The following is a 142,326-nucleotide window of genomic DNA, read 5'->3' as shown; positions in this document are numbered from 1 at the left end:
TAGAAAAATTTAAGAAATAGTTCATTTTACTGAGGAATTCAGGTAGGGAACTAAGGCTGCTTTCTGTTACTGCGAAATTGAAGAGTGCCCTAGTACTGTCATCAGATCTGACATATGAGTGGCTTTTCAGACTTGTAAGTTCATTTTTCAACCGGAGGAGTATATCAAATCCCAGAGAGCTGTCTGGCCATTTTGGAGACATTTATTGCTGTGGCCACACACTCTTTGGCACAAAGACCATCACTTTCCACATGTGCTCAATATCCAGCAGACGGTAAGCAAAAAAAATGAGGTGGAGATCCTGCTCTTCCTAGTCATTAGGAGGGAATAAAGAAAGAAGGATGGCTGACAGAGAACACAAAAATAAAACTGAAACAGAACTTGTTAAAAATATCACAGCAAAATATTTTTCCATTTGAAAATGTCTATTTGAAAGAAAAGAATATGTATCAGTTTTAGTACACAAGTTTTCTGGAGTCATGAGGAATTTCTTATCAAAACTGACTACACACCTTAGAATGGATAATAATACCATGCCGCGCCACTAAGCTGAAGTTTGTGTTCTGTATTCAAATTCTGAAGACCTTTTAGGGCTTCAACTTCACTCATTTCTAGGGGAAGTTTCTTGAGCATTCTTTTATCTCTAGAAGCTTTACCAGTTGGTGAAAGCAGTTCAGTGTTAAGCGAAGCAGTGAGCTGAATCTTGGGTTCCCATGTTTCAGATAAGGTCATAACTGGTGGGATATAACCTCTTTCTCTTCACATAAATGTTTAGTTATTAAAAAAAGCAACAGCTTTAACAAAAGAAATTAAGGAGTCTGTTTTTATGTTCCAGGTTTTAATCAAGCAGAAAGAAAAAAACTACCATAATTCCTGTGCCACAGTATCCATGGGAGTGAATGCTGCTCTAAAATGACCGTGTCTTGTCTTCTCCTCTACTGCCTTCTTGTACTGATCATGCAGAATCAAAGCACTGGACAGACACCTGCTTTATTTTGTCTGCATTTTCTAATTGCTCTATGTTATAAAGCTTCATCTTACACCTCATAGTACAGGGTGCTTACAAGCTCTTTTTAAGCATACACTCCTCTTCTAGCTATTCTGGACAAAATATATGTATTATGCAAAAGCTGTCAAGTTATTCCAGAATTTCACTTGGCTTTTACATTTTACTGATGAGTTTATGATCCTGCTAAATTCTCAGGTAACAAACGATTGGTTCAGTGAAACTAATCTTTAATTTATTCATTGCTGCTTGTCTTACCTTTGAATTTCATAACTTTTGCTTTTATTCTTGCCTCTTAACTGTTTATTTTTTAAGTGATCTCTTTCACCAAGAAGGGTTTTGTTTTCTTCATGCTTTTTGGTCACTGAATCAATTGAAAATATAATCTCCTATTCTGCGTGGATAGTACCATTTATTTACTCACTCTTACAAATGGTGAAGGCACCAAACCAAGCAGAACCCCTTAAAACTTGGTAAGGTCAGAGAACTCAGATCTGTGTATAGCAGTAGATAGAGATCATGGGCTGAAGCGGATACTACCTCTGGTCATTACCTTGTGATCCAGAGGCAGTTTGGAGGGATAAATGAGAATTACAGCAGCTTCTGAATCACAACTTTGATCCAATCATACTGAAATAAATGAAAACTGATTTGAAATAATTTGTATATGCTATGCAGTGGTATCCGTGGTATCTTTAGTTATCTGTTTTACATCTGCCTTTTTCTGCAAGTGGTATTCCCCAAACCAGCCAACAGGAACAAAAGGGTATGGAGGTCTGTATCAGCAGTTTGTTGTGCTTGGCTGTATGTAGAGGTGGGGAGGCAAAGACTTGCAAGCCTCTGCTGAACAGGTCTGCTGTATGTTTTCGCCAACATTTTGTCGATGAAGGGTTTTCTCTGCCTGAGACTTAGAAGTTTAGCTCAGGAGCCTTGCTGAGTTAAAGTGTTTTTGCTTTACAGAAATACATACATTTAAAGCCTGGAACAAATAAAATTAATCTGTGCTTTCTCCACTGGAGGTGGGGCCCAGAGGACCACTCTGCTCAACTTCAGGGCTAGAAGATGGGGAGAGACCTATTGTGGAACACCAGGTGCTATGGGGAGCCTAATTCCCACCCAAACTTTCAGACACCTGGCCTTTCTGCTTTAACAGAAGCAATTGCATTATCGCCTGAAGAAGTCTACTGAGAAATGCGGCCCCTTGTTATTTCAGTGTTTGAGGGGGGATGGCAGGCAGCTTGCATACGAAGAATGAGACTTTGGTAGAATATCGCCAGTTATTAAGAACCCCCTACTTGAAGTGTTTGCTCACAGTCATTCTCAGTACAATACTCTTCTCAGTCCATCTCTAAAATAAAGAGAAAAAATCCTTACAGTAAGAGGAGATCAAAGCTTGGTTAAGGCATGTGGATGCTTTGCTGATGGCTAGCACCAACTGCCCTCAAAGTCTTCATTGTTTATGGTTTCACTAACAGCACAATGTCATTTTTCTCAACTTCAGTGGTTGTGCTGATTCTGAAACACCAGGAAAATGTATCTGTTTCAATTTGGAATTTAACAAGGTGCACAGATGGTGTTAAAAAGCAGGTAGAAGTGGTTAATCACCTGTGAATTTTAGGCATTTTTCTGCCATCCACAGAGGACTTTAGAAGTGCATTTAATGCACAAAATTCTTCACAGTGATTTGCATTTTTGAAGTTGTTTTTAGATCAGTCACTCCAATGAGGTTTGCAACTCTTCACTCCAAAGCTATGAAGACCTACCCATGTCCACATTCCTATCACAACAAATGATTTGGGTCCTGCATCACGTGGCATTCAGTATTCATGTTCATGCACATCCATACCTCACTGCACCCTGAATTGTTTCATTTTACTGACACCATCTGTTTCTTGTGCCTAAACCAATTTGTATTCCATTTCAGGAGTTGTCCCCTATGCTCTGCTTTCTGACCTTGTAAATCGATCTCCTGTACAGTGTGTAACAAATACATTCCTGAAATTTGGATGAATTATGTCAACGATTTCATCTTTATCAATTCAGCAGTGCATTGAAATGACCCTAATACATTTGTCATACATGATCTTCTTTTAACAGAACTACGCAGCTTTCCCCTTACTAAATCACATCCCTCACTGAATTATAATCTACTCCCTTACAGATGTTTCCACTATCTTGCTCACTTCTAAGGCTGATCTTACAAGTCTGTATTTCCTTGGGTCTGCCCAGTGTCTTGTAGACAGTCACTGAAGTCAGCAATGGTGAAGTGCGTATTAGGTAGATATCATCAATATGTTACTTAAAAGAAAGAAAGAAAAAAATTAAAAACTAGTTAAATATACTAGAAGTTTTAGGAGTTTTAGAAGTATTAAGAAGTATTTAGAGTATTCAACAATGGTTTTAGAAATTCACTGAAAGGAAGAGAGTAAAGGGAGATTTCTTTATAACTGGCAGTTAGTGGCATTGATGGATCACAGCATAGACATTCTCAGTATGGCCAAATAATTTCACTGTATAGAATTTTATATAGCTACAGCTAAAATTCAATGAACTGATTCAGGAGGTTCAGTATAAACTATAACAATAAGTTAAGCCCTTAAATTGATTTGATATTTTAAAAAGATAGGGAGTAGCAAGATGCTTGCTCATCTCATCGTCTTCTTTCACAGATGTAACTTCAACTGGAACTGTAAACCCGAAGCAGAATGCTGGGGGATAAGGGTATGTAATGTGTGATTTAAAACCTGTCCTAGAAGTCAGTGAGGATTTGAGTACATGAACTCTAAAACATAACTGGAGCATTATAGGGGTCCATCCAGAAAGCGAGGAGGATTTTTTTTTAGAAGAATAAAGATAAATTTCATATCTTAAGAGGCTATTTTTGAAGAGTACCAGGGAAGATGAGAAAAGAAAATGACTGTGAAAGAAGCAGCAGAGCAACAAAGCCATAGAAAACCACTCATCCTACTATCCTCTCAAGATATGAGCTGGGGATGATTTCTATCAACGACTTCCAAATATAACATTATTCGTCTCTCATTATGTTGTCAATCTAATTTGGATGCAAGTTATTCAGAGCACATGGCTGTTTTGCCTTTGTGTTTGCCTGTAAAGCACAGCACACTCCAAGCCAGGAAAAAAAGAGAATTCTTGGATTAGAGGAAATAATGCTCTAATTGAAACTCCTGTGTGTAAATGTTTGTTTTACAATAAACTTTGTGAAACCTGTCCCTGCCACACCGCATGGAGCAGTTCTTCAAAGAAAGTAATTGCAGCTTATTTTATACTAACCCTAGACAGCTTCTTCACAAAGAAGGAATGAGAAAAACTCCTAACAAATTACATGAGTTTTTGGAAGAAGAAACCTTCTGAGCTCACAAGATTTGGTTTTGACTCATCACCTCAAGTCTACAGAACTCTTATATTGAACAAGCTCCATGTTTGAGATGAAATCCTGAATGAAATTCACACTGAACTGAAACTGAATGTTTTTCAGTGACATAAAAAAGGCCAGTTTCAATTCTTGGTTTGGATATAGGAGTTATAAAAGTTTTTGCATTCTGTGGCATGGTTACATCAGAATTGAGTTCTGTAGAGATAACCCACAGGTAATGAAGAAAATTCTATTTTACTGGGTCAGTGAGATCCAATGTACTCACTGTGACTTAAATAGTAACTCCTTATATGCTGACAAGCCTTCTTCCTTCCTTTAAATAATAAAAGCATGAAAGTTTAACTGAAGACAATTAGAGCTTGAGAATATGCATCTGCTTGCCCTTCATTAGCCAGTAGGTAATCCAGCTTTCACCCTCCCCTTACTTTCCCCTCCCTCCTATAACAATATATCTACTTTAAATCACCCTGTTCTCATTGTGCTGGTTCTTTTTTCCCTCTCTTGGTATTTCCCTTTCTACCTGTGCCTGACCTTTGCTCTATAAGGATCCCCTTTTCTCTGTAACTTTGTGCCTTTGAGCAGTGTTTCCTGCTCCCCACCCCAGGACGACTGAGGAACAAACTCTCTGTTAGGGATGTCCAGATCAGAGGTGCTTTCTTCTGCATCTGATAATCATGGATCTGCCCACACGTGTTGGGCCATCACCTGTCCCAGTTCTCTGGGCAACACCTGAGAGCCAGATCCAGCCCAGAGGTGACAATTAGGCCTCTCACACTGCAGGGATGTGCTTTGGCTCACACAGAGCCTTTGCTCCCTCCCTAGCATGCGAGGCAGGACTTTGCAAGTTGCCATCTAATGGTAGGAAGTGCAATAATTTAACAAACAGGATGAAATACCAACTATATAATGCTGGGATATAAAAGGTGTATTCTCGAGCTAAGCCAAGTGATGTGCATTGACTGTCCAGCAGAGAGTACAACCAGAGCAGTTTAACAGACCAAGACAACTCTTTTTCAGTCTCAGTCACCAAAGAAACCCAGCCAGCAAGTAAGCCTGGGTGCAGGAAGCAACAGGAAAATGCTTTAAGCGTTACTCATGTAAATGCATTTTGTGCTTATTCTGTCAGGGTACACAAATTAACAGCACATGAGGAAATACAAACAAAGTCTTAAAACCCCACACGAAAGCAAGCCATGCTGACAAGATCCAACAATAGATGAGAGAATTTCGCTTCCATAAATACAGTTATTAAAGGTGACATCATATTAAGGTGCTACTTTCAAATTTACCTCCCCAAAAGCCTGAGGTGCTTGGAGCAAGGCTTTTCATTTGGGTTGTGCTTGTCACAGCATGAAACTGCAAATTTGGAGAACATAAAATGATTTGATTGACCCCACAACTCTTCTAGTATAGGGACTTACTGAAGTGTGCTTGCCAGAAAAAATGTTGGCTGTTCACCATCATGGCTAGGAAATTCCCCACAAAACTAACAACACTTCTGCTTACCTGTGATCTTAGGCAATATGCAAAATTGAATGGTAAGAGGGAATGCTCACTATCATTTAATTCCTGAATATGTATGAATATCCAGATACTGCAAAAATCACTAGAAGTAAAAATAAATAAAAAAAAATAAATCAGTTTCAGTGATAGAAAAAGTATTTATAATAAAGAAAAATCACTCTTGATATAAACACCACTGGCAAACCAAATATCTGGAATATACCTGCTGCCTTGCCATCTGCTTATCAGAGTCATGACACTGGACTTTTCTCTCTTTGTTTCTGAACAGAGTTTCATATCTTCAGACTGTTTAGAGAAAATGAAAAGAAAGGAGATTTTTTCCTGGTCACTTGAACCTTGGATTTGAAGATCTAAATTACCTGCCTTATGAGAGTGAATTACGATGTTTAGTCTGAAACAGAACAGCTTTCAGTCTACAACAGGCATGCTTCGCGTGGGATGCATGCTTCCATGGGAGAGGATTTCAAATTCAGCCCATATCCATATTAGCCATATTGGTACCCGTGTACCTTACCTTGCTTTGTGTGTCTTTAGAAGTCTTTGTTCAGTAAGAAAGCTTCACTTTAGTCTCTCAGCAGATTGTTTTGTTGTTTATGATCCTCCTCAGGCTGCTGTTGAAAATGCTTTTTCCTCTTCCCAGTGGGAGAGTACAACATGCTGTTACTGTTTACAGCAAATAGACTATCATGACTATGCAAGCTAAGGAGGAGCAATACATATACTGGTTTATCTGCTGCGATATTTTCACAGTAATTTGAATATGTGCATATTAAAAGTAGTGTTGCTATCAAAATGCATAATTCTGTAAAGGAAAAGAGCTCAAAATGAATTTGTGAAAAACATTGTAAAAGAAATAACTTGAAAGTAGAGTCTGCCATTAATAACTTGTTAAGAATTGGCTTAATTTTAGAGACCTTTTAGAGGAGTGTAACACCATTTAGCCTACTTAGGAGTAATATATTTGTTCCAGAAAACAAATCAATAAATACATATCAAGCTACAAGTTATTGCAAGAAGATAGACTGAAAACTGCATTCTGGAGAAATTATTTTCAACTTCACTTATATTGATGTAACTCAGCCTGTCAGCAAGCTGACAAAGAAGTGGTCTAACCCCAAGGACCAACCAGACTTGCAGACTGCAAAATTCAACATTGAGACTTGGAGCAGGAGGCTGCTCTTGAAAGAAATGAAATTACTTGTGAACATGTAATGACTACTTCTTGACTTTCTGCAAGACTTTTTGTCTTGCACTTAGAACTTTGCCCACATCTGCCATTTGTGTATATATACATGCATTAATCAATACACATCACTCTCTCTTTGAAATATGAAAAACTTGTCAGTTAACATCGGAAGGAATCTGGTATGAATTATAAAATAATATAATAATTGACTTTAACGTGACCGTTGGAGGTAATTTGGTCCAAACCTTGCTCACAGCAAGGAAACAACAAAGTTGTCAGATTTCTGAAGCATGGTGCAGTTATGTTCTGATTATCTCCAAGCGTGGAGGTTGTCCCACAATCTCTCTGAACAAAACGGCATGGTATTTGACTTCATTCTTTAAGCAGAATTTCCTTTCTAATATCTAACCTGAGTGTCCATTACAGCAGCTTCTGTCTCCTGCCCTTCAGCTATGCAATGCTTGAGCACAAGAAAAATTGTTCTGTGTTCCATCTAACGCTACACAGACCTACCCACATTACAAGGCAAGGAGAATGAAGATATTTTCTGCTTATTACAGTTTCTTTTTGCAGGCTGCCCTAAATTAAATTATACAGTCAATTCTCCATTATCAGAAGGTAATGGCTGAATTAAATGTTTTCTATTGATGCATCACACTGGTGTTCAGATATAGGGTTTCCTATGCCTCAAGGCTGCCTTTATGAGGATTAACTAGTCTTCATTTCAATGGTATAAGTACTCTAGATGTTTCATATTTATGAGAAATATGAGACATTATTGATATTCACTTATTCTTCTACTCAGAAATTAAATTATTGAAAAGCAACCCTAAGAAATAGTTATGTCTTAGCATTACTTATGCATCGTGTAAGTAGGTAGCTTAGCATAGGCCAAAATGTCTATGGCTGGATGTTGGGGATCATGAATAAATGACTAGAAAAATGGAGATGGGGAAAACAATCAACTTCAGTAAAAGCTAAGGGACACTAACAGCTCTTTGTCTTTAGAATATGAGTAGCAGTGGACTATTTACTGATGTCATAGAATCATAGTATGGCTTAGGTTGGAATGGACCTTAAAGATCATCCAATTCCAGCCCCCTGCCATGGGCAGGGTTGCCAACCACCAGGTCAGGTTGTCCAGGGCCCCATCCAACCTGGCTACGAAGGTATTAACTACTGAAGTAGCTAGTTCATAGTTAGTGTTTATATGTGCTAACATATATACAGGCTGTGTGGGACATGTCTGTATCTTCTTAGTCTAGACTGGTTTACTTAATTTTTGATTAACTCTGTTAGTGAGAGAGCCTAAATTATAATTTCCTTTTTAAAAATTAAAAATTATATTCATTGTAATGCTTTTTGAACCCATAACTAAATACTAAATTAGGTGGAACTCCCGTCAGTCACAGTCACTGAGATACCAGCTTGGGACAGAGCAAAATACAACTTAGGTCTTCAGCGTCCTGACATGAGTTTGAACTGTTCTAACAACATTGTCTAACACGTTCTAACATTATCACCTATAGTTCTGTAATGCTGAAGATGACGAGCTTCAGGCAGCCTTCACAGCTTTAATGCAGAGGAATTTGTCCTGTACTCACTAGGGGGAGCCCATGTGATCCCAGGAATGCTAAAGAAACACTGGTTTTGACAGAAAGAAATGAAGTGGGTTAAAGGCAAATAGCAGCAGCACCAGTCTTTTCTCAACCTGGCTGAAAATGATCTTAGTCCCTTTTCTTCTTATGTTGTTCTGGGGTTTTTATACAGACTGCAGTGAGAGAGGCAGAGTTTTGGAGTACTATCTTTTGAGAATCTGGCATTTTACAAAGAGAAGAATATTTGTGCTTCAAATACTAACATGGCCAGCAATGCTCAGGTCTGAATAGTATTTAATGAGGTCAAATAGCATAAGCACTGCCTAGGTGCTCACTTAAATATCCCCCGATTAGCAGGACAACATTAATATACCTAGACAATCTTCTAGGCCCAAGCCCTATTTTTGGAACAGTGCATTGAGGAGATGACCTCCCCAGGCTCCCACATTGCACTGCCTTGAGGGGAGGAACGGACCCACCATGCAAGCAGCTGGGACAGACTTCAGCTCTGCCTGACTGCTGGTATGGTGCACATTATATGCTTGTACAAGAGATGCTACATTGGCTTGTTCTTCTTTTCTTCATCCAACTGTGCACTGCCACTCTATCTTCCTCTGATGCATGATGAAACGCAACCAGAAGATATACATAGTCTACCACAGATCACAGCAGAGGTAGCTGAAGCATCACGGGTTTACTCCTGTCACACAGGAGAGCAAAACAAACAGGGGCTTCCTTGAGGGCTTGGCTTGCCACCATTTCACCAACCTACCCATAGTGCCATTAGCACTGCATTTCACTCAGTTGCCTGGGCTCTTACAATGCTTCCCATTCCTGTTTGAGGAGGCTTGTTTAATTTTGCTAACGACTCTGAATGAAGATAAGGCCCATGTGTGTAATAATAGACTAAAATTAAACTTCAAACAAATTATCTGTTAGGATTTAGGAGAATCTTATCTGGGGAGGAATTAATCCTCGCTGCTTGTTTGGGGGCTTTAGCAGGCCACCGGGGATTTGAAAGAAAACACTTCCTCAGTCTGGCACACACACAACAACTGGGAGCAAAATACTTAATTTTTCTGGCTACGATGAAAAAACTAAAACCCCAAAAAGACAGCTTAATGTCTGAAGTGTAGCTTGAACTGATTGCAAACCAAATGCAGCTGCTGTACATCATCAGCTGTCACTGTCAAAGCCCCGGTCTCCTTGTGACTAATGTCCCTGCCTCCTTCATCACTGCTTATCAGGATAATTCTGTGAGCTGTCTCCTAAGCCCTCATGCTCCACACTGAGTGGTTTGGAAAGTAGCCATCACACCATCCTGGTGACACAAGGCTGCTGTGAGGAGGATGCTACTCGATCTCACTTATTAATCAAATTTACCAGAAGGAGCAGTGAGCGCCTATGGGACTTGCTGCTGGAAAATGCTGGGGCAGCTCAGGGTGAGGTTGGGAATGGGACCAGACCTGGGACTGGCAGAGACTGCGCATGGTTGGCCCCATTTGAATGTGACCACTTCATGGCGGTTTGAGGGCTTTAATCTCAGGGATTATTTCAGACTAACAGTTTTGTTCTGCTTTACCAACCTGGAAGTAATTCTCATGACAAAGACATGTATAAAATATTTAAAGACCTCTGTCTTTAAATACCTTCTTAACTCTTACTATAGGAATACCTCAAATTTCCATCCAACATAAATTCTTGATGGATTTCTTTCATTTTTTCCCTTTCATCCATTTTTTCTTTCAGCTTAGCTGCCCACTCCAGTTTGGAGTGTGAAAGAACAGCAGCAAGAGGGAAAAAGAGAAAAAGAGAGAAACAGAGGAGTTTCACTAGTCAAGAGGAGATAAACAGGGGCTCTTTAGAAACATACTACTCTGATAGTCAGGAAAATCACATGGGATAATCAACAGAGTTTACTAAATTTCATGTGTGGGTTTTTTTTTTTTTTGTTTTGTTTTTAAATCAGTATTTTTCTGGCAGTTCTGGGGCCATACAGTTTGCAGGCTGCAGGGCAAAAAGCACTCCCAGGACTGCATAACGAGAACAGGAACTACCCGAAAACGTTGTCTCACATTTCTGTTATTCTCAACCACACAATGGGATAAGATGCAAATTTTAGGTGGATATATTCAGATGCCTGAACTCTGCAGGGGCTTCCACTGAAACTGATGAGTTTCTGCTAAAGTATACTATTTAAATATTTCCTACATTTAAATACATCACCTTGCTATCAGATAGTTAAAGTTCAGAGTACTAATGAGTAACTAACTAATGAGTAATAGAATGGGTTCAGTCTGAATCCTGAGACTATAGAAAACTGAACGTACACAGGGGAGACAAGGAGACAAGTCTCTCTTGGCCTACTTCAGTGATACTCTTTGTCAGGAATTTAAACAGAAGTGTACGCTCACTCCACCCCACTTGGCTCCCCTTTTCCCATTCCAAAGCTACTCATGATCCCACGTCATTATCACAAACATCAGGTGTCAATAGAGGAATCAAGGGCAAGTGGACTGTTATCTTTGAAGTAACCTTTTCATCTCAAAGAGAGTGAGAAGAAAAGGGAAGACTTTACTGCAAAATCTTCTGGCAAAGACACCAAACATATAGCCACTGAAGCCTGATAGCCCATCTCAACAAAGAGAGGTGCAGGGTTGTCCAGTTCAACAAACTGGAAGATCCACCAGCGTAGATACACTGTGTTTGCGAAGCACATGCCTCTACCATCTACTGCTGTGCAAAGGGCACACCTCCCTTCTCTTCCATCCAGCAGTACAGCAATTACACCAAACAAACATGGTACTCTTGGCATTTCTCTTATCTGTCTGCAAAATGTAAGCCAAACCAAACTTGCAGCAACTGAAATTGTTCTCTCTTACTATGTATTAAAAGGCATTGAAGGACTTGCTGGCAACTACTACCTGCATGGTCTTTCTCAGTAGGCAGCCAGGCAGGACAAGGCAGAACTCCCTAGAGGTGCATGATCTTTTTTCAGTTCAGCCTTTAAATGGGCAGAGAGGTCACTACTAAGCAGTCTCTGGTCCATGCAAAAGGAGTATGTTATCTTGGCAATACTTCAAAAGCTTTCTGACCTGAGGATTGAAAGACCAAAGGCAAGAAGTTATGTAGTTTGGTATGCTGAACACACAGTGTAAGACTCTTCTTACCTTTCCTGAATTTCCATCTGTGCCTCCTGCACAGCTCTTGACAATACATGTTATATGTTTTATGCTAATAGATATTACTAGCAAAAGGCAAATATATTTTCAAAGGATTGAATTTGTTGCCATGGGAGACAATGCAAATAACATGGGGTTAAATACAAAGAGACAAAAGAAAGCTTTTCTGTTAAAGTAAACAAAATCTCATTGCTTTGTGTTCAGCTCTGGAAGGTTCACGAATATCCTTGTTTTCCATAACCTTGCAAATTATTGAAAAGATCATTCATTTACTCTTATTTTTTACTATTCCCTTAGATATACTATTTCCTTGAAACTTCTGAGACTGAGATGTTTCTTTGTGCTTGACATACTATCAACATCAGCATGAAAAAGGCTTCAGAGAGAGTAGAAACTAATAACAACAAAACAAAAACCAGAGAGGAACCTTTCATAATCGTTTTGATTTTGATTTTCACACACTTGTGCAATATGATGTATCTAATAGTAGATTTTTCAGAAAATATTTTTAAACAGAGAATTCAGATTTGATGACATTGAAAAAAAATCTCAGTGAAAGAGGCAGTCTTGCCTTTCTTACTCAGAAGTTATCTCACACCATAGCTGTGTGCTCATTGTGAGAATACTTTCAGTTTTATAGAGGAACTAGTTGGAGGGCAGGTATTGATTTGAGAACACAAAACTAAAAAAAAGTGGAATTTTACAGGTGCGATGCTTACTGGAAGAAGCCATCCCATAATTGGATGGCCACCAGAATGCACACAGACTTGGCAAGCACCGCTCAAGGTCACACTACAAAAAGGTAGGCTGTAGGAAGCCCCAGGACTCCCCTTGGAATAGAAAGATTTGAGCTTTCCTATTACCCAAGCTCTTAGAACTAACAGGGCCCAGCAAATATTCTCCTTCATCCACTGAGAGATCCTGGCAGAAACTCACAGCCTACTTCAGATTATGGTGTTGTAAAAGACCATTTAACCATTGTTGCCATAACTAGATAATTTTACAGAATTTACCTCAGCATCACAGTACACATAGATATCTACAGAGAGCTGGTCTTGGGTTGAAAGAGAAGATCCTGGACTACCTACCAGCATAGGCAATTGAAGGTGAAAAAAATGCATGGATCAACCCAAGTTGTTTTCAGTGAAGACAAACTTAATGCCTTGGGTGCAGTTGGAAGCAGTAGGAGTGACTCACTCTCTTCCCTAAATTATACCAGTGCGTGGGGCAGGCAGTAGACATTAGCTCCCAGTTATTCCAGAAGTTAGTATGCTGTGCCAACTCATTACTTCCTAAATAGCTTCAGTGTCAGTGCTAAGTGGCAACTTAACTGACTGTTGACATTCACCACAAGGTCACCAAGCTAAGTCTATACTTAGGAACAGTTTGTCACTGCAAATGACGTGGAAGTGATTTCATCTATATATGTCTTGAGGAGGATAAGAGGAACAGGGAGCTAAATAGTCTTAGAATGGCTGGATTTTCAATGCAAGTTGTTATTAGCAGTATATTTCTTTCTTGCTCTCCTTCCATAGGAAGGAATTGAACATATGAAAAAACAAACATCAGGCAGCACTCCTGGGCTATGCAATGATGGAGTGCTAGCGCACACTGCCCAGAGGCTAGATGCTGGTTTGGGCACCCTTGCCCTGATGGAGCAAGGGTGAGATCAGACAGACCCAGAGGGCCCCTACGCCTTAGCCATGCTGTGGTTCTGTGACTACTTCTGTTTTGGCTCAAGTCCTGTTCCAATAGTCTTCAAGTTACCTGAAAGCTTTATCTCTGCTGATCCTTTCTATCACAGGCCTGGCTAGCACAGACAGAATAAAAAAAGAAGGTAGAAAACACTATTAATATTCAGGTCACTGAACAGAACTTGGAGGAGTCTCAAAAAGTAGATACCAAAGACAACACCACCAATATGAAATTGAGTAACAGCTGAAAAAATGAACATTCCTGCAGTGTTTCTTAAGCAATCTAGCATGCTTCTGCTGATGGCTGCAGTAGATGTGCAGCACTTCTCACTGCAGAAGTCTTCCAGTTTTGCATTGCCCGCTTTATGACTCACATGAGCACCTCCCCTATGAGGAGGGGCTGAGAGAGAGCTAGAGTTCCTCAGCCTGGAGAAGGCTCTGAGAAGACCTTACAGTGGCCTTTAGCTCCTGAAGGGGGCCTACAGGAAAGCCGAGGATGGACTTTTGATAAGGGCATGTAGCAACAGGATGAGGGGAAATAGCTTTAAACTGGGAGAGAATAGATTTAGACTACGTACTAGGAAAAAATTCTGTACTGTGAGGAGAGTGAGACATGGGGACAGGTTGCCCAGTGAGGCTGTGGATGCTCCCTCCGTGGGGGCATTCAAGGCCAGGCTGGATGGGACTTCGAGCAACCTGGTCTAGTGGGAGGCATCCCTGCCTATAGCAGAGGGGTTGGAACTAGATGGTCTTAAAGGTCCATTCCAACTCAAACCATTCAATGATTCTGTGTCGCAAGTGTGTCACCCAGGGTCTGTGGTCAGACAGCAGATACCTGCACACTGACTCACCTGCACACTGATCCACTGAGCAGCCTGCAGCTTTCAGCACTTCCATGAACTCTTGAATTCAAAGTGATTTTCTTCTCCTTGACGTGTTAGCACATCACCAAGCAGACTACTCTTACCTGCTCCTCTCTTCCTGCCCTAGTATGAAACCTCTGTTTAGCCTAAAACTCCACATGGTCTAGAACCTGCAACCAAACCACATCACAGAGACTAGCAGTGCCACGTTCAACTGCTAAGATCCAGAGCGGAGCAGGACAGTTAAGTCAATGACTTTTTAAAAGAGAGATTTTGATTTTGCTTCATTACTTTCACTGATTAATAGCTTAGCTTTCCCTCCATCCCTTCTATACGGAAACTGCTCCCTTCATTGAGGAAAAACAGGGCCAGGAGCTGCCTCATACCAAGAACTTTCATTCTCTGTCCACCACACCCAAGAACCAGGATCTGCACCAGTTGGCCCCCACAGACAGTCCCTCAGACAAGAAAAGGCAAGTTATCCTCATCCGGCCTGCAGATGTTGATATGAGTTGCCCTACAGTAAGGATTAACATCTCAGTTATCACTTAAATGAAAATGGCATAAGGATCTTAAAGCCTAATGATTCAGGCATAACCTCCAAGAGATTAGAAAGAGAGGCAAATAAGAAACAAAGGAAATTCAGTAGAGACAAATTCTCTGTTACCTCTCATTCTCCCCCAAAATCTGATTCATATGTGAGAAAAGGAACAAACCACTGTTAGTAGAAAGTCAGCATGCAATTGGGAAATGTATTTGCATACCAGTATGCTCAATTTTAAGCCAACAGTGACTAAAAGGCATTGAAGAGCCAATTAGCTTACTCTGTTCTCTTGAATCAGGCCAGATACATCCTTAATGCACATCATGATAAACTAAGCAGACACTGGCAGCAGGAGCCCTGCTCTCTTGCCCACTGAGTACTGCCCTAGCAAAGGGCTCCATCAAACCTTGCCTGTCCCACTGTTTTCACAAACCTGAGGGTTTTCCACATCATTGTATCTCTCTGCACCTCTTTGTTAGAAAATCATCTGGAGGATTGAGTCCAGCAGCATTCCTGAATGTAAAAGAACAACCCTGAGAGAGAAACAGGCTCCTGTCCCACACTTCCCATGGGCTCCCAGGGCCACAGAACAGACTTGCTCATCTGCATTAGGGACCTACATACTGGAAATCAGCCTAGATATAAGCAGAGCCCTCTCCACACAGTTGTCACCCAGCATTTCCTCTATTCAAGGTTGCTTTCCAGATTAAAAAAAAATAGTGGTTTTGGTTAGTTTTTTATTCTCCCCTGCTCCCTCCAACCCACACCCATCTTCAGCCAGCAATTTGCTCCAAGCTCACCAGGTCTGCACAGAGATAGGGAAGAAAAGTAGCTCACAGAACCCCAATATTTTAAGATTTTGCAGGACAAACTTCAAGCAGGAGGCTCCTTTCTTAAAAATCATAAAAATCAGGTGGTTGCTCTTCATACGATGGAGGCAGGTGCAATACATTGGTGGGGAGTAACTGCAGGACTCAGTAGTTACTCACTTCATTAAGTCTTAATTGTAATGATTTCAAGGTGCAACCCCAGCAACATAATCAGATCCCCAGGTGACAGAGGTGCAGATAATTGCAATGAGCTTTCCTCCAAAATGAAAGTCCTGTCGTTTTCTCCCCAGATGCTAATGGTAGAAAAACAGAGTCAGAAAATGCTGTCAGCAAGAGCTGAGAGGAGCTGGGATCCAAAGAGACCCCTGGGCTATAGAGTTTGGAAAATATCATTAAGCAGATTTGCTGATTTAATTTTATTTCCCCTTTCTAATTCTAGCTTGCTCTGAGAAGCATCCTAAGTAAATCTTCACCATCCTGTTCTCATTGGCACTTTGCTTTCTATTAAACTCTGGCAAAACCACATGCCACACTGGCAAAACTAGAAGAGAAAGAAACAGAAGAGAGTAATCAGCACATAGCGAGCAGTATTGCTGCTTCCTTCCACCTGCCAGCTCCATGCTGACCCCAGCAGCCATGGGTGATGAGTATTTCATGACCCACCGCCCTTTCATTCACCAGAAGAAAATGGGGAAGTAATTGGCAGGGCAGGCCTGCAGCTGGGGGACAAGTCATTGCCCCGGGTCTGCTGAGTCAGAAGAACTGAAGCAGCCACTGAAGTCAGAAAATGAGCATTCTTGTACAATCCAGAGCTGATGTCCAGGCAGGAAATAGAAATGGACTTTGGAATAAAAATCAACAATTGCAAATGAATAAGAATGGGAGCAACGCTACCAGAAGCCTTTCATCCTGATGATGTCATGGTTCCCAAATGCCCTTCAGAAATGCAAATTACCTACAATGTAATAAAAAGGGCATTTTCTAGAGTGTGCAGAGCTTGCATAGTTTAATTAAGCATAAACTAGGGTGACTCTGAAAGGGAAAATGATGTGGATTGCATTCTCTGAGTGACCTTGGAAATGCATTTAGATACTTTGTCTATAAAGCAATTAAACAGACACTTCAAATTCTGTCATTTCTATTCCTTTCCTTTATTTAGAAGCATACATTCTTTTTGTTCTCCCTGATCTCACATTGATATATCTCAGTGCTTAGCAAATGTGATTTGTTTTCCTCTAGCATTTGTCTGCAGCCTCACCATCTCTGGTTTTCTCGTCCCTGTTCCAGTATTTACTTACATTAAACTCCTGCTACCTGTTTTCCTTGCTTTCCACCAAACAGCAAGCAAGCCATTTGATTGAAGCAGCAAAACTGGAATAAGGAGATGCCCACAGAAATCTCTCATTCCAAGACCCATCCCTTCTCTCTCAACACATCCTACAGACTCTAAGAAGCCCTTTCCTCGCTGACCTGTCACATTGCATCACAGCCCTCTGTGAATGTTTGCAGTGTGACTCCGAGCAGCTCCTAAAGCTTCCTTTCAATGTTTTCTTCACAGATCTGAGATGTCAGGATGTTTGCCTTTGATTTTACTGTGTGCGCTTCTGCACAGAACCATGGCCAACTTGCCGTGTAGGCAGTTGCCCACAGGCAGAAGTTCCCAGACGAAGTTTTGCCAAACACCACCGCAGATCAGCTCAAGGCTCTGTGGCAAGAGTGGCAATCGCATATAGGGGAAGGTAGTACAGGTGACTTTCAAAGATGAACAGAAACTGACTTGCAGCTGATGTTTAGACCATGGCTAGACATTTCAGTGAAGCATGCACAAAGACCACTGACTCACAAAGAGATGGAATACCCAAAAGGGAGAAACCAATCCTGGAGCAATTGCATCCCATCGTGGTACGCAAGCCCCGCTTGGTTGTGCAGGCTGTAAATTAGCCACAGAGAATGGTGCTGCTGCTGGAGGAGGAAGGGGAAAGAAAAAGAGTGATTCCTTGCATTATTAGTGACTTGATCAGTGATTGTGCTCAAGGATTGCTTGAAATAACATGCATTCACTGTTGGTACATCTATATTTATTTTTCAGTGTCAAAGTAAATGCTGATGACTGCATAAAATTTAATCAATTTTCAGAGACCCCACAGTAAAGACGTGAAAGTCTGTGGATTAATTTCAGTGTTTGGTGCCCATCCACTCCGCATTTAAGAAACCTGGTTAAGGATCTTACGTTTTGAAAACGAGGATCTCTTGTGTCTGCGGTGAGGAAAAAAGATGAAAGGAAAAAAATGCCTCCAATGCGAACGGCGGGACTCTGCAGCAGCTGCAGTGCACACACGGCAACACTAGAGGGGGTGTAAGGAAAGAGCCAGCGGGGAAACCACGGGCCGGGGATGCACGTCCGACTTAGCCTGGCACAGAAACTTCGGCTAAGAGCAGAGCTAAGAGCAGAGCTGAGAGCAGAGGACAACTTCATTCCTCCCGGGCTCTCAGGCCCTCACACCGCTCACGAAAGGCCCGGGCTGCTGGCATCCGGCCGGGGCCCGTCCTGAGTGCCCGACCTCAACTCAGGGACGCTTAACAAAGACGGCACAGCCCCGTCAGTCTCAGTAACTACATTTTATTCATGGATTAAAGAGTACATACATGTCAGTAGCACGGAGTACATCACCTCTTTACTAAAAAGAGCCGAATGCGTACACAGCCTTCATGTGCTCCCACTGCAGCTAGCACACTGCATTAAACCCATGCTGACAGCAACTACTGCTCTTTACAGAATTGTGTGTATTTTAGAACACGTCAAAAGTTACCAGCGGGATGTTCTGCCATCCTGTCTCACATGAGATTTTCTCACAGCTGCAGTCCATTCTGGATACGCATAGATTATTCACTACTTGCAACAATTGCTTTACGGAATACAGGGGACAGAACCGTTGTTGCATTTGGAAAGGCAGAATTTAGGTGCTTGGTTGCTTCACCCTGGGAGCAGGAAGAGCAGAGCGAGTCTATGAGATGCTGTTAAGCCCTGAGGAATTTACCCTGACCCCTTTTTCCCACCAACTGGTGCTGTTCCATCCTCTCTCTGGATCTTCTCCTCACTCTGTGCACTAACCCAGCAGCACAGGTAGCACAGCTCCTGCTCTGTCCTGAAGCGTGATGCTGAGCCCAGCTCCCCAAGCCCCAGCAGAGCCCCTCACACCCATGGCAGCCTGCCCGCAGCATTCATTTCCCCCACTTTCTTCTCCTAGTCCCATGCGAACGAGCCAGGCTCCCGCTGATCACTTCATCCTCTTTATTAAGCCCGTCTCTGTGGAGACCATTTTAATTTAATTCAACTTGATAGCCGAGTCTCAAATCCCCTGGACTTCCTCACAACAGTACAATCTCCTGGTATTGGATACAAAAGCACTTTCTCACCATCCTCTTGCTTCCCCTCAAATAGAAAATATCAAGATCCAATTTCTCTAAGCCAGCTTTTAGCTCTTGGATGAGTGCCATCAATGAGTGCATAGCACTAGCAGTGAGCCCTAAAAGAAAGTGCTGAGAAGTGCCCCTCCTCACCAGAATACGTGACTGTATTTAAACACGTTAGACAGGAAAGAAAAAATGCCTTCCTACAACACAACTTGAAGTGCTTGCCAGTCGTACTGGCTGTATGAAGAGAGGCTTTTAAGAGCTAATGAGGAAAATGGTAAGAAGTTTTGTTCATGTGAACTATTTCTTACTTTTGTGGCTTTGTTAGTTTGATCCTAAGAGAGGTGTTGCTAGAACTTGGAGTGCAGAGCACCAATCAGTGCCTCAGAGGCTGTATGGGTGATATTGCCCATGCAATTAAAAATAAAAACAAAATGACCAACTGTACAGGAAGAAAATAACATGTAATTTAAAAACAGAATAAAATGAATTATATCTCTGACAGGCCAATAATAACACTTTATTTCAGTGTAGCACAGCAAAACTTGGAGAAGGCTGTGATATCCCAGTCACTGTTTGGTTGTGACTTCACGTGGGAGCCCTTCAGCACAATCCTCATCTGCAGCACTGTTCAACCTGGACATGGGAAAACCTGTGAGAACATCTCTGGTTTTGGTAGTAAACCATGTTCACACATCCAAGGCAAAAACGTGAAGCTCACACAGCAGAGATGGTGAGATGCTCTCAAATATGGAAGAACAAAGGAAAGCTTTGTTTGCTCTGCTTCTTTTGCACCAAGGCAGAAATGCAGCAGCAAAATCCATGAGAAAATAACTTGATAAGCTACACGACATGAAAACATAAAGAAGCATAATCTATACATGGAAAAAAGAAAAAGCCTCTGTGTACAGCTGTGTGGTTAGTACATTAGAGAGCCTTTCCGGGAAAACAGATGCCAGCTGCTATCCCGACAGAGGCTCAGTGCACACCAGGACTGCTTTATTTAAGATGAATGAATGCCTTAGTCTGTAGCCACCCAAAAAACCAAAGCAATGTGGTTCGTTCACATCCTACTGTTTAACCTGCAAGACCTCCAGAAGCATGGCAACCTGGCAAAAGCCTGGAGTCACCAAGAAGAAACTCTTCATCTTGGAGGCAGAAAACACTCTAGCTTGGAACAGCTCCAGTTGCCCTGGTTTCAAAAGATTTGGTGATAGTGAAGTCATATCTGGTCCTCGGCCAGAAGGACTCCCCAGATACAGCTTGTGATGAATGAAACCTGAACTTATTGCTTGTGAGCTTTGCTGGAGGAAGAGCTCTAGAGAATAAATCATCTCACTGCACAGGGATGAGCTGCAGCATGGAGAACATGAATGTATGTTACAGACTCAGTTTAAGCTGTGTCTCATGGAAGAATAAGTCAACTGATCTCCTTGCTAATACACCCCTGAGTCTATTGGAACCATCAAGAAGAGTGTGAGCTAGGTCATTCTGGAATGCCTATTAGTACACAAAGTGGACTCAATCTGCGTCTTTTCATTCATGGCACACACCAGACCTCTGTTACTTTCTGTCTATATTAACTTACTAAGATCACACAGTCTGGAAGTGACATACCTTTATTTCCTGGCCATCCAAGTACTCTGGGCTGAGCTATTTGCTACGCACAATTTATTGCTGAAACAGTGATTAAGAAAAGAAAGATAGTAACAGATTTGACTTTCTGCCTCATCTGCAGTGAGTTAAAACCTCCTGGTCTTGTTATAAACACAAATAGACACAGATTTTGCGAATAGGGCTCAAGTAACCAGAATAAAACACGTTCTGGAATGTTGCCATTTGCTTTTACAATTCATCAGCAACCATAAAGAACTGCCTCTAATCTTAAAACCTTTAACTGAGATGTTAGTTTAAGACTCAAAAGCATTTCTGTGCTTTGGCACAGAAATGGTACAGCTTCCTTGCCCCTTTCTCTATGAGATACTCAATTTACAGTATTTTCCTGGATAGAATTCAGATCATTTTCTAAGATATCAAAATTAATGCTAATGCACTGCACTCTCCTCTGAATGGCTGCAGGTTGCAAAGTGTCTTTGAAAAAATATAAAACAGACATGTCATGCAGCAATCAAGTAAATGCACTCCCTGATTAATATGCAAGTTTTAAAAGTTCACAAAATGTCATCATACTCCATAGGTGCACCCTGTTCTTGGAAAGGTCTCTGTTTTGCTTGTATATAAATGTCATTCTACAGGAATTTCATTCCAGCAGCTTTTCATAAACTCAAGTCAATGATTATATGTTCAAATATTTGTGTGTTTCCTTTAAAACTAGAGGCAAAGAAAAAATCTCTTCGATCCGTTGACACAGCTGTGAAAGAACGTGGTGCTTGCACATAGATTTCTTTAAAAAGCCTAAAGAGCTTTTTTTCACCATCCCACTGGTATATCTGGGAGAAGGTATAGTCGCTTCCCAGGGCTAGGTAGTAATTATTCTTAAAGGAGAAAGGCTGCAGCGTCATGGCTCCTCGGGATGGAAGAGCCTGAATCTCCACAAACTGTTTGCTATTCCATTTCATAACTCTGGAGTCCCCAATGAATCTTGTGAGTGTTATGTACAAGTTGTTTTGCATCCTGAAACTCTTCACAGCGAGGACATCTTCCATGTTGGGGATTTCACCATGCGGGACAAACTTCTTTGAAGCTTTGTTCCACTGGAGTATAATGGGAACCTGTGAGCGGCTAGAGAGGATCAAATGCGATTTCCCATCTATATCAAGAAACTCAGCATCGGTGTCCCTGAACCACTCATGAAGGGACTGGTACGAGTAAAATCCTTTGTTATTCCACTTGTACACTGTTGACAAACCTGCTTTGGAGCTATCTGCTATGACAAAAAACATTTCACTGTCTATCTCAAAAAGCTCTATATCATTTGGCTTGGAAATGCGAGATACTTCAATATCCTGGAATTTGACAAACTTTGTCCAGCTCTCATCATACTTGTAAATGTGTGAGCCACCAAAGAGCTGTGCCACCACCACAAAGACTTGGTCACCAACAAGAATGGCTTTGCATCCCACTATGGACTGACCTAATGTCCAAAGAAAAGAGAAGCACATGTTAGTACAGTACAAAGCACCCTTTAAGCCACAGAGACATCACCATATCAACCTTCGCTCTTCTAAACCTTCATCTCATAATCTGTCTTTTGCTATGCACTCTCTGAGCTTCTTTTCTTGCTTCCTCCCCACCAGCAACCGGACAGATGACTTCAAATCACACCTCTCAAGGTGTGCAAGTTCCTCTTTATCTAAAATACGTTTTTTTTCTCTGTCCAAATATGTACTCCCTATTATCCAAAACAATTACTTGATCCAGTTTTTATTACTCAAAATAACAAGTTATCTCTTGACTCAGCAAGATCTTGAAATTCTTTTATTCATGAGATATCTGTATTTCTGGTTTAACCAGAAAAATGAAATATATTCTGTTTTTCTTGAAGAGTCACAGCCAGCTTTTTGCTACTGAAAGTAGAAATATTGTGGATATAGCCCCTGACAGCAAGATGAAAAAGAACAAACAACAGGGTTAGATTTATAAGTATTTAAGTATTCCTGAAATTTTAGATTATGTTAAACTCAGAATATTTAGGACTACTGCAGCTATGATCAATTTTATAATCTCAAGTCACTAGACAAAATCTACACTAAAAGGTAATAGCCAAACTATATGAAATGATCTGTTGCAGCAAAGGAAGTCTTCTCTGAAACACAGTTTATGTAGAACCACATCTGCACAGACTCCTCTGTACTTGCTCTGCTGCAGTCATTTCAACAGACTCGTATTGACACCATAGATGACCCCTACCCACTGCTGTTTTACAGCTGGCCTGTGATGAACTATCATCCTTCCAGAGCCAATAATGCTGGAGGGGTAGGATTCATCTTGAATTCCATAAGATATCTGCAGTGTAGACAGGAATACTTGAGCTGACCATCCAGTCTCTTTCTGGTCTAATTTAGTCGAAGAATACCCTAGCAAAGATTTTACCTAGCCTGTAGATATCTCCTTTAGGAGTGAATAGCAGCATCTATTTCTCTACATGCTGAGTATAAACACAATCTCAACAACTGGTTTAGAGCCATGAGCCCATGCTATAAAGGGCTAAACGCAGATTAGCGTATAGCTAGTAGCAAAACTGCCCACAGAGTGGATAGCTTGCTCCTGAGCCCTGCAAATGCTCCTTAGGCTCCACAAAAGGCTCTATGAATGCTTGAGCTTTCCAGCTCACTTACATTTCAGAGTACAGAGCTTAATCTGGGGCCTCCTAGGAATGCAGGAGAGTCATTTCAGAAACGAGTTTTGACGCATGTTCTGGGTATGGAGGTAGGGAAAAAGTCCTGAGGAGAAATGTCTTCTAACTACATCATTCACAGGAAGATGAACTTTGGAAATGACTCTCAGCTTCGTTTCCAGAGCTCTTCTAGAGCTCTGTTAGCTACCTTTGGCCTATCTACTTCTTAATTAAATTCACTGGTATTTATTTGCCCTTGATCTACCAAAACACAATGAAAACCTAAGAATGCAATTTTTTTTCATTTCCAAAATTTCCTGACACAGAAGTAGAATGTTGTTAACTTTCCCAAGTGACACACAGCTGGCCTGAACAAGATTGTGTTTGCTGTCTTTGCAGACACCTCAGAACACCAGATGAGAACACAGTATACTCTGCTTCCAAAACTTGAAAGTGAAAAAATAATCAATTAACAAAGCAAAGAACAGAAGAGAAGGATGGTCCATGGATAAATTTAGCCCTTAAGTTTTCAGAACCAACAGGCTGAAATAGGAGGGAAAGAGAATGCTGTATGACCAAGATCTAAAGACTCTGTTCCTGCTGCAGACAGTTCTCCTGAGCAGCATGCTTTAGGTGGCCCTACTTGAGCAGGGAACTGCACCAGATGAACCAGGTGTCCCTTCCCATATCAGTCATTCTGCGATTCTGTGACTGAGCTCCATACAGCACTGCCAGCGTCATTCGAACAGAATGGTTGTTAGCATTAGAAAGTAACCAGACATCAACACTGGTTTTTTGTTTGGTAAGTAATCTGGCCAAATTCATGCAAATTCAGCGTTTTTGTAAAACATGGAGGCTTTTCAATACAGTTGTTAAATTAACAGCCATGGTTTTGATATATCTATGTTCTCTTCAGCTATGAAATAAGCCTAGCCTGTCTAATGCACCCTTCAGACCCATTTCCTTCTACATGCAGTAGAATATTTTTATCTTCTTTTTCTTTTTGCATGTACTTGGTAACAGCAAGGGCTCCCTTAACCTATCCTTTAAGTTACAGTGTGATTCAGGCAGCGAGTATCTGAGCTGGGCCATCATGTTCCATTCACAGGAAGTAGTTGTGCGTCAGAACAATTTACAAGCTCAGACTGAAAAAGCCTAGTCTGTGTGCTACAGCAAGGTTAAACATGCATGTAAGAACAAGGTGGACTACTCATTCACGTCCAAATATTGCACACTTTAATTGGCTAATTTCAACATTGACGTAGGATGAAAACTAACTGCTCCCATCTATGAATCTCACCTTCTTTGTGAATTGCCAATAGTTCATCAACACGTAGAATCCCAGAGTTAATTACCTGTGATGTTGTCATAACTCCTGAAATTCATTTCAATATGATCCCACTCGAGCACCATGCAGTTCTCCATGCTGGGCTGTGCAATGGCTACAAATACATCATTTTTAGAGTTGAATGTATCCACTGACACTGACTGGTAGGGCAAAATCTGGTGAACAACAAAATCTAAAAAAGTACATTACAACAGTTAGGATACATTCTTGCTGAAAATGCAAAGTAAGTAGTTGCTGATTACAAACAGCAAATGAGTGATATATTCTGAATTCTATATAAGCCTAAGATGGAAGTGTCAGTGCTCATGTTAGCCATGCAGAACAGGGGAAAGCGTCTTCTTGCTTTAAGCATCCCTAAACTGTCCTCTGGAAATAGAGTTGTAAAGGACATAAAGGACATCAAACAGGTAAATAATGTCAGAATTTCAATTTTCCAGCTAGGCTGGCTGGTAGCCTTGAAATCAGGATACATTCAAACAGTCACATGCTGTCAAAGAGAAGACCCTTTCCCCACAGCTGGAAGTTGCTTTCCCATCAAGTCAAATGGCCTTGGTAGAATCACTTTCAAGCTGAGAGCCAGCAACTTCCAGCTGAAGTCCAATAACTTCTTAAGACATGCAAATTTAATCACTAGCAATTTGTGTTACGCTAAACCAGGCAGAAAGTGAAATAATATCTGAAGTTTGCCTGGGGATAACCCCATTTTGGCTAGACGATAGATAAAATGGTGTAATCAAAATCTCAGTTAACGTAGCGTTTTATGGGGCATTGTAAAGTAGTTTAAGCATAAAATACAACCAACCTTCAAATTACTATCCAGTGGAAAACTTAATCTAAATACTAAGACTGAGGAGTTGGAGCAACCTGTAAAGACCAGTGCAAAGTTCAAGATTTTTGCTCAAAAGCCAAGTGCCTGCAGATTTAGTCCTAAAATTCACATTGAGCTAAGTCAGTAGTCAGCACAGAGCCAGTCTGGGGCAAAAAAAGGAAACCCTGAATTTTATATTTGGCCTAATAGCTTGGCGAAGTCATCATTATCAGAAAAAGAAATAAATATAGCAGAGTTGACAAAGAAAAGCCAGCACTTATAAGGTGCTTTGGTCTAGGAGGTACCAGAAGACCTGCATGGAATTTATGTGTAGATATAAGCATTCAGAAAAGGAAATGAATATTCCACTAACACAGAGTTTCTCTGGAGAACCAGACACTGCCCTGCTTCAAGTTTCATTTGCTACATGCTTCCACCATTCACTCCTACTTTTGAAGGCCCTGAGCATTCAGGGATTTTGGTGAAATTCTAATCAAGTCCTCACTCCGGTCCCTCAGTCTGGCATGTTAAGAAATACTCGTTTTTCAATTAAGAACTCTTTCTCTCTGCATGCATGAAAGCTTTTGCTCTTGAGGAGTTACACTTCTGGAGAACAAAGACAGATGACAACCATCACGCAAACACAACAGGTTCCAGAGCTGCAACAGAAACAACAGTCACTATTCTTTGGGGGACTGCTACAGACAGATCATGGGATTGACACAGCAGTGCAAATAGGAAAACAAGAAAGGTACCTTCATTTCCACTGGAAAAACAAAAAGACTGGGGAAGATCAACAACAAATTTTGCAGAAAGTAGAAGTAAGTGATAAATCATAAGAGGTAGCAAAGGATGGAACAGAAACAGATGTAGTCACAGAAAATTGAAATATTTTTAAAATCTTGAGGGGAAAGAAGCATAGCTCTAATACTGAAAAAGATATTTCAACAGTTTTGAAGCACTTTGAGAAAATCTGCAAATTAAAACAGACCAGTTTGTGAGTTAAAATCCGTTGCTTGTTCAGAAATGATTCAGTGTTAACACTGCTATTTTTACTTGTACCTGTCATCGGGCTCTTTATGTCACTGGATGACTAAAAATGGGTAACTAAACCAAACACAATCAAGAAAAAAATAGTAAACCAAGCCATAAATACCAGACTAATGTGGAACATAGTTACACACTAAAGAGATGTTGATACATCAGGCTTGCCAAAAATTTAGGCCTTAAAGGCAAAAATTTAGGCCTTAAAGTTACCTTAAAGGTAACTGTTTTCAAGTCTCCTGAAAGTAAGTACATCCCTCAGGGGCTTATAACCAAACCACAGTGCCGCTGGATATAGTTGTAGGAGAAATAAAAACAAACAAACAAACAAAAAACCCAAAGTGAAATGGATTAACCTGTTTCATGATGCAAGCTGTGGGAAATGGGAAAGACAAGATGGTACAACTGAAAGAGTTAGAAGTACAGGTCACAGGCACTGCCAGTAATTTTCACAGTAAGTGACCAAGTATTTCATTCTCTGGATTTTCTTTAATTTGGCAGCATGTCTTTATATCTCCCTTTCTGTCACCACTGCATCAGTTCAGCAGATGCAATGAGCCAATGGAGCTGACGAGAAAACTCTTCATCAAGCAAACTCCTTCATTACCACGTCCTACACCCAGTCATGCTGAACACACCAGTCCTCAGGGAATGAATGTGGGCACATTTTGTCTCCCTCCAGATCTGGAGGAAGCAAGGGCAGAGAAGGAAAAGGCAGTTGTGGTCAAACACCATAGGCCACCAGCAAGTCCACTGCAGGGCTGCAGCTCGGAGCAAGGTAGCCACTGGTTCAATGCATGGAACATGATGCTGTCTGAGATGACACAGTCCTGAAGACTTACATGTATACTCTATTTGATAGTCTGTTATATGAATGCTATCCCTCTCAGATGCTCTGTAAGGATGCTGAGGCCCCACTGCTCCTACGCCTTTGCTACAGACCTAAGCTCCAGGTTGCTGTCTGCTCCCAGGCCAAACAGGTTAGGCACAGTGTCCTTGTTTGGTTGGAAAACATCTTTTAGTATCTGAAGAGTATGTTATATCCATATGCCCACGGCTAGAACACAGGTGGCCTTTGAATAAAAACATTTGCTGTGCAATCCTTGCACCACATAACACCTTAGCTTCCCAGCAAAATCTACAGCACGTGATGTTACACTTTTGCTCAGTGAAATTTCATTTATAGCAGACAAAGAGACTAACTTTATGGATTAATTTAGCCTGTAGCCATTTCAGTTCCTATCTAGATGTCAGCTATCTAGACGCAAAGAAATTACACAATATAGGGAGGTTAATTTAGGTCTGAGGACCAGGAAGGTAAGGCTTGTTTTCCCATACTGTCAGTGCTGTGCAATTTCTTAAATTAGATTGAAATGAAATGAAGCTTACTTTTACACCTCATTTCTGCACCTCCATGGATTTACAGACACAGTAACCTGGGCAAAGTTCTAAGCTACATTGGTCACCTGCATTTGACATCCTTTTATGTGGCACGTTATCATGCTTTATCCCTGCTGCTCTTCTGACATATTTTTTAATTTTTAATTCATTCTCTTTCCCTTTAAATATTGCCCTTGGATTACCATTCATATCATGTCCCAAAACTTTGTTTTATGTTACTAGTAATATAAAATTTCTCTACTGTCTCTTAATGATGAAGACTGATTTGATGACAGATGAAAGAACTTGAATGCCCCTGATATTACTGTATAGAAAAGAAAAAATAAAGTGCTGACATCATATACATGAAACATGAAAACAATACCTGCAGCTGATATTCTCAGTTGTATGATGTGACTACATTTAAATACAGGCAACTGCTGCTATCTGGTCATGAAATATAAGCATACCCACATGCAAGTGTCTCTTCACTTCGGTCTGCATGCTTTACATTACCTAAAATAAAAATCAAGATCCTAAACAAGACAGTACTCAGAATATTATTGGACATTTATCTCCAATTTAATGGAGTACCATAAAGAACAGCTGGCAGTACTGCTGCCACATTTGGTGATATTAAATTGTGGTCCTCTGAATAAAGATAGCAGATACAGCCAAATCATTTGAACTTCTCTTCATTGCTTTCTGTGAAGCAAAAAAGATTTTAGGAAGTTCATCTGACATAACTATATGGCCTTATTCCATACAACAGAATGCATGCTGTGATGAAAATTACGTCACTAGCAAGTCCTAATCGAGACTTTAAGAATATGGCTATTCCCAACTCTTCTCCCATTATCACTTAATCTCAGTAAAAACTGTACTTTGGCTTCAAAATGTAATTTTCTCATTTTATGCTTGTTCTAGTATTCCACAGTGCTTTGTATGTTACCCTTTTTTCTCCTCCCACCATGTCATGCTCACAGAGGTGAAATAGTGTAATATACACCTCTGATATTTAACTATTTGTAGTGTGCTTAGAAATGTACATTCTGAATACCTGTAGTGGTGCATTCATAATCAAAACTTGTCACATCATTTAACTTCTTATCCTGATATTCTGCTGGACCAATACACAGGACATCAGAAACAGTGGAATTTGTCATCTTTAACCACAAAAACAACCACTTGGCTTTGCAGTCACACTCAAATTTATTTCCCCTTAAATCTCTAAAAAACACACAAAAATAAACATATTTGAAAAGGTTGATAGCAATATGAATTTACAGAACTGTTAGCACCTTGACATAATGAACTTAAATGTAACTCTGGTATGTTTTTGAAATGAGAGGAGAAAAGACTTCTTAACGTGCTTTTAATATCTACACTCCTTCACCAAAGTGTTGACTCTAGAAAAAGTTTCAGTCTAGGAAATAAGCCTAGGTATAATGCTAGTAATAAAAGCACTGTGATTCATGTAAAGTCACTCCTGTTTATAAGTTTTCATAGGATTAGGACTATAGCACAATAAATCCTCAGAGCGCTTGTCTGCTGCAAGTCTGCATCCCATCATCTACTGCTGACACAGACAAATCCCACTCCTTCACTGAACTACCCAGGCACCCTGAGCAGGGTGGTCTTGCTGGTATAACTTCTGTGCAGAAGTAAATATAGATGTGAGGCTAGTATTTTTAAAGTCACTCCTGATGTGGAGTCTAGTCAGCTTAACTAACATGCCCCTACTAACGTGCCTGGTCTTCAATCCTATGGCAATTCTTGTGGCCTACAATCTTTAGTTGAGAGAGCCAGGCCAAAAACAGGGGAAGCTGACTAGCAGCATAGCTATCCATGAAAACACTGGCAATAAGACAGCAATATGCTACAACAGCATGAAAAAGTATATTTGTAAATTAATGCCTTCGACTAAAATAATCTCATGGAATACTTGCAACATTAACAGGAAAAACTATTCAGAGAAATTGCTGTCATAAAATTAATTGTCTGTTCCACTAAAAAAAAATATGCAAAACATTTGTTTCTCAAATCAGTGATTTGAGAAACAGCAATCATTTTGGAGAAGTCCATCAAGTAAATAATATTAAAATGAGAAAAGACAGAACAACAAAGTGCACATTTACATACACAGCACCACACAAATGCAGAACTTAAACCACAGAGCAACAGAGTGATAGTAGCAGGAGGTCAACAGAAAGATATTCATTACTTACAGTTCAATTAGAGAATCTAAATCACTGAAGACATCCCTTGGCAGAGTTTTCAGATGGTTATTTGCCAAAGAACTAGAAAAGAAAGTTAGAGCTTAGTATCATTGTTACATCATCTGTTATATCATCTTGTTGACACCTGCTAAGTCTGAACTCACCTACAAAATGTTCATTATGGGATACTGTCCAGTCACCAGCATTGTTAGTAACTACCCGCAACACGCATGCATTCATTATACTTATTTAAGAATGGTGATTCCTCAAAGAATATGAAGCTGACGCAGGAGTAAAACATATAAAGCTGTTATATTGGATGAAATGTAACAGAGATCAATGACTGAATATGCTAGAGAAAAAGAGGAATGTTAACTACAAGTACATAACACCACAGTGGCAGCACCCACAGGCAAGGGCTGTGCACGAGCATGCACAGGCAGCTGGATGTGCTGCAGTGCTGCCTGAGCAGGCATTTTTTAAAGGTCACTTCTTAATTTATAGAAGGCACATTACCAATAGTCAGAGGTGTTGGCTTGAAAACCATCTGTCTGCAAGGAAGAGCTGTACTCCAGTACAAATTACTAAGTGTTAAATAACTTACAGGTGGGTCAGGTCTCGAAGGCCACGAAATGCATTTCTTGATATAGTTTCTATTTTGTTTCCTTCGATGAATCTAAGCAGAAAAAAAAAAAAAAGAAAGTACTTTAGAAGACTTTAAGTAACATTATGAGCACCATCAGTGCTTTATCCTATGTCCGTCAAACTCTGCAGGCTCCTGCGTAGCCCCTTCAGACTTAGACAGGGAAGTCTCAGTGGAGTTGGTCACACTGCCTTGTCACCTTTCCTCTGGTGTACTGCAAGAAGTGAAGTGGGTAGCACAAGGGAGAGCAGGTGGCACAAATATGCGGTAGCAGAGAAACAAAGCGAGCAAAGCAAAAACCATTATTTGTTGTTTAATTCTTGTGAAACGTGTTGTATGAGGAAAGAGACTTGGGTAGGAGAGACTTCTGAGATGGACTTAAAAGCTCAAGTCCTGCCTTCCTCAACAACAACCTAAATACTGAAATGACAGGGCAGCACAGAGATGCCAGGGTTCTGCAGGGTGCAGATGGACACTGCTTGCGAGTTCGTGACTGAAGGGGTGGTGCCCACAGCCAGAGGGCTGCACATATGCAGTGCCACCTTCACACCCACAGAACCAGAAGGCTCTCTGCTGCAGTCACTGCTGTCACATGAACCCCAGCAATATACTGGCATTCCAAGCCCAAAGTCTGCCTATGTGGCAAGACCTCTGCTGAAAGCCTTTTGTCTTCTTGCTGCTATGGTCCAGTACTCTCCAGCCAGGACATCACCTCTGCAGGGTTCCTTAACACACACAAGTCACAGCCTTGCGTGCTGGGAGAACTGATAGCCACATATCAATTGCAGGAGTATGCTGCTCATCCTGACTGTATGTCAGCACTTAGAAAAAGTGCTGACATTTGAGCATCCTGCACCTAGAGCATTTGAGGACACATCCATAAATACACCATCGGTTCTGCAAAGTGGCTGTAGCCAGGTGGCCATCAAGATATTGCATGGTACAGCTGTATCTGGATGAAGAAAGCTGCATACTGACTTCAAAAACAGTTTATGAGACAAGAGTATCTCTTTCCCCTTTACAGGCCCTTGTTTGCCATTCAGGAAGGCAGAGGAAAAATGTTGTGAGTCAATGTCATTTCTTGAGCGAGTCAAGAAGGGGCTGCAGCCCGCAGTGGAATGCAGGAGATGACAACAGCTCTGTTTGAACAGAGCCAAAATCCTTCATGAGTTGACTGGCATTTTCACTGCACACGAAGGATGCAGATGATGAAGTACTGCATGTGAATGGAGGGTGTCAGTTATGGGTCAACCACACTCAGTTACAAGGCAGCTTGGAGACATGAATTCAATGCACAGAGCACAAAGCCACAGTGCTCCCTGACACAGTACCCAGTACACAGCCAGCTTGTCAGACAGTGCAAATAAACACTGAACACAGTGCAACAAGATGTGGAAATCTGGGCTGGGAGTCAGTAAACTTGCTGGATTCCTTTGCAACCAAACCCAGCCTCAAAGGGCTGCTCCCTGGGAACGCCAGCAAAGCTCCCACCTTTATCAGACATTTTTGTCCAGACTCTGCAAACATAGCTGGGTAGATTTAAAGGTGCATGAAATACCATCATCAGCTTTGTGAATGCAGTGTGACACAGCACAAGAGCCACTCCTGCTAAGGGATATACAGGTATCTGCTGCAGCTGCTCCCCTGCTGCTCTTCATTTGGAAACTGCTCGGTACGCAAAGAGCCTTGATCGTGTTCATCTGCAGTGTCTTCCTCTCTGTAAGGTCTGATCATTGGTAACTGAGAGACATGAGTTATTACAATTGTAATGATGTTACCACCTGCACAGCTGGAAGAAAAAAAAAAAGAAAAAAAAAAAAGGAAAAGAAAGGCCACTGACTCATGTACAGTTCCCAAAAGGCACAGGTGAGATTTGCTGCAAGAGGAAGTGCCCTGGGGACTCAGCTGGGAGGATGACCACAACCATTAACTGAGACCAGTTAGTTGGCTGTTATTAAAAGAAATTGAATCTCCAAGGCTTTCCCAGTCTTAATTCTATTCCCTGGTTTGCAACTAGCAGCCAGGGACAGAAATTGTCCCTTAAATGAGATGAGGAGGAACAGAGGTCTCTTCTTTCAAACAGAGGTCTGGCCACAAATACCAGTGAAACAGCTATTGTAGTGCATGTTGTTGTGGCAAGGCTCCATTTAGACTCATCAGCACTTCAAAGCCTAAGCAAGTCATCACTGAAACAACTTAAAAATATTTGCAGGGTTTTCTTTTCCTCCTTTTTACCTGCATTCTGCAAATTACTTTTTTTTTCTTTTCCTGTAGACACATGTAAAAGAGAATGATTAGATAACTCTCGCTCAAAAATCTAGATGTAGTTGAATCGTGGATTCCAACATAAGTCACATACAATTATCCTCTATTCCTTGTCTGCTAATTCTACCACTGGCTGCTTCTCCTGTATTAGACCATTAGTCCTCAATACACCCCGACTTCATCCTACTTACCTGAAGGACTTTAGCAAGAGTCAGTTTTATGAGCATTGGTCTTCCTTTAGACAAAGGCAAATGTCTTCCACAGCAACCTTTCAGCACAGAAAGGTGGGTGGAAAGATGAACTTTCTTTCAGATCATATTCAGAGTTTAGAACATACCAGCTCGTGTCCGGTAACACAGAGAAATGGCAGTCCTTTGGAGTATGAAGTGAGGACAACCTGGTACCAGGGCTACTACTTTTTTTAAAAGAAAAAAAGGTGACCTAAAAAAAGAAAACAAAAAAGATCGGGAAATGAAGATAACGTAAAAATCAATGGAGAAGTGAACTAAGTTCAGAAAAGGAAAGTTAAAATAAATTTAAATAATAATGTAAATAATTACAATAATTTCTCTTATATGAAATATATATTGATATATTCATATATTCGTAATTATTTATAATATAAAAAAAAAGAATGCCACAGACATTAAATGGAATGTCAGAACAAAGACAAAGCTGAAGAGAAAAGTTGGGGAAAGAAGATCAGTACGGTAATCAGGGCTGTTCCAGGCAGTACACCAACGCCCTGCAACTCCTCCTCAGGCTGTCAGCAGGCCACGGGAGGCTTCACCACCTCTCCTGAGATCCAAACTCCTTGAAAGTGATGGCACTGTTTTGTGAAGCCAGGACAAGCTCTTGCTCCGCAACGCTTTTTCAGTGTACTGTAATTACACAGAGCCATCTTGCACTCACAGCATATACTAAAAATCCACTGCAACCTCTGAAAAATGGTGAGCAACCATAAAGGACATTTGCACAGAAATGGAACATCAATCCATCATCCATCTCCCCTGCTTCTGGTAATCACAGTAAAGAGTAAGACTCCACAGCAGGAGTCTTGGTAACTTATCAAAACACCTTGATTTATAACGGTCAGGTGAATACAAAAATACCAAACTTACAGGTATTCTAGATGGAAGAGACCAGCGAAGGCATCATCTCGTATAATAGTAAAGGAGTTTGAGTTCAGCAAGCTGAAAACAGAGAGCAGGCAATGGGAAAGCATATTAAAAGTTGACACACTGGATTATGCCAGTTGTGTTTATTGACTGTGACCAAACCCATCTTAGTGACAAGTCCATACTGCCCCACCAATGCAGCACACATAAAATATTGTGGAATGGTCTATAAAAAATAAAAATCAAAGGCATAATGCGGTGCTAGTTAAAGTCCACCACTCCCCAGGAAATATGTTCACTGCACCATTCACCTTGGCTAAATGCAGCCTAGCCCTGGATTGCTTTGTCCCCTAAGTAGGACAAGCTGTCCTTTCAGAGTAAGTCTGCTGTGTGCGGATCGCAGGTGCCCACAACCCTCAAGCCACAGTGAAAATTTTCCAGAGGCCATCTCAGTGTTACTCCCAAGCTTTGAGAAGTAGTAAGCCCTTTTGTACAAGCACCAGCTTTCAGTTAAGCAGTCTTGGTGCATTGGGGCTCACCTGTTTTCAGCTCACAAGGGACTTGCCCCAAGCTCGATCTGCAGTGTGGGAGGAAAGCACCCATTATGTACCACCCGATTGTCAGCTGCAAACTGAGACGTGCCTGAACAGTCAGAGATAAAAAGCCATGCTGTTTCTGGGGAGCATAACTCTGTGTCTGCATACACCAAGGAGAAGGGCTCCTGGTGCTGCATTGCCTCCTCTGGGAACTTGAGGGTCAAAATGTGGTAGAGCTGCATTGAGCAGCCATCACCTGAGCCAGGACAGCGAGGTTAGGGAGAAGGAAGCTACAGAAAAGCTTGGCCAGCAAAGCTCCTTCTTTGCTGTATGAGAGCACAAAGGAGCACAAGACACCTCCAGTGTCTACGGTCAAGGCACAGATGGCAGTCTCGTTTGAAGAAACAGCAAAACTTTTCATCCAGTCTAAAAATCAAATGTTACTCAAAATAAATCATTTTTAGTAAAACTTCTGAATTTTCAGCTATGAGTGAACATGTCTGCACGAATTGCTTTACTACAGTAACTTATTAATCCTCCTTTTGTATGGTTTTAGGCATTTTACTAAAATTAGTTTTTAAGACTAATGAACACAAAATACAAACTTTCCCTGTGATCCTGGGTTATTATGTTAATGCTAGACAAATACTTCTTAAATTATTCTGTACAAATCTAAGAAAGATTCAGGCTGCAATCAAAAAGAAATCATTGCATTACTGCTTCACCATGGCTACTGTGACTGAAGATTCAGTCCTGACATACAACAGTGCTCCATGCAGTGTTTAATTTTTCATCATTTAATCATTCCTTTTCTTCTGTTTGAACTCCCAAATTACGCTGACCAACAAAATTTGTCAGGGGCTGGGATGATGATGGTAGTGGTTACAAACCCTTTGCACTGCAACAGAAATGAAAAGGGCAACTTCTGCCTTTCTCCAGCTGATCCTCCCCCCTGTTAGCTCAATGTTTCCTCCTGGAAATCCACCACATCTAATGAGAAGAAGTAACCTTCATCTGCTTTCATCTGCTCTTCCTCTCTTCCTCCCTCCTCCTGCTACCACTGTCCAAACCAAAACAGATTCCCCATCTCCCATTTCACACCCACCATATTTCTCAAACCACTTGCAGGTTCATCTCTTTCCATTCCAAATAGCACAGGTCCTGCTGTTTCCTACAAAGTCCTCCTGTCTTCTGTCCAGGGCTCTGTGCTGGTCATGAGCTCCTCCTAAAGCTTTGGTTTGGACTTCGGTTACGCTCAAACACTCTGGGGTAAATCCTCTATTGCTCTGAGGAGCAGGCACAGTAGGACCATGCTATGCTTTTAGTCCTGATCTGTGCTTTCAACAAAAAGGGGGCTGGAGGTCACCAGTCTTTCCTTTCCCAGGCAAGTTTTTCACGTGAGAAAGGTTACTAGAGAAAACGTTAGCACAACAGTAATTGCCATTTTTCCATTAGCATACATTAGAATAACTATATTTAGAAATGAAGTGGTTAATTGCTCTATTTGCTCTTGCTTACTGTATCCTCTCACCATAAAATTCAAGCTAACCAACTACCTCATCTCAGACTCCACTGCCTGGTGCTAATGAAAGTGAATACCTTCATGGTACCTGGCCAAAGGTGAGCCAGAACCTGTGAAGACTCAGATCCTCAGGCCTTACAATCATACAGTCATCTAGGTTGGAAAAGACACTCAAGATCACCAAGTCCAACCATCAACCTGACCTATCGAGTTCCATTGTTAAAACACATCCTTCAGTGCCTCACTCACAGATCTCTTAACCACTTCATTTGATGTCGACTCTACCACCTCCCCGTGCTGCCCATTCCAATGCCTGGCCACCCGTTCTGTGAAGAATTCTTCCTAATGTCCTATCTAAACCTCCCCGGCACAACCTGAGACCGTTTCCTTGCATCTCATCAGTTGTCACCAGAAAAAATAGACTGGCACAGTCCTTGCTGCACCCTCCTTTGAGATAGTTGCAGAGAGCAATGAGGTCTCCCCTCATCTCCTCTTTGCCAGACCCAACAGCCCCAGTTCCCTCAGTCATTCCCCATAACTTGTTTTCCAGTTCCTTCACCAGCCTCGTTGCTCTTCTGCACATATTTGAGCAACAAAACATCCTCTTTGTAGTGAGGGGCCCAAAAATGAGCACAGTACTTGAACAGTGGCCTCACCAATGCTGCATACAAGAAGGCAGTCCCAGCCCTGCAGGCCTCCATCCCTCACCTTGCCCACCTCTTTGCAGTGTCTTTCACAAGGTGACGTCTCTCTCCCTGGATGGTGAGCCAGACCCTCCAGAACAAGGCAAGGGAGCACAGGAGCACCAGGACACTCCATGACCAGATGCCCTTTGGGATTATCTCTTGTCAAGACCAGTTTTAACTGATTTCTCTGTGGCAAGCACTCAGCCTCTATTTCTGGCAAGCCATACATCTTCTCACCGTATTTTTCCACAGAGCACCCCTTTACTTTGGGAGTAACCCAGTCCCTCCAGGGTGAGGTGTACCAAGCTGGGGTTGTGCAGCTTGTACAGGCACCCATATCTCTGTGCTGCCCTACTCCTGCCTCCCAGGACAGTTGGATGAAAGCCCACGGGAAACACTACTCGAGCTGCAGGCACACGACTGCAGTGTGGGCACAACCATGGGACTGACCCAAGGTCACCAGGGAGCGCTGGGAGGCACTGGAGGGGCCGGCCGCCCTGGAGGCCAGGTGCCAAACCTCAGTCGTGCTGCAGGCAGCGCACACGCTGCTCTCCTCGGGTGGGCACGGGGATCCTCCTGTCCCCAGCAGCCACGTCCCGTGCCGCGCTGAACTGCCCCGCAATGTCCCGAAGGGACGCAGGAGTCACCGACACAAAACTGGGCTCACGGACACAACCTGAGCGGGGGGACGGCGCTCACGTGGCTCCAGGGGGAAACACTGCCCTCAGCTTCTTTAAGCTGAAACTCAAAGTGGAATTTAGGACATCAGATAACACTTTTTCTCCTTTAGCGCATAACTACACGTTTTATGAACTGGTTCACGATGCTGTAGCAATACAGAAAACTCACGCCTGGATTACCAAACGTCGGCTGTGCCATCAAGATGCACCGGCTGTGGCTTTACCTGCTGCCTCTCCTCCTAAAGGCGCCCCCGTAACTACATCGAGGAGCGGCGAGCAGGGCGCTAACGAGATGCTTCAGTGCGATACTTACAGCAGCTGCAGGGAGGGCAAGTGGGAGAACATCCTGTCCTTGACTTCGGAGAAGGTCCCGTTCACCAGGCTCCTGGCGGAGGGAGAGAAAAGCCACGTTTGAGCGAGCGCGGGCTGCCGGCAGCCCCAGCGCGGCGTCCCGGCCGCGAGCACCCCGGCGTCACAGCGAGCGGCACCGCCGGCTCCGCGCCCCGCAGACCCGCCCGCAGCCGCCGCACTCACAGCGAGCCGAGCCCGGCGGGCAGGCTGCGCGGCGCCCCGGCAGCCCCCACGCACAGCGCCGACTCTCTCCAGCAGCTGCAGGGCGGCGCGCAGCGCGGCGGCGGCCTCCGCGGGGCGGCGGGCGGCGGCGGCAGCAGCAGCGCGGCGGCCCAGAGCGCCAGGAGCCGCAGCGGGCCCGCCATGCCCGCGCCGCCGTTGCCCGCCGGCCGCCCGCCGCCGCCTCCCGCGCCCTGACATCAGCGCGGCACCGCCCCGCGCTGCGGGCCCGCCCCCCTCGTGGGAACGGCGGGCAGGGGCTGCGGGCAGGCCCGGGGCGGGGTGCCGGCCGTGCTGCTTCGCGAGCGGGCTGTGGGGATGGGGAGTGGAGGCTGTGCTTTGAGGCAGCGGAGCTGTTAGGAATGCCCCGAGGGCTGACACAGAAATTACTTCTCGGAAGTTGTTGAACGAGGAAAGCGTTTGGGGTCGGAAGGATGGTTTGTGCGATGTGCACTTCAGAGGATCGCAGTACGTCTGCGGGGTCTGCATGGGGTGCACAGGAGCATGCACAAGTGCTGTATGTATAAGGGCATGGTCTTCTCAGTAGTTGTGGTGTGGAAAACACTGATTCCTAGCTGAGAACGGCTCCTTGTGTTACTCTGGAATGTTATCACCATCATTTCTACTAATGCAATGACTCTCTTTTCCAAAATCTCAGGTATATGTTGAATTGCAGAGATAAATGGAATCACATAAACATGGAGGAGCACATAAATATTAAAAGCATATCCAGATATGAAAGTTGTCAGCTCCATTTCCTCAAGATCAGGAAGGTGTTTCTCACACATTATCATTTCCACTTGTCAGTTCCTTTATCAAGTGTAATACCAATGTGAATCCTTTCGTTATGTTTTGCTCGTGCTGGACAGTGGACAGAAAGATGCTGATAGATTCATACAATCATAGAAGAATCATTCAGGTTGGAAAAGAATTCAGTGATCATCTAGTCCAGCTGTCAACCCATCACTACCACATCACTAACCATGTCCCTCAATGCCACAACTCCAAGGTTCTTGAACACCTCCAGGGACAGTGACTCCACCACCTCCCTGGGCAGCCTGCTCCAGTGCCCACCTACTCCTCCTATGAAGAAATTTTTCTAATACCCAACCTGAACCTCCCCTGGCACAACTTAAAGCCATTATCTCTCCTCCTATCACTAATTACCTGGGAAAAGAGGCCGACCCCCAGTGAGGCTCACCTTGTACAAAGCAAGAAGTATAAAAGGAAAGAAAGATTCCAACCTTCTGTCAGAGAAAATATAATTTCTAGGTTAATTGGCAAAGAGCAATGAGTTCTGTTGGATCATACATCGACCACCTGTACAAAGTAAGAAATCTGAAAAAACTTTGAGTAAGAGCAAAGTATGTCAGTAAAAGTGCTCCTGCTATGAGGACTCTTAATTGCTTGTGACCCTGCTGTGGCGGAAGTATGGGAAAATTAACGCTCTGAGCAATATTCATCTTGCTGAGTGTTTTCCTTTCTTTCTTCACTTGTGGCTCATGTGACCTTTTTGGAGTCCAACTGCTAGAGGAGATGCACTGCAACATGCGGAGTACATTAATATTCTCTTGAATATTCTCCAGCTTTTGTACCAAATGTTTGCTCTGCTTGGTCAGGATTAAATGTCCTTCGCTTTTGCCTTCTGCAGGTTTCTGTTCCAGATCACGCACCTGGTATGTTCCTGCAGTTGGCTTTTAAAGAAGTGCAAAAGCAGTTTTCTTTGCTGAAATGCAGCACTACAAAGTATGCTTTCATAAACTCTTTTAAAAATTTCTCAGGAAGCAAACAGAACTGCAGCTCGCCGCATCCTGCTTTCGGAGAGTTGGAAGTCTCCTGCAGTGGCACCCTGCTCTCCTCCCTGGCCTCTTACCTCAGGAGTAAGCTGTGTGCTGCCTGTGGAGGTTGCTACTCACATTGCATGCTGCTGGAGGAAGAGCATGTGGTCACACGCATTGTCCTTGCTTGCATGTTCTCCAAGAGGCCACTAAACATGGGTCCATTGTGACTCCAAACCCCCAGCCCTGGGAAAGATGCCGTGGAGCAGGCAGAGCAAGCAGGGCTCTCAGTTACCTTCAGCTATGGGTCTACCTGGCAATAGTCCTGCAGAAAATGCCTTTATATGTGGGTGAGCAGCATGGTTCCTGCTTCCTGCCCATCCCTCAGCTGGGACTGATGGCATCTCTTTTCCCCCAGCTACTGGTGGAAACTCAGGATCTCTGTGTCCTTTGCCCTTTTCTAAAAACATTCAAAAGTTATCAGCAGTTTTCCAGAGGTTCTGGCAGGCAGACTCAGATGCAAGCAGACAATGAAGTAACAGAAATCTCATTTATTAATGGCACTGGACAAAAGAAAAAAAGGATGGTAGAGATTTGTTCCTTTACAGGATGACCAGATTTCAGTCACTGTTTGATCACTACCCCCAAAAAATGAACCAGGAATTTTCATTTCACCTTGAGCTCAGTAACAAAAATTCTAAATTAGACTTGTAAATGAGAGCAAAATTCATCCTTTTCAATTTCAAGGACAGAACACCTATAGTGCTTGTTATAGAAAAAGTGAAGCATTTGTAGGTGGACTATGCCCTTTGAAATCAATGAGACAGAATTACTGGTTGATTTTAATGTATGGCCAAGGCTCAGATAACCTGCAGTCTCTCCAAACCATGGGCATTTGAAAATAAATCCTAAGATAACCCATAGTTCAGATAACCCATGGGAAAAACAGAGGTAGAGATGGGGAGGCTGTGGGAGAAGGGCAGCAGCCTTCATGGGAATCACGGCAGGACACTGTGAAGATAAAGACTTTGCCTTTTATATACCTGCTCACTGAGAAATTGTACAATCAGCTAATAAATTTTAATGCCATTTGATCAACTGCAGTTCTCTGACCACTTCACCCCAATTTTGCTTATTGATTTCATGTGCACTGAACTGCTTCAGAAGAGCACCAATTCTCTGCATTCCCATTTTGCTGAAAATGACCCCAAATTATCTTGGCTTCTGCACGTTTGAGACAAAGCTAAAGATTAGGTCTATCACACAACAGACATTACCAAGCTAGTAGGTTGTGAAAACCAGTTTTATTCAAAGTAGTTTGGCCTAATCTGACATAGCTTTATATATGCTAGAAAGCGCTACTGGTGTTTTCTGAATTTCATATAAGTTAAAATCCATTTGCTACCTACAGACGGGTTGCTCATGGCTGACTGGCCCCCTGCTTGCCTTTCCACCTGGAGAACATCAGGTCTGATGGTTGATCAAAGCTGCTCTGAGCTCAGAGCTGGTTCTGCTCTGAGTAGAGGTTGGACTGGATACCTCCTGAGGTTTCTTCCAACCTGGATTGTTCTGTGACCATTTGAATCCATATAATGGAGCCCTGTTTACAGGCTCCGTGAACAAGGAGCCTGGTTGTAGGTGGTATTTCTGAGAATAAGAAATGCAGCCATTAACTTTTTTCCTGCCCTATGTTTAAACTCTCATTAAAAATGATGGATCATTTCAGCTTTTTTTTTTCCACATCACCCAGTTATATTCATATATATGCACATCTGTATATATAGAAACAGGGAGTGTCTGAGTGTTTTCCTCTGTGTTTTTATCCACTAAATGTATGTTTTATAATCCTCAGTGTTTTGTAAGGCTACAGGGTAATGTGCTGCATTCAGTAGTTACTCTTGCTCAGGAAATGCACAACAGTCACAAATGCTGCACAGATTGGTTGCTGGGTAAACTGTGGCTCATTTGTATTCAGCACCCTGCGTAAAAGTGATAAGAAGCCAAATACTCCTAGGAAACAGCACAAATGAAATACAGCACGCAGGAGGCGAAGTATTTATAGAAACAAAATATCAGCATTTTCCACACATTTACACAAAGCAATTTCAGTCTTTTCATAGGAAAAAAGAACATCTCTGGCACTCATTTATTCATTTCCCTGCAGTCATATATTTTGGCCAAAAAGCACTGACTACATAGAAAACCTTCAGGTCACAACAAATTAAAGATCAATGACAACCCAAAATAGATGCTGTCTTATTTTCACTCCTAACATGTCTTTGTAACGAGCATTGTTTTAGTAAGTAAATAATGTGACATTTCTGCTTGAATGGGATTTTAGTGTCGTGGCTGAACTCTGCCCACAGATCCCTAGCTTGCTATCAGAGAAAAAAAAGGTATCTGCTGCATTTAACTCCCTGGGACCTCTGGGCTCATTAGTGCAAGTCAGTGCAATGTTAAGGCCTGGCAGTCAGAAAACCAACCCACCACAGCTTCCTTCATGTGTGCATAACCACCCTGGGCACTGTTCAGGATGGCAAAGCGTTGCCTTGCTTGGGCACAAAGCCCACCTGCACCTCAAGGACAATCCCTGCAGACCCGCTCCAGCAAATGGTGCTCAGCTTAGCCAAAAAATTCCACCTTGCTGAAGGGAAGCAAGGAAACGGCCGTGGCAGCCTTTCAAAGGACGTAGTCTTTCCATCTCACTCAAGTCCAACTATCTGCAAAAGGAGATGTGGGCCCCCAGGCCTCTCCTCTGCTGGTTCTGTAGGGTCACTGAGCGCAGCACACACTGCTGTTTCTGTCACTGTCTGACTGAGCAGCCTGCCCTACTTCTTTACATGACAGATAGGAATACTGAACGATTTCCACAGTGTAGGTGATTGATTCTTAAGTCTAAGAGTGACATTTGAAAACTTATTTTGTTACATGTGCTTGGTCCTTCTTATGTGTGTGGCTCATGCAGACATCCTATGGGTAGAATTAAGTCTATGCAATACCACAGAGGAAAAATGTTTGTGAAATTATTTAGCTATTTCACAGTAAAGTAATACAACATTCAGTATTCAATTGCAGTAAAGTAACACCCATTCATCCAATTCCAAGTATTACTCCCACTTGGTTAATGATGTGAGAAAAGGTTGGGGGATACCATTGTCTGTACTTTCTGCTGTGATCCCTTGACTGAAATAACAATTTGCTATTTGTTTGTTTTGGGACAGGGTTAGATTTAGGAAAACATGAAAAGTGAATGACAAAATCTCTGCTGCAGTGGGAATTTATCTTTTACTGCTCTTTTACTGCTAAAGTTTTCATTAGAAAGGCTGGGAAACAGGAAGAATAAGTTGAAACCTTTTAACATAGAGCAAAGAAATAAAACATGAATGCATCTAAATTGGGAAATAGCTGAAAGACATAAAAATGTCTTTTTTTTTTGCTGACATTCTACAACCAAGTCAGGAATCCTTCAGACAAAAATTGTTTTAAGCAGTAGTAGAAAAGATCTTACTTCTAGTTCTACAAGGTGATCTTTTGCGTATCTCTATGTTAAGCTTAAATATTTTTTGTCTTTATCAAGGTTAAATAAGCAACTAAATGTGCAGTGGTCACTACATTCCAATGATTTACCAACAGCAAAAAGGAGGCTCACCTGGCAGCTGTGGCAGGTCCATGTGGCTGCTAGGTTTGACATGGGATTTTCTCAAATCTGCTTTCTGTCTGTATCTACACACACAGTGTGTGCAGGTAAAGGAAACACATTTCAGAGATGAATTCCTACAGCTTAGGTTTCTTGATCAATGAGAAAGCAACCTGCAAAGCCTCTAATCTCTTCCTCTCTGGCAGAGGAGTGACAACACGTACCAACCCAAAACAAGCCTGATAAAATGGAGCAAACGAGGGAAAAAAGGATAAGGTTAGAAAACATATAAAAAGTTGATCCTAAAGCAGCTGCGAACCAATCAGTCCAAGACTTTTTATGGCCAAAAAATGTGGAGGTCTTACAAATTACTCTGCTCAGGAGAAACTGATGCAATGCTGTTACAGCATTTCTGAGCCCTGTTCCTTTGGGCATTGGAGGGATTAAGCAAACAAAGGCAATTTCTTTGCTTCTTCCAAGTCCCTTCCAGACAGCATAATTTCAAAACTGCCTTTCTGGGCTTTTTCTCGGGGAAATGCTCATTTAGGGTAGGTCTGACTTGCCGTGTTTTTCTCTTCCCTTGTGTCTTTAGTCAAGCATCAGGAAAGTTCCTCTTCCTGTATGATTGGGCTTCGACAGTGAATTTGCACATCTTACACTGTGACCTGCAGTGTTAAGTGAAAGATGATGGCTTCTCCAGCCTCGGTAATACAGATTAGTACATATAAACCATACTAGAGACAACAGATGAAAATTTAAACTTGGAATGTCTGTTTCACTCTTCCAGACACCAATTTCCTGATTTTCTGAGGCCTATACAATTAATGCAAACACTCCATTATATTCTGGGTCATATGGTTAATCTGATCAGATTTCTTCAGAGCCATAACAGGAAAGCCAATGTTTCCAATTTGTATACACAAGCAGCATATTTTTTCCTCAGATTAGATATTTATTTCCCTTGTCTGCATTTCAATACTCATAAATCATATTGATGCAACAAAATAATTTATTTTCTTGTGAAATCTTTTACAGGGTCAGCAAGATCTTATCTAGAGCAATGCAAATGTTAGAAGCTGCAGTTGAGGCATTGCTTGTTCCTTTCAGTTCAAATAAAAAAAGAAAGGCAGGCTTGGAAAGGTGATAGCTCCCTGTACAGGGTCTATGTGCAGAACACTGAAACTTCAGCAAAATATCAGATTGCCTTGATGGACACCTGAGAGGGCATGAGATGCTTCCTTCTCACCAGCAGGAGGAAGGATCAGTAACAGCTACGAAGGTAGGCTGGGGGAAATAAAAGCTGATGCATCACTTAAGAGCTGTCCAGTAGTGAGGTGGCCACCTCTCAGACTGCTTAGTTGTTGCCTCATTCTGGTAGGTCCCGAGTTGAAAAGGTGCCCATGCCCAAAACTGCCCAAGATGTAGGGCTCTAGATTAGGCATACTGAAATGCAGGGGAGATTCAGAAACTGCATATTTCTTTGCTTCAGTCCCCATGAAAATTTGTTCCACTGTCTTTTCTTAACATACAGACGTGGTACATCCCCTGAGTGTCACAGCTGTGAAGCTGGGTGTGTTGATGTCCAGTGTGGCTCCTGCATTCCTGCCCTGGTCCCACAGCCACAGCATTTCTTGGCTCCAGTGCAGGGCAGTGCCACTTGCCGTGCTGATGTTGGGGCAGGGACAGCCTTTTTCTCCCACCTGTGCAAGTCTGATGTCATGGCTTGCATCAGAGAATCAGCCCTGCAGTGCCTGCTGGCTGGAGTAACAGGCTATTGCTCTGAAACTGACTGTCACTGAAAACAGAAAATATTTACTGGTCTGAATTCTGAATCAGTGATCTTAAAGAGTATCCTTGCTTAAGATAGAAGACTGAAGTCACCAGTTATTCTATATCATTTGACTTTGCTTTATATTTATATGACCTCCCTTCCTTTACATTTTGCCTTCTGCTTTTACATGCTGAATTTTAAAAAGTCCTATTAAAGATGAGTTGGAGTGAAAGTGATTTATTCGTTTTGGAGCAGTGTTAAGACCCACTATCGAGGAAGAATGGAAAAATACAGTCAAGATCAAAGAACTTTGAACAAAGAGAAAGGTAAGTTCTTTGGGAGCGCAGCCAAAGCCCTGGGCGCAGGAATCGCATTCCCAGGAATTTCTGCTCGACAGTTGGCTGTGAGCAAACGGAGCACAGGGAAAACCCAGAGATCAGCGTGCAAGAGCGACTAAAGGTCAGAGCAGCAAAGAAGGAGTATGAAAAATTAGATTAATCTGCTGGGAATCGCATATCATCAAGAACAGGCTTAGAGGAAGATCTGCCAGGAAGATGAGGCGGGCAGAAGGGCTTGCTTGAGGAACAAAGGGGACCAACTCGTACTGAATTTGGAAATTGTTAGCACCACCTATTGGCGACAGTGTTAGATGGAATAAGCTGGAGGATTCCTGAGTACGTGCAGATAAAACAGAAAAAAATATTGCTAATGGAATATTTGTTTTAATACCCAACACTTGAACTATTTATAAAAACAGGATTCTTAGCTGCCCTTCTTGTGCTGTAGTTTAGGTTGATTCTCAATGATGCAGTGAGTATTTGGGAAATACGTTCTATTGGAGCTTAACAAGATATGATTAGGTCAGCATTAGATTTGACCTCATTTCAGTTAAGTAAGAGAAAATCCACTGAAAAGCCTTTCCTATGTCTTTCGCATTTACCAGTATTTAAAAATACATGCAAAAAGCAAAAAGCACAGTGGAAAAGATGAAAAGACAAATATCCCTAGTAAAGAACACGTACCTTCTCTCTAAAGCTGATCTAATCAATCAAAATGCATTTTGCCCTGCATATTTGTCTATTATATTTGCTGACGTGTGTAAGTAAAGCTTACAAATATTGGCAGTCTTTTGCTTTTCGGGAAAGGAGATTTCAAGCAAGGTGCCATCCATCATAGCTTCAGCGGTCTTAAGAGCTGTGTAGAAATAAGCTAGGACTTGTTGAATTGAGCATTCTGGAGGCTTTTTGCTACCAGTTGTCAACTGACCAGCTATAAATGGGTTTCTACAATGGCACATCTGACTTGGAGCAATACAGCTGCTGTCATAGTAAATCTACAAGCTATGTGCAATAATTTGTCTGCTTCTTCTGCCCATCTTTGCCTTTTCTTTTTATTATTATTACCACTTTTGTTGCTAGCCTGTTAGCTAGAAAACTTCAATCAGAAGAAACAGGAATCGCCTTAGAGGGGCTAAATATTATTGAAAAAATTTGGTGTGGGGAGAATTGATGAAGACCTACGAAGAACTGAGGTCTTTGCCCAGGATGGTGGGTAAAGCACCCAAGCACCCATGAGAGCCTCAGCTTTCCCCACAGTTAATTTGCAGGATCAGACCCCACTCCTGCAGCTCTCTTAACATATAATTGGATTTGTTCAAAGGCGTTCCCAGTCAGCATTGTTTTATCTCATGCCCTTGTTATCTTTCTTCCATTTAACAAGCGGTTAAATAAAGGGCATAAGCAAGAGGGAACAATTCTGCTGGGAGATGGTTGTGCTTGGTGAGCCCAAGAGGCAGCGATCAATATCCTGCTACGTTCCAGTCCATTTACAAACACTGCTTTGTCCAAAATACAGAGCACATCATTTATGTCTCTCCCAGCAGTATGTGTTTATTACTTAAAAGAAAATGGGACTTTGTTTTTAAATGTTTGGCATTTCTAAATGTAGTCACTATTTGTATTAGCTACTAATGATACCAGGATTTCACAAGAATCTTATAGAGGTATTTGTGTACTGAAAATATACAAGGAAAATATAAAATTTTACGGAAAATTTTGTGTAGGTTTGGACTGAGTGTGCCTTGGGTGCATCAGGATTTATGACAGTTCATTTGATAAAGACAGTAGTTCAAATCAAACAAATAATTAGGGTGTATTCTTTTCAGATACATAACTCTAAAGTTACTCTTCTTGTTATTTTTTGCCCCCTTTTTTTATGTACTTTTGTATGTTATCTATTTTATTGTTGAGATATGCTGGGCATGTTGCTGCTCTGCACTCCCTCTGCTATACTTTGAAGGGAAATATCTGCTCTGAGTTAGAACCAGAAAGAAGAAAAACGGTTTCTAATTAACCAATAGGGCTGAAATATTCACTGTTAAAATCTTATTTTAGATTGATTGCTGGAAAGGTAGAAGGAACAGCTTAAAATGTGTTTTATAATATGAACAGACTTCCACTGCACGTGGATAAATTGTTTGTAAGCAACTTTCCTAAAATCGAGGACTTCAAAGGCAGGATTGCCAGTGCACAAGAGGCTATGTAAATAACGCTGCTGAAGTACTTCAAATACTTAAGAAAAATATCTGCTGACAGGCCTGAAAACTAAAATTTTATGGCCGTAACCTGAGAACGACAGAAATGCTGATGGTAAAGTGTTTCTTCGCTGCTCCTGCGCAGTGTCTCTGGAAGGAAATCAGAGGCCTTTATATTTCCTAAGCTCCTTTTATCCAAGGCCCTTTGAAATTATCAAAGAGGCCAGCTGGTCAAAAACACCGGCCTAGAAAGTTGGAGCTGTTGATTTTGTCCCTGTATCTGCCATAATGTGGCATTTGGTCTTGTGAATCCTATGGCAAACCTCATCCAGGCATAAAAGTATTTATCCTTGTCTAAATAAGTAAACCACTCAAAAAGCTCAAAAACAAAGGGTTGAAATAATCTGTACTTCGCACCCACAGTCACACAGCACAGGCTGGAGCTGCCTGTCCCATGCCCAGTCCTGCAGGCTGTGATCTTCCCTTTTGGTGCACGTGCTCTTGGCCTGCACCAGTTATATGATCAAACTTCTGAGACACTGTCATCCCCTGCATTTCCAGGACACAGTGCTTACACCACCGTGCTTTTATTGAGGCAGTGAGACACCTAAATACAGTGTTTACTTCTGCAGAGTAGGGCAGAATAGCAGCAGCAGCAGCCTGAGTGTGACAGGAGAACAGGGAAGGGTACGATCAGGGGCTTTGGAGTAGGACTTCTGCCAAGGACATCTGCTACTTTCACACGAAATAAGAGTGAAGAAGAGAGAGAAGAGCCTCAGCACTGCCCGACACATGCAGACAAGATCGGCACTGCCATGGTAGAAGAACAGAACTGGAGGAGGAAGCTGGAGACTCCTCATTGTTTAATAAATTTGTGCCTGATCAATAAATTAAAAACAAATATGAGAGCCCCAGAGTCCTGCTGCCCAAGGGCCTTGGGTGAGGCCTGAACTAGCATGACCCCCTTCACAGCACTCTGGGGTTACAGCTCTTCCACCCACACCGAGTCCAGGAGCCATTGCAGCCTTTTGCCAGTGACACGTAGAGGCATGGCACCATGTCATGGCGGCAGCGGGCCTGGACAGCACGGCCTGCATGCCCTGGGACTGTCCTATCCAGACAGATGGAGGGTGCAGGCATACAGAGCGGCAACAAGCTGGTGAACTAACAGAGAGCAGCTAGTAGGTTGGGAATGTTTATCATCAAAAAGACCCTGCTCTTCCCAGCGTGTTTATTTTGGGAGTGCACTTATTGTGTGCGTGTGGCTTATCTCTGCGGCTCAGGGAAAGTATGGATCAGCTCACTGCTCTCATGCTGGCTGACAGGCAGCTGCCGCCACAGCGCAGGGACAGCCACTGCTGCCCACATCCTCCTCCACCACAGCTAGCCGGGGGCTCGCCTTCACCCCACTTCCATTGAAGGGATTTCTTCTAATTGCCTACTGCATGCCTCAAAAAATACAGGGAGATGAAGGTCAGTGCACAGAAAGCTGGTGTTTGGGCAATGTTTTCCAGGTATAAATGAAGATTTGCTTACGCTCAACACAAAGGCTGCAGAGAAAAATTAATGATCTTATCAGGTGAAGCAGGTGTTGTGGTCACACCGTCAAGGTCACTGGCATTAACAAAACACTCCAAAAGCAGAACGGTGGCATGTTCCCAGCAAGGTGCTGGAGTGTTGCAGAGATAATGTGCTTGGCCTCGAGGGGAAAAAGCACGATGCGCTAACACGGCTAACAGCTGCTGATGGCACAGTGCTGGGGGCAAGGAGAGGAGCTCTGACCTGCGGCCTGCAGAGGAGGCTGCAAACAACTGGCTGATTCCCTGCTGCCTCGCCCCTGCCAAGGCCTCAAATGCTTGTGCCAAGGAAATGCAGCTATATGCTAAATGCTATCATGTCAAAAAGGCTGAGTCTTAGCACCATTTGCACAGATGTAAAAATCTGCAGACAGTGCAAGGTAGGGGAAAATGAGGCCTGTAAATGTTCATGTGAGAAGGATGTGAAAGGAGCCTCAGAAATGCAGTTTTAGGGACTAAATGCACACAGCTTTGTATAGCTGAGCTCAGCAGTGCCCTGGGAGCACTGAGTCACAGCAACTTGCACGCATTTGTATCATCTCTTCTTCTTCCTGCTAGCACTGCAGAGCTGCTGCACCTACAAAAGAGATCCCAGATCTCTCTGGGATCAGCAGACCAGGCAGCTTCAGGCTGGCAGCACAGCTCCCCTCTGCCTAACTCCCACTTTTGGGTGCCGCCATGCCTTCCTTGCCTGGCAGCTGCAGTGATATTTCAGCATCGGAGCATGAAAACATCAACACCGCTGAGATGAGGACAATAGCACCTCCATCCCATTTCTCCCCTTAGCAAACCCACGTGGCCCCTACGGTCTTGTAGAGGAGGCCATGGGCACTCCCCACAGCACACCCAGCTTTTGTTGCTGACAGCGGTGTTTAAGCAATGAGGAAGCATTGTCCTGCCAACTTCAGGGTGAAAACAAAACCTCCTCATCTGCTTGGAGCACACTGGTCTAGAAATCACTGCACAAGGGCACCACAGGGCACTCTGAAAAGTGCATGTAGATATAAAAACCATCAGCAGCCACCACTGCCTCCTCGTCACTGAGAAACGTGTCACTGCAGGAAACCTCAGAGCAAAGGAGGCTGAAGTGCAGAAGGACTCATAGAGGGCCAAGGAGCTGTGAGGGACCTGGCCAGACCATCTGCTGGCAGGGAGGGATGTGCCGTGCTGCTTCCTGCAGCCGGAGGTGCTGCCCTGGTACCGAAAGCATAGTTAACACTAGGCCGATTGTTAGAAAAAATAAGAACAAACAAAAGGCAGAGTGTGACAGCTTGTGCCATCTGCCCGGAACACGAACTCGAGTTTTAATAGCACCAGCTATATCATTTTTAACAAACATTTTTGTATTCAAATCTATTTTCTGCTTAAAAGCCCTCAAATAGAAAGAAGCCAGCAGTGTGTGCACTCACACCTACTGCCCTCTCATGCCTGTGAAGTTCTGCATCAATGGGGATGGCCATGCATTGCTGGGCAGTACATTTTTCTTATGTGTTAGTACAGAAATTTTGCTGAAAAAGCCTCACAAAAATATGGTGAGGTGAGAAGGATCTTTCAAAAGAAGATGCACAACTAATAGGCTGATATAAGGAGAGTGTAAAACGAGAACTGTATTTTGATGCTTCTCTTCAGTTCTATTGGACAGATTCTTCTTTCTTCATCAGTTGCATTCCTTGTTTGATAGATTACAGAACCAAACTAAGTGTACTTTCTACCTATAGTTCCTAAAACTCCAAAAAACAATAGATACAGCATGAACAACTTGCTTAACCGTATTTTGTCTGCAAACTCATTTTACGTGCCACACGTGCTGGGCAGTCTAGTGTCAAAATAAGTGGTATGTCTTCCTCTGCTTGGGCACCCCAGACTTTTTCCACCTTGCCACTGCATTTGAGCCCCAGTACGAAAACACATAGGTAAGGGATGAGAGTAGCTGCAAACATTTTAATAGAGCTGACACAGCACAAAGAACTTCATGCGTAGCAGAAGTCAAACACAACCAATCTAGAAACCTCCAAAATCCTTCTACTTGTATCTGAGACATGTGCTCCTTTGGAACCTTTCTGCCACAAGAGATGCGCCCAAGCAGCAGCTTTTGGAAAGAATGGATCAGTAGAAACACTACATGCTTGTCCTGAATTTAGTGTGATCCTACTTGGGATGTCTAGAGACAGAATATGCACACACCTACTTTCCTGTAATGTTTGTACAAGACTAACTGCCCACCTCAACCAGCAAAAGACCAAATAATGTGTAAGATGGCAGCCCTATTTTTGAAGCTCTTTAAGACAGAGTAATATGAGAGGCAACACCCTGGTGAAACAGCTCTATTCCCTCTGTTCATCATGTTAGGTTAAAGAAATAAAAGCAGTTATAATTCTGCTACAGCAGCTCAGGCAGGATCTAAAGGCAAATTAAGTTTCACCATCCACATTAAGAAAGCAATTCAGCTCCTGAACTGGATCAGCTTTTATTTCAATCTCAAGTCTCCTGTTTAGCAGCAGATAGAATTATCAAAACACTCTTTATTTGTTTGTGAACTTGACTTTAGGACCCCAAAAGGAGTAATGTAAGCTTGGTCCAGTTATAGTGAAACTGGTCCAAAACACTGGAGCTGGTCCATCAAGATAAATCTACTATTGGTAATTTGATACGACAGCTGCTTGATGAGTAACTGTGACAGAGCAAATGCCCTTTTAACTAGAATTTTTAAATGGCATTATTAAACCACTAAAATGTCGTTACGTTGGAGGGGAAAAAGTATAATACATGAAAAACTATTATTGCAGAGCACATACAGCACAATTTTTCAAGCACTGGTTTCAAAATTAAAGCCATTTGAACAAAGGTTCTCTCTGAGGAAAGTCACTTTGTAACCAATTCAAGCCTTTAAATAGCTATTGTTTAAAAAAATTGTCATTTACATCGATTATTTTTCCTTCAGATTCCAAATCCTGCCAAGCCAGGTTGATTAAAATGTTGCATTTTAAAAAATGAGGCAATCTAATTACGCTTTATAAAAAGTGAAAACAGCAACTCAATTTTTAAAGCATCATGAACAAAAGGCTATAGCCCATCTCTCACTCACATATGGATTCGTATAATGATTCTTCAATTAGAATTATTATCTATACAGCAGCTGAAGACTGAGAACTGCTGATACACTGCAGATGAGAACATTTGGTAGTCTCTGGGCTCCAGCCTTTCTTAAAATATGATGATCGCACAATATAGATCGCTCGGTTTATATGTGTATTAAGCTGCAATGCCAGCATTTACATTTGCAACATTACAGTTTTGCTTTCTTAGGCTCAAGAGAATTTGCTGCATCTGGTAGCTTTTATTTGCTTTGTATCTGAGGCAATCGTTACGAATGAAGCGTGAATAGGCAATATTATTGCTCAAATAGTCCTTAGTTTTGTTCATTATCTCAGATACTACAAAAGTAAACTAAGAGCGGGTCTGTAAGATGGGTCATTCCGTGTCAGTTTGCTTGCACTGTATTATTCCAGTGCTATTTTTATAAGACAAGTCCATCTGCTCCTTCATTTATTTCACCTATGTAGATCCAGACAGCATAAGATGTAACATCAGAGGGAAAGAAAAGCATCTCACAGAACAATTACAGGCACCTTAGGAGGCACAAGTCACTTCAGTGACTCAAACTGCAGCAGTGTGAGGGGTTCCTGCCCACCCACACATCCTGGTACAAAAGGTTATGATCTTCAGAGGCAGGTATCAGCATCTACGTTTTCTGAAGAAGTGCAACAGGAAACGTGCTTGCTTCACAGGCACAGTTTTTCATACCCTCAATGCTCACTTTAACACACCTCAGTTCCAGCAGTTGTTCCAACACTGTATGAATTGTGGCAGCAGCCAAGCAGACGGATGGTTCTGCTGCCCCTGCTACAGGGCAGTAACTTCTGGCAGAGCAACAAACCAGTAGTAAGAACAGTAACCTCTACATTTCTGGACATTAAATTCTTCTGGAAAATTTCACGTGCTTGCTTCTTGTTTCACCACTGTGAAATGCTGTGACCTAAAATGAGACAGGAAGGAAGCTTCACAAATAGCAGCTGAGATGCAGCCTTAGTAACTGGGCATCTGTTGATAGTGTTTTATTAAGGATTCCTGCTATATAACCCCAAGTGTTATCTAAACCCATGCTGTCTTCCTAAATGTCTCAATAGCACTGTGGATGCTGGAGATGACAGGCTGCCTCTGGCAGATCCCTGAGGTTCGTAGAACCCTTCGGTGTCACATGCATATATAGAGGCCAGGAAAAAGGATGCACAATTAATTTTTTGAGCCAAGGAACTTCTTACTTCATTGTGCAATCTCAGAAAGACCTTCACAGAAAGCAAATATCTCTAAGGCATTTGTTTTACTCTTCATATTTAGACAAAGTTACGCTAAAGTTATTGCCATCTTTCAGCAGTGCTGCTGTTAGTGGCTGAGACCTGCCACAGACATGAAATCTTCCCATATCTATTATATAAAGAAAATGAAGACTCAATAGCTGTGTGTTCCAGTATTATTTTATTACCTCATTATAGACATTGGTGAGTAGAGAGTAAGTGGCTTATATTCTTCCTTGAAAAATACAAAGTTTATCTACTGAATCTCCTGTTTTGAGTATGTCATAAATAACCATTTCTTCTCCATTTATTTAAATTTAAATATAACTATGGTGACATTATATTATGCTTCTGTCTCTACAAACTCAGTATGCATTACAGCTTAACATGCTAAAAGGAACAAAGCAAGGAAATAAAACTGTGAACTGGCACAAGAACATACACTAATATTTAGTTCAAGAGATCATACCTCACAGTGGGCACAATTTTCAAAGTATTTCATACTGTTTGGTTTCAGGTAGCATCACTAAGACCTGTGAAAAGCCTTAGTGACACAAATGTAAAAAAAAACCTGTAACTGAAAGTCTTATCTTAAAATGTTTTTCAATTAGAAAAATACAAGGTATAAAAGCACAGCATCAGAATGAAACACTTTAATTCTTTCCCTGGATACTTGTTCAGAGAGATGTGTTGAAATTTTTATGTTTGATTTCAAATGGGAAACATTTTGAAGACAGGAGAAACACTATCTGAGAAAGCAGTTCAATCTAGAGTAGAAGAAAATGAATTATTTGCAGCAGACAATTTATTACCAGAACATAAAAGGTAGAGGTCTTTTCCTCTCAGAAAAGGCAATTGTTGCTTTCTTGTTTTCAGTTTCAGGATACTGCTTATTGTAGCTACTACCACGTACCACCCTAAGCTCTCATAACAATAACTCTAATATTTGTAGTCTGTAATAACCAATTAAATCACTAACTTACGCTCATTCAAGCACAAGACAACAATATCCTGAAACAGGAAGAAAGGCATCACTAAGGCCCTGTGGTTTTCACTGGTTGCTCCAATATGCAGAGTGCAGGGTGAGCTGCTCAGCTCTGTCTCCCAAGGCTGAATGAGAGCTTTACTGACTGGAAAAATTGTGGTATAGCATCATCTCAGATCAAAACAAAACAAAAGTTACATCTAGTTATGGCCACAAGGACTTAGTGGTCAAGTTGCATTACCTTTCTCTTAAGACATGATGGTACAGCAAATAACAACTGTGACTCCTGAGAGCCCTCCCTTCCACAAGCTTTAATGGGCCTGAAGTGTAACTGTAGCAATAACAATGTAGGAGCAGCAGTTCAATTTAGGCTAAAGATACAACGAACTTCACTAAGTGAGACCACCTCGATGGTGATCAGCATACAGTAGTTCCACATATTAACATCACCTCTTGTATCAGTTCATTTGAGCACAGCAGAGGGACAATTCTTTCGAAAGCACTACCTATATCGATAAGGCAATTTGCAGAGGGATCTGAGGATACGTCTCAGATCCCACAAAACAAAGTAACTAGAATGTTTCCTGACATTAAGAACTCATTAACTGCGGTGTCCCAAGGATTACTACATTACAAACAAAGCAAAATGTCTCTGAATGCTAAGCTCACTTTGAACAGTAAATGACATAAAAATCTACATACGGTGTGTTAATTGCATTTAAGAATAATTAACAAAAAATTTTGTAACCTACTATGTTGTCATTCCAGAGATATGGAACCTTTGTTTCAGGAACAGACTCTGAATCTATTGTTTCATTAATGAATTCAAATCAGTAACTGCACACAGACACAGACAACAGTGCCAATGGCAGGAGAAGGTTCAGAAGTGGATGTCTATAACTTTTAAAAACACTGGGCTAAAAATGCCAAAACTGCTGCAGTCATCCCACAAAGCATTCCACCTTTTGAGTGGATCTCTGACCTGACTGCTCTATTCATGAGCAACTATCAAAGAAGAGATGAAACGTATAAAGAAGACAACTCTCACTCCACTCCACAACCTCACATTTTCATCACTGTACTCCCTCAAAATGCCTTTGGGTTGCTGAACTATGCAAATGTTTCCAAGATCTGAGTGCTGACAGGATATTAGGTATCCTAAGTTCTTTGCCACTGAGGGCTGCTTTGCCCTAGGCAGCTCACTCTTACCTAGGCGGTAAGAGTGCCTAAAAAGACCACTATTCCAACTCCACAATTTCTTCATCCAGTTTCAACATTATATTTACTAAGGGTTATCCCCAACATTTCTATATAAATCTTGGGAAATAAAAGAAAAATGGAAAGTAAGCTGAGTAAAAGCAAAACATTTTGAGAACAGTAAAACATTTCTTGTTGGTTGTATACCTAGATCTAAAAAGAAATTCAATCACTGCTACAGAAGATCTTGTTAATCAAAATGTGCTTAAATATTCTGTGACCTGATGAACACCAGCCCAACCAGTCACCCACAGACTGACAGGTCAGCTGAAGGCTTTTATGAATGTAGAGCTTTACTTTGGCATATTAAATATACATTTACATGGTGCAAAATGCTTATGACTGACTTTTCAGTAAGAGAGAATAGAAGAAAATCACCTATTTCCTTTAAACCTAAATTTCACCCCCAAAATTTTTGGTGGTGTTTTTTTTTCAGATCAGGACCAACTTTTCTGCACTTCAGATTCACAGTGCTAGTCCAGTACAAACCTGACATACTTCAAACAAAAGTGCATCTTCCTGTGTTACTATGTCTGTACCTTCTGGTCTTCAAGTTGTTCTGTGCCTGTGTTAGATGTACATATTTCATTCAAACTTTTTTCTTTCCCTCTTCTAGAAGCCTTCAAACACTTGTCCAGTCTTTTTAGGAAGATGTCTACGTCTTGCTTTTTAATTCCAATAGCTGATGCAGCATTGAGGTAAGCACAGGAGTAGTCATTTGTATGTGACATAAAGCCTTTGAAAGTGTAGTTATTCACTGTTTGCACAGACCCACGAGGAACAACCCTGAAATAAACAGAATTGTGATTCGGTTACAAGATGCCTTAAATATTTTTATGTGATACACTACAATACACATATTTACACAAATTTCCATGCAGTGTAATATCTGCTAAACAAATTCCTGTAGGTGGGCTTGGAATGGGGATTCTCCAAGTTAGTGCTTAAGTACTGCAATGACTGACAGTAGTTAGCAGATCCTCAATTAGATAAAGTCTGTGGGCACAGGTGAATATTCGTTCCCCTCCTCGGTCAAACTTTCACCTTTGCTACTGGCATTTATGAGCTCCTCAGCATGACATGAAAGACATCTGCAGCCAACTTTTCTATTCCATAACAAGACCTAACTATCAGACATGCTGTCTCTCCTCAGACAGCCTCGTGACCCCAAGCTCTCTACAGTCACCGTGCTGGGAACAGGCTTAGGGCACACATCTGCTCAGCATCGTGTTCTGCAGCCCAAAGCTTCTGGGTTCAAGTGCTTCACAGGGCTCAGCCTTCCAAGTAGCTGGAACTACATGTGCACCACTGTGTATCATCATTTCATGACATTATGTATTTTCCCAAACCAGGTCCCTAATCTTTACTGCCTTCTGCCTCCTCTTTCAGTCTACTTCCTCAAATCAGGATCCCAATTTCCTCACATGCATACCTTGGTGCCACAGCTCCCCTTTCCCTCATCCTATGACGGTAATCTTATCTTTATTCCCTTCTCAAATGGATGCTGTTCAGCACTGCTTTTACCTCTTCCACATAGGAAGAACCACTACCTACGACATCCTGTTTCTCAGCACTTTGGGTACACATTCATTCCCTGATAAACCACAACCTTAAACTACCTCTTTCTTTCGTAAAGGATCAACTCACCTTATGGCTACAGTTACAGCTTACACAAGCAATTAACATCAATCAACTGATAAGAATTTGTTATCCTTGCAGAGACAATCCCTACAGTTCATGTAAGAAACTGTATTCAGACAAATACCAGTATAATTGCCATACCCTTTCTGTGCCCAAGTGCTCAAATCTCACGTTATGGCAAAGCCTGTGTATGAACAATGCAGGGAGCTGCTATTGCCACCACTGCCATGTAATTCAAGGCTAATGTTTAAAATCTGTTGAAATGTCATGTTGAACAGTATATGTACTGCAAAAGAATTGCATGCATATAAAAGGAAAAATCTGAAACTTTGAATCAAAGAGTTGGAGAGCCTTAAGTTTTCAAATATGGAACCTCAGCCAGTGATGACTCAAACTGCAAAACATGCCAAGGTTGGGAAAGGTGAATTAAAAAGAGCATCTAACTACAGAACATACAGATTTACTGCCATTTCTCTGTGCAGGAAGTGGAACAATCCAAGCTAATGAAGCATACCTTCCGATGTGGAAACAATCGGCACTGATACAGAAAATCACATTAAGTCTACGGCAGAAGCTAGCATGGAAGCAGTAATATTCATATTAAGGAATTCTCCCAAAACAAATTTTAAATCATTCTCTTCTTCTAAAAGCTTTAAGCCAAAATCATTATGAATGATTTGGTTTATGTTTCCACGTATCAGCATCACTAAGAATAAATTCAGCTCAGACTGGCTCAAGTTGTAGAATTTTTCTTTTAAATATAGCTAGTTCCAGAAAGTAGGATTTTCTTCCATACGACAGAAAGCTAAGCAGAGTATTAAAAGCTTATTCCCCTGACATCCAGCGCAACCGTATTTGTGCTGCAATAAACAAAACAAAAATCTTCCCTAAGCAGCTTACAACCTAACTGTAAGATCAGACAACAGCTGGAAACTAAATGAAACCAAGGGGTTCTAGGAAATAATGACACTAAATTAAATGGGGATAGATTATGTATTTAGTACACCAAAGCTAAAAGAGAAGGCCTTGTTGCTAACTCAGGCAGGTAGACACATTATTAGTAGATAATACTGAGGAAGAAAGGTATAATGCTTTTGGACTTGTAATTGCCAGACTGTAGTCTGTAATCATGAGACAACTGGTAGAAAGTAAATATTGTATTATATATTTTATGAAATCCTAATACAACTCCCCAGAATTTTCAAATTCATAGCATTCTCACCTCGCTCCTGAAACTTGTCTTGTAAAAAGCATAGATCCAAGCTGGGTAACAGCAGCATCATTATTTTCATCTAGATTCTTCAGTGACATGGCTGAAGTAACAAAAGGTCAGATTAAAACTACTATGAAGCTTTGGAAAAAAAAAAAAAAAGAGAGAGAGAGAAAAAGCATCACAGTGGATAAGGTGTCTTCCAACAATAAAAACCTGTCCAAGGATTTGTGCTCAGATACAAAAGAAAAATAAGCATAAATATTACATTTCAGCATTTCCAGTTTTCCACAGACTGGCATGGATTACTTCTTTGGTTGGGCTGCATGTAAGGCAGAGATCCTGCACAAGGGTGTAACATTACTTCAGTGTTCAGCAGAATTTTTGGTTAGAACAAATATCCTGAGTAGGAATCCCATAATCTCTTTTACAACAATATAAGACGATATGTAAAGTAATTATATCCTAATTTATTTTAAAACCTATTTATTTATAAAGTAACATGCTGACATCTTCTGCCTGCCTTGACTACAATAATTGATTATGTTGCACAGAAGCAATTTTGTAAAAAGGGCCTGAGTCACAACCTACTACTCTGTTTTTATAGCAGGTTACCTTATTGGGTTCAATGGTTTCATCTTGGCTTTATAATAATTTAATGGAGTGCAGTGTGCAATGCCTAATGTATAGCAAATGTATGTATAAGTGCATTATGAATGCATACCATATTAGAATTTCTTTTTAAAGATTTAAAACTCCATAATTACCTAAGGATATGGGATTATGTGGTGTATCCAGCAGTCTCTCATTGTGGATATCTGCCAACTTCTTCAACTCACTTGAAAGATAGGAAAACATTTCCTGGAAGAAAAAAAAAAAAAAAGGACACAATATTTTTGTTATTGGCTATCAAACAAAGAAAATACTACCTACTTAAACTTTTAAGTCTCTATTACATCCTTTATAAGTGCACCAAATAAGTCGGACAGATACTTCTCTGAAATCCATCTATAAAGGAACAGTTCCATTTCCTTAACCTTGTTTTTCCCCTCAGGATGGTGGAGAGCTCTCAATCTGATCTAATATATGTGCTTGGGAGGTCAGCCATTCTCTCTGTGGAACTGAAACCCAGAGGAGTAAAATCTTGACGAGATTAGCACCCTACAGCAGGTCCTCCCCCATATTAGTATCCTGTTGAAGGAGTTGACCTTTACCCACTCCTGCAAGAGCTTTCCCTCACTCCAGTCCCATGAGCCAGCGAACGAACCACGCAAATGGCCAATTGCTTCCTGTATTATTTTCTATTAATACGTTTCAGACTGAAACAATCACTTTTTGTTACCACTTATACAATCACAGCTACCATTGGTTTATAGCCCTCTCTTTCTGTACAAGAAAGGTAGTATGTTTTTTCTTTAGAGAGAAAGCTATGAGTACATATGACTGCATTTTGTTTCATACAACATACATTCTACTGCCAGTCCTCTTCCTATCACCCACCTCTCCTGTACAAGCCTCCTAAAATAAGAGATATCTGAATTCCTGATGCCACTTATTTAGATTCCACTCTAATTGTGAAAGTGTTGTGAAATTGGAGTTCATGTATGTTCTGGCTAAGATGCGACTCACACATTAAAGCCTGTTTCTCTTCTTCATCTCCGCTCCATTTCTGTGACAATCTAGGATAGCTGCTCATAGTCCTCCTCAGTTCATTATCTTCCTCATCACGTATCAGCTCAACACACAACACAGTAAAAATAAACACCATTCTCCTTACTGTACTCTTTGGCTGCTTTTCTGCCCTTTTCAATGCTTAGTTTCTCATAAATACTAGCAAAAAGATGCAGATACTGGGTATTCTTTTTTTAAAATACTGAACACCAGCTTTTTCCTCTTTCTGATTGTATTGCTCATCTACTTCAATGTGACTGCCCGTTTCAGCATCCTCATCAATTTCTGGACCTGACAAGTGATTTTTCATTCCTTAAATAGAGTTGTCTCTCCTGTTTGCAAACCAGTATCCTGCTCTGACCCGCACACTCTGACAGGTACAAATTATAGCTTGTGATCAAAACTGTGCTCTTAAACAGAGCCTCCCACAGGTCTTATGAAGCCAAATGAGTTTCGTAGCAGCTAAGTTAGAAGAATGTTACAGCTGTTTAAGCCACTGCAGTGAACCCAGCCTCACTTTATGAGCAAACAAATGACCACCGCTCCTGACCTGTGCTTCCTAATACCACAGGATGAATTCTGCCAGAGAGAAAAAGTAGGATGCTGCTGTACAAACAAATTAGGTTATAGATTCATTATCAACAAGAGCATCCAGCTGCTGTAACACTTGGAACAACAACAAAAGTACGGGAGGCATCTGTGATTCTTTATCAGAACTCAAAATGCGTGAAGAATCATTTGTATTTTGCAGAGGCATTCTGAAATGAAATGATTTAGTGGTTTCAATCCATCAGTTTATTTACAGTTCACTTGTAGAAGCTGAAAAACATTTACTCAAATATTCAAACACATCTCCCTTCCTCCTAGTCCGTCACCGAATATAAACACATTACTCATGTGTTATTTGCTTTCCACAATGAGCATCATTAATATGTTTATCCATTAGATCAGTACTTTCTGTAATCCAATTCATAAATTAATCTGTGCTCCCTCTGCTGGCTATTTACTTCTACAGCTGAAGCAAGATATTACAGAACTATACATTAACTCTGCCTATTGTGGAGGTATTATCTATGAAACTAGTTCTGAGAAAAACTTCTCTTGGAACAGGAAGAAATTCCCAAGTAATTCATTTATGTACATCATGTGTAAGGAACTCTCTCTTGCATCTCTTATAGTACATATTTATTACCTAAGGACTCCGAGTTGTTACAACCAGTTACCCACTGTACAAACATTTTAAATAAAATTACTACGTAGGTTACTATCAGCCTTCACAAACACAGCAATTTGGCAGAACAGGAGAGAATAGAAAGATGGGGAAAAAAAGAATCCAAATGTACATTTTTATGTGTTTGACTGCACAGATTCAAAAACTTATTTTTATGAGCTACTGCATTTTGCATTTTTCCACTGGAAGCCCTCACGTTATTTTATAGATTGTTATAAAATAGATTAATGGCCTTTCAAAAAAAAAAAAAAAAAAAAGAAATATGAAATACGAAATATTCTTATGAGGTCAAATCTATAACCAACCCCTATTACAAAACATTTCTGTTATGTGGACAATTTATAAGCACCCTAAGCAATTATATACAAATAAGTTCTTACAGAATTGCATTTCTGTGACAGCCAATGAAGCTTTCTCGTTTGGAGCTAACTATTATGCTGAAGTTGCACTGAACAACCCAAGCACTACATGTCAATTATGTTTCATTATTTAATTCTCCCTTTCCCCTCAAAAACTTAACAAACAACAAAACTTTACAGCTCCCTTGTGCTCCATACATACTGACAACTCTCTTATGTTGTACCTGAGTCTGATTTGGTCTCATGTTAAGATACTTTGCTGCTGCTGCTGCAGTAGTTGTTCAGGATGGAACTGTCACAGCTCCTCTTCTGCTCTATGTATCAGAGTAGCTGCATCTGATGTGCAACCTGATCAGACACTGGGCACACCATTTCATGCACACAAAAAAAGGCTGCACTGCTGAGCATGGAGCCCCATTATCAGAAGGCTTACTTCCTGAAACGCAGCAGATGAAAACATCAGAGAAACTGCATGTGTACACCTGGAGTACTTACATATACCACATAGCCTCATATATAGATTCTCTTGAATCACAACACCAAGAAGTTTGTTCTAAATTCCTAATACAGTGGGAACTTTTAAAAATGTACGAAATACAAAATCTTTGTAACAACAGTAATGGACAACCATTAACAGCATGAAATTCAGCAAAGGAAAACGCTGGGTTCTGATCTTGGGAGTAACACTGGCCACAAGTACAGACTGGGAAATGAGTGGACAGAGGGTAACTCTGCAGAAAGGGACCTTGGCGGTGCTGGCCAACAGCCAAATGGGCAAACAGCATTTGAGGGTGCATTAAGCACAGCACAGCCAGAAATGTAAAACCAGTATTTTAACAAACTGTAAAAATTAAACAATTTCCTCCCACTAGTTGTGGTTTTAAATATTTTAGACTCAGATTCACACTCTTTAGGGACATAAGAATGACTCCAGTTAATCACTCTCAAAAGGACACAGACAGCTGAATATAGATATAAAAAGCTCCACCACATCTCATTTCAGAAAATCAGAATTATTTTGACCATTAGTTTGTTAAGAAAACACTGCTGACAGATGTAATTGCTGAAAGCAAAATGAAGCTATTACCTTTCCACTAATACCAGTATACTAACTAGTTAATCCGAGTTAACAGGACAGTTATCTACACACTGGAAAACAATTAACAAATATTAAACCTGTCATGGAATGTAGGTTCCCTGCTTTCCATCAATTCTGATGTGATCATTAACTGAAGTCTGCTGCTTATGATACTATGCAGTGCAGTCACTGTAATTGCAATATATATCCTGGACAAAGCAGCACATAATGCAAATAGAGTGTTTTAAGACCTAGCAATACAGAATATGGGACACAACATAAACAGTACTGAGAAAACCAAAGGAGTCAATTCAAAAGCTTAACTTTTACATAATAATGAGTTCTTCAAAAGCAATAGTATTAACAAATTTGAGTATGGACCTGTTGCCATCATCTGCGTTACAAGAAGACCTAGAATCCCTTACTGAAATCAGAAAACCACTTTTGAAAATATGACATATGCATTAAAAAATAATACTGAGAACATAGCACGAGTGAGAAAAACTACTTTCAATCCTTTCCTTGTTATGCTATCACATACAGTCACATTTATCAGACAGTATGTGTGTGTTGCTCCCTTGCTCTTCAGTCCTCAGACTCACTGCACCCATTTTACCCTCTCATATCAGAGCATACAACCTTATACTCCATGAATGCCATCCTCCCAGAAAATATCATTCCATGTACACGTTCCTCTCTCTCTCCTACAATCTCCTTCCTATATTAAACAGTATCCCCGTGCAGAAGAAAAATGGGACAGATGCAGCAGGGGACACAAAGAGAAACTGCCACTGTGCCAGTTCAAACAGTCAACTCAGAAGAAGGTTTTAATCTGCTCACAAGGAGCTGAATCAGCAATGGAATTCACCCAATAAAAAGCTGCGTCCTCTGCATCCCCTACAGCCTCTGCACCCACTGGAACTGACTCAGCTTCCCTGACAGAGCTGCCCAAACATCATGCAGCTACCCAGGCCTGGGGCAGCTGGGCATGTCCAAGCTTTCTGTTAGGGTCTGGGGCGCCTGTGGGAGGTGCTCAAAGAGAAGAACTGCTCAGCATTGGGACAGAGCTCTGAGGGAGGTGGGCTGGCTGAGGAAACTCCTCCCACCTTGAATTGAGGGACTGTGCCACAGAATCACAGAGTGATGAAGTAGGTTGGAAAGGACCTTAAAGAACATCTAGTCCAACCCCTTGCCATAGACAGGGTCACCATCTTGGCTGACTCTGAACTCATACAGGATTTGCTCTTCCAGTTAAGTGCACGAAAGACTACAGGGCCCAGTGGGATTCATCCGAGGGTACTGAAAAAAACTTCCAGATACTATCCTGTTATTTTTCAATGGCTTTGGGAATCTGAGGAAACAGGATGCTGGCAAATATTGTTCCAATTTTCAAGAAGGGCAAGAAAGACGACCCTGGTAATTACAGGCCTGTCAGTCTCACTTCAGTGCCTGGTAAAATTATGGAGAAGATCATAATGGAAGTTACTGAAACAGACGCGAATGACTGTAGCCATTGGTCACAGCCAACACAAGTTCAACAGAGGAAGGTCCTGTTTAACAAATTTAATTTCCTTTTATGACAAGGTTATCCATCCAGTTGACCAAGAAAAGCCATCTGATGTGATCTTTTCGGATTTCAGCAGAAAGTCCTATACTGTCTTTCACAGCATTCTTCTGGACAAAATGTACTTGTCTAGCTGCATGCTGTACATGGCATGATGAGTGAACAACAGACTAATGGGTTGAACTCAAAGGTTTAGAGTAGATGGGGTTAGTGAAGGCTGGAGGCCAATTACTAGTAGGGTACCTCAGAGCCCCATCTATGGGTCAGTTCAATGTTTTTTATAAATGATCTGTGTGCAAGACTCTAATGCACACTAAGTTTACAGACAATACTAAATTAGGAGGAACTGTTCATGTGCCCAAGGGCAGAAAGGTCTTCTGAGAGATCTTGACTGACTAGAGGGATGGGCAATCACCAACCATACAAAATTAGTCAACAGCAAGTGCTCAATTCTGCAGCTGGAATGGGGTAATTCTGGATACATGTACTGTCAGGGAAATAAGAGGCTTGAAAGCAGCCATGCACGTCTGGAAGTTCTGGTTGACGGCAAATTGAATACGATTCAACAGTATATCATGGGGTGCATCAGTCCCGGCACTGACAGCTGGGAAAGGGAAGGGATTGTCCCACTCTGCTCTGCACTGGTGCAGCTTCAACGTCAAGCACTGAGTGCAGGTTTGCACACTGTAATATAACAAAGATGTACAACTATCAAAGAGGGTCCAAAGGAGGGAAACAAAGATGGTGAAGGGTCTAGAGGGCAAGATGTATGAAGAGCAGCTGAGATAATGCAGTTTGTTCAGCCTAAAGGAAACTGACAGGAGGCCTTGTGACATCCTACAGCTTCCTCATGATGAGAGTGGAGGGGCAGTACTAATCTACTCTCTGGTGACAGTGACAGGATCCGAGGGAACAATATATAGCTGTGTCAGGGGAGGGCCAAGTTGGATATTAGGAAAAGGTTACTCATCAGAGGGTGGTGGGCATGGAACTCTTCGTAGCACTGGTGACAGCAGCTGGAATTCAAGGAATATTTGGACAATGCTCTCAGACACAGGGCTTGAATCTGAGGTGGTCCTGTGCAGAGCCAGGAATTGGACCCGACAATCTTTGTGCGTCCCTTCTAAGGGGATTCTATGACCAGTTCTTTCCCTTGGTTGCGTGTGATTCACTTCTTCTCAGTGGTATTCTGGTTTTTCTGGCCTGAACTCAAGTAACCTGAAATAACACTAGTGAATAAGTGTAAAAAGAGAAAGAAATACTGGAAGTTTTTTTATAGCTGACTTTGTCTGAGTAGGTATAACTGAACCGATATAGAAAGGAGTACTCAGTGTCAACCTATAAATAGCTCCTGCTGAGAGCCTAATAGCTCTGCCTCTGCCTTCACAGAGCACAGGCAATAAAGCACCATTATTACATTTTTACAATTCAGGAACAAACACATTTAAGCAAAAAAAGGTTTCTATTTCTACAGCAAATCCAATAAAAGAAAAATATTTATGCCATATATAAGGCCATGTTTATAGAGTATACTCACACTTGAAATAAAACAGACCTGAAATTGTAAAAATGTAATGCTTTATTCACTTTAGAATTTTACTTCCAAGAAAATGATACGATTTAAAATATTATACAGCTATTCATTAAGACAGTTTACTTATTACTTACAAATAACTTATTATTCATAACGTGGCAATATTTATACTGCTCATTACATATCTGATGCAAGTGTAAGTCTGACATCAAAAATCGGTTTTGCAAAAACATGATAAATTCACTTGAAATTTTTCTGGAGATGAGAAGAGGAGGAGAAAAATACATAAATTTGCCACTCCTATGGGATCTCAATTCCAGTACAGAATTTCTGCATGCCAGTACAAGGAACTAGAAACAAGTCATGGCACACCGCATTATCATCCTGCTCAGATATCAGAAGCAGCAGCAAGCCGCCAGCAGGAGACAAATGAAACATATTTCCTAAATAAATTTATCTATGTAACAAATCACGCATGATTTAAAACTATTAACTTACAGTACTTAATCCACAACATTTCCTTACCTAAAACATTCTATAAAAAGAATTCTCTCTGTTAAAGCTTACAGATAGCAAAAGCAAGCCTTTTAGTCCAGAACTGAAGATGACTCAAGATGCACAGGTTCCAATTTTAGAACACTTAATATTTTGAAAACTCAGTTATATCCAACACAGAACATGCATGGGAGAGGCAGAGAAGAAACCTAGCTCTGTATCTAGATGGATGCCCTAAATGACAATGTTTTAATCTTTTTGTGGCCAAGAACACAGAATCAGAAGCTGTGATTTTCTTGAGAATATGGCACACAGCATTTAACACTACCATAGCACAATAGCATAATATGGCCAAATGAAGATGAGCAAAGACCCCTGAGATGAGCACTGTGATCATCATTACACAGCACAGCACTTCTCAGATTGTACTGGACAAAATTCTATTGCATCAGTCATACTCTTGAACAATAAATATGAATACTGTATGAGATAGTTAAACTGACATAAAATCCCTCATTTGAAATACAAGAAGGAAATCAAACTTATGCACAAACATTATTTGCTCAAGCAGTAATTGTATCATATTGCCTTTCCACATTAAGAGCTGTAAACTCCAAAGAAATTTAACGGTTTTCAAGACAGAAACAGGATTTACCACATGAAGCAGTTTTGCAACAACACTAAGAGCTGAATTCGAGAAATGCTACTTCCCAAAAAGCTTACCTTTCTCTCTTTCAGTAACTGTTTGTAGCCACTGGCACCTAGAGACAGAAGTGTAATGAGGACATCTAAGGAAGGAGATGCAGAAGCTCTTCCTGAAAAAGCAAAGCAAAACAAAACAAGAAGTACAGATTAAGTTTCTGAAACGACAAAAACAAACAAAAATTATATGAAAGAAAGTTGATAATCAAATTTTCTACACTTATTTTGTATGGGCGAAATCAATTTGTGAGCTACTTACCTGGATACATTTTGCTGATCTCCTGAATGAAGGACTCATTGAAGCCAGCAATGATAGCACCACCTACTGGAACCATAAAATTTTTGTCCAAGCTCTGAACAAAAGCATCTATTCTGCCTACTCGAGCACCCTTTATCAAAAGGAATAAAAAAATCCACAGCACATATTAGGAAAAAACACGGGAAAGCAGCATAATTACTCATAATCCAGCAATAAAACAAATGTAATTCCTAAAACTCTCTCAGATATTTTATTTGTGATGAAGAATTTTAAATCACAGCATTACCTTTGCTTAGCATTGCTTACCATCTTTTTGCTGTTTGCAAACACATTATCTTCAGCAACCTTCACTTGCTATGATTTAAAATACTGTTTTTAGTTCCTGCATGTCTTCAAAAGTGTAGCTCATTTGCAGCAACTATCAAAAAAATTCTCTTGGAATTGAATGGGAATTACAAAGTTAACACTGTACAATTCAAAATGTGTCACAGATTCTGGCAGTAAAAGGCTACAGGTTAATGCCTCATCAGAAAACAAGAATATCTTTTTCGACATATAATCTGCATCAAAACAAACGAACTGTGACAGCGTTCCTTCACAATGCTGCCTGCAAAATTAAGATCCAGGTAACTTCCTCAAAGACTTTCCCTCTTCCTGGAAAACAAAATACCCTAATATTTAGGCAATGAGATATTCTTAAAGGAAGAAAAAAAAAAAAGGTAGATTCTGCAGTGCAACTTCAGTTTTAGGAATACAGTATCAATGAACAGTGCAATTAAGCAGCATGCATCATAACAGAAGCTGGAAAGTATATTAATGATCATATATATTAAAGAGTTCAAGTACACACATAAGTACTTTGTATTAAAATCAAGAAACAGAAGCAGAGCTAACATCTATGGCAAAAAGAGTGAAAAAGGCAGATAAAACTAAAACACAGTTATTTCTGTGTTCTAGTATGTTAGTGCATGGGGAACAGGCACACATTTGATTTCATTAGTAACTACTTCCACACGGACTGTACATTTTCTGTCAGAGGAAATAAATTCTTGTAAATAAATGACAGCTCAAATGTGTACATTCCCAGAATCAAAAAAAGAGAAAACAAAACCCAAACCACCCACCAAGAAGCTAGGGAAAAAACACAGACACAGAAACACGAGCAGTTCTCTTTGTGGCTTTGCAGTCTGAGAAAATCATCATCAGATATGACATCATATGCAGCAAAACTCAGCAATCCCACAGCTTCCTTCATGTTAGAATTTCACTACAATTAAGCAAGTTAAATGCAGTAAACATGTATCATCACAGATCAAACATACACAGTGTTCTATTTCACACACCATTGCAACTTCTTGTCAAATTCCTTCAGTCTCTCAAGATAAATTTAGAAATGCTAACAAGATCCAGCTGGTCTTCGCTCATTTAATAACAGTGTCGTCTTAATCAGAAAAAAAATTATCGGCATATACATAACAGCTCAGGATTCCCTGGATGCTGTTAAAATACATAGGCAACAGGGAGAACAGAGAAATATCAAAAAACATTGCATGAATTTGCAATGAGCAAAAAATGCAGGCATTGTATGCTTGGTGGCTGATCTTAGCTACTAAACAATTTGCTTTGCAAAAACAGCAAGAAGAAATTGAACTTGTTTTGAATACAATATTGAATTCAACAGTTTTTTCAGGTGTTCTGTGTGCCAACAGTACTGACAAGTAACAGCACTTACACAGTGCTGCTGTACCACCTTGTGCCTTCAAGATTGTGCCAATCGAACATTTGATTTTGAGAATTTAGAAATTGAAGAAAATTTGAAAATCAGTAACTCATTCTGTTGAAGCCTTAATTCCTATTCAAGTAAAACCAACTATTTAATGATTGTAGGTCATTACGTTAATAACTTTATGAAGTATTTTAAGAAAGATTAATAAGGATATTTTTCCATTGTAAAAGACACGGGAACATAAACGAAGCCTAAACAAACTTGATTCCACAAAAAGCCAATAATAGAAAGAACAAACATTTTAAGTATTACTTCCTTCTGCTCCATATTCTCAGGAAGTAGTCCAACCATTGGATATATGTGGGATTAATTTCCAAGCTATGACACATGATAAAACTTGCTAGCATTGTCTATGATTAGAGGTCTTCTCATGCTTGTTAAGAATATATATATATATATATTTGAAATGCACAGTTCCTACCTGCTGGATAAGATGCATACATTTTGAAGACTGAACTCCATATGCATTGTTGACAATATGGGGAATGTCATAATTAGCACAAATTATAGCCAATTCCTCCAGCCTATGAGCATAAAATTGTAATTTAGAGAAATACTAATCACTGTAATCCAAGTTATCAATCAGACCATTAAAAGACTGAAAGGTCTACAAGAAGGTCAGAATGAGAAAATAAACTTTCTTGTTTACTGCCTCTTGGCAGCAGTAATCACATTTAGCAACAAAGGCTACGAAGAAAATTCTGTTAACTTTTGTACGTGTTACAAATGGTTGAACTAGGCTGAGATTTTTCATGCTTCGCTGAAAGTTTTGTCTAGAACCCAGTACACAGATCTCAAATCATCATTTCGGATATTTTCCTACTTTAGTGATAACTAACAGTATTGCAGCTATTCATACATTTTCCTTTTCTTTTAGCATTCAGCCTGAAAACAGTTTGATGGAAGTTTCAAGATGTGTTTGAGGAACTGAGAACTTCACAAAAGAGGAAGCCTTTACAGGTTTCTACCCTTTTTTCCCCTCAGAACCAGTACTTCAGCCCGTTGGCTGAGATCTCACTTGCATACTTCAGCTCAACTGAGCAACAGAAAAAAAATTCTTCAAAAGGGATGGATACCCTTAAAATGATACCCTTGAATGGGTAGCCTTAAAATGACTGGATGGGGAGATCAAAACATTAAAACTTCATTTAACTGTTTACTCAGGAAAAAAAAAAGGAAAGTTTTCATCTGCCTTTAGAAATTCCTGGAATTACAGAAAGGCCAATTTGGATTATTTCTCAGTGAAACTAGGATTTAATTGAATGCAAAGGTCATTTCCATTGAGGGACTTCAGCTTTTTAAGCACACATGTGGTTAATAACCTTTCCAAAGCACTCCAATCAAGCTCTTATTTTTTTAATACCTTGATTTCTAACAAACTTGTGAATATCTTTAAAAAGAAAATCTATTTCAAAAATAAAGTAATACTTAATAATTTGAAGTGATTATAAAGATTATTTTTAAAAAAGCACCAGAAAAATCCAATGCTTCAATGCATTTTTCCCCTGTCTATTTTTGTGCAGCCTCTCACTGTAATTTACTGACATCCATATAAAATGTGACAAGAGTAGGAAAACATTTCCCAAGAGGTGACATTCTTTTGTATTCTATTTCTATTATATTGTCTTGTGTTCTTTTGTAATGCAAAACTCAGCTACAAACCTCAGATTGAATTTTCTGAACCTCAATCCCTAGGAAAACAACAACATCACAGTATTGTTCCTAAAGAAAATTACAAGTATGCAAAGCACAAGTTTGGCTAGGTAACACTCGCACTACAATGCACGCATTCATCTTCGACAGTCAAGATATTCAGCAGGAAATGCATGTCCAGTAATTTTTCCCATTTACCAACATTCTGAATCCTGAGTTAACAGGAAACATTACACCAGGCAAAGTTTTTGCCTTTTGATTTGCTGGTCTTGCTCACTCAGACTCATTCCTCACCTTCCAACAAGACTCAAATAAAACAGTTCCCACTCTTACATGTTGTTTTTTTTTTTCCAAGTGCAGGTAGAGAAATTCCCAATCTAGAAACAGAGGGTTCATTACTCTGTATGGCTGATCATCTTTCTCACCTGCTGAGTCCCAGAGAAGCAATATGCTGGCTGCTACAGATCCGGAAAACAGAAAAAGCACTTTTTCTACAAATATTTCATTGAATAATTAGATCCACGCTACAATAAAGGATGGGAGTGCTACAGGTTGAAAATATGTGATTCTGCATGGGAAGCAAACAATAAAGCACACCGCTTGTATGCTTCTAAAGCTTAAACTAAACTATTAAGAGCAGCTAGTCATATCAGAAAAATAAAGGATAAAAGCAAGTTTGGTTACTACTCAAGTTCCCAAAAGTCACAAATAGCATAAATGGCAAAATATTTCTCTATGTCCTTTCTTTCTCTCCTGCCTGTGAAAGTTTATAAAAAACAACAACTTTGGTCTTTCTTCTAATACTAATGAAAGTGACGAAGTGGAGAATTTGATTAAGTTCATTAATTAACCAAAAAGTCACCTTTTGCCTTCGGTTCCCTTTTAAATACAGTGCTTCTAGAGACAGCTTGTAGCAACAGGCAGAAGACAGAAAACTGAAATCTACTCTAATATGTAGTACATTATATCAATAAAGTCTCATAATGCTTCAAAGGAGCTATAGGTCTTACCCTAATCATTCAACAATCCTAACTCACTTAAAATTTTAAAACATCACCATCACAACTAAACAAAGCCTTAACAACGTAAATTGTTTAAAAGCAGACATATAAAAATGGTATCCTCCAGAAATGCTTTATTCTCCTTCCTCTAGGAAGATGGATGTTATGGCCTTCAGTAGTTGACAGTATCCTTTAAATAGAAAGTGGATTCAAATTCTCTTATATCTGTGGTATATCATAACACAGTGCCACTACCTAATATTTCATCTCTTAGTTGCAGAGAACAAAACAATTGCATGTCAAAAAGAGGAGGCAGATAAGGAAAAGGTTCATTTACCAAAGCTATAAAATAGACCATTCAATTTTGATAGCTTTGATTTAAGCTAGCCAATAAATTTGGAACTCAGCTTCAAACAACATTCTGACAGAATTATTTGCTTTTAACTTCCCTCTAGCAACTAGGCTAAATCTATGATAAATACTGTTTTTCAAATATTTTAGAACTAATTTATGTGTAGAATATTTAAGACATTATTTCTATTTCTCATCTCCTAACTGCAGTGCTCATCTCTGCTTCAGAAAGTGCTTGAACTGACACATTTGCAGCAACTACAGAAGTTATGTACACGGACACATAATAGGAAGAAAGAAAGCAAGGTAGTTTAGGTTTCTTTTAATGGTGATTTAACAGCTGGAAATTTTAAGTTGTAGCATCAGACAATCAGGCTATAAATGTAAATGTTCAAACCCAGATACATGACAGTAGAGCAAATCTTATGTTATACTCTCACAGCACTGCCCTGCATGCTTCCAAGGGTTTCCCTACATTAGTACATCTCTAGTAATGCTACGGACATCAGCATAATGCAGGAAAGAGCAACTCAAGCAATGATTTTAAATGTTGGTGATAGGTTATTTTTCTTAGCAGTTGTATTAGCCTAAAAAAATTCATCATTGGCTAGAAGAAAAGAGTAGAAAAGGGAAGATAATATTTAACATCTGGCATTAGCTGCGGAACACTTTCTGGACCACATTTCTATGAGATTCTACTCTTACTACTTCCACAAAATCCCACAAGAAACTTCTGTCAAAGTAGCATTAATTTCAGCCAAAGTGATCATTATTAACTTCATTCATAAGAGAGAAAGAAGACCTTCTCTATTTTTCTCATTTTCCTAATACATTTTTTGGAAACATTTGGAGCATTGTTTCACAACATGCCATCACCCTTAAACACAGGGATTGAAGCATCTTCACTAGATGCACTTCACTTATTGGCAGTAACTGAGCATTCAAAACATGGTTTTTTCACTGACAACAAATAACGTACTTCTTATGAAGTCTACTTACCTATCAGGTACCCTTGGAGCAAAGCAAGATGTTGTAGAATGCACACAAAGAATATTCTCAGCACCAAGAGTCTTGACTTTAGCCTCCACTGCTTCAATATCTGTCCGTAGCTCGTCGCCTTCTAACACATTCTCTATCACCACAGGCTCAAAACCTAACCAACAAAAACAAGATCCAAATGTACGTCAACAAATCTCCAACTAATTGCAGGCTTTTCATTTCTACCATAAACACCAAAAACGTACAATTTCTCTTATAACAGCTAATTTCAGACTTAGTTTAATAATATACACACATTAGCACAGAATTGCCTCTGCTTAGATGTTTTTATCCAATGAATCTTTTATACCAAAAACCAGAATCATACTATGGCTTGGTTTGGAAGGGAACTCAAAGATCACCTGGTTCCAACACTCCTACTGCAGGCAGAGTTGTCAACCACTAAATCAGAGGGCGCTAGATCAGCTTGCCCAGGGCCCCATCCAACCTGGCCTTGAAATGAAATGTTTCCTAGGAACTAGGATGAGAATCTATGCCACCACTTGCTCAGGTACGATCATTTTTCAGCTCATGCACATTTCCTTTACTTGCCATTTCCTTGATTCCATGGGTCTATCTGCAGGAGGGGAAGCTTTGGAGCAGTGATGGACTTCTATCCTTTTGTTTACTTACAGTCTGGTAGACAGGGAATTTCTTTTGAGAAGGAAATAAGGTATGAACTAAGAAAGGCACCAAACTTATTTCCTGACTGAGCATTGACATACCAAGATTAAAAACAAACGGGGCAGCTAACACTTGCCACGTTCCAAAGTAAAACACCATGGCAGTCAGCTTGTCACCTTCTGATCCCAATTTCAAATACACTTTTTATTTTTTGAATAAATTTTAGAAGGGATTTGAACCACAAACCAAAGATTGACATCATTCTCAGGAAAGCAAATTAGGCATCTAACTGAAAAATGAACTCTAATTTTCTTAGTATTGTGCTCTTTGCTAAGAAACCACAATACTACATACATCTCCCTACTTCAGCATACTCCCACATTCTCTAAGGCAATAGGAAAACACGTCTGATTTTGTGTTAGAAATCAGATGTGTAGAGATAAAGCACTTACAACTACTATACACATTAAACCTTTTCTGGATATGATTCCAAGTATATAAATTCACTCTGAAAGGTAAAGTGTTGTATCTGTTAGAAAAGCACACCATGTAACCAGTCATCTCCCTGTTACCTGCAGTTATCATAGATTTAAAGCAAGATTTCTGGTCTATACGTGGCCAAATGATGTATTTTGCCTTTGGTCTCTTGTGCCGCAATGTTAAAAAACACAGAGTTAGGCTCATGCCAGTTGCCATAGGAACCACAAAGCAATGGGTCACCGTCCGGACACCTGCACATGAAAAAGTCAGTCAGAAATTAACATGAAGAACACATGACATTTTGTCAAAAAAGAGAGATTTTCAGATGTACACCTACCAGCCTGCTTTATAATATCCAGGACAACTGAATTAGTAAGCTTGTTCAAAAGGCTAGACCCTGCAGCTTTAGGCTGGACTGCAGAAATATCTCCTGATCTTCCAATTCCATGGATCAACCTGAACGAAAAAAGTCGAAAACACACATCAAGACTTGTCATGCTGAATTCAGTTTGATAAACAATTGTGGAAGATATTGTATCCAATGCACTCTCATGAACTCCATTGCAACCAACTACGTACGTTGGGATGAAACTGTTGTTTTTTTTTTCTTCTTTTGAACAATAGACAAACAATATTCCATAAAGGAAATTAAAAACTTCAAGAAGACCCAGTACAGCAACAGCTTGAGCACCTGCTAGACTTACTTTTAAGTGTATCCCAGCAACGTTTCGATGCCTATTGAATTAGCATTATAAATGCAGGTATGTCCAGACATGTAAATCCAGAGAACAAAAGTCAGTTGCCTACAGCGGAGCATAGTGTAGAACACTGCTTCAGAAACACCTCCTGCTACCTTTCCCACTTCCAAAGCTACTAGGCAAACCATTTCAGCAATCAGTGCATGGATGAGAGCTTCCAAACTTTTCCTTGTTCTTGCTGACTCCCAGGTGAAGGTGAGATGCCAGGTGACAGAGCTGCTGAGATCAACAGCAGCTAAATGACAGCCCAGGCTCACCCTGGCCAGAAGCTGGGCATGCCCTCTCCAGCAACACCAGCAATTATTTGAGCACTCTACCCAGTGCAACTCTCTGCCTTCCACACCTCACAAATCTGCGACTAGAGAGCAGAACAGAAAACAGAAAGTCCAAACTGATGTGTTAGTGGTTTTCTTCATTAATTTTTCATAGTACTTAGGGCTTCTGAAAGGCATTAAGCCTAAGTAGTTCAGTTTTCATATGGTAAAGCTCACTAAAATTCTCATCTCTAATATGCTTTTGTGCTACTATTTCAAGGAGAAATATCCCAAGAAATTTCACTCAGTTTCATTCACAGTGGATGAAACTGCAAAGCCACTCAGCACAGAACACTGTGCAAAAAAGAAAAAAAAAAAGTTTATCTTCATACTGACATTAATGCAGAGCCTCTAGAGTTATAGCTTCCAAAATACCTGTTATAGCCCTTCCAAAGTAAGGGCTTTGAGCCATTAATAGTTCCTTTTGTCTTTATATTCAGCTCACTTCATATAAAATAAATTTTATATAGACTGAGTTTTTACATGCATATCAACTTTTCACATTATAAACATAGCAATGAATATAAAAAAAATACAAATAACCGTTCACTGGAGATTCAGTACTTTACAACCACAATATTCAGTAGTTTTGATTGATACAGTGACAAAAAACTGTACAGTATTAAAAAAGCAAGTAATGCATGGATTATTTTAAAACACAACAAAGACTTCTCCTTGCTTGCAGTCAATTTGGCATCTTAGGCTTATACTAGTTTTACAGGACGTACAACCAGCAAAATACTTTTGTTACATTCAAGACTGCCCAATGAATTATTAATGAAAACTTAATACAGAAAATTGGATCGCTTCAATACTGCATCATTCTTTTTTTTCCTCAAATGCTATCCAGGTCTCAGATAACAATTCACAATTAACATAAGCACTTCAAAATCATCAATAATAAAACAGAATAATTCAAACAGCCAATAAAACTTGTACCTATAGTGCCTTCGGGCAACAAGTCCTGACGCCACTCTGCCTTCCCTCTCTCCCACACCGCAGTTGCCCAGAAAGTTATTGCTGTCCATTATGGCAAGTTCATGAAGGAAGAGTTCAATGGTGCTTTCATCCCATCCATCTTCAGGGCACTTTCCCTTCATATATAGAATACAGAAAGATAATTCATAAACTTGGAAATTAAGAACAAACACATGACTTGTTTGACTGATGCAGCTCTTAGATGCTGAACACCAAAAGAAGTAATGATTTTGCCATATATTCAATGCAATTATGCTGGCATACCTTGTTATTAAGTCAGAGTACTTCTCACTTTCAAGAGTTCAGTAAGGCATACACCAAGCCACTGCAGCACACAGGTGTTGATCACAATGTGTAACACTGTGGATTACGTGATGTATTCTCAACACAGAAGTGTAATACTACCGAAACAGCAGGTAAAACTGGGTGCAGAGAACTGGGATATTACAGAATCCAAAATATTACAAATAGGAACAGTTGCAACACATCTTCACACCTGCGTGTTTTCCTTTGCACTTATTACCCGATATGTCAGGAAGCTGTGGGCAGATCTGTCAGCAACTGCAACAGATGCACTCCTTCGTGCGCTCCGCTCTAACAACCGTGCTCACCTCCACCTACCGCAATGCAGATCCCCAACGGAAAGCCGCGCAAAGCGCACACAGCACCGCTATTGCAACACAGCGGTCAGAGGTCGCTTAACTCGTGACGACAAAAGAAACCCAACCGCAGCGGGGTATGAAGGGCCGCAGCGAGCAGAGCGGCGTGCGGCGGAGATCCCCGCGGGGCAGCGGGCCGCCTCGAGCCGCGGGGACGGAGGAGCCGCCGCCCCGCTCTCCGCGCCTCCCCCCGCGGGGCCCGTTACCTGCTCCAGCAGCGCCCGCAGGAGCAGCTCGTGCCCGCGGCGGCCCTGCGCCCCCTGGCGCACGTAGGCGGCGGTCACCAGCCGCTCACTGGAACCGAAGTTCTCCGCGTTCATGGCCGAGGAGCGGCGAGCGCGCCACGTGCCGCTCTCCGCAGCGCGGAGCCGTGCGGGCGGTGCTGCCGTCCGCTTCCCGCCGCGGCCGTGAAGAGCAGGTGCTGCGCTTGCGCCGCACGGGGTCCCGCCTGCCCGCTCTCACGGAGGCTGCGCGCGGCCTCTGCCTGCCGCTGCTCTGCTCGGGTGACGGGAGTGGCAGGGCTGTGGTGGGCGGCCGCGTAGCGGTGGTACCGAGCCTGCCTGCGGCTCTACTACAGGGACGGCGAGCTGAGCGTGAGCAGGCGCGTGCAGCACGCGGTGCCCCTGTTCCGCTGCTTGGTCCTAACCGCGCCTGGTCAGATTTGGTTCTGAGATCTTATCCGATCTTTCTCTCGCGCGGTTTTAAGGCTGAATAACGTGAAAACAGCACACGGTGGCCGACTCCTTCCGTGGGCGTGGCTGGACTGATGGGATCTGAGGGGTGATTTGGCGGTTAGATCTGTTGGCAAACAGACTGCAGTTAATCCAGTTTTTCACCGTTTTGAACATAAAGGAGCTTTGCAAATTGCTGCGTTTGGGCATCCTATCGCTGCCGCTGGGAAAGGCAGAATCGCTCGGCTCCTTACTTCGGCGCATCACGAGAGGGCGCTCAGGGAGAGCTGAAAGCGCGCTCTGCTGGGCGGGTTCGATTCTCTGCCGTGCGTCCCGTGTTTGGGGGTAGTGCGAGCGGAGAGGGCACAGTATGGGTGAGAGTGAGAGACTAAGGTGGGAAATGGATCAAAAGGTTGAAAGGTTGAGGGAACTGGGCTTGTTTAGCTTGGAGAAAGCTTCGGGGAGACCTCACTATGGCCTTCCAAATACTTGGAGAGAGCATATAAACAGGAGAGGGAACGGCAGTTTACAAGGGTGGAAGTGATAGGACAAGGGGGAATGATTTTAAACTGGGGCAGGGGAGGTTTAGGTTAGATATTAGGAGGAAGTTTTTCACACAGAGAGCGGTGACACATTGGAACAGGTTGCCTAAGGAGGTTGTGGATTCCCCATCCCTGAAGGCATGCAAGGCCAGGCTGGATGTGGCTCTGGGCAGCCTGGTCTGGTGGTTGGTGACCCTGCACATAGCAGGGAGGTTGAAACTAGATGATCGTTGTGGTCCTTTTCAACCCAGGCCATTCTATGAGTCTATAATCAGACATACTTGCATACTTTAGTAACTTCAGAGCAGGTAGCTAACGGAGAGTATTGGCTACTTGGAATTAAAATTAATCATTTGCTAGTAACAGTTCTGCGATGTGCATTTTGTTTAATTAGAGGCTGAACTGCTTAAAGACTGAAGCAATGTGAAGGCTTCTGGGGATCAAACCAGGAGCAAGCTACGGAATTCTTACTGCAGAACACCAGAAGTAAGAACTGATGGTGATCACACACCACAGCTCATGTGAATCGTTCCCTGAGGCAGAACAAATAGCTCATGGGTTTCTTGTTTTACTTTTTCAGAAGAATTAATGTTCGAATCCTTGAAAAGCCTAGGGACAAACTGCTTAGCAGTGTTTTCAGCTCACTCCCAGCTAGTGCAGCTAAAGGGAAAGGCACTCAGTGATCTGCTGGGCAAAACGTGAACCTTCTCCCCTTGAATTCTGACCCGTGTGCTTGCTTCAGACAGCAGCTAATTGGTGTCATTGTCTGCAGTGAAAATTACATCCTCTGCTATAGCCTTTCTGTACCTGTTGGCTAGGCGTAAAAGCCCATTCATTTGGGATCACCATTGTTTGTTCACTTTTTATTAAAAGAAATGGAAACAGAAATGCACTGTGAGTGGATTTTATCAGATGTGGCAGATATCAATAGTTACATAAGTAAATGGCATTGGGTTCCAAAGTCCACTGCTCAGAGGTAACCTGAGACAAAGCAAACATACTGCTGCAAGGTTTTATTTTGTTAGAAACCAAGCAAAGTCATTTTCTTTCCATGATGCAGGCGACGTACATAATGAATCATTGTGGTGCAAATAATTATGAGAATAATGAATAATAAAGACATGAAATTACTGTGTGAGCTGAGAACTGACCCCCTCCCAGCACGATCCAGAACCTCAGTTCTGTACACGTGCTCCATATCTTTCTCCTGTATTTCACCAACGCCTCTAAGCTCTGTGCCAACAAAACCTGTCCCCAGAGAGAGAAATGTGGGAGGATGCATCCTAGTCACGGTGTGATGCACTGTGTTGGGGTTTGGTTGTGTTTCCCTTATTTCTGTTAACACAAGGATGGCTGTGAGAACATGGAAGCAGCGGGAGTAGATTCGTACTGTTTTTGTTTGCTGTTTTTCTGCTTGCTTGCTTTTGGAAATGACAGTGTGCTGCGTAGAACAACATTTCATACAGTGCAGGGTGGGAGGGAAGCCGGAACGTGGCCAGGAGACAAACCAGCCTCAGACTTAGTAACTGTGTTGCGGTGTTACGGGGACGTTTTGTTGAATCCCAGCAACGAGAGTACTGCGAGCATCGATGTCTGGCCGCTCCCTGGAGAAGCAGGGAGCAGTCACGCTGCACGCACGCTGCCCCGCAGCACTGACGCTGCCGCGGCGCTCTCGCCGACAGCCTCCTTCCCCGCCGGAGGATGCAGGGCGGGAGCCGCGCTGTACGAACGGACAGGATGGCAGCGCGGCGCCCGGAACGCGGCTCCTTTAAGGCAGGTAGCAGCGCAGGGCGGGCCGCCGCACCCGGCGCATGCGCGGAGCTGTGTCGGGCCCGCCGCCGTAGCGCCGGCACCGAGGGCGCCATGGGCTGCGGTGTGGGCGCCTGAGTCCGCGTTCGCCCGGCGGCGCCTCCTCGCCCCGCGCTCGGCTCCCGGCAGCGGCCGCCTATGGAGTCGGGTTCCGAGGAGCCCGACGAGCAGCTGCTGCTCCTGTCGGAGCCGGCGCTTCGGGCGGGGCCGCCCGCGGGGAGAGCCGCCCCCGGCGGGGCCGTGAGGCTGTGCGGGGAGCCGGGGCTGGAGGAGGAAGAGGAGGGTGAGGAGGACTCGGGGCCCGAGGGGGATGGAGAGGAAGAGCCTCTCCTACCGGCGTCGGGCCGCGGGCGCCGAGCGGGCGCCGCCCGGGATAAGGAGCCCCGCGTCGGCGCAGGTACGGCCGCTGGGGTGGCGCGGGTGAAGCGGCGCGGGGCGCCCGGGGTGTGCCGGGATGGATGGACGGCGGACGGACGGCCGCGGCCCGGCCGCGCGCGATGGGTGGGCCGTACCTGCCGGGCCGAGGTGCGCGCGGCTCGCAATGCCCGCTGCTTCTGCCGGCCGCCCGTCCCGCGGGGAGCGCCAGCAGACGGTGCTGGGCGGCGCGGGACGTGCGGGGCTGCCCGAGCTCTTGCGCGTCTTCGTGAGTCTGCTCGCTGCTGCTGAGCCTTGTCCTTGCCGTTCGGTTACTGCTGCGACTTCGTTTGAGTTCGTTGCTTTACACGATAAAAGTTCTGTCTGCGGCTGCTGCTGCTGCTTCAGACTTTAGGGCTTTCTTTCGTGCTACTTTGAAAGCAGAGTAGGGTTTGCTGATGGAAATCCACAGATTCGTGTCACCGATCAGTGTGTGCTGTTGTAATTATACTTTTTCTCCGTGATGGGCTTTAAAAGAGCCTTTTAATAAAAAGGCTTTTTTTTTTCTTTAAGCTTGAAAAAAGTTCATTTTGCAGGAATAGTTGATTTTACAAACAAACCAAAAACCCACCAATTTGAACAAAACAGGCTATGCAAGTAGCTCTTCTTAAGTAGTCGTAGGGAGTTTAACTGTGAGAAACAAATGCAATCTTGTTTCTTAACCAGTAAACCAGGTGTGTGATGTGAGGGTGCCGATAGGATGTTAGGGTTCTTCTGCTTTATTCCCATGGAGATTGAATGTATTGAGATGGTGCTTTTAGCAAAGCATCATCCTTTATGTTCCTGAGGGGAGACTGGAGCCCTGAGTCTCGTCCTGCGGGGCAGTAAGAGGTGAATGCAGAGATCTCTTTGACATCTCCTCTGAGATTATATAAGAAAACTTCAGAATTCCTTAAGGCTCCCCCTACTAATGCTAGCATTAAAACAGGGAAGGTCTTAGATGAAAGGAGTTAGAGTGCTACCCATGCACACAAAATACACTGGTTTAGCCAATGTGATTGTTAACTTGATGGAAGAATAAGTAGAGAGAGGTGTGTGCTTGGATGACAGTGCTCATGTCCTTGGAGGGACGGTCTCACTGTTTAAGGCTGTGAAGCTGCTGTACTCAGACCTTGTGCAACTTCATTTGGAAAATGCTGACTGTGTGGTGGAGCCCTGATCTCCTGAATGGGAACTTCTGAGAAGAATAGTTCTTAGAGCAGCTGCAAGAAAAACCTTGAACAGTTGCAATTGTACATTCAGAGATCGTACTGAAAGTAAGCTGTGTTATGTTTTCACAGAAGAAAACCCTGCAGTGTTCAACAGATGCTAGTTACAAGTGGCTTTTTTTTTTCATGTGGAAGCTGTTGAGAAACTGGAAGGAAACTTCTTACAACTGCTTCTGTCCTTGTTTGCATCCTGTGTGTTCTTGTACATCCACATCACTGCAGTAACAGAAAGCTTTCTGGTTGCTCAGTAGCAACAATGAATAAACCCTACGTTTAAAAAGAAAAAAATTCTCTTGAGCATACAGCATAATGTATTTTTAAATATAACTGCAAGATAAATGTACTCAATTACATTCATGTTAGGGAGACGTGATAGAAGATTATATTCCTAAAGGCAGTAAGAATTGTAATGGATTTCAGTCCTGAAGTGAATACACAGAAGTTAAAAGCTGACCTCTGAGAAAGCCAGAACTCACCAGTTTAAGAATTTACGCCAAGAAATAATTTAAAGTTTTGAAGAGTAATAGAAGTATTAATTCCTGCCAACTGTTTAGCTGCTTTTTTTTTCCATTATTGTTTATTATCTACATAGAACTGATCCCTTGGTCAGTGTGCAGAGAAGTTCTACAGGAGGCTTACAGTGCTTTAGTGTTGAATGCTGATGGCATGCCGTACTTGGTTGCGGTGTTGATGCTGCTTCTCAGCTGTACTTGTCAGACTGAGTTGTGAGCAGCATGACTGTGTCTTAGGAACGGGTTATGAATGTGCTAGCTGAGCTGTTAGCAGGATAATGTGGTACCATTCTGGTACTCAGTGGGTGATGGACAGTTTGCTTTCAGTTAGCTTTCTCTACTCAGAGGAGCAAGAACCTTAATAGAAGGGTATATGTGGATGTTCAATGTACATGTGCATTTTTTTAGTTCTTTTTTCTCCTCTAGGCTTTGTGACGTAAATATTAAAATAATCATTGTAAGATATAAACATTTTGCATTGCTAGTCCCAAAGTAGTTGTAAGTTTGGATGTTTTACTTTAAATACATTTTAGTAGGTGTGGGTATATCAGTGTACAAAGTTGCACTGATTTGACAGAGCAGATTCTCCTGCTTGCTGGTAAGTAGGCATTGTCAGGGAGAACTATTCGCTTTTCCTTGTATTTACTTATGCTTTTATTCATTCTTGCTACAAATCGTTGATTGTTTGCTTATTTTCTTATTTTTCAGGACATCTGGGACACACTATTGATATGAACACATTTTTAGATGATCCAGAATTTGCAGAAATTATTATGAGAGCAGAACAAGCTATAGAGTGTGGAGTCTTGCCGGAAAGAATCTCTCAAGGATCCAGTGGGAGTTACTTTGTGAAGGACAGTAAGGGGGTGAGCAAAATGTTTCAAATGCAGAATCTCTAACAATATCTGGTTTAAAATGAGAATTTCTAATTCTGTTTAAAAAAACCTTTAAAGCATGCCAAAATCTAAGCAACACAAGTAAGTATTTAGATTTCTACTGTCCTGCAGCATAAGTGAAGTCCAACTAATTGTTGTTTCTCTATTGCAGTTTTAGTATGTTTTGGATATTCTGCATCAGATAAATATGGAGGAAATAAAAGAGTCTGTTTGAGAATAGCTCAGGGAATCTTTTGTGCAGAATCTACCATTTTGGTTTTTGTATCTTTTAACTGATTTCCTTGAAAGAACTCAGCTTCTGGTTTAGTACTGTTTAGTGTTCTTTAGCGAGCAGTTTTATTTATTTTTTCTTTCCTTTGTGTTTTATCTATGATGGTTTGGTCTACTGTGGACAGACGAGAGTGATACAACCAACCAAACTTTTTGCTTGTAGTCAGCTACTGATTCTTAACATGGTAGTTTTGGTTGTCTTCCTTTTAAAGGTGCCATTTAGCACTAACAGAAGAGAAGGGCAACTATAGTAGGTGATCATCAGAGTTGTCTTAAGTCTGTTGTGAGAGAGAGAACTTAGTTATAACTTGCTTGAAAAGTAGTGCTGGGTTAGCATTTTTATTAAAGGAGACTTTAGGCATAGTTCCTTGTTATTTTCTTTAAATCAGAAATACTTTGCTTATGGACCTGTTCCAAAAAGCAGAGTCCAGAGCATTTTTAGCAAGTATCAAGAAGATCATTCCCTGTACCTTTTGATTTGTTATATGCAATTTTATTTTAAGCTCAGTCAGCAGTCTTTAATTTTAGGTAGATGCAGGTGTTTGTTAGTTCTGAAGATGCCATTTGAGTTGGACTTGGAAACTGTAACACCTAAGTGCCTAGGTTTTCATAACATCTGAGATTGCTTTTTCTTGCATCCTCAGAAAAGTCATTTCCTCCTTGTTTGGGATTTAATTTTCTTTTTGTTTAACCTCTATTTGTATTACTGGTTGTTACGGAGTATATTCCTGTCTTGCCACTTTTCATAGATATCCAGTTAGTTTTAATGGCAATTTTCTGGTGATAGTGTTTATGCTTTTGAATGAGTGATTTTTCACAATAATTGCTTGTCTTGAATTATGTTGTGGTCTCATTCTGAACTTATTTTGAAGATGTAAGGTGGCAGAATTACCATACAAAATCTCAGGACTGCATATACGGTTCATGCTCCTGCGTTCCAGGAACAAACGTTTGCTAGTAGTGAGCTCCTTCATCCTGTGGTAGGAGAGCCAAAGTAGATGGGGAAGGAAGGGAGAGGGGGATGTCTTTTTGAAACTGGAAGAAAAAAAAATTGTTTCTTTCTCTAAGCAGTTTGTGGGATTCTTGCTCATACGTATAATGCTATTTACAGAGAGACCCATTTTGAGTTTCGTCGGTAATTTTTTGCTTTCAAGTCACTTCCCTACTTCAGTAGTTTTGTGCAGGCTTTCAGCTTGTATACTTACATATACGTATTCAAACTGAATACAGTTTTTAAAGAGATTCTGAAGAAGTAAGAGTCATTTCTTTCCTTATATGGAATAAGAAAAATTAAGAGCAGCTTTGTGACTTGCTTTCTCCTCCCTGTGTTGGGAAGGACCTTATTAATTGACATACTCAGCATTCTAACTGGTCAGCTTCTGGAATATTTACTCACGCTAATACCAGCTTCTAGCTAAAGTGACTTGTTACCGTTAGGCTGTGTTAATCGTTGATTTGATTCTCCCAGAAATACAACCTTTGTGATTTATTGGTGTAGCTGTTTACTGATACAAAGCAGTTCAGTACTTCAGCGTTCTAGATGAAGTGATGAATATTTCTTCATTTACCTACACACTGTGTAATCAAGGAAGAGTCTATCTGCTTCAAATGCAGTCTTCTGCAAGGTGTTTTTGCTACTGGCTAATTGGTGATGTCATTGAAGTCAGTCTAGAAATGAATTTTGACTGGCCTTCTTGGTTGTCTACTGAGCCGTCTGGTTCTACTCAACATCAGTGGCTCTACAAAGTTTATCAAGGTTTGAACTTTAGGGAAAACTTGAAAATTGTATCTTGACTTGATACTATAGCACAGAAAGGTTCAGGCAAGCAATGGAATGAGCTAAGTTCCTTTCAAAAATGTTCGGTTTGTGGGAAGTACTACCTAAAATGTGACTCAGAAGGGATAATTAATGGCTTGGCATATAAACATAATACATCATTACATTTCTGGGAAATGAAAAGCTCGTAACTCTGTTTTGAAGAAGTAGATGCATGTGATTCAACAGGAGTAACAATAACTTTTTAAGAATTCTAGTACTGTGATGTTGGCTAAAGTAGCATGCCAAGCAAATTCTGTTTCCAAAGGGTTTTTTTTCTTTTGTTGCTTTGGGAGGCCAGTTCCTAATGTGTTCTGTGCAGAGAACATAGTTTTGAATTCCAAACGTTCATGTTACAGAGAATGTTTGTTGTAGGAATAAGGACCTCTTGTGTAGGTCTAAATAGAATCATAAACGCAGTGCAGAACTTGCACACCATTAGAACTGGAGATAACAGCATGCTGAAAACATAAGAGAATTTTTGCCACTTCACATCCTATTCCTGTTGATAGTAAACTTGTAGAATGAATGCAAATAGTAATGTTTTAACTTTTTTCTTCTGGTAGTTGGTGGGAGTGAATCAAAGTGGATAGATAAGAGAGGTGTTGTTACTAAAACCTAATGTGTTGTGTATTGTATTTCCAAATTTAACTGAGTAAGTTCACTATAGTTAGTCTTATCCAAAACAAGACTGAAAGCAGCTAAAAATTCTATCGAACCTAGATCAACTAGTTAGTTCATCTCCATAATCTAGCTGAATTAGCAGTTCCTGGGATGCTGGTAACAAACTACCAGCAAACTATTCTTAGGTTGAAGTGCAAATCAGCTATAAGAATTAGAGTGCAACTACAAGCAATTCTTGGCTTATTGAGAGATTACCTTTTTTTTTTTTTTTTTTTCCCAATAAAGATTCAGGAAAGAACTAGTATGAGAAAATATTCTTAAATGGTTGCATTCATTATATATTACATAAGAATTTGATTTACTTAGTGTGGTCATGAGAAAAGGAATAAAAATACTGCATTTCTACAGTATTTTTCTTGAGCTTTACAAGAGTCACTACAGGGACCTTGTACATTAGGCTAAATTTTATCACAGACAATGGGAAGGGTATACAATTCAGTGTAACGACAATTGTGCAGTTTGAGGTTAACAAATAATAGAATCCTGTTGTAGGAGGCACCTTAAGAAATTATCTCTTTAATCCCTATGTTGTAAAGCAGGATTGTCTTAAAGGATTTGTCATGCTCCTGTGACTAACCTGTTCTTAGCAGCATCCTGTTTTGGAAACTGCGCAGCCCAGAAATTTGTTCTGGTCTTAAGCCTACTCTTAAGGTTTAAGAGTTTTTCTTCTCGCTTCTTACCTGCTGGGATTTAAGCCTGTCATTTTTTGGTTGGTTAACACTAAATCTGTTGTTCCTTGTTTCTTTATAGCAACTTATTTAGTTGATTTTGTGCCCTATTTTTTCTTCTTTAGGCTGAACAATCCATGGTCATACCATCTGGGATCTGTGAATTATGGACAAATATTTACTTTTTTGCATATTCTCATTTTCTCTAGTTATTGCACAGATTTCTTGAAGCATAATGTCCAAAAATGGAATAGTAGTCTCAGTAATTTTAAGCTTTGATACAATTATTTATGTGTGTCAGGTAGCATAAACTGCTGCTGTCAGCTTCGTGTCAAGGAATCTACAGTGATAGTGGTGCCATTCATTGGAACTGCCAAGTGCAAGTTTTCATGTTTTCTTACTGAAAGTAATAAAATAGATACAAAAGATAAAATGTAACACTTGATTATCAGCATTCTGTATATTTTTTGCTTTCCTGGAACCATTTTCTCTGTCTGGAATGTTTAGTCAGTAAGTTAACTGGTAGGCTGAAAGTTCTTAAAGTTACTTTTAAAACTACTTGTGTTCTAAAATAATCGTCTTCCATTTTGTAGAAGTGTATGCTGGTTTTGATGTTTTTGTTATGAAGAGAGGTTATTTTGAATTTGTGCTACTTCTAGAAAAGCATTATATAATGCATTCATTTCAAATACTATTTTGTTAGGTCTAGATTTATTATATTTTATAGAAAGGGAAATTGTGTAACGTATTAGGATTTAAAATTATTTTGAGTATTAGTTATTGAAAGTATCCATGGTTTAATTGTATATTATTTATCCTAGAAAACAATTGGAGTGTTCAAACCAAAATCTGAAGAGCCTTATGGACATCTAAATCCCAAATGGACCAAATATTTTCACAAGATATGTTGTCCTTGCTGCTTTGGCAGAGGCTGCCTTGTTCCGAATCAGGGCTATCTCTCTGAAGCTGGTGCCTATCTAGTAGATGACAAGCTGGGGCTAGGAGTTGTACCCAAAACTAAGGTAAAAGTTAAAAACTCATGAATTATCAAATGCAGAAAGTACACAATTACTGATGTATCAGGATCTGGGCTGTAGTTGTGCTTGCTTTAGCTCTAAATCATTTGCAAACCATATCAAGTCCTAGTGCCCAGTGGTGTAGTGTAGAAACAGTGTCTCTGTGGTTCTTTGTTTTAAAGGATGAGTTTGAGAGCTGAATTAAATCTTTGGTGTGTTCTCCATTTAAAATAAATAAAACTTAACCACTTCAGTGTTCAGTATTTTCTGCTGTTTTTCTGCATCTAATTTAGCAAGGAGCATAAGAATTGTAAATTCTGATATATTTTATATAGCAGCATATAAAGATTCTACTTTGCAAATATTTCATCACATTTCTCTCTGAGATACGTGAGATAGCAAATATTCATGCTTTCTTGATTTTATTTATTTATTTATTTTTCCTCCCTACTGGAGTTGCCTGATGCTTCACTTTTGCTTTCTTGGCAACTGAGCATAAAACTTAATGTAAATAGATAAATAAAATGATGCAGAATGGAGTTATGCTTTTAACGTTTTTAATGATGACATTTTCTTACTTGAAGGTTGTCTGGCTTGTCAGCGAGACCTTTAATTACAGTGCAATAGATCGTGCAAAGTCGAGAGGAAAAAAATATGCTTTAGAGAAAGTGCCAAAAGTTGCTAAAAAATTTAATCGAATTGGACTACCTCCTAAGGTAAGATTGAAGAGATCAATGCATTTCCTTACTCTGGCACAAAAACTTTAATAATAAAAATGTTATAGATGACTCTAGCAGAATAAACACCTTGTTTATTTACAAGCAATCTCTGAATGATGGAAGGTTGATTAAATATAATTGTTCTTAAGCAAAACCTGACCATTCTGTTGCATCTTTCTTTCTCCTAAACTACACTTATAATCTAGCTGCTTTTTCAGTTTGCGGCTTAGCTTTCTCCTTGAAGAAAATCACATAAAAATTGTGTACTTCTTTCTGTTTCTCTCCTTTTTTGAACTAGTTGTATTTCCTTTATTGCTTGCTGGGTTTTTTGTTTGTTTGTTTTACGATTGCTTCTCCCTTGCTGTTTTTCTAGTTCTTTCAGATTTTCTAAATCTTTCTCCCTTCTATTTCTTTGTTTTCTTTTTGTAGGTATCTTATTGTCATGCTCAGCCTACCTTCTTGTGTGCAATATGTGACTACAACCTCACATCTTTCTTGTTGAACTGCAGAATCTCACCAGTTGTAGTCTTACACTTCTAAAGCACAACTTTAGTAATCTACTTCTCAATTCTAGCAATTTAGTTTGATACAACATATGTTATGCAAGCTTGTATCACATATTACATGTTGAGATACAGATGAACTTTTAAGTATACATAATAAACATGTGTGCATCTGTACACATTTTAATTCTCAAATATAATCTCTTTTGAATTTTAATCTTGAGTAACTTTTCTGTTGTCCACACATACGGAGCCTGTTTCATCTGTGCTTTCCTTCCGTGGAGTCTTTTGGGAAATGTATTTCAGTCATTTTCATGCAAAAAGTGTCTTGAAAAAATGACCAGAGCTGCTGGTCTCACCAGTGAAACATACAAGCTTTTCAGGAGGGAAGACTTTTTTTCCTGCTGTAATTTTTGGTGAGTTTTCTATGAACTGATGAAGCAAGCATTTCCAATGAAAATAGATGCTATTTCTTCATATCAGATATTGCTCATAACACTGAAGGTTTGTTTGTGCTTGTCTGTTTGCCTACTTTTAGTTCCTGGTAAATTCAATGAATGCTTCAACACACTGAAAATCAGACCAAAACCAAAAACCCAAGTGATGTATAGACTTCTTAGAATTTTCTTAGAATTTAGAGAAACCACTAGGGAAAGAGAAACTACTTATTCTTGGTTTTATATTTTCTTTTTTTTCTGGGTGGTTCACTGTATTGCTTTCAGTGTTCTGACCTTTGAAAGGATGTTAGCTAAGGACATGTATGGATGTATTTGTCATATGGTTTCTTAATGTTTCAGGTTGGCTCCTTCCAGCTGTTTGTTGAAGGATATAAGGAAGCTGACTACTGGCTCAGGAAGTTTGAAACTGATCCTTTACCTGAGAACACAAGGAAAGAATTTCAGTCACAGTTTGAAAGATTGGTTATCTTAGATTATGTCATCAGAAATACAGGTAACGCGTAACATCCTGAAATATCAGTTAACTTGAGGGAAAATTTGTAAATAACTGACTGAAAGTTGCTAGTGAAAGCCTTAATGCATTTCAAGTGTTTTACTCACAAATGAAGGCCAGAATGTTGCATTTTAAAGGTTTTAAAGAATGTATATCTCTAGATTCAAACATTAAATATTAAAGAATTACAAAATCCGAGCAATTTTGAATGGCAGTTACTTGATATTTTTAAATGACTTGAATTTAAAATAAAATACTTATTCTTTAGCTGTGTTAATAGGCTATTAGTTGTCTCTTTTGCAAAATTAGGAGAAAGGATGGTGAGGTTACAGGAAGCATAAAAGCAACTACAACTCCATTCCTTTTATGCTGAGCTGGAGACCAATAACAGCGCAGTTTCACACTGGTGCAAAATACTTTGTATTGATGGTGACCAGGCACTGAACAGTAATCTGTGAACTGTCTGTTCTCCTGTGTTCCTCTTTCTTTCACTTGGAGATTGAGATTTTTGCTTTGACTTTTTGTAGGTGATTTGTTTTCTGTAGAATGCAAAGGCAGTTTTATCTAAATGGTTCATTTGCTGCTTCATCTGAAGTGAGCATCTTTACTACATTCTATAGGAATGCCGGTGCCTGAAGATACTTCTTTCTTATTTTTTTTTTTTCCCTGTATATTCAGTCAGTAAAGCAGTAGTATATATGGCTTAAATATGTTTAGTAAAATTAAGCTAACTGATTTATTGGAAACACTAAAAGATTTCACAAAAGGTGCTTTGATTGGGTGGAAAAAAAACTGGATAGTTTTGTCTGATATCTTTGGTAAATTCTCGACTTACAGTATTACTTTCTCTATAATTTTGAGTGATACTTTCTTCCTATGATATCTTGTGACGTGCATTTTTTTTCTTTACTTAAAGACAGAGGTAATGATAACTGGTTAGTCAGGTATGAAAAGCAAGATGATGGACTTAATCTGTCAGATAAGGTAAGAAAATAATATTCAGAAAATGTTCTGGTTTCTACAGCCCTTTCTGTGCTCTGTTTATTTTGTATTTTTGGAAGAGCTCCTTTGTTATGGTGGTAGCTTTAAGAATTCTGTGAGCTGCAGTTTCTTTGATAGTCCTTCATGAAATTTAAATTTACTTTAGTGAAACTAAAACCCATATTTAGTATTCTAATGTATGTTATATTTTTTGTAAGCACACAGGTGTCGCTAAACTTTGAAATATTCCTTCCATAGGATACTCAATGGACTGTAACTGAAGAATCTACTATTAAAATTGCTGCAATTGACAATGGCTTAGCATTTCCCTTTAAGCATCCTGATGAGTGGAGGGCGTGTATGTACTGTATTATTCAATCGTCTTACTTCTGGACAAGGGATTTCTAAATAAGTATTTGCAGTTTTGGGGGATGATAAAATGTAAAACCATCAAGCTAGCACCAAATTCTTTTCTTTTTGCAGTGGCATGTGTGATATAGTCCTTCACCTTTTTTTTTTTTAACTTAGAACAGTATTAATACATAGATATTCACAAAGAATGATTCTTGCATTTTTTCTAATTAGTGTTGTTAAAAGTGACTTGAGTGCAAGGATATCCAAACTATTTCACAACTATTCTTAGGGTACTGTTGTGAATAACTAGACAGCCTACATATTATTTTTCCTTGTTTTAAACCTTAGCTTATTTTGTAGAATTTAATATTATGCCCAAGAGGATGAAAAAATTTACATTCCTAATAAATCTAAATTGCTTCTGAAAATCTTTCTGACTACTCACAGTTTAGAGGGAAGTGCCTGAAAAGGCTTAATGATGTCTGTGAACTGTTAGCCAATTGGGTAATTGTTACAGTTAAGTGTGGGCTAGTTAATAAAAGGCTATTTAATTACCTGCTTATAGCTCTGTGCAGTCCCAAACATTTTGGTACTTGATTGCTACTGTCCCACGTATCTCTTCTGCAATCAGTTCTAGTTCTGTAGCTGTTACTTTATTCCCAAGGAAATTAAGTTACTACAGAAGGAATAAGCTGCTTTTGTTTACAGTATTTATTGATCAAACTAAATACTCAAAGTATTAAATTCTTAAAATATATGTTGTCACTGATGGAGTTTAAAAAAAAAAATAAAATATATAGCTGTTCTTGTAGTTGCAGCCAGATGAGGTACATTGAGGTAACACAGTGCTGTGGAAGCGCGTGTTACTGATTACCTCCAGGAAGGAGCATGCTACTACAACACTTGTAAACACTTGAAAATTCAATTTTTGTCTTTTGTTTTTTCCTATGTTAGATCCCTTTCATTGGGCGTGGCTTTCTCAAGCACAAGTTCCCTTCTCTCAGGAGACTAGAGACTTGGTTCTTCCTCGCATCTCTGACATGAATTTTGTACAGGATCTTTGTGAAGATCTTTATGAACTATTTAAGGTGAGAGGGATGCTTCTTGGAATTTGGTATTTCTGATATACCTAACTGTTCCACTACAAGTACATGCTAGTTCTTGTTTCTGATTTTGTACACTTCTCTACCAAGTCACTATATATACATAATTACAGGAAGCTATGTCACTGTTGTGACTGAGAGTAATCAGCTTATCTGAAAACCTAATTACCTTCATATATAGTGAAGTTTCACGTACTTGGTTAAGTCTAGTTAATTTTTATAAAACAAATCTCTGTAAATTCCCCATTTAACATGCCTCTGTAGTGTATATACACTTAAACTGAAGTAGCCCAATGAGTTTGGCACTAGTAATTGCATCTTTGACTCAGCTGCATTCGAAGTGACTCCGGATTTTCAAATTCTGTAAAAGGACTTAATAAATCTGGAGATGGAAGAATTTCTTTGGCAGAGAAAAAATGAGGGTCCAGTGGTATAACATTGTGGTGGTGTTAAGGCTGGCTACCCATGGGTTGAATTGTTACTTATTGATACGTTCTGCTTTTACCATGTGATGAATTTTGATGTTTATTTTGACGTAGCTAAATTGTTTGCAGAAAGTAGATTTTCTTTGAATCGTTCTGTGACTACTGGAAGCTTCCTAGGTTTATTATGATGTTGATAGATATGACCATGCATATTGTGAACTTGGTAAGTGTGCATACCAAATACACAGTTGATAACAAAGGGATCATTTCTTGTAATAACTTTAATGTTTTATGTTTTCTTCATAAAGACTGATAAAGGATTTGACAAGGCTACTTTTGAAAACCAAATGTCTGTTATGAGGGGGCAGGTAAGACTGCATTATAATATTATTTGTCACAACTTCTCAGGTTTTTGTATTTGTATCGGGGAAAAAAAAGCTCCTGTTCAACTGAAAGATTCTTGAAGGCCTTTTCATCTGGGAAAACTAAATTGAATTTTAATGGAGGCTTTTTTTGAGAGGGAGATGTACATGATACCTGCATATTCTTTGATATATTAAACAAAACATTAAAAAATAGTCATGAACTTGGATGGAAAATTTGGTGGGTAATCTAATTATGTTATTAAAATAAATACAAAATAAAGCTGTACTGATTTTAGAAGGTTAACTTCTTGGAAATACTTCTCACAATAAAGAAATCGGGTAATAGAATTCCTTCATCCTAGCAGATGTCAGTACCAATGATTAGCAGAGTAATGCAGGCATTTTCAGATTAGGATTTTAGTGATAAATTTAAGTCATTTCATAGTACTAGAACAAGAGAGGAAATGGTTTCTCTCTCCTTGCTGCTTCAAAATTGGTCTGATATACTGGAAAACAAAACTGTAAAAATAAATTTAGTTCATCATAAGTAAGCTGGGCATAAACTAGTGATTTGTGAAAACATAAGGGAATTGGGCTAGAGGGACTAAGACTCCCTTCTGAATGCATTGAAACTGACTTGTCTGCATTCATAAATTCAGCATGGGTAGTTTAAAGCCAGACATTGGCAATTCCTAGAGTGGCTTTGTCTGTTGCTTTTTTTTCCCTGTAACAAGAAGTGCTTTGTGCACAACTGCAGTTCTGTTTACCATTCCAGTTACCATTAATTGTTTGCTGCCTAAAAGCCAGAGAACCTTATTCTTTATGAGTTTAAGAGTTTAATTTTAAGAGCTATTTCTGAAATAGATCTTTGGAGAAGTTTGTGAAGTCACTGGAAATATTCTGAAATATTCATCTATCTTAACAGAGTTAAGTAGTTTTTAAAATTGTTTTTAGTTGTGCTGAATCAGTCAGCTACAGGGAATCTACTGTTTAACAAAAAAAGATACAGGAAAAATCTAATCTGCATTGCTGAGAGAGACCTAGACAACGATGTCTAATTCAGTTTGACACTAAAAAGTCAGAGTCCAGACCCTCCTGTCCTGCTTTTTCTTTGAGCTGGATTTCAGCAGAGGATTTTATTTTTGTCTCTGCCCTTGGAACTGTGTAATTACAACAAATGTAATTTTTTTTCAGGCTTGGATGTAGATAAAAGAAGTTTAACAGAGTTACTCCTCAATGCTTGGAAATCAAGGAGCAAGGGATTCTCTTAGCATTGATTTTTAGAGTTGCTTTTGATGTATGTTTGAAGGAGATTATAAAAGAGTGGGATAACCAGATTGATTACGGAAGATTTTTTTTGCAGGATAGCAGAAAAACCCATCACTCTGTAGATATGTTGTTAAAAATGGAGAATCTAGTTGATAAAGATAAGAAATACCAAGAATGATGTATCTTGCATGTGAGGGTATTTATGAGGCTTTAAATCTGAGGCACTGAAAGTATTTAGAAATATATTTTTGTAAAACAGGAAAAAATACTAGAAAGAGTTTCAAGCCCAACGTGAACAGTTCTTGAGAATATAGAGACTATAGCAGATGGTTAACACAGACCTTTGAACTTGGAAAATGTCAAGTGGAGTTCCTGTAAGAACCAGTTTGCAGGGAAACCATGCAACAGTCTTAATCTGCAGGATTCTTCAGCTGGGAAAACATGCAACGTGAAAGTGTGGAACCCACTGATCTGCTGTTCATTCTACAAGGAAGGAAGGAGATGTGCAGTAGTGGGGAAGAGGGTTGAGATTACAGCTAATGCAAGTATGTTAGCTAAACTGCATTTGAGTACTTGCTTTAGTTTTCAGTAAAGAAAACTTTGAGCATAATGTAAGTTATCAGGGTAGGTAATGAGCACTGAAGTTTTGGAAGGAGAACAACAGATTCTTGGCAGATCTAAGGGCTGAATTTCAATCTTAGCACTGGATTTGGCAAATCAAATAGCAGTAGAATGTCATAATGTTATCGTGTGAGGTACTTCTACTTGCAGTAGATTCTTAAACAAATTTTGTAGAAGACTGCCTTATTAAATAAATGGAGTGATAGTATATTTACAATCCTGTTAACCACAATTTGACTTGTATGCTTGCACCTTACCTGCTTTCTACTCTTTTAGATACTAAACCTTACTCAGGCATTAAAGGATGGAAAAAGCCCCATTCAGCTTGTTAAGATGCCACGTGTAATTGTGGAACGAAGTAGCACTGGAAGTCAGGGCCGAATTGTTCATCTGAGTAACACATTCACACAGACCTTTCATAGCAGGAAGCCTTTCTTTTCCTCCTGGTAGCAACAAAAATATGTGGGGAAGAGTAAGCTTCTCTAACTTTGGTAAGCTACTTCTGTGTAAAGGCTCTGCAATAATGTACTTCTGCTGTATACCAAGAGCTCCAACTGCCATCACCTCAGAACTTAAATTCTAAAGACTTAAGAAATGTATTTTGAATGTAATAAAAGTTTACAATTTTTGTGTCAAAATCATGAATTCATATGTCAGGGAATGAGAAGAACTTGTCCATACTGTATTTTTATAGGCTGAATTAATGTATTCTGAATAATACTAAAGGGAAGATGCATAGTTTGCATATGCTGAGAAACTACTTTTGAATACAACAAATTCTTTTTGTTTAATATGAATGTGAAAAGCTATAATCTATCAATTTCTTTTTATATGTTCTTAGAAAAAAGTGGAATGTTTTATTTGATTGTGAAAATGCTTTTCCTTGAAATTTCTGCCTCATATTTTAAGCTGTTAATAGACTTTCATAGGCTATTTACTTGGAAAAAAAAAGTTATGCACTTAAGAAAATAAAAATAATAATAATTATAAAATCCTTGACACACATGTGAAGGGGGAGGGGGGAGGAAAGTTATGCTTGAAGTAGATTTTTTTTGTTGTTGTTATTGCATGTTGGGACCAAAAATAATTAAATAGCTTTTAGTTGAATTACAGCAAAATTCATCCCCAGTAAGTACACACAGTTTCTACTGTGACAAAATGAACTGAGTGTACACTTTGGAGGGTGAAACTTTACCTGTAGCTTTTAGAACTTTTGTATTGAAGTACAAGTATGGATAAATGTGGTATTTCTTTGTAGATAGATTACAACAAAAGAATTGCACAATGGTACAGGTTGGGTTTTTCCTTTATAACTGTGTTAATTTGTAGTCACCAAAGTGGTTCTTCACTATTACTGACAGAAGCACTATTAATCACAAAGCTAGTCTGCCTCCTGAATTTCTAACCAAACACTGTTATTTTTTGACTGGAAAAAAAAAAAAAAACTTACTGTAATATACAGAGCACAGAGATTTATAATTGGACCCTTAACAATGTCATGTTCATTTGGCAATTTTCATTTATGTTTAAGTAATGTGACTTAAGACTTGATAGTCATGCTTCTAGATTTGTAGCTTATGTTATATGATAAATGTTTATTTTCATAACTTTTCAGACAGTGAAGACCAGGAATGGGAGAAAAATTGCTGCTTTTATGAGAGAAACTTTCAGTATTTCAGATATTGCTGTATTTTGTAATTCTAAGCAATATTGCTGAACTCAAATGTTGTATTTTATATAATTTTGGATGTAAATACTGTTGTAGCATGTCAGCAATTCACATGATTAACTAAAGTGCTTAAGCCTTAAATGTTGAAAAATAGAACAAATACAGTGTGATGGAGTAGAAAATAAGACTGAAATGACCACCTTTATAAATTTTCCATTATTTGTTTTTATCCAAACAGTTTATTAAAATTTAAAGAAGGTATTTATGTACCAGACCTCCTACTGAAGAAAATAAATGTTGAAGTCTGAAATGCACAGGATTTTGGCTCCAGTACTGTTTGTCCTACAAAGAGAATTCTTAATTGTCTTGTTTCATCTGTATAACTCTTCGGTACTAAGCATACTCTCTGTACCATTTACATGGTATAACTTTTCTGAAACCGAGTACTGAGAAGATGTCACTGGAATGGCACTGCATAGTAAGATTTAATAACCTTGTCCATTGTTGAGCATGATTTACCTTCTGTGCTGAAGAGAAATATTTCCTCTTTCCTGGCTGTAGCATCTCACTGCTTTTTCATAGCGAGCATCCCAGAGGAGGCTCAGAAGAGAGCTTATTGCTCTACAACTCCCTGAAAAGTTGTGGTGAGTTTGTGGTCAGCCTCTTCTCCCAGATAATGGTGATAGGAAATGGCCCTCAAGTTGCATCTGGGAAGGTTCAGGTTGGATATTAGGAAAAATTTCTTCTCAGAAAGAGTGGGCAGGCACTGGAGCAGGCTGGCCAGGGTTGGGATGGAGTCACCGTTGCTGGAAGCGTTAAAGAAAGGTTTAGATGTGGTACTTAGGGACATGGGTTAGTGGCAGTATTTGTGGTGGGTGGATGGTTGGACTACTAAATGATCTTAGAGATCTTTTTGAACCTTAATGATTCCATTTGAGTTACTATGCCTTAGTGACCAGAATGCTTCTATATTCCCCCTAAAACCTGATAGACTTCTTGAGAGTACTGGTGGTGATTGGAGAAAACTGAATGTAAAGCAATATGGGGCTCCTCGAAGCACTTTGCTAGGCGTGCTTTAAAAAACCTCATGTGCAGTCAATTCCTTCCTCACAATCATCTCTTCCAATGCTCAATTTATAGGAGAAGGCTACAAATTGTATCATTGTAGCGGAAGGCGTCGGGCAGGTGGTGTGTGCTACCTGTGGGGCCTTAGTTAAGGTAAGGAGGAACTAACGTTCACGTGGTGGCAGGAGCACCAGGCAGAGGACAGCTGCAGCATGTATTCAAGGGAGGAGGTCGTCGCCACAGCGCTTGTCCGGTTCCCGCCTCCCTCTGCTTGCGGTGCTGCTGGGAAGGCGGTACCAAGATGGCGGCCGGCGCTGAAGGGGCAGCGGGCGCGGGGTCGGGCGGGCTGGCTCTGCTCGGCGCTGTGCCCGGCGCTCCCTGCTGCCCGCACGGTGAGCAGCGCTCGGGCGGAATGGAGGAGTGGGGCCGGCCGGGAGCTCTGAGGGCAGCGAGGGGGGGGTGGCCACATATCTTGAGGAAGCCCGGGAGGCATAAAGCAGGTGGGCCTCCTGTTGTTAGGTCCTGCTCTCCTGTTTGTGAAGACCAGCCAAGGAAAAGAGGAAGGGAGAAGATTCTATGCTTGTTCGGCTTGTAGGGACAGAAAGGATTGTAAATTCTTCCAGTGGGAGGATGAGAAGGTAAGAGAGGGCTGCTTCATGCTGAGGGGGGGTGTGAGGGATTTTTTTTGCTTTTTTTCTTTTACTCTAACAGAAAACTGAGAAAATGTAAATGTTGTTTTGGAAATCTGTGGTAATTGTTCTGCAAGTGCTTTCCTAACAGTATTCAGGTAGCAGACGGCTTTCTGTGAGGAGAAGATGTTTCAGGTACACTTTTCAAAGAGGGCTGCCCTACGTATTGAGCAGAAGTGTTTGTTACTGTGTTACCAACACCGCTGAGTTGGGGTTGTGAGTTTTGCCACTATAGTGCAACGCTGAGCAAACGATAGTTCTGACTGTGGGAGGTCCTCATCTGCAGTCCGGGCAGAGAAAACTGGGTGGGTGCAGCAGACATTGTGCAGTGCCCAGAGAGGGCGGTAGGGGTCAGATCTGTAGGTTTTGTGGCGATGTCCTGATGCTGTTAGCTATGAGATGAGTGTGTTTTGTGGGAATGAGGGCACAGGTTCAGCAAAGGGCTGGTGTGCATTTAAATAATGGTACACGAGAGTCTTCGGCAGCGTTTCTGTCAGTCACGTGGGATAGTTTTTCAGAGGGAATTCTATCAACTGTAGGAACACATTAACAGACAGTCTGTCCATTTCTTTATTGTAAGCGCGTTTTGAGATTTTTTCCTTCTATGTTACATGTGGTAAAGGAACTGAATTCTTACATTTATTTATTTGTTGCTGCGTGGTTTGAATTCAGAAAGAGACTTCTGTGTAGCTTGCCACTAAACTACACAGTCATGCTTGTTACTCTCAGCCAGGAACACCAGGAACATGACAGTTTTCCTGAGCAGAGGAGCTGAAGCACAAGACCTTTGATGCACTCATTTTGCTTAATCATGAGATTTGATTTACAACACAGTGATTCCTGCTCTTTAACTTCTTATATGCATAAATTTTATAGGTATCACAAACTAGACTTGCAGCACGTGAAGAATATAATAGAAGTCATCAGCCGCCTTGTACTCACAGGCAGAATGTGGAAAGGTATTGTTGCTAAGTGCATTTTCATTAGTAAAAGTCAGTCTTATGTAAGTTCAGAGACTTTGTATGAAGGCACAGTGTTTCTGGATTCTTTGGAAAATGAAAGCATGGCACAGGCATATGGAAAAAATAAGAAAAGACTGTCTATAAAGTGTAAATAGCATTGAACATCTGATTAGAACACAATGCTTTCAACTGAGGAACTGTGCCTTTTTATTTTCATAGCTGCAGTTTTTTTCCTTATGTTAGTGCTCTTAATGTGTTAACAAACAGGTCTGTAGCAGTGCAAGTTCAGAAAGTTATTCCTGATTTGCACAGATTATACAGTAACAGTAATTTGTGAGTTATGTACAAACAAGTAGTCCTGGATGTTTATAGTTGATACGTTCTTCTCTTCTGTAATCTAGTTATTTTACAAACTCTCAATGTCTTTGATCACTGCATTACTTACTTGCTTTTAGGGGAGATTTTCAAAGTGTCCTATGAACATTTTTTTCATAAATATTATTTCACTGGCATGTAGTTAGTGGAGTTTTGCAAAAGCAGCTTAAACTACTTGCCTCTGTAAATGTCTTGAAAACATGAAACCCATTTTGTATCTCCTTTCATTTATTTTATAGAGATTTTTTCAAAATTGCCTTTTATATTTATAGATACAAGAATTTTGTTCTGTTGCCTTTATCAAAGAGGAGATTTTGTCAGGAATGCCAGCAATTGCTATTGCCAGATGAATGGGAAAAACACTCGAGTCATCAGTTCCTGTATGATATCTCCACTGTCCAGTTAAGAAGTCCCAGTCAACTTTTGTATCCACTAGAAAATAAAAAAACAAATGCACAGTATTTATTTGCAGACAGAAGTTGCCAGTTTCTACTGGACCTTATTATTTCACTAGGATTCAGACGAGTGCTATCTGTTGGAACACCTAGGTATGTATAATAAGAGGTTCACTATGCTTTAATTGGTTGGCAGTATTCAGGCACTTAGTGGGAACATGCTTTGAGCTCACAAGACACACAAGAAGACTGTAGCTGCATTGCAGTTAAATTCCCTCTCACCCACTTATGTGGTTTTTAAATGTCGTGCTAATGCTTCTTACCAAAGTGACACTGAGTTACTTAGCTTATGTTTTGGGGTTTTATTGTGGTGATTCTCTAGTCTCCGCTGACTTACCATCTTTTAAGGCCATCATATTTTTCTAACTTTAAATGTTGGCCAAATTGCTCCATTTTCTTTATCTGTTTGGTTTTAGGCTTAGTAAAATACCAGATATTCTTCTCTTGCAAGATCTTTTTTGAAGCTGGTGGTTATATCTTACATTTCTTTGTTCTGATTATGCTTCAGGCTTCATGAAATGATCCAGTCAAAAGCGTTACAAGAAGACGACTTCGGGGTTAGAAGCCTTCTGCTAGATATTGACTTCAGGTAGGTATTTATAACATTTTGATAAATGTTATGTGTCTGAATAGTATATGCAAAGATTCATTTTCTTATTACTTTAAAAGATAAATTGGTGGTTATTCTCCATTTCTTCTCTTTTCCATTTTCACTTCTGTACCCTGACAGTAGTGACAGCAGTTTATGAGGAAAAATAGTTGTACTTAATTGTTTCCATTATCATGTTTTCAGTAATTGGAACTCAAAAATGTTGTCTTTGTAAAGGCCTTTGTTTCAATGTGAATTCCCCTTAGGGCAAGCAAGAAGTAACTCCTATTCTTCTTATTTTACAGGTATTCACAATTTTACACAGAAGATGAGTTCTGCCACTACAACATGTTTAATCATTATTTTTTTGGTGGAGAGGTAAGGACAAGTATTTCTTGAATGCTTTGTGAAGCAATACATGTTGTTGATAGAGAATACTGGCTAGTCTAGATGGTTAGTTAGAAGACAACTGTCATGAGATAAAAATGGTCAGCATACTGGAAATTAAAAAAAAAAACAAAAAAAAAAAAACAAAAAAAACAACAATGCATTTTCAGTAAGTCTTTCCCACTTGATTCAAAGATAAAGTCATGAGACTTTAGGAACATGCTAACTAATGTTATTTAAACAGCTTAATGTTTCTTTTATTAAAATGACAGTTTGGTGTGAGTTGTTGCCTATTATTAGTATAGGCAAGCCCTGTTCCTGTGTTGTTGCCACAGAATTGTTTTATTCCCAGCCTCATGAGCCAAGCACATGCCACAGTACTCATTCACTGATACTTGAGAGGGAAGGTTTTCCTGGTTTACTCCAGGCAAGTAAGGTCAAAAGGTCAAAAACTTTTTTTTTTAATAGAGGATCATAGTTTAATCTAATTCTAAGCACTCTTCTCAAAGCACTTTTCCCAGTATCCTAACTCACTGTTTAGTCTTCCCCTGCCATAATTAGTAAGCCATGACTGAGTTGCATAAACATTCTTACTGCAGTACCTTTCATACTGCATAGGTCAGGCTTTTTTTCTTTTTTTCTCATTCTAAAGCATAATTTTAGTGAGCTCTTGAAAATAAAAAGAATCTTCTAGCATGAAATGGAAAGCTGATCTAAAAGCCTTACCTTTGAATATCTTAGATTTGTTAGTCTATTCAAGTTTTGTATTTTTCAATTAAAAGACTGTTTACCTGCATTACTGCATGACTGAAGTGTTTTTGCCAAGCTGTGGAAAGCTGACACCTGTAACGACATGCATCATTTCAAGGTCTGAATTGCACTTCTGAATGTAGATTAATATTATAATTCTGTCTTTGGAATTCAATGGAATCCAGGCAATAGAAGAGGACACTGCATGCTGGCAGTGAATATGTAGCTTTTTCCATTTCCTTTGATAATAGAGTCCAAGCTGGATTGGTTTCTATAACCAGTATGGATTGAATCAATTTTCAGTGGGCTGAAATTTCTCCTATTAATAACGTCTAACAGAATAAAATAAAAGGGCATTAATTACATGTATTCTGAGTCTGAACTCTGCTCTCTTGCATGACAACCTGTTTTTTCCAAGTCATATTTACTACCCTTAAGAAAAAGAGTATTTTAGACAACATTAACTGCATCTGTCCGTGGTAATGTCGTATATAACTGAATGGGGCATTGCTTTTGGTTCTTCAGATCCAGAATTTTTTTTGAAATGCTACATTCACCAACACAAGAAGTAATCTACATTGTTAAAGTTCAAATTTGTAAAACAATAATTATAGTTCTTAATAAAATCTTTGCAGATCTTAAAACTCTATTTTACAGCTATTAAATCTGTATTCCTCCCTGTTTCTTACAGGCTGCGCATGAAACTTGTAGGAAATTCTTACACGAAGAGAAAGATGAAAGAGTAATTATGGTGGCTGATCCCCCGTTTGGAGGTTTAGTGGAAGCACTGGCTTCTAGTTTTAAAAAACTGATGGCAATGTGGAAGGATACAGAAAAAGGAGGCATGTATTACAAATAGGTGAATTAAGCTGTAAAGTTACTGTAAGAAAAAGTATCTGTTCAAATCTGTAATTATTGCTACTTGAGTGAATGTTAACATGTGCATAATTTCTAAGATGAAGTATATTTAAGTCTCTCTTAAATGTGGATTTGTAAAAATAAACTTTACAATTGAAGTGGACTTCAAGGGTAGAGAAGAATAACCAATTAAAACACAATACCACTTCTTAGCAACCTAGGCAGGTGACAAGACTTGTTTGGTGTAAGTTGAACTTACAGCCCAGTGTATGTAAATATGCCAAAAACTTCTTTTCCCTTAAAGGAGCTAGTTACTATGCTTAAGTAGTGTGCATATGCATGCTTATGGATTCAGAACACTTACTGTCAATTTTTCATGCTTCACATACATTGTTTTTCTTTAATGTACATCCAAGCCTTTTTATCACTAGGTAATAAGAACCAAGAGATGCCCATGTTCTGGATATTTCCATACTTCTTTGAATCCCGTATTCTTGAATTTTTCCCAAGCCTCAGTATGATGGATTATCAGGTATGACCAAGCCCAGTGACTTTGCTGAATTTTGGTTGTGTGCAGTGTGGGCAGGAATATAAATGGAAGTGGATATAATGGCAGTACTTATCTTTGGATGGGCCTTTTTGCATTTCTCACTGTCTTGGAGGACCTGCAAACTATGTGATGCTCATTTGGTGAAGTCATGCCTTCGATAACTTTATCACACACTTCTATGCTTCATTATATACCTTAAGCCTTCTGTCACCAGTCCGTTATCTCAATTCTTTGGAAATGTTTTCAGGGGGATAGATTTTGCACTAATTTAAGTACATGCATACTGCAGAAGTGAGAGTAGCTTGAAGAATGTTTCATTTTGTGCAGATGTTCAAATGTAGCTTGGTGGGTAATGCCCAGCTCTGATAAAAGGAAGTTTAAGGTCTTTTGTCTTCATAACTGCTAGAGAATAAATGACAACAATGGAAATTGTCGGAAAGTGGGATAAATGAAGTTGTCAGTAATAAAGCAATAGTCTGGCATCCATTCCATAGGTTGAATATTTACATAAGTGACTTTTAAGAGATCAGTTATGCTAACTTTTATTTTCTCATATAACATCTTGACATAAAGTTTGATATGGGTGTTCAAGACAATATATCTTGTAGAATGGAAATTAGTAGAAGAAAATTGGAAACTGATGCTAGTCTAGGCTGTATTCCTGCTAGTATTCATGAGAATTTTGGGGGCAAGTCTTGGGAAGCAGTGCTAGAAACAAGCATTGCTGATTGAGTTTGCAGCTTTGTAATTGTTTTGAGGTAGTTTGAGATGCACATCAGCTCTAGTTCTGTCAGACAAGACAAATGGTATAGTTTTGTTTATTTTATAACAGATTGTGTTTTTGTTAAACCCCTCTTTAGTGTCAAACAACTGAAATATTATCCCAGATATCCCGTACAGAAGAGTAAAAGGAAGTAAAATAGGACAGTTGAAGTGTATTATGGTTTCAAAAATTTAAAAGGAATTGAGACAAAATACTTGGTGTAAAATCTGTAATCTAATTCAGGGTTAGCATCTTCCAGATTTAAAGAACAATTTCGTAAGACACATATAAAGAGAACAAACATGCAAATATTTCTATTTTACCTTAGTACTTTTTTATAACAACTGTTCTTTTTTCTAGGTAGATTATGATAATCATGCTCTATATAAACATGGTAAAACAGGTCGCAGACAATCCCCTGTCCGTATCTTCACGAATCTGTCCCCAAGTATGATTGTACTTCCTGCAGAAGAGGGCTACAGGTAAATTGTGTTACAAGTCAAGGGAGTGACTGAAAGAGTGCCTTTGTTCTTAGGGCATGAAGGTTTAAAGGACTTTGGGACGTGCTGCTTAGTACTGTTGTGCCTAACTTTTGGATACCAGGTTCAAGAGCACAATTCACTGTTGTAGTCTAAGTTCACATGTTCTCTAAGCAATATGAAAGGGAACTGGGCATTTATAAGGAGTTTACATTTCTGTTCTCTAAGCAATATGAAAGGGAACTGGGCATTTAGAAGGAGTTTACATTTCTGTTGAGGAATGATGGGGTTCCTCAGCTGAGCTGTATGAATTATGCATGTCCATGGGAGATAGAGATTTACAGCTAACCAAAATAATCAGCTTGGTTGAGACACTAGTTAATAATACAAGCACTAAAAAGCATCAGGGACAAATGGATTTTACTGATAAAATTCATTTAGCAGAGTTTGGTTGTTTTTGTTTTTTTTTTTTTTTGCTGTTGCTATTTTTGAATTCATGCACCTGGATTTTTACTATTTGTGTGTATCGTGTCTAAATGATTATGAAGCTGTGGGCCAAAGTGGAAGTTAATGAATCAAAAACATATTTAATTTAGTGAAGTGATATTTCAATCCCTGTATTTACTGTAGAACCTGTATAAATTTCATTCATATTGCTTCTTGAGCAAATACTGGATTTTTTTGAGCAAACACTTAGGATTTTATTTTTTCCAGGTTTTGCGCTATCTGTCAGCGCTATGTTAGTTCTGGCAACCACCACTGTGAAATATGCAATTCATGTACATCAAAAGTAAGTATTTTGCCTTCTTCCTCAGTCACCATATTAGCAGCAATCTTCTACTTTCAGGTGACAGCAGTCTTAATAGATTTTATTATATTTGCTTTGATCTAAAAAAAAAAAACAAAACTATTTTGATACTGATTTCTTTAGGAATCCCCAGACAATTCAATTTGTTTGTCGTCTTCACTGGACATCATTACTTAACAGGAATTAATTTCTATCGCCTGATTCCTTTACACTGGGAAGAGGACTGGAAAAGTTACCTACTTGTCACTTCGACCATCCCTTATGCATCACTGGTCTCTTACACATTCATTTCTTCTTATGTGTTGGAAGTTGTAAAGCACACTAACTTCCAAATGTAGCCATTTTACTGTGATTGCAGATTCTCAGCACTACTGTTTTTAAATGTAGTCCTTTCTCCCCAGGACCTGTTTCTGTAAATAGTAGGTAATATACACGAGTAGTTCAGTTTTAGGAGCTAATCAGTGTTTTTTAAAAACAAACAGTGCATTTATTCATCTGTTAATTGTAGGATGGCAGACGATGGAAGCATTGTGTTCTTTGCAAGAAATGTGTGAAACCCTGTAAGTACAGAAAAATACTCACCTAAATAAAAGTACGTTTAAATGGTAGTCTGAAGATACTGAGATGACAGACCAGATAAATAAATATTCTGGAAAATAAATAAAATGGGATCATACAGAAGACATGGAGTAAAGGAAAAATCTCAATTTCACACAAGTTGTTGTAAGAAACTTAGTTATCATATTTGCACACAGTGGAAATATACGTAAGTTCTTGTCAGGGCTAAATCTTACTTATATTTTTAAAGGGAAAAATCTGTAATATTTTGATTTGTCATATAAATGTTTCCTAATTTTGTAAAGCTTTTTGTAAGAACTTCATAAACACAGAGACAATTGTGAAAATGTTTCTAAGAGCATTATTAAGTTATGTTTCATACACAAATGCACACTTGTATTTACAGCTGTTTAAACAGCTGGAGCAATCAATCTTGTTGATATAGAAATTGCATCTTTGTAAATCCATTTTAACATAGGGGCTATTTTTCATGTCAAGATCCCATGCAGGATAGTTATAATAGCAAAATAATTAAATTATATTTAAATAGTATCTCTAATGAATATTTATCAAATAAGATAAAGGACCAGAAACTGAATGCACACATCTCTGAAAATGTAAAAAATAAATAAAATAAAATAAAAATCCTGGCAAAACAGCTTGTATTTAGAATTCAACTTCAGGATGATAATTCTGAACCCTCTGAAGATCATAAACCATGCTGCTTATTTTGCAGCTTGGTTTCACTGTAACAAATGCAACTGCTGTGCTCTGGAAAACCACACATGTGAGAAGATTGACGTGGGCTGCTTTGTTTGTGGCAAGGCAGGTCACAAACGCAGCACCTGTCCCAGCCTCTCCTGCACCAGAACATCTGGCCAGTAAGTGCGATACTGCGTTATTGTAATGAAAGAGGTTTTACATGAGAAGTGATCTTATTTCATGCAAATGCTTTAGGAAGAGATAATTTTAGGCTTTGTGTGCTGTTATCTTAAACTGTTGCCCACTTGCTGTGTTGCTGGAGAGTGCATACAAAAGGAAGATTTGATAAAACCTAGCATCGCTGAGGCAGGTATCTTCCTCTGGTTCCCCATTCCTTAAATGTGTTTTCTTTCCAAATGGGTTCACACAGAACTCACAGTTCTCACAGAACTTTGAGTGGTGCACTGGTAGCACTGTCAAGAAGATGCAAAATTAATCTAAAGTAATATAATGCTTTAATCCCCTTCAGATTCCTCATAGAAGGGCAGAGTATATAGTTGCTGCACTGTTTTCATTGCTTCTTGTCTCCTTTGCTTTGTTTTCAAATCTTATGTTGTTTTTTTTTTTTTTCCCAACTGGTAGTTCAGGTGTTTTCTGCAATAGTGTCTAAATCTGTACTATATAACAACTTTATTAATGAGGACACATTAAGTACATTTATGCTGCCATGACTATAATTCTTGAACATACACAAACACATACTTGTATTTATCAAAAGACAAAAAGTGCATGGTCATCAGATAAAACTAACTGAAAAAAAGGGAAGGGGATGTTGCTGGAGATGGTCCAGTGAAAGAGTCAATCTTGGCAGTTTAGGATAGCTGGCCCATGCTTCTAACAGCCCCTGCAGAGAGCGTTTGGTTTGGTTTGTGATTCTCACTTTAGATGGATGTAACACTGGAAATGCAGATCTTCCCTCCCAAAAGATGCACTGTGTTGCACAGTGACATTCAGACAGTGGGGCTCTCGGGTCAGCAGCAAGCTCAATGGCAGTGGACTACAGGAGTCTTACTTCATGCCCTGCTATGACACTCATCTAAATTTTGCTTATGGAGTATTAGAGCTGAAGTGTAGCTGTACTTTATATTTAGCATATTTATATGTAGCAGTACTTCATTTTCTTGAAAAAGTGAAAATGATACTAAAAGAAATTCAAGCAACCTCATCTGTTTCTTCAGTCAGGTGTACATTGTGCTGGGATGGTTCAGTCCTTTCAGGCCATCAGTGTGGTGCTGATGAACTACTGAAAATAACTTAGGCTTATTTTCCTAGTAAAAATATCTAGATATGTTTTCCTTATTAAAATTATTCCATGCTTTCTACTATTAAATACATCCTTTGTCAGAGACAAAAAAAAAAGTCCACACGCGCTGTTTTGCACTTGGGGGCATGCAAAGGTAAATGCTGAGTAATCTCTGCCATTTTTTATTTTTCAGTTAAGTGGGCAATTTTAGGAACAGTCAATGTCAGAATATCCTTTATCTAAGATGGCAAATCCTGGGACTGTACTTGTAAGGTGTATGCACAACTCGTATGAAAAACCAGCAAATACAGAAGTCCAGTCACCATTTTATTATAATCTTTATGTTCTTTCTTTACAGAGCTGGCAAAGGCAGAAAACAAAAGCAGAAAACCCTAAAAACTCTAAATAGGGCAAAGCTGGGGGTCTGTAGAAGATGGGCCATGAAGCACGCCATATTCTCCAGGAGGAAAATGAAGAAGAAAAAAGATGAGATTACTTGATACAAGATTGTTCAAGAGATTTTTTTTTTTTTATGGCCAGCCTTTCTAAAAATGCTAATACCAACGTTCAAATAAAACCTGATCTAATGTAAAGTGACAATCCTTTACGTTAGGCATCGTTACAGGAACGGACGCGCAGACGCCTTACCGCGCATTCCCACAACACACAACTCGCGCGACCGCTCGTTGCGCTCCGCCCCGGAGCAGGAAGCGGCACCTCCGGAAGCCGGCAGCGGAGGGCGGGAGGCGGCGCGGCGGAGGTGCCCTGCGAGCGGGAGGCCGCAGCCATGCCCGCCTTTCGGCAGGTCGGGGAGAAGCAGCTGCCGCAGGAGGTCGTCGTCATGGCGTGGTCACCCAAGAGGGACCTCATCGCTCTGGCCAATAGGGCGGGAGAGGTGAGCGCGGCGCGGGGAGGCGGGCAGCCCGCCGTCCCTGCCGTGGGCCGCGGTGAGGGCTCAGCTGCGCTGCCCGCGGGGCCGGCAGGGAGAACTGACGGCGGGAGCAGCGCGGGCTGCGGCGTAGTTCTGTTCGAGTCGCCGTGCGTACAGGAGCGGCAGCGTTTTATCGAGCTTTCTAACGCTTGTCACTCGCTCCAGTTTTAGTTTTCCACACTGATTCGTGGCATCGTGGAATGATTCAGGTTGCAAGGCAACTTAAAATCCGTCCAGTTCCACAGGGCTCTCCCCCAGCGGCTCGGGCTGCTCGGGTCACATCCAGCCTGGCCTTGAACCCTTCCAGGGGTTGGGCACCCACAGTTTCTCTGGGCAGCCCGAGCCGGTGCCTCAGCACCTCCGAGGAAAACGTTTCTGCCTAAAATCTGACCGAAATCTTCTGTTTTACTTTAAAGCCGTTACCCCTGTCTTATCACTACACTCTTTGAGTCCCTTCCCATCTTTCTGTTGGCCAGTACGGGTCGGTTTTAGTGTGGTTTCCCCAGAGCCTTCTCCAGGCTGAACGTGCAGAGTTCCTTCAGCCTTTCTTCGCAGGAGAGGAGGTGCTCCAGCCCTCTGGTCATCTCTGTGGCCCTGCCCTGGACCTGCTCCAGCAGCTCTGCGCCTTGTGCTTAGGCTCTGTGGGGCTGAGCAGATAGGGATAAGCCTCTCCCTTCTCCCTGCTGCCACCCCTCTGTTAATGCAGCTTGGGATACAATTGGCATTGTGGGCTGCAAGTGCATGCTGGCTCATGTCCAGCTTTTCATCCACTGTCACCCAGATCCTTCTCTGCAGGGGTGCTCTCAAGTTCTTCCAGTCTGTACGCATATCTGGGATTGTTGTGATCCAAGTGCAGCACCCTGCGCTTGGCCTTGTCGAGCTCACTAATGATATTCTCATTGCCTATATCAATGGTATTCTAAAATTTCATAGTCTTTTTCCTTATCAGAACTGCTGCATATGATCATGCATGCTGAAAGACTTCTGCTTTCGGACTGTCTTTGCTGGAGAAGTGTGGGTAGCCCCTCTTGGTTACAAGCTTCTAGATTTATGCAAGGCACAGTTTATTCCTCTGTATTGCTCTACAGTAAACAATGTGGTGGTCTCTTAAACCGTGTAGGAGTGGAATGTCTGCTAGGAGAAGGAGTTATTGAATAATAGTAGGAGTTACTAAAGAATTGTAAGAAATTGCATCTTGAATTGATTTATGATGATTTTAATGGTTTTATTTAGAACACTGTTTTTATTTTTCTGTCTTAAATGCGTCTACTTTGTAGGTTTTACTTCATCGCCTCGCAAACTTTCAACGAGTTTGGAGTTTGCCTCCAAATGAAAATACAGGAAAAGAAGTGACTGCTCTTGCTTGGAGGCCAGATGGCAAAAGTAATGTCAAGTATATGCTATGACATACTGCAAAGCAATCCCACTGGAAGTCAGTGAAGGTTGTGGTGATGATACCTTTTGTCTGGGAAGGAAACTTTAAGTAGTCTGTATTTGAAGAAAAGGATGGGTTAATTATATGTATGTTTATTAAAAATAATTGTGAAAGTTGCATTGTTGAAAGCAATTGCAAGAAATAATTGCAAGGTGAACTTACACCCAAAATACTGCTTTTCAAGGTGTAGCAAAGTTTCCTGTTATTAACTAAGCAGAATATTTTCATATGAAAATAGAATTTACTTAAAGAATAGAGAGTTGTCTGAGCAGGACTGTGTTAGAAGTGCTTGCATTCGATTCAGCATGTAAATACACAATTGTGGGATCGGGCTTTTGACTTAAATACGTCACTTAAAACTATGATGGGACCAACAACCCTCATTCTAATATGCAGGTTTCAAGTGAGAATTGGGAAGTAGTGTAAATGGGCAAAGGGAAAATGCAGTGTAGTGATTGACTATGAAGGTGCATTGTTTTCTAGTTCAGTATAAAGTACAAAGTTTTGCATGTTTGTTATTTATACATTTTACTCATCTTTTTCTAGTTTTGGCTTTTGGCCTTAGTGATACTAAGCGGATTATTCTGTGTGATGTAGAAAAGCCTGAAAGCTTGCACTCCTTCTCAGTGAACTTGTCTATTACTTATATGCATTGGATGGAAGTAACTGCAGAGAGCAGGTGGGTCTGAAAAATAGCAAGTAAAGTATGGGCTATGTAGCACTAATTTATTAATAATGTATGTTCTGCATTTAATAGGAAGTAAAAATAATATTTTGTAATATTTTGTAATTATGTTGTCTTACTACTTTATCTTAACCAAAGGGAAAATTTTAACAGACACTTCTCATGTGCTTCTTTCCAGTGCTGAAATCTTAGTCTTGTGGTTCTTTAGGTTATGCACAATATTTCAGCATTTAAACGTTAACTTGTGCATCCTATCTTCTGATCCAGCTAACTTTGATACCAAGTAATTGTAATAATGTTACCGTGATCATCTGTTTTGTTAGAAAAAGTTTTACAGTTAAATCTTTCTTCATTTATGCTTTCAAGACCTTCAGTTTGGCATTTTTATCTTTTCTCAGCCTTTGATATGGCACCTGAATGTGCTGACACTTCTGCCATGAGAGTGCTTGCATTAGGAAATCAGATTGCTTGCAGAGTCTGTGAGCTCTGTCACAGAATTCTCAGTTGCTGGGGGATGTCGTGGTCCCTTCTTCTGTGGTCTTACAAAAACCTCTGATAGGCAGTCCAAGATAATAACTAAACCATTTATTTAAAAATGAGCGGTGGGGTAAGTCTGGCAGGTATTTCCCACTATGTTTCTCAAAAATGGAAATCTTAAAGTGTCAAGAAAACCACTGTATTATAAGTAACTTTAGTATTCCTCTGATGGGGACAGACATGTAGGGAATCTAACCTCCAGGCACATGTAGAGTGTGCTATTAAGGACTGTAGTTGGCTCTTCTTTGTACTGTAACACATGTCTTTGTAGTGAAGCTTTGCTGAGGTGCAGGTAGGTTAGCTGCAGGGTTGTATAGGTTTTAAAGAGTAAGCCTCCATTGGTGACTTATAATCTTATAATAATAAGATAATGGGCAATTCAGTAGCAAGGTACTGGGCCAGCAAATACAAACTTTACTTGGTGGAAATAACCATAAAGATTATCAGGTTTCTTTTATGAATTTAGTTTTTAGATATATTTAAGATTACTATCTGATATTTGTATCGATGTTATATACATGACATGTTGAGTGTATGCTGGTAACTTCAAAGTCAGTAATTCTCTTTTATTTTTACAGTTTGAGTAGCTAAGACAATGTCATTTCTTTTTCAGCATTCTCACTTCCTTTTACAATACAGAGGATGAGGCAAATCTCATTTTGCCTAAATTACCAACACTACCAAAAAAGTAAGCATTAAACTAGAAAGTCTGGGAGAGCATAAGTTGCTCTAGTTGTTGTTTTTGTTATGTATTCACTTCTCTACTGGTGCTTTGAGTCAGATGCCTGCCTAATTCAACTTCGTTGTTTTTTTTTTCTTTTTCAGTTATAGTACCACTGCAAAAATTTTCAGGTAAAGAACTGACTTTTTTTTTAGTTTCTTTTTAGGGGTTTATGTGTTTTGGTTTTCTTTTTTTAGGGGTTTTCATAGACTCATAGGATGGCCTGGGTTGAAAAGGACCACAATGATCATCCAGTTTCAACCCCCCTGCTATGTGCAGGGTCGCCAACCACCAGACCAGGCTGCCCAGAGCCACATCCAGCCTGGCCTTGAATGCCACCTGGATGGGGCATCCACAACCTCCTTGGGCAGCCTGTTCCAGTGTGTCACCACCCTCTAAGTTTCTTTGTTTGTCTTCTGCTATTGAGACAAAGTACCTAAAAAGCATTTCATATCTTTTATATTTTCAGTGAAGAAAAGTCAGATGAGATTATGAAGCTTCTGGGTGATGTGAGGTAAATTCTGTTTGTGTGTTGTTCTTTTGTTTCTTTATTTTCTTGCTTTAAAATAACAAAGAGGCTTACTTTAAAGTTAGTCATAATCTGTTTTAAGGGTTCTGGAGAAAGAGTGTGAAATGTTTCTTTTTTTCGTATATGAGGATAAAGTTCACGGAATATACTAAAAAAGATTTTAAAGTCTCCATCAGTTTACATCTTTTCTTCTTGGCTTAAAGGGATTGTCAGGCACTTTACGATCAACTGCTGTTGGTGCTGTATCTTTTTTTCCTTGGAAGATTTCTTGAGGCACACTTAAATGCTATCTGGTATGGATTACTTAAGCTGGTTTTGGAGCCACCATGAGTGCTTTATAATAAACATCTCATATTAGGAAACATGAGGAGCACCTGGAGGATGTATAGTCTAGTAGACTGAGACTGGTTTGTGACGCAGCAGGCAATTTCCCTGTGCAAAGTATGATATTTCAAACGTAGACAAAAAGTGAGAGGTCATAGAAAAGCATTTTTTCAAATCATTGTATAGCAAGTTGATTTTAGTAACTGATCAGAACACACGTCTGTTTGTCCCTGATCCTATTTTTTAAACTAGGTTTCTGTCTCTTTTGCTGTTGTCTGTGGCTGTTCTTTGCTGCTGTATCTTTTTTATGTTTTTATTTCTGCTGAGGTTTTACTGAGGAGGCCCACCAAGTGACAGTGACAGACTTACTCGACATGTAATTAGGATAAACACAGGGGAAATGGAATAGTGGCTTTATAAGAATGCTTTGCAGCCTGTACTGGTAGGTGGGCTGGTGCTGTAAACTGTTAGTTTTTTTTCACAGGTCTCCAGTTAGTGAAAAAGGACTTCTGTGCCTAAACTTTGTGTTAATTTTTTTTTTCCTTCATTCAGCAATTTGCTATATGATTTTGTTTCCTGCAGGTGTTAGACCCAGTTCTCATCAATTAAATCCAAGCTACTAATATTTTTCATTTAGTTTTTAAATTTCTTGGATTGTAGACAGCAGCACAGTATTTGTTTTAGTGGTTTTCTAGAGAATCTTTTAGTAAAAGGAACAGAAATTAAATAGTAAGAATTATTTTTGTTTGCATTAAAAACTGACTTCAGATAGTTTAGGAAAAGAAGTTGTCAGTTTATTTTCATGTGCTCATCAGCATGTGCTCTTCTGTTTTTATAGGCTTAATGCTCTTGTCCTTGGTGGTAGCTCAGGGTTTATTGAAATTTATGCTTATGGAATGTTCAAGATTGCTACAGTAACTGAGGTATGTTTATTTCTGTATTTTTTCTCTTCAGTATATACCAAACCTCAGCTAAATTGAATGAAATAATGCATCTGTGGGTTTACATGTAACTGAAACTGGATTGCTGAAATTTTACAGAAAGGAGTAATTATTTCTTTGGATAGAGTTGTGTGGTTATTGCTGGAAAGACATTCCAACTCTAACTGGTGATTTTAACATCTTGTTTGAAAAGAAACTGAACTCATCACTAATCCATGGTAAAAGGGGTAAATTTTTTCTTGAACAAAATTCCCCTTGGTTTTTAAATGTCATTGAACACAGCCTGCTTTGTATATGAATGTAAAACAGCAGTAAATACATATGGAAAATATGTATTCAATATTTCATTAACATTTAAACTGGAATCCTTCAGGTGGCAGGTTCTTGTCGTGGACTCTGTTTATCTAGTGATCTGAAATCACTATCGGTTATTACAGAAATACAAGACTCTCCTGACAGTGAAGCAGAGATAACTTATTTTCAGGCAAGTAAAGTAATTTTACAATGTTCTTTCTTTTAGTTACTCTCACCTAACTTTTATCACCTTCCCGTTATTTGCAGAAAAAACCTGCAAGATTATTTTCAGCCTTTCTGAAATGCACCCTGACTTAGCTTTTGGGTTTATCGCATGGGCTTGCAGTCTCACAGATGAGATAAAATATATTACTTCAAATATAACATTCATTTATTCAACTACAGTTACTCCATTTTTCTTCATTCTGAACACAAAGGTGTAGCAGCTGTTCATTGTCCATTCAATCCAGAACAGTCATCCTTCAAACCATTACTGTTAGAACTCCAAAATTAGAATCATTCTCAAGAGCTTTTATAGATAGATTAAAATACTAATTGCCCTGTTTTCTTTTTAAAATCAACTTAAAGAAGAAAACGAGAAATAGTTTCTCTGTGGGTCCTCTCATCTGTGTTTTTATTTCAATAACCCTGAACTGTTTAAAAAACAAATGATCTGTTAACTGTTCTGTTTGTTATAGCTGGACACCAGTCTATTATCAAGTTATTTACCTGAGGTAACTCGAATGGCCCGGAAGTTTACTCACATTTCAACACTGTTACAGGTATGGTTTCATTATCACATCTTAATATCTCAAGTCCTAGGGCCTTCTATATTCTTACAGGAAGTAACGTTTTTCTAGTAGGAAACTTCTGTTGGTTTTAAGTAAATGCAGAGCTCTAGCTTGAAAAGTTGATTAGAAATTTCATATGATATCTGTTATATATATCTTCCCTTTGTGTTACAACATCCAGTTATTTAATATGTATTGAAGGAGAAAAAAGGGAGTAAGGCTGATTTCAGTGTCTGTATTGCAGTATATAAACTTGTCATTGACGTGCATGTGTGAAGCATGGGAAGAAATATTGATGCAGATGGACTCACGGCTCACAAAATTTGTACAGGTATTGTAGTACGAACTGCTCTTTTGGGAAACTGTTTCTGTAGTAGGTCTGCTGTTCATGTTAATTACACAGTACATTATCTTAGTGCTGTTTATTTAAGGCCTCCAGAAAACAGTCAGTTCAGAGGCAAACTGCTGTGATGCTGCAGATATCTGAGTACAGTCAAGTGTGATTGCATTGTGATACTCCTTTATTTTGTTTATTCCTTGTTATTTAAAAGTGAAATTTTTCAGCTTGCACAGCTATTGAACAGTTGCTTTCTGTTTAAGGTTCTGTTCTTTCTACTTCAGTCGCTGATAAACTGTCTACTGTAAATGTTGAGCAGCAGCCCATCAACATTTGCAGCTTAACTCAATGGAGCATATGTATCAGATAACATATTTGCATGTATTTTCTGTGCATGGCTGGCAGTTAATTGAATCAAGTAATTAATGTATTTATTTTTAACATAGATTCTTGATGATGGAAACTGCTTAGAATTTTTACTGAGTATTACAACTGAAAATAATTGAAACTACTGAACTTGAATCATTGAATTGAATTGAATTTCAAAAGATCCGTAGTCTGATTTCAGCATTCAAGAGTAAGGGTGGGTTTTATAATGTACTTTATTTGAGGTATCTGTGACGTTATTTGGTAGGCTGAATGTAATCTCTTTACCAATCTATTTCAATCATTTTGGCTGACAGGAAAAGAATACAACCACTTCTGTTCAGGATGAGTTTATGCAGCTGTTGTTATGGGGCAAAGCAAGGTAGCTACTGTTGTTTTATCTGAGTATGCATTTGCATTTGATACTAAAATACAAAATGAAAGCATATTTGGTTTTCTCTTCCCTGCCCCTTTTTAGTTTGGAACTGCAGGCATTATTAATGAACCAACTGACAGTAAAGGTATGTTAATATTATTTAACATCTCAGAACTATACGTTTGAGTATCTTTTAATAGCTGTTCAGTTACATTAAGGAAACATTATTATATGTTTATATGTCTTTTTTAACAGGGCTTAAAAAAGCTCGGTCAGTCCATAGAGTCCTCCTATTCCAGTATACAAAAACTGGTTATAAGTCACTTGCAGAGGTACGTCACAAAATGTCCAATAAATTTTAGATTAAGTGGCATATTATGTACTTTGCTAAAAGCTGGGGAGCAGTATCAGTGGTTCTTTATATATAGATTTTTTGTATGATATGTGGTAATACACCATGTACTGATTTACTCGTGGGTGATGGAGAGCTCGTGTTTTGAGCAGTCTCCATGGCATATAAGCTGAATATCACTGCTTGGTGTTTTTATAGGAAATGTTCCCCAAAGAACTGTGTGGTGGTTAAAATTATAAAGACAATGTTTGCTTTTCTGCAAATACTTTCTTAGCTCTTACACTCCAGGTGATTTTATGAAGTTCTCCACTTTGCCCATTACAAGATAAAAATTTGGTGCACAGTGAAGCAGTTATCAAACCGTGGCTAAAAGATTGGTTCTTTGCTTTACTTTCCTAGTGGCTCAGAAGCACTCTTATACTACTTAAGTGAGTTGAAAGGAATGGCTTTATGGAAACAAAAATACGAGTCTCTTGGATTAGATGCATCTGGGATTGAAGGTACAGTAGTGTGTCCTACTTAACCACACTTACTTCACTTCCGTAAGCATAATATCAGTGGCTTGCTCTCTTCACAGAGGCTACTACTGCTGTCGGTTCTTTCATCCTAAAAGCAAATGAGCTGCTTCAGTAAGTATAAAGTCTGAAGAATTTTAATAACTTGGGTATTGAGAAAGCATGCGGCTTGGAAGTAGAGAAAGCTGGCACGGTATGGCTCCTCTGTTGGTCATGAGCTCTTGTCTTGCTGCATCTCATAGGCTTGTATGCCAACAAGAGTCTTACAGGGAGGGGTGCATTTGGCATTTTTAAGAAGTCGATAATACTTAAGTATCTGTCTGTAACAGATACAGAACTTAAACCTGCACCAGCTTGTGACATCTGGTAATTTGTTGTTATTGATTGTTTCTTCTGCAGAGTTATTGACAGTAGTATGAAAAACTTCAAAGCATTTTTTCGATGGCTGTACGTTGGTAAGCTTGATGATGTAGTAAATATTTGGTATCTGTTTTGTAAATACCAAAATGCCAGCAATTAATTATGCCAGTCTTAGCTATATCCACCTGTTTATTACTACAACCACAGATATTAATTTAGTAAAGGATAAGTAAAGCTTGATTTCAGTCCCAATTCATAATTGTTCTTTTCAGACTCTTTAGCTTCTGACAAATTAGTCCTTCCTATATTATCAGTCATATTGGTGTCATACGTACATACATACATACAGTGTCATTATATAGCAGTGAAAAATTGGGAATATTAAGAAAAAAATAAACATTAGTATCTTTTTTTTTTCTCATCAGCTATGTTGAGGATGTCAGAAGATCATGTGCTTCCAGAACTGAACAAGGTAGTAATAACATTTTCTCAATAATGGTGGTATATTTTGTTTTCTGCTTTACTTATAGAGTAAGATTAAAAATGTATTTTTTGTTCCAAAACTTAAAAGATGTGCCTGTGACGTTTCTTTGTGAAAGTTGATGCCTGCACATTCACACTCACACATTAATGTACTGTCTTGCATATATAACTTTTACTGTTTCCTTTTAATAGTGCAGCATATATGACCCTAGTCCTCTCTGAAATACGTGTATGGTGACTCTTTACGTGCCCTAAATGATGAAATTAACAGGAATCAGATTTTAACATCTTTACCTGAGAGAAGAAATAGATAACACCTGCATCTGATCTGCAGTCACCACCACAATCAGCTGATGTGCTTTAGGGCAGATGGAGACATCCAAAGGGAAGTAGGCTGCAGGAACGAACTGACAGGGACCTCGAGTTTCAACAAGAACAAAAACAAAATTACTCCCAGGGAAGAATTTGCAGCAGCACAGCCCTGGTTAGCTAGGGAGGAGGTCAACCTGTGGATGTTGGTGGAAGCAAGCTGGGCGTGAGCTAGCTGTGAGCTCTGGCAACAAAGGGCAGCATAGAGGAACCAGGGTTGTTCTAACAGGTTTATGGCCAAGAGAAATGATAACCTTCCTTACTTAGGACTAGTCAGATCATTTTTGGAATACCTTCTCCAGTTTGAGGCCCTTCTGTACGAGACAAATGTGAATAAACTGGTGAGATTTCAGCAGAGGGCCTACAATTTGGCAAAGGGCTTCAGTACTTGTCCTGTGAGCAACAATGAATTGGCCTTGTTCAGCCTATAGAACATTCATTCTGTGTTCATTTAGGTGTAATTCTCAAACTTTGTTTCCCCTTGCTCCATTTTTTTGTTTGTTTTTTGTTTCAGATGACTCAAAAAGATATCACGTTTGTTGCGGATTTTCTTACTGAGCACTTCAATGAGGTAAGTAATCCTAATTTATCGAGTACAGCAGTGGTACTTGATTACTGTGTTTTTGCTGCTAGCAATTGAATAGAACAATTTTAAGTAAAATAATTCCATCATCTTTTTGTGCCTTATTTCTTAATCACTTTGGGTTTCAATTTTGATTTTGTTTGAATTTTTTTTTTTTTTTCAGGCACCAGAACTTTACAATCGCAAAGGAAAATACTTCAATGTGGAGAGAGTTGGCCAGGTAAAGAACTAGAGAATACCTGGAAGGAGGGAATAAGAGAGAAAATCATTAGATGAAAAAGCTTTTAAAGTTGTGCCCATTTTTCTTCTCTGTTCCTTCTGCTATGTGTTGTGCATTCCAGTCACAGTAAGAAGAGGTTACTGTCAATATTTTCTTTGTTATTAGAAAAAGAAAAAAATTAGAACATTTTATAGTTTTTCCTTACATATGCAGTATTGTAGAAAAAGGGTGAAATCTCTTTGCAGCCAGAAGTAGTAGTGTAAAATTAAAAATCTGCTCACTGTCTTTATGTTGTTAGTCACTGGATTTCTAAATGTTTGTGTACAAGTATTGTTTGAAAATCAGTTCCACATGGAAGTGGTACTGTATAATATTAAACAATAGTTGATTTTTTATTTATTTCTAGGAGGAGTGAAATATTATATTTTAAATCTAGACATGTTATATTTAGAAGGAATGTTTAACTTGTGAGAGACAGGTGGGACTTGGACTAGATAATCTCCAGAAGTTCATTCCAATCCTTACAATTCTGTGATTATGTATTGTTGCAAGTGAATTCTAATATTGCTTGTTTTTAATTTGCAGACTTACAAATGTCTGTTTCTTTTCTAGTACTTGAAAGATGAAGACGAAGACCTTGTATCACCACCTAATACAGAAGGAAACCAGTGGTTTCACTTTCTTAAAAATAGTACTCATGTTAAAGGTAATGTGTGCTTGAGTAAAACAGTGAATCTAAGATATGTGGAGTACTCAACATAAGAGTAATCCTTTTCTTTTTTGTGCTTAGGAGTTAGTGTCATGATGCTCATCTGGGTGGAATAAAATAAATGGCCCTTAACTTCTCCTCTGAACCATGTGCTCTAGGCCTGTGAGCAGCTTACTGGCCCACTCTCACTCCACTGTCACTTCAGTAGCAGTATAGTCTATTTTTTTATAGAGTTACAAGCATATTTTTTTTTAATGAGCTTTATCTGTTTGCAGAAAGTCCGCTTTTGTTTCCCTACTATCCTGAGAAATCACTGCATTTTGTCAAAAGGCAAATGGAAGAGGTCATTGATCAGTGTTTACAGAAGCCAGCTGTAAGTTCAATTTATATAAATTACAACTTTCTTCTTGATGGTAGTCATGCTTAGCAAGGCCAGAAATTTTAATTTCTACCTTTGAGTACCTACAATGTAGCTGGCAGCATGCATTCCAGCTTAACCACTGCTGAGTTACTTAAACTCAAGGGAGGATTTTTTTGTTTTGTGTTTTCTGTGCATTCTGTTTACCTTGTGCATTGATGAGAGCTATTTTAACATTAAGTAACTCGATATACAAATTACAGATTAGATAGCTGATCAGTTGACAATACATTAGTCTGTATCTTCTGAAAAAATATGAAATAGGTGCATTAAGTGACAATGTTTGTATTAGAGATGGTTATTTCAGAATAAATGTTTGTGGGTTTTCTTTCAAACACACTTGGGTTTTATTCTTTTTATGTATTTATTGATTTAGTTTTCTTAAGAAGGGACATATCATGGGTGACTTGCTTTTTCTTTGCTCTTTTTATTATATTTGTTAGGATGTGATTGGAAAGTCAGTGCATCAAGCATTCTGTGTCTCTCTCTACAAAACTTCCAGAAGGTATGTTTTTAACATTATTTCTGAAGTTCAGTTGCACCAAATTGTAATAGTATTTTGTACACTCGTTTTGTTTTTCCTTTTCAGTGAAGATTCCTCACCTCAGTTATTTAAACTACCATTTCTGTAAGTATGCTGTTACTTCTTGTTGTATGTCATTCACCTGTTCTTAAAATATGGTTTAACTTTTCGCTTCCTGTTTCCTCACCTAACATGACAGGTGGAATGACAAAACATCCAACATACATTATGTTCTCTTTACCATATTAGAAAGTTCTATTTCTAAAATACACATTTTGAGGAGACATACAGATACTTCCAGGTAAGAAAAAGAGGGGGAAGGGGAATGGTTTGTGAGACTTATCGTATGTATAGAGACAGTTACAACTTGAATTTTTTCTGCAAAAAGAGAGATTGAAGGACTATGAGCACAGGGTACTTCTAGGGTACTAGAGAAGGAATTTGTATTTTATTAAACTCAGAAAATCTGATCAAAACATCCAGGATGTTTGTAGGCTCAGGAGAAAAAAGTCAGGTTCCCTTCGTTTTGCTTCTCACGGAATTACTCTTTGTGAACTAAGAAAACCTGTAGAGAAATCAGGCTTACAATATTGATTTGTCTTGCTGAAAATACTGTTAACTCCTTATAGCCTGTGATTTAAAACACTAGGGAAAAATGGGGTGGGTGGACAGCTAGATTCAACAAATTCATCTCTTTGGGATATCATTTTTGTACTTTCGGGAATTTCTCTACCTAAGGTACAGTGCACTGACATGACCTGGGTATGGAAAACAACAAAAACTTCAACATAAAATAGTGATTTTTATAATGTATGTTGTTTAATTTGAGGAGATGATGAGCTATGACAAGGAGAGAGTTTTTAGAACATTTTTACTGCTGAAGGGAACATGTGATGGAAATACTTTCTGTGTTTTCGGTTGAGAACTTCTGAAGACAAAATTGTAGCCTTGTGATGTAGTTTCTATTGTATTTCCTTTCTCACTGATATCTTCACAGAATCATAGAATGGCCTGGGTTGAAAAGGACCACAATGGTTATCTAGTTTCAACTCCCCTGCTACATGTAGGGTCACCAACCACCAGACCAGGCTGCCCAGAGCCACATCCAGCCTGGCCTTTAATGCCTCCAGGGATGGGGCTTCCTCAGCTTCCTTGGGCAACCTGTTCCAGTGAATCACCATCCTCTATGTGAAAAATTTCCTCATAATTCTTAGGAAGTATTAACTCATTTTCTGTAGATGCAAGTAATAAGTAACTTAATGGACTTGAAACTAGAACAATTGGGCTGAGAGTTCAATGAAGAACTGTATTCCACAACCCAGAAGGACTTTCCCTTTTGGCTCCTTTAGTCACATTTTGCTTGAGAGTCAAGAGAAATCAAAAGGTTTCCATCCACTTGTTACATCATCTGGGGATGTAGTCATGTACTTTGTAAAGCAGATGGGCTTACACCGTTTTGTACTGCAGTTGCCCTTTGAGATTTTGGATTTTCTATAGATGGAAAAAAAATGTCACCAAGATAATGATCTCTGTCCTTTAGGTCTATTGGTAACGGAATTGTTGCAGTAGAGTTTGGAAACTTCTTGAACAACAGTGTAAATGAGAGCTCAGACTCCAGGTCAGTATGTTTAGTTGATTCTTCTTCCAGGGATGCAGATTGTGAAATCAAAGATCATGTTTTTGAGTGTTCGTTTTACTTGAAGTTAACTTCTCTAGCATTATGATTTGGCTTTTATATTCCAAATTAGCACTTCAAATGCTGCAGTAGCTTGTAGTTCCCAAGTGAGTTGAGCCATAAGACATGGTATAGGCGCGTGAAAGTGTAGGATTGTGAGAATCTTATCACAGAGCCATTTAGGCTTGAAAAGACCTTCAGTATCACAAAGTCCAATCATCAAGCGGACATACCGAATCCCATCACTAAAACCTGTCCCTTATTGCCATGACTGCACATCTCCTAAACTATCACATGATACAGACTCCACCACTTCACCATTGCAATGCTTCACCACTCTCTCCATGAAGAAATTCTTCCCAGTGTCCACTTTAATCTCCCTGGTGCAGCTTGAGACTATTGAGTTATTTTGCATTTAAGGTCAAGTAAGCATTATAGTTTTCTAATCAAAAAGTTGAATCTTGGTACATGTGTAGAGTTAGTTGGAAACAACTTTTTCTTAAATCTGTAATCTTGAAATAAGATAGAAAGAGACCTTACATTCCTGAAGGAAGGAATCTCAGAAGTCATGGCAGAGTAAGTTCACGCTTTTAATTTAGAAAGGCCCGATGTGGTACTGATGGCCCTCACCATCACCGACTGTTCCTAATTTTCCTTGATATTTGTGTTAACTGCTTTTTACATTTCAACTGAAATGGAAAGAAATAAGATTTTTATTAAGTTTTGTTCTTCAGTGTCATTTATGTTACAGGAGTTTTTTAGCAGTCCTAGAGTGTCTTAGTTGCACAACTGACCTTTTCATTGTTTACAGTAAAGCTCGCTGTTAACTATTGAATACTACTTAACTCGAATGCTGTGCAGCATAAAAATATTTTTCTTCTATGATCTCTTTTATTCCTTGTTGCTTCCTAATGTATAGGTACTGTTTTATTTCCTATAGGTGCTACAGTTGTTTAGATGCACATTTTTATGATGATGAAACTGTAACTGTAGTTCTGAAGGAGAGTGTGGAACAAGAGGGGAAGGAGAGAATCTTGGCCCAGCTGCCTTTATCTTCAGTATACACAAATGAGGATCAAGAAGTGGAATTCATCTGGGATTCTACTAAAAGGTGGGAACAGGCAATATTAAAAACAAGTTCAAACCAGTCTTGGCCACTGTAATAGGGAATTGCATACAGCTCTTGTAAGTGGTAGTAAAGAGATACATTGATCAAAGGTCACAGAGGTCACTTCTGTGTAAGTGTAGACATTGCCTCCAGAACTTTGTTCTTGGAGAGGAGGGATTTGAAGGAATGTCAACATCATCTTTCTGCCATAGCTGTTACCTGGGACAAGACAGGAATCATACAACTCCATTCCGTCCTGTTGTAATCGTTTGCAGCACTTGAAACATGCTGTGTCTGCACAGTTTTATTCTCTCTTCTAAAGTATCTGCAGTATATGGAATTATGATTTTAAATGCTTGTCTACTTGTTGCACATGGTATAATAAAATCTAGACACACACACAAAAAAACCCAAACCTGGGACTGACTGGGATTTATGTTTTTGTTTTAGTACTGAAATTTTCTTACGTTTTGTGCATCTCTTCTTGCAGATTGGCCGAGCAAAGTGATGAGATAACAACACGTACTGTCGTCTTGGACAACCAGTGGAGAGTGCTGGAGAATATGAAAGCTCAGTATGTTGCTGTAAACGGTATTAGAAAAGTTTCCTGTGTGGTAAGTACATATCTGTGAATAAGTCGGGGTGGGGGAAAGGAGGGGGGGAAGGAAATGTTATATAGCTAGAGAGAAGGATAGTCTGTAAACCTCTTAAAGTCAACAGAAATAAAAGTCTTGATTATCATCATTTCATTTCTTATAAATTAATTATTTTCTCAGAATCTATTATCAATTTGTCAGAATACAGTCATGCCTGTCTCTTACATAACCTGGAAAAAATTTAATAGCAATTAATAGATAGACTTGTTTTACTTTATAGTCTGCAGAGCAATAAAACAATTGCTAATTTCCATGGTACCTTCATTTCAAAGATAAAGGCTATTTTCAGAGCTATTGGGCAATACATAAATTGGTATCTGTGTTCTTTTTTTAATTATTAATCAAGACTTCTTATTGTTTCCATAGCTAAGTTCAAATCTTCGTCATGTGAGAGTGTTTGAGATGGATGTAGAGGATGATGGAGAAGTTGAAGAAGAGGAGGAAGAAGAAACAACTCAGATTGCAGCTGGGGAACCTGAAGAGCTGAATCACTCTGTGGATAACCAAGATAATGTCTGTGGTGCATCAGCTGAAGAACTACCTGATGAAACTGAAGAAAATGAATCAAACCTGGGTCTTTGACACACGTTTTCCCTACTAAAGGGAAAAGACTGAAATCTAACTTCTGGTTACTGAAATGATGTTTCCCATACATAGTCTGCAGCGTTAACATGTTGTGTGTTCTGTGTTACTTCTTAACAAAGACCAACTATGTTCTAAAATATACAAGCTTGACTTTTTTTTCTTGGCACAGTGATTTGGTAGGAACTGTTTCTTGGAGAGGTTTTCTATTTGCAGTTTTTTGTAGGTGGAGGAAAAATACTAACGGAAGTTTTTATGCTTAACCTAATCAGTCCTGAATACTGTTCTGAAGATAAAATGAGCATGTATGTGGAAACAACGAAACCCTAATTTTTGAAGACGAAAACTTGTTAGACTTCGTGTTCTACTAAGGGGTACAGAAACTTTAAGTGTGTGTACAGAGAACAACAGGCTTGCAGATCAGCATAAAAATAGCTGGACACGAAAAGTTAGCAACTGTTACTTAAATACTTCTAAAAAGCTATTTGATAAAAATCTGTGTCCTCAGTAATACAGTATTTGTTCAGTCTGTGCAGTTCTTTAGTTCTGAGTACAATGTATGTGTTTTGTCAGAAACCTCAGCCTGCCTAGTTTGTGTAAAATTGCTCCTGTATTTTTCCTCCTGCTGGTTTGTTTGTTTGTTTGTTTTTGTAACAAGAAGTTAAAAGAGAATTTTTTTTTAATTTGATGTGGCATTGTGTGTCTTATACATGCTTCAGCAGGAATATGTTGCTTGCTAATTTATATATTGTTGTAGGAGTGGTGTGGTGCAAGCGCTGAAAGGTGGAGATGGAGTCTGGAAATCTAACATCTTGTTGCCTAGTAGCTGGCTTGAGCCCTTAACTGTACCATCTCTTTTAATGAACAGTGCTACTAAATGCACAATCTTCCTTTTGGAACAGCATGTGTATTTTTTATTTCTAAAAAGATCCAGGTCTTATACATGTGCTCCGTTCTGTATTTCAGAAACAAATCAATCTTCTCAAACTGCTGTTTGGCACTGCAAAAATCAAGTGTTAGACTCATCCTCTTGTTTTGAAATATGCCATTTTTAAGTCACTTTTTTTTTGGAGCGTACTTTTTGAGGCTTTTAGTTTGTTTGAGAGACTTGTTTGTAACTGTCCTAGAAAGCTGCTGGCTGTTCAGGGCTCTCATATAACAAATGGTTGAAGGCACAAGGAAGGTGTGGAACAGGAGGGGCAGGAATGCCTATTCAGGTGTGCCATGCATTTTCCACGTAGATCAGTTATTCTTGATGAGAAATTGCTGAACCAATTCAAGTCAAGCTTGGCCTTAAAGTTCTGGAAATTTTTGCCTTTGAATTTGCTTTAAGAATTGTCACGCTGGAGTGCTTGGAAACAATTGTTTTGCTGTGTTTTCTGCTAAGTAGCTTTGGTCTACCAGCATATGAAAATGTGATCTGCCCTGCCCACAGTTGTTTCTAAATTTGTGTTAATAATAGCTGTGTCCTATTTCACAGGGATGTGTTCTTTAGAAATCTCTCTGGACTTATTCTGTGGGCCATTCTAGTCTAGTCTCGGATATACTTGAGTGAATGATAACTTTGTTTCTGGCTTGAAAAAGTACATACACACTTTCTGCTTTTACCAGCAGTGTGGTACAAATGTACTAGTTTAAGTCAGTGCTTCTGAATGTTTTGCTGTTTCCTTCGGTCAAACTTTGTCTTAATTTTGCTATCTTATTTCTATAATAGTAAATGCATCAGCAATGTGCTTATGCATCTTTCTTTTCAAAGGGAAACATTTGGTCTCGTTCTTGAGGATTTTGGTGGTGTCTGGACCTGGTGAGACTCGCTTGTCACTTTTCTTCATCTTTTTTTTTTAATGCTAACTGAATGGTCTTTCAGCCTTTTTCTGCTGCAAATGAGTTCTCATTGTGTCTTCATAGTATTGTAGTATATATGTATTCTCTGCCGTGGCCCATAGTCTGCTCTTTGTAATACTAATCTTTAGATCCATTAAGAGTCAGCTACTGCTGCTGCTTTTCTTAAGTCTGCTTCTTTTACACGCGTAGTGTTTTTAACTATTTTGAAGATTTCTTTCATCTTCTATTTTTCTGCCATTCGGCTTTTGTAGTCCCCCTTCTGGCCCTTTGGTCTGTGCCTTTTCTGCCTGATCTCTGCCTGATGTGCAACTTTCTGCATTGCCAAGTTTCTCTTACACTCTCAGCAGTTTGTGCTGCTTTGCTTCACAATCCGTGCATGCCATGATCTGTTTGTGGCACTGTTGCCTCCCACTTCCGTGGATTTGATTGCTCAGTCACATCTGGCTTCATATGTGACCACTTGAGCTGTTCACACAGATAGGAATTACGTAGAGAAATACTGAACATATAGGCGTGATTTAGTTAACTAATTCTTTTATGCAGCCAAGGAAAGAGAGTGTATTTCTGTAGCATTATCTGCACTTGTTCCTATAGTTTCTTATTTTGAAAAAACAAGGGTTTTGCTTGTTTAAGACAGTATGTAAGCTTCAAGAAAGTGGAAAAGCCATGTAGGTAAGCTCTTAAGTTCTACAGTAAGTTTTGTAGTCAGAGTTGGCTCATGTGTTGTTGCATTCTGCAGTAATAGGTAAGGATTCTCTTGCTACCTTAAATGAGCAATTGCTTTTGCAGCTGACTCTCATTTCTTGCTTCGGGTGCTTTAGGTGAAAAGCCAGCTTAACTTGTGTCATGAAGCAAAGTCACAAGGTCTAAACAGTCTAAGAATGATATTTTGGAGAGGGGAAGAAAGACTTGAGCAATTCATTCATAAGGAGATGCATATGAATGAGCAGAGCGTTTGAATTTTCATATTATGAGCTTCAAGAAAGGAGATGCAAAGTGACATAATGATCTCTAAGGAGAATGCTGCCATGGAAGAAGGGGAAAAAAGCAAAAACAAAAACAAAAACAAAAAAACAAAACAAAAATACCACTACAAAACTGTGGAAGAAAAAGAAATGAAATGCCACTTGTAGGTGAATAAAGTGCATTCAGCTGTACCTTCAGGTTGAATAATAGAGCTGCTAGCAAATCAGTTAGTAAACGATTGGTGCCAGCAAAGCCCAGGGTTGAAGTTACAATGGGATATAAATATGTGGGTGTTCTGGCATTCTTCCCCCAGGGGGTATTATACAGCTACTGCTTCTACCTGGCGGTCTTACAACTCTGCAAATGATGTAATCATGCTTGCTACCGTGAATCAGAAGACCTTGGGTGGTTTTTTTGTTTGTTTGTTTTTGTTTTTGCAGTTCCCACAATTAACTTAGTAGATAAAGAATCCTATCAGTTTTCCTTCTTTCATATCTCACTAAGAACCCTACCTCCTAGGGTGAGTCTATCCTAGCAAAAAGAAAAAAGAAAAAAAAAAACAAAACAAAACTACTTAGGACTACTGTAGGAAGTATGAGACCCTATTTTAAGTCTGCAGTGCTCTTGTGTGTTGGGTCAAGTGTTGGAGTTCTTTTAGTACATCACTGAGTCTGTTCTGCCTTGAACAAGCTAATTTGCTTGGCTGGAAAATCTTTGATTTTCTGCAGCCTGGAGAGCTGCCCACATGAGAAGGTGAGAGGTACAAGGTATTCCCTGAACCGACCAGTAAAGCATCACAATACCAAAAATAAAAAGCCCACTTTACCTTTCTTCAGCGATTCTTTTACAGATTTAGAGCCACATCTGTTTTGCCCTGTGTCTCTCTTAAATGAGTCACTACAATAGCCTGATTTTGCTCTTTTCGGTTGCCAAGAGAGTTCATGTATAAATTCTGTTATGAAGATGAACGCTTGCCCTGAGGTGCAATGAAAATCGTTCTCTTAAACAACCACCACTGATAAGAATCGGAGGGGCAAAGGTAAGGAATTTGTTCATCTGGTCACATATTTATTTTAGACTGTTGAAGTAACCTACGGTTTCCTGAGGATAGCAAAAGGCTTTCTAACGCTGCAGTCATCTGAAGAAAATAAGTTCTGCTTCTCCAATCGTTGAATTAACCATGTTCCCTTTATAATGCAATCTTACTAGACTAGAAGCAAATGGATAATATCTGCACTTAGTCTTTTATAAATGCATTACATTTGTTATGTCCCCTCTCTTGCAGCTTAGCAGTTTACAGCAGGTTCAGCGCTCCAACTGTTTAGACAGCATTCAGAAGATGGAAATGCAGGAGGGGGTGGAGGAGAGGTGCTGTGATTTCCAGGCAGTGTGTTATAATTTTGATGTTATTTTCATTAGTTGCATGGAAAAAAAAAAATAAAAATTAAAATTAAAAAAAAAAAAAACAGACTGCATAATGCCTGCTTCGTTTTTAAAAAATGTTAGGCCAGGAAGATGAAGTGGTGAGTAAGGAAGAGGCGTGTTCTGTGTTTTGTTTGTTTTTTTTAATGCTTTTATTGTTGTACCTAGAAATAAATTTATTCTTAATTGGTTTACTTTGTAAAGCATTTTTCAACATCGAGTAATCCCTTGAGAAAGGGAACACAGCATACGTACGGTCTTATTTTAAGGCCATTAACGAAACCAGTATCAAAGCCCACCAGTTCATAAGCTATGGCCACTGTCAGTTCAGTTCTTGCCTTACAATACCGTGCAGTTCTGTTGTGCGGGTGAACCCTTTCTGTGCTTCGTTGCACAGGGGGTTAGTATTTCTCTAGTTCCCCTGGTAGTCACTGAAACGATGCGGGATCGCAGTAGTTCAGATAGGTATGAATGGGAATGTCTGGGTGTGGGGGAACAAACTGCAAGGGACGGGCTGTGAGAACGGTACGTGCTGAAGGCGCCGAGATTAGCGGGTCTTCAAAGTCCTGCAATACACGTCTATGCGGGTCGTCAGGAAACAAAGAACCTGAGAGTGAGCGGATGGTTCTGAGAGGCAGGGCGGGACGGTGATTAGGGATACAAAGAGGTCTGTCCGAGTCAGCACACGATTGCCAATCTAAGAAGAGTCCGAAGTCAAAACAAGTCGGTAGCTGCTGCTCCTCTTCCTGAGCGTTGTCACAAGCGGTCCTGGACCGAGCTGGGTTCTGTAATTTTGGCGCTTGGATGCTGCTCCTTGAACACATGAGTCCAGGTACTTGTGAGTTTGAGAGCATGAGTGCAGATGAATGAAATCAGTTTGGCTTTAAAATTAAATCCTCTTCCCTTTTGATATTGGATGGCTTTAGGGCTTGTGGTGTTGCTGCTACAGTGTCGACTGCTTGAGAAGTACAGGCAGAGAGGCTGCTTGTAGCCAGGCGGCTCTCAACATGGACCCGCTCTGAGGAGAGCATGAACTAGGAGTGAAGAGCAAGAGCTGGGTGCAAGGCTTTCTTAGCAGTGTATCTTTTGACATCGTTTTGGAAAACTAAATCAGCATACCAGCCCAGAGTTCAGGAGTGTTTAGATTTTTCGGTGGTATCTATTCATCATCTTGATGTTTGAATGTAACTTAGAAGCAGATTGCTCTGGGCCCAGTGCCACCTTTCCTTTCTCCCTGTAAAAAGGTCACTGCAGGTTCCTGGTCACAAATGAAAGCAAACTTTATCCTTAAAATCTGTAGGGTGACAGTGAATGACTTAGTTTTACTAGGTTTGGCCTACTTCTTGGCCTAGTGTCCCACCGAAGTTTGGTACACAGATTTGGAGGTGGTGTGGTCATGTGGAGTTAGTGATAGCATGGCTTAACAGCCAGACAACAGTAAGAAAACAGACAAAACCCCCAACAAAAACAAAAGACCTGTGTGCTCCGCTCAAAATGGAACAGATACTGATGGTCTTAAGGCAAGGCCTTCAAATAACAACTGATGAAGGCTTCTGCTTTCTCACCTGCTGGTTTCACCTGCTCATGTCCTTAGCTGCAGCTCGTTGCTCACTAGACAAGTTGCAGGGCTGCTCTCTGGTTTCTAACTATAACAGCCGCTAATCTGAAATTAGAAGTGATTGTATCTCTGGGTTCTCACTTATAGTTCATTCACATTCAGATGATTTTTTTATCTTCGAAAAACTGATTATTATTACAATCTGCAGTGTACTAGGAGTGCTGTGCTCCCAAATAAGAAGCAGTTTGTACCTGGGAGACCGACGCTTTAGTATGAATATGTAAAGAAGGCTCCCATTGTGTTCTCACTCGAGTAGGTAAATTCACTGCAGAAATTGATGGTGTTTTTGTCAGTGGATGCAGATACTGCTTGTGAGATTGCTGTATGATGTGTATGTTTGCATGCTGCGAGTAATTGCAGGTGACCAGTGTACATCATAGCATTTCTAGGCAGTTTTCTTGCTCTGGTTCACAGTAACTCCGTTCAGCCTCATTTGTTCACAAAATACACCTTTATATTGACAGATAAGTGGAAGCCATGTTTTCGGGGTGATAGTATATCAAAGTTGAAACCAAAGCGAGAGAGCTAATCGGAATGTGCTATGGACATATTTCAATGAGAAGTCGAGAGAATAATTCTTTGTTTTTCTACCCCTTCCTTTCTGACTTTTTTCTCCTTTTCTCTGCCTTTGATCCTCTATCTGATCTTCAAAATATCCAAGACTTACTCTTATCTGGTTGCAGAGGCCTATCCCTCGAGTTCTTAGCACATTTTTACCCACCCAATATGTAAGGCCTGCATTTACTGTTTACCTTGTAACTGCATTCCTTTTGTATACCGCCTTTTCAGTTTCTAATTACAAACGAGCCTTTGGGGGAATCTCTAAAAGTCTGAAGTCAGTATGGATTTGCTACAAACTGCGGCCCAGCCCTTTGCTTGAAGGAACAGCCTTCTGCCTTTTTACATTTGGTGGCTGTTAAAAGGAAGAACAGGGAACGGTCTGTGTCCCTCTGCAAACTCTACAGCCGGGCCAAGGCCAAGATTTGCTATACGTGTGTATCTTAACAATGTTTGTTTAAAACAGCAATGCATCTGCTGCAATACTGATCCTAGACATTCAGAATTGATTTGTTACTGTCGCATATTGGGACCTGATGCATTCGGTTGCTTTTGCAAGTGAAAAATATCCTGGTATCTGGAGAACAAGATGGTCTTGCCAATGAGCTGTGAATCACTCCTGGTTCACTCGATGCATCGCTTATGTTACTGGGAGGATGTTCCTCTGCATGCGCAATGAGGGCCTGGCTGCTGGTCTTATTCAGAAACCTACGAATGAAAACTTGCAATTTCCTGATGCAGAGAAATCATAATTGACTCGGGATTTACATTCAAGGACTATTGCCACTGTTCCATAAATATGAGGCTAATTATGCTGTCTTGGTTTTATCTCTTCTGTCTATTAATTTTTTAAATAATTTAAAAAATATTTAATTGGCAGAAGCTTTGAAATGACCAATTGGTCAGATTACACATGTGATATACATCTTACAAAGATGCAGTTTCTGTTTTGGAGAAGTTAGGGAAGACAGGGAAAGAAGACTTTTATATATATATAAAGAAGTCTTAAATGAAGGGATCTAATATCTCACTCCAGAAGATGGCACTTCAGAGAGAGTTGCTTTGAGCTGTGATAGCTTAAGAGTAAGGGATTTTAAACAGACTGCAGTTGGAGAGAGAGATTTTCTGTCCCTGCAGTGGGACAGCTGAGCTCTGCCGTGCTGCTCTCACTCCCCCTCCTCAGAAGGACAAGAGGAGAAAATATGATGAAATTCATGTTTCGCTCACAGGATATGTTATAGTCATAAGCTCTGGTTCATGGGTAGGACATGGTAGCTACAGCTCAACAGCTGTCCTCTGGCCTACGGCTTCAAAGCTGTGATAGCAGCAGGCTGAATTCACAGGGAAACTTTAGACTATTCCTGAATGTAGTACTGGGATCACAGGAGAAGCTGCAGGTTACTGTTAGCGAATTAACCACCCCACTGCACACTTCTGCAAATGCTTTTAACGGAAGCCTGTCTTCACTGTTCTTAATTCTCGGACTGGGAACCTGAACATCACTGGAGAACTCAAAGCAAGTCTCCTTCCACAACACAGGCTTCTTTCTCTTCACCCTTTGTGCCTTGGGGATATAGCCCAAGTTGGTATTCAGGTGATGATATTTTAAAGCAAGGCATTGAGATGGGATCAGAAAGAGAACTTTAAATCTGGCATCTTTTTTGACTCTTTCACAGCGCTTCAAGGAGACCATGCCATTCAGACCGTATCAGCATGACCTGCAAAATCAGCGTTTGGTGTTCTGCAAGCTCCAAACTCACATTCTCATTGGAGTGCTTCCAGCTATGATGATATGACATCCAAAGGCAAGATAAATTCTGATTTTGAACTGAAGATACTTAAAGTACAAAATGATAGCAAACTCATATAGCTGTTCTACTAATATTGTTTTTTTTTTTTTTTTTTTTTTTTCTGTTTTGTTTCCCTGAAATCACTTTTGAAGTCATTATAGCCATTTGTGATCAAGTTCTAAGAATACATGTGTGTTCTAACAGATAATTTTGTGACTTTGTTTTCAAATGTAATTTACAGCAAACTGCTGTAACTATCTTGGATCTCAGAAATTAAGTATGAGTGAGTGAAGGCAGGAGTCCAACAAGAGATTTTAGGTGCTACATTGAATACCATTGGTGTTTTAAGGAGCTAGTAGTTTATCTTGATTTCTCAATGAAGGTTGGACATATGATTGCTTTGGTGACTATATTATATCTCCAAGCTTTTCATTATTGTTCCCTTGTTCATTAGCATCATTTCTGGAATGGATTTTGTGTCTGATCAGTTTTGATTATTTGATCAGTTGTGAAGTCAGCGCTGCTTATATCACTTTCTGTGCAGTGTAAGCCGGTCCAGATGACTTTGCTCCCAAAAGCTTTGCTGCTTTTGCCTGTGCTTGAACAGTGGTAGTAAACAGGCATGTTCATGACAATGATGACGACGTCTTTTCTCAATTTACGTTCACAAGAAGCCAGATTTGACAGTAAAATACCAGTCACTACAGTATCAGCATTTGGAAGCAATGCCAGTGGAGATTGTTTCCTAAAACTCCTCCTCCCAGGACAGGGATTTGTCTTAAATTTGGTGTCCTTTTTGAATGTATTTTGCATTAGTACTGTTGTGTGTCAGCGCTTCAGCGGCATCTGAAAACATCATCGCTTTATGACACCTTGAGGTTAGAAAGTATTATTGTTATCTGCTTTGCAGGATGAGAAACAACAATTTTCTCATAGAAATATGACTTCACTTATCTTATATTGTTCCAACTGCTGCTTTGATATAACAGGCTAACATAGTGCAGGTCTGCTCCTCCAGCCAGCTATTGGTAGGTGGTTTGCCTGAGGTGAGCAGCTGGTGGAGAAACAGCACTACTGGAAATCTGGTACTGGTTTCTGCAGGGCACTGGGTTGCTATTTTCTGGCCCCATTTTTGCAGACTTTCCACTTTTTCTAGCATAACTTTATTTAACTCCAGTGCAGACTTTATCACTTACAATAATATTTGTTAATACCATACATAATCACTGTTAACATTCAGATCATGGCCTGTAATTTTGTTGCTTGTTTTACAAAAGAAAGACCTTAGACCTTATGTTCTTCGGAAATCTCAGTACTCCTCCTAAATATCTAGAAGCCCTTTGAAAACCTGGGGCAAATTCAAGGTGCTGTTTTCCCGTAGTTGAATGTCTGTTTTGAGAGGTGAAGGAATGTATGAATTATAGGTAGCCAGAAAAATTTCAGGCACTGGCTTTGAAAAAATGTTCACAATGTGGCAGATGACCGTGTACGCTGCGTAGATGACATTTGTTTTTCACCTTTGTTCACTATTTTTGTAGAAATTGCAGAAAATTTCATACTACAAAGTTAATAGTATTTTTGTAAAGTAGTAGTTCTGAGTTTTGATTACAGGTAAAATTGACTTTGCCCACATCTTCTCTACAATTTTAACCTGTGCAGTAGTAAGGACACTCTTATTATAAGCATATCCTTATTTTAATGCTTAATTTTCAACTTCAATTTTAAAAATTGAAATTTCATAGTAATTGATTTTGAAAGAACTGGTTAATATTGAGGGAAATTACATTTGTGCTTTTAAGGGAATTATTATTCAGTCAGAATTGTGGATTAAGTATAATCATGGGTGTCCAGCCTTTTGACTTGCCTGGGCTGTGCTGAGTGAAGAGGAACTGGGGCCACATTTCCAAAGTCTGCTCTGAAAATAATGCCTTCTAGTTATTTCCTTGGAAGCCACAACCAATACAAGGAGAAAATTAACATCAGAGATAGTTAGAGGAAATTCTCAGCTACCAAACAATCTTTTTCAACAGAGTTGCCACCATTAGCTATGCATTTTCACCTGTGATGAATAGGAGCCTGCATGCTGCACTCATAGCAGTCTGCACCAGCAGAAGTGACCCACTGTCACCACTGCTGAAAGGCACCACCACCACCACCTCATTGTGCTCACATCCACTGTTTGGTCTCCATAAGTGTTCAGCAAGCATCAATGAATGTCGGTGGGTGCCAGTTTTTCTGCATGGAGGAATTGGATGACACGCCTTTGCTTCATCTGCTCTTCCATTTCAGATGCCATTTGGTCAGACTGCCCCTCTGCTACCATCTGTCACATAGCAACAAAATCTGATGGGATGTTGTTGGGAAGGTTCAATCTCAGCTGCCATACCAGCACTCTGATACTGTGGACTGATATCATAAAAGAGGCATTACTTTTGAAGCAGACCTCACAAAATATATACTTCACGTATATAAGTAACAAAACTTATTTTATTTTTTAATGTTTCTTAATTTTTTAACACATTAAAAAAGGGCAACAAAAATATAAAACTAATGGAGTATGTGACCCTTTTTTTGGCGTAACTAATGCATCAGGCTGGTTTGATGCAGTTCTTAGTGAGTCCTCAAGGGATTTGTCAGATTTTTCACAAAATTTTATGCTTCCTGTACTCTATTCTTGGAAATGGTTGTTCATGTTGCTCACAAATGTACATGCTGCCAGAAAGTGGCACGTGAATGAGGCATGACTGTGAAGGGAGGTCATGTAAGAGCCTGGCAAAGAGATGTGATCACATTCTGGATTGCAGTTCTATACATTCCATTTGAAAGCTCACAAATAACATATTTACGTCAACTGAAAATGGAGTACCAAAAAAACAAGAGTTGATTTTTTTTTCTTCTTGAAACTTGTTCTCAAATACCTTTATCAAAACGGAAGGCACGGCTGCGTATTTCCCCTGATCACAAGGCTGCGTTTAGCCAATGTATCCAAAGGCATGACCTCATTTGCCCCCACTTGAGTTAGCTCTGCTCTGTGCCCTCCCTGTGTCCTGGTTCCAGCCCAGAAGGGGTTCATAGTGCCTCACTGTTCTGTTGTTGCTGAGGGGCTGGGCTGGGCTGCAGGTGGGGCAGAGCCACCTCCATGGTGGCACGGGGCAGGGCACGGGCTGCACATGGGCTGTATGTTGGAAGAGCCTGATTATAATTATATCCAGTACGTTTGTTTTTTTTTTCTCCAGTTTATGGCAGTGTTTTAAATCAAACTGGGAATAGCGCCAGTTAGACTGAGGAGGAAGAAAAGTAAGGGTGGTTTTTATTTGCTTTTTTATTTCATTCTAGTAGGTTTTCCAGGTATTATTTTAAAACCTTTTTTTTTTTTTTCCAGAGTTGATAAATTTTTTTCTAAAAATAGTTTTATCAGAGCAGAAAGTAAATGTGGAAATACTCAGAAGAATAGATAAGTGATAACACTCATAAGACATGCAAGGGAGTGCAAAGTCTTTCTTCCCATGTGGACATTATCTAAATTATGGTGAGTTTGTGTTCAAATGTTGCAATTGTGCCAGTCTTTTTCATTTCTCTTTACAGTCCGTGAGTATGGAGTTGCTTTTAGACATTTACTGAAGTAAATGTGTGAGGGAGGAAGAGTTTCTGTAACAAACTGCTTGAAGTTGCTTCACTGTTTGGATGGAGTCTGCTCAAAATTATCTCAGTAATGTAAACATTTGGGCAAACACTCATAGTTTCAAATAACTCAAAATTATTTGGCTAACAAAATAAAATTTTTTTCCTGATTGATTCTTTCCCAGAAGCTTGGGACAAATGGTGCAACAGATCCCTGAAGTGTCATTTCTGAGTTGTATGATCTTTGCTGTGACGCTGTGTTATAGAAGCCTTCTGGAAAATGAAATTAATAAATTAAGCCCTTTTTGTTTGTATTTCCACATTTTGGATAACACACTGTTTAATTTCAGGGAGACCGGTAAATACCTGTTCCTCTTTCCTACGTACTGTAATCTCTAGCAGTAGAGTGTTTTTCAGCAGTTTTCTGGGAGTTCTTGATGAAGGGCCAGAATTTCATAGATACTGGCTGAGAGGTTGCATCTACTAGCAGGGGTGGGATATCAGAAGTTCCAGGGTTGGGAGTGGACAAAAACTCCAAACAGGACAGTCATCTGGGCAGAGCATGGAGAGTGGGAGGTGAGTGTGGGAGGAAATGAGAGAGACATAGGTGGAGATGTGATGACACGAGACCTTGTGTCTTGAAAATGGGAGCCAAGAATGCATTCTAGAGTGTCTCCAATTTGACTGATGTAGAAGGACGTTCTGCTTCAGAGCAACTTGGTTCAAGTATGGAGTGTGGAGAGTCACTATTTTCTGGTTTATTCTCACATATGAAAATGACCATAAATACAAAGTTATTTTCTTTAACATGCTCCCATTGGGTAGGAGGTCCAAAACATTTCCATTCTTATCAAGCTTGAATTTTGTCAGCAGTTTGGCCTTTTATCTAATGGAATGTGTCAGCCAGTGCTTGCTAAGGTGTACCATTTGCTGTATAGGAGTGGTAGGTGTATTAAAGGAGTATAAAGTTGCCCTACACCTAAAAATAAAAGATTCTGGCAGAAAGCAAATGGAAATTTGCGTCATGTGTTTTAATTTGAAAGAAATTGTCTGCAAATCAGATCTGGACATAAGAAAGCATTTGTCTTAAAACTAACTGTGCTTCTGTTTGAAGGAGTATATCTGTAAACTGTGTCTGGACATAACAAAAGATTTATTTTCAAAGTGTCATAGACAAAACCTGAGAATAACAGTGCAATGCCAGAAACTTTGTGCTTTTACTTATTTATCTTAATCTAAATGAAGTTTCTTACATATGCAGAAATATGTGAATTAAAAAGGAGTATGCTTTTTTGGTGTCTCCCAGTACCTCCACAGTAAGTTTCTGCATGTTGAAAGGGCTATTTGTCAATAGCTTAGTACTGGATAACTCAAAAGGTTCATGGGATAGGTGGAGCTGTGCTTTGAAATGACCTGTGCCACATCTCTTAGTTAAACTGAAGAAATGGGTTGCCCTTGTTGTAGTGTGTAGTGACTTAGCGTTTTCTTGCTTTGTGCCAGCCTGTCAAATGCCTGAATCCCCTTAAAAATCTGCACCAGCATGTATTTAGCAGGGGGGTTGGACAGACTTAATAAGCTCTAGAGAAGGTCCTTTCAAACCCATACAAGTCTGTATGATTCTGTGTATATACGGATCCTCGGACAAGATACTGGATAGTAACTGAAGTATTTATACAAAGGATTTGTACAGACAAGCTACTGGCCAGTGGTTGCCTAAGAATATGCTCTCATTTGGTAGTACAAGCAAGGTAGCTGCCCTGAAGTGAGAGTGGAGTCACAGTAAGGACATGCTTAAGAGCAGTTTTTCTGGAATGCCTAGTGTGCCATAAATCCACACCCTACCTCAGTTTACAGCAGCTCTTTTAGATATACGTGGTCATATCTTTATATGAAGTGAAATTGGTAAAATAACAACTTGGAAGTGCTTTAGTACCATTCTAATGAGCGTGAGGAGAATATAGACAAAAGTAATCTCCAAGGTTTGTTGGATGAAGTAAATCTACGTTGGTCCCAGTTATTCCAGGGCTCGACAGGACATTGCATGCGACTGTGAGAACTTCAGTACACCAGGCAGGCATCTGTAAATCAGGATTTAGTCAGAAATTTTCTTCAGAGTTGGGACTGTTGTATGTGAGTGCATGATCCTACTGCTAAGAGCACATCTGGAATATCTGTGGATCTGATGCAAGTTCTCAACAGATCTTTCACATTGGTGAAAATTTTGCTGAAAGGCATCATCAGTATGAAAATATCTGGCCTTCAGCCAGTGTGTACAAACTGGTAGAACTCACTGAGAGCAGCCCTGCAGAGAAGGACTTGGGGGTTCTGGTGAACAAAAAGCTGGATGCGAGTCAGCAGCATGCACTTGCAGCCTGGAAGGCCAGCGTGGGCTGCATCAACAAAAGGGTAACGACAGGGAAAGGGAGGGGATTGTCCCCCTCTGATTTGTCCTTGTGAGATCTCATCTTGTGAGTACTGCATCCATGCATCAGACCCCCAGCATGGGAAGGGTGTGGAGCTGTTAGAGCAGGTCCAGAGGAAGGGCACAAAGATGACCAGAGGGCTGGAGCAGCTCTCCCATGAAGAAAGGCTGAGGGAGTTGGGCTTGTTCAGCCTGGAGAAGAGAAGGCTCTGGGAGGACCTCATTGCAGCCTTCCGATACTTGAAGAGAGTTAAGAGAGAGCACAACTTTGTACATGATCTGATACTGGTGGGACAAGAGGAGATGGCTTTAAACTAAAATAGGGGAGATTTGGGTTAGCTGTTAGGCCGGAATATTTAAATCAGAGGGTGGTGAGGCACTGGCTGCCCAGAGAAACCAGCGGTGCCCCAACACTGGAGGTGCTCAAAGCCAGTTGGATGGACTCTGGGCAACCTAATCCGGTGGGTGGCAACCCTGTCCGTGGAAGGGGGTTTGGAACTAGATGATCTTTGTGGTCCCTTCCAATCTAATCCATTTTATGATTCATTCCTTTTTGTGTCATGCACGTGATAGACTTTCTGTAAGTGTGCAGCTCATGCACTGAGTGCCTGGGAGGTCTGAGTTGTCTTGACTGCGATTGGCGCGCACACACCGCGGGGCTGGACTGGGTGTGCCAAGTGGTCATTTATCAAGCATTTTTAGGTACTTGAAAGCACAGTCGGAGCAGCTGGATGTTACCTAACATCCAGAAAACACTGAGAAAGAGCCAAATGAATTTTTGGCTCTTTAAAGAAGAGGATCAATGTGGGAAGAAAAAGGGGACCTACAAGACACTATTGCACAGTCTCTTTAGCAGGACAGAGTGCAATAGTTTCAAACTCCAAGAGGGGAGATTTAGATTGGATATAAGGAATTTTTGTTATTTTTATTTTTGTAATGATGAAGGTAATGTAGCACTGGAACAGGTTGCCCAGAGAGGCGGTGATGCCCTATCCCTGAAGATATTCAAGGTCAGGCTGGATAGGGCTCTGAGCAACTTGATGTAGCTGCAGGTGTCCCTGTTAAGTGCAGAGGAGGTGGAGTAGATGACCTTTAAAGCGCCTTCTAACACAAAATGATTCTATGATTTTAAATCCCCAGAAACTTGGTGATACCATTTCTTTTACTGGTGGCTAATTTATGTGTTTTATTACATAAAGCACTATCATTTTCTAGTTTTGGATGTTTGTTATATTTGCTACTTGTTCTAGGCCGGGCTTTAACTTTGTACCTTGGAAGAAATCTTGGAAGAGTTTTGATATTGTCTTTATGTCATTTCTGTTACTATGGAAATCCATATTTGTGATTCGGGATTTCCATTTGAACCTGTGCTTTTCCATTTCTTACTCTTCGTGTCGTGATGCTGAACAAATATCATTATGCCACCTTTATTAGTCCTTACTGACTGATAATGGCTTGAGAAAAAGGGAATTATGATACAGAGTTTGAGTCAGAAACCTCCCTTGGTTAACTGGGCTAACTGGGAGCTGGGGAATATGGCTGGAATGAATAGACTCTGTCCATTGCTTTTATTACATAGTTTGACTGTCCAGATTTACTTTTCTTTTTTCTGTGCTTGTTTATGTTACCCTCACCCAGCCTGCCTTCACTATATATTTTTACTGCTGTAAGTTTGAGATCTCTTTGTAGTAACTGCTAAAGTCAGTTTGTAAGAGTATTTCATCTAGTTAAATTGTTTGCAATAGTAAGAATTGAAAGCAGATGCAGAAAATAAGAACATAAAAAACCAAATCCACCTAATCTAAATTAAATGAGTGAAAAATATTGACAGGTTTCATTGTTCTCTAGCTGCAAAGGCTACTATTGAATTTTTGTTTGTTTTCATCTTAGTAAACACTTATCTCTGGGAGCCATTGTCATCCGAAATCCAGGAAGAAAACTCTCTAACTCCAGTGTGGTGTTAGAAACCAATCTATATCAGTCTCCAGTAATGTTTTTGTTATATCACATGGACACTTCAAATGCCAACTACAAGGCATTTGTTACACTTTCTCTGTTGAACTAATGGTTTCGTCTGGGAGCCTTCTGACATGAAGATGTGCAGGTGAGCCGGTGTCAGTAATCTGGTCCCATGTGCTGACCATTGGGAATTCATCCTGGAAGTGCTTTGGGGAAATGCTTGTCACTGCACTGATTGGTTGGAAACAAACAAACAAACAAACAAAAACCAACAAATATTATTTCTCTCTAAAACTTATTTCAATTTTGAAAAAAACGATCATTATCCAAGCTTCTTATTCTGTGCTCTTTCACTTGAGCCACTGAAACTGGAAATGGGGTTTAAGCTCACAAAATCAAGAAGGGAGAACACTACCTATGGGTAATGGGGTTTCATCTGTGGGTTCAGATGAAATGACAGAGCTGCTGCAAATGTTTAATTAGAATCACATTCCTTAAATTTATGTCTCATCTGGTTGTTGGGTTGTTGCCTCAAGATATTTTTTTAGAATATGCTTCAAGGTACTTGAAAAGTAGTGTACCGTGTGTTGGTGCAGATAAACTTCAGCTGGTGGGCTGTTTGAGTTCCCAGGTGAGAGCAGACTTCTTTCTTTTTTTTCACTTGCAGAAGTCTTTATCTTCTGAAGCATAGTGTGAGGTCTGCTCTTTTTATCCTGAATAACTGCAGTGTCTCTGTAGCCTGCGTGAGCAGAGCTGTCTTGGAAATGAGTACTAGTCAGGTGCAAACAAGCAGAGACAAGATAGCCTTTCTGCTGCAGAAATCCCACCAAATTGCAGCTCTGTCTCTTCATCTGATTCACCCTTCATCTAAACACCCTTCATCCACATAACCTTTACTGCTTTCTCACAGAGCACT

General features: G+C 40.0%; 5 protein-coding genes across 10 annotated transcripts; 3 read left to right on the top strand and 2 right to left on the bottom strand.

Annotated features, from left to right (window-relative positions):
• Nucleotides 1-18,421: 18,421 nt before the first annotated feature.
• LGI2 (leucine rich repeat LGI family member 2) lies at nt 18,422-38,575 on the bottom strand. The gene is made up of 8 exons (XM_085223369.1): nt 38,316-38,575; nt 38,095-38,166; nt 34,361-34,432; nt 30,936-31,007; nt 30,341-30,412; nt 29,173-29,342; nt 24,888-25,052; nt 18,422-22,329 (listed from the first exon to the last, which is right to left on the bottom strand). Exons 1-8 carry the CDS (start codon nt 38,495-38,497, stop codon nt 21,512-21,514), a joined length of 1,623 nt encoding a protein of 540 aa, XP_085079495.1. The 5' UTR covers nt 38,498-38,575; the 3' UTR covers nt 18,422-21,511.
• A 13,007-nt stretch (nt 38,576-51,582) lies between these two features.
• SEPSECS (Sep (O-phosphoserine) tRNA:Sec (selenocysteine) tRNA synthase) lies at nt 51,583-78,325 on the bottom strand. Of its 2 annotated transcripts, XM_085223362.1 has the most exons (12): nt 77,837-78,325; nt 76,933-77,087; nt 75,259-75,377; nt 75,014-75,172; nt 73,779-73,932; nt 70,196-70,298; nt 67,989-68,118; nt 67,751-67,842; nt 59,863-59,956; nt 59,108-59,198; nt 56,784-57,030; nt 51,583-53,683 (listed from the first exon to the last, which is right to left on the bottom strand). In XM_085223362.1, the coding sequence occupies exons 1-12, from the start codon at nt 77,948-77,950 to the stop codon at nt 53,621-53,623; spliced, it is 1,521 nt and encodes a 506-aa protein (XP_085079488.1). In that variant the 5' UTR covers nt 77,951-78,325; the 3' UTR covers nt 51,583-53,620. The 2 variants fall into 2 exon arrangements, with proteins under 2 accessions (XP_085079488.1, XP_085079489.1); XM_085223363.1 differs by lacking the exon at nt 51,583-53,683 and having other exon boundaries at nt 54,165-57,030; nt 77,837-78,321.
• Nucleotides 78,326-80,406: 2,081 nt separating this feature from the next.
• Nucleotides 80,407-97,415, top strand: PI4K2B (phosphatidylinositol 4-kinase type 2 beta). Of its 3 annotated transcripts, none has more exons than XM_085223368.1 (10): nt 80,407-80,616; nt 83,495-83,652; nt 87,942-88,142; nt 88,721-88,852; nt 90,156-90,309; nt 91,226-91,293; nt 91,549-91,648; nt 92,599-92,732; nt 93,481-93,540; nt 95,704-97,415. In XM_085223368.1, exons 2-10 carry the CDS (start codon nt 83,518-83,520, stop codon nt 95,875-95,877), a joined length of 1,158 nt encoding a protein of 385 aa, XP_085079494.1. In that variant the 5' UTR covers nt 80,407-80,616; nt 83,495-83,517; the 3' UTR covers nt 95,878-97,415. The 3 variants fall into 3 exon arrangements, with proteins under 3 accessions (XP_085079494.1, XP_085079492.1, XP_085079493.1); XM_085223366.1 differs by lacking the exon at nt 80,407-80,616 and adding an exon at nt 80,640-81,049; XM_085223367.1 differs by lacking the exons at nt 80,407-80,616; nt 95,704-97,415 and adding exons at nt 80,640-81,049; nt 94,732-95,697.
• A 943-nt stretch (nt 97,416-98,358) lies between these two features.
• ZCCHC4 (zinc finger CCHC-type containing 4) lies at nt 98,359-108,982 on the top strand. Of its 2 annotated transcripts, XM_010710352.3 has the most exons (13): nt 98,403-98,553; nt 98,681-98,799; nt 99,727-99,809; nt 100,460-100,735; nt 101,151-101,231; nt 101,537-101,609; nt 103,060-103,210; nt 103,658-103,758; nt 104,900-105,021; nt 105,733-105,808; nt 106,335-106,386; nt 107,121-107,265; nt 108,748-108,982. In XM_010710352.3, the coding sequence occupies exons 1-13, from the start codon at nt 98,463-98,465 to the stop codon at nt 108,887-108,889; spliced, it is 1,512 nt and encodes a 503-aa protein (XP_010708654.2). In that variant the 5' UTR covers nt 98,403-98,462; the 3' UTR covers nt 108,890-108,982. The 2 variants fall into 2 exon arrangements, with proteins under 2 accessions (XP_085079490.1, XP_010708654.2); XM_085223364.1 differs by lacking the exon at nt 98,681-98,799 and having other exon boundaries at nt 98,359-98,553.
• Nucleotides 108,983-109,052: 70 nt separating this feature from the next.
• ANAPC4 (anaphase promoting complex subunit 4) lies at nt 109,053-125,897 on the top strand. 2 transcript variants are annotated; one of them, XM_010710324.3, is made up of 28 exons: nt 109,053-109,284; nt 110,598-110,703; nt 111,302-111,434; nt 112,591-112,665; nt 112,803-112,829; nt 113,168-113,212; nt 114,390-114,474; nt 114,866-114,976; nt 115,485-115,568; nt 115,822-115,908; nt 116,598-116,662; nt 116,759-116,801; nt 116,912-116,988; nt 117,408-117,508; nt 117,586-117,637; nt 117,923-117,978; nt 118,309-118,355; nt 119,250-119,306; nt 119,482-119,538; nt 120,151-120,244; nt 120,523-120,620; nt 121,109-121,170; nt 121,255-121,293; nt 121,388-121,489; nt 122,729-122,806; nt 123,804-123,974; nt 124,462-124,585; nt 124,994-125,897. In XM_010710324.3, the coding sequence occupies exons 1-28, from the start codon at nt 109,177-109,179 to the stop codon at nt 125,207-125,209; spliced, it is 2,400 nt and encodes a 799-aa protein (XP_010708626.3). In that variant the 5' UTR covers nt 109,053-109,176; the 3' UTR covers nt 125,210-125,897. The 2 variants fall into 2 exon arrangements, with proteins under 2 accessions (XP_010708626.3, XP_085079486.1); XM_085223360.1 differs by having other exon boundaries at nt 109,268-109,284; nt 110,598-110,762.
• Nucleotides 125,898-142,326: the final 16,429 nt, after the last annotated feature.

Source organism: Meleagris gallopavo, chromosome 4 (assembly GCF_905368555.1).
Source record: "Meleagris gallopavo chromosome 4, MGAL_WU_HG_1.1, whole genome shotgun sequence".
Lineage (NCBI taxonomy): Eukaryota > Metazoa > Chordata > Aves > Galliformes > Phasianidae > Meleagris > Meleagris gallopavo.
Note: the sequence above shows the minus strand (reverse complement) of the source record. Positions and strands in the feature narration are given on the sequence as shown.

Coding starts and splice junctions, on each gene's coding strand:
- LGI2 (XM_085223369.1), bottom strand. CDS start 38,497: ATGGCGGGCCCGCTGCGGCTCCTGGCGCTCTGGGCCGCCGCGCTGCTG. Junction 25,053..29,172: donor TTATGAATGCACCACTACAG/GTATTCAGAATG, acceptor GTACTTTTTTAG/ATTTTGTTGTTCACCAGATT. Junction 22,330..24,887: donor GAGTTATGACAACATCACAG/GTAATTAACTCT, acceptor TTTGGACATTAG/GTCAGTCCATAGTGGGATGC.
- SEPSECS (XM_085223362.1), bottom strand. CDS start 77,950: ATGAACGCGGAGAACTTCGGTTCCAGTGAGCGGCTGGTGACCGCCGCC. Junction 77,088..77,836: donor TGCGGGCGCTGCTGGAGCAG/GTAACGGGCCCC, acceptor CTATATATGAAG/GGAAAGTGCCCTGAAGATGG. Junction 59,957..67,750: donor AGTTACTGAAAGAGAGAAAG/GTAAGCTTTTTG, acceptor TTTTTCTTCCAG/GAAATGTTTTCCTATCTTTC.
- PI4K2B (XM_085223366.1), top strand. CDS start 80,791: ATGGAGTCGGGTTCCGAGGAGCCCGACGAGCAGCTGCTGCTCCTGTCG. Junction 88,853..90,155: donor GAATTGGACTACCTCCTAAG/GTAAGATTGAAG, acceptor TTAATGTTTCAG/GTTGGCTCCTTCCAGCTGTT. Junction 93,541..95,703: donor TGTCTGTTATGAGGGGGCAG/GTAAGACTGCAT, acceptor CTACTCTTTTAG/ATACTAAACCTTACTCAGGC.
- ZCCHC4 (XM_010710352.3), top strand. CDS start 98,463: ATGGCGGCCGGCGCTGAAGGGGCAGCGGGCGCGGGGTCGGGCGGGCTG. Junction 103,211..103,657: donor GAAGGATACAGAAAAAGGAG/GCATGTATTACA, acceptor TTTTATCACTAG/GTAATAAGAACCAAGAGATG. Junction 106,387..107,120: donor CAAGAAATGTGTGAAACCCT/GTAAGTACAGAA, acceptor CTTATTTTGCAG/CTTGGTTTCACTGTAACAAA.
- ANAPC4 (XM_010710324.3), top strand. CDS start 109,177: ATGCCCGCCTTTCGGCAGGTCGGGGAGAAGCAGCTGCCGCAGGAGGTC. Junction 120,245..120,522: donor AAATAGTACTCATGTTAAAG/GTAATGTGTGCT, acceptor ATCTGTTTGCAG/AAAGTCCGCTTTTGTTTCCC. Junction 124,586..124,993: donor TTAGAAAAGTTTCCTGTGTG/GTAAGTACATAT, acceptor TTGTTTCCATAG/CTAAGTTCAAATCTTCGTCA.